The 144,179-nt window shown below is 35.7% G+C and overlaps 2 pseudogenes; both read right to left on the reverse strand.

Moving 5' to 3' along the window:
- Positions 1–31,227: 31,227 nt before the first annotated feature.
- LOC122477142 lies at positions 31,228–44,619 on the reverse strand (annotated as a pseudogene).
- Positions 44,620–60,958: 16,339 nt separating this feature from the next.
- Positions 60,959–104,231, reverse strand: LOC122477143 (annotated as a pseudogene).
- Between the last annotated feature and the right edge of the window lie 39,948 nt (positions 104,232–144,179).

Here is a 144,179-nt window from a genome sequence, read left to right on the forward strand (position 1 = left end):
GGTTAGTACTGGTAAGGTAGTCCACCCAACAGACCACTTCTGTTACCCTTAGGAGGGTAATCTTGCCTGAAACAATGCACTCTTTGCTAATAATTTCCTTTTTCCCCCCTTTCTGCCTTTAAAAATCTTTTCTTTTCTACAGCTTAGTGGAAGTCCTTCTATTTGCTTGGTGGCATGCTGCCTAATTCCTGAATCACTGAATAAAGCTAATTCAATATTTAAATTCACTAAGTTGAATTTTTGTTATTTAATAGATTTGGTGGCAGTGGTGGGATTGGAGAAGATGATGGCTTCAGGGACAACCAGAAACACAGGTGTGGTGCCACAAACCCTTTTGAGTTCATTGTTCTATCTTGACATTTCTGAGGGCCTTGGGTAAGTTCCCTCTCAGTTCTGAACTCCACTTTCTTTGTGTTGAGCTCCCAGTGTAATTAGCTTTCCAGTTAGTTTCCCTATTTGTCTGGAATCACTAGTTCTATATTGAAAGCTTCTGGCAATTCAGACCATAATTCCCCATTTGATTGAAGACTCCAACTGTGGGTTCTGTCCCCAGATTCCATGTTGGGAACTGCTTGTAGCAAGCTGCATTTTGCTATTTGTTTAGAATCAGCTTGCCATTCCATTCTTTGGATTTTGCTGGTTCAATCTTTTTCCAAATCTCTAGTTTCATATTGGGAATCGCTGGTGGTGCATGGGGCCTTATATTTGCCAGGGTGTAGTAACATTTTTTGGTTGCTGCTCCTATATAAGGTGTACATGTTTGTTTGCCTTGTTTTGTATAGATAAAGGTTATTGCTAATGAGGATATTGGAGGACAAAAAGCCAGAAAAAATTGGTGGGCAAAGGTTGAATACTTAAAAACTTATAGAGCACTCACCACTTAACTCTAAAGATATCCATGTTAAAATAAGTTGGTTATGAAGTAGGTTATATTGATAGTAAGTCACCTACCAAATTCAAGAAAATTTCCATGCACGATACACTGTAAAACATGACACAACTTCCAAGCCAGTGGCACATCCCTTTTAAGTATTAGTTTGATTTCAAAAGATCAAAAGGATTAGCAAAACCAAGCAAATTAATAAACTAATACATAAAATACGATTCTTCAGCTCAAAAGGGTCAAGTGTACCACTTCTGGCACACCTACTTACTTTTTGTGTAAGAACTATAATCCTGGAAGCTGTAGATATCTATAGATATGGTAAAATCATACTAAAATAACCTAAAACTGTAATGGTCATTATGGGGAACATTCCAATCAGACAATATCATTCATTTAAGAAGTGCACTTAGGGGCGCCTGGGTGGCGCAGTCGGTTAAGCGTCCGACTTCAGCCAGGTCACGATCTCGCGGTCCGGGAGTTCGAGCCCCGCGTCAGGCTCTGGGCTGATGGCTCAGAGCCTGGAGCCAGTTTCCGATTCTGTGTCTCCCTCTCTCTCTGCCCCTCCCCCATTCATGCTCTGTCTCTCTCTGTCCCAAAAATAAATAAACGTTGAAAAAAAAAAATTTAAAAAAAAAAAAGAAGTGCACTTAAAAGTAAGGGTTCCCAAATTAAACAAACAGGATGAGATACCTATTGCAATTGGTATGTAAAAGCTTCCAAAAGACTTCAATATTCCAAATTAGCTTCATTAACAGACTCATTACAAAAACTAATGAAAAATGAAAGACACAAGAGGAACCTAAAACAAAAGACAACAGAATTGAAGGGACTACTATTACTCCCCTCCATCCATTTTTACCTGAGTACTCACATTTTACTAATTCTCTGTCTTAACTGCCTTTCTACTCTAAAGACATTATTAAACAGTTACCTTTAAAAATAAAACTACCTGAGTTTGCAGACAAATCTTCTCAGATATTTTTTACCCCTTGTTCAAAGACTGATATAAGGGCCATAGTTAAAGAATTTCCTGAAACTAGAGAGGCTCTCCCAATTTTTAAAAATGTTTTATTTATTTTTGAGAGAAATAGAGAGACAGAGCATGAGCGGTGTTGGGGCAGAGACACAGGGAGACACAGAATCTAAAGCAGGCTCCAGCTTCTGAGCTGTCAGCACAGAGCCTGATGCGGGGCTCGAACTCACTGACAGCGAGATCATGACCTGAGCCGAAGTCAGATGTTCAACCGACTGAGTCACCCAGGCGCCCCTAGATCAAAGGTTTTAAAGCCAACTTATTTGCTGCTTAAAGCTATATGACTTGGAGCCTTAGTTTTCTTATCTGTAAATTAATATGTACCTATATGCATTTAGCATAACACGAAGCAATATATGTAAAGAGCTATATGCCTAGTGTCTAAGGCACTTGATACATTGCTTCATCATTATATTTTTATCGTTATCATATTAATTTTCTTTTTTTATGTTTATTTATTTTTTAAGAGAAAGAGCACAAGCAGGGGAGGGACAGAGAGAGGGAGGGAGACAAAGAATCCAAAGGAAGCTCCAGACTCTGAGCTGTCAGCACAGCGATTAATAGGGGCTCGAAGTCACAAACTGTGAGATCATGACCTGAGCTGAAGTTGGACGCTTAACCAACTGAGCCACCCAGACCCCCCTATCACATTGATATTCTAAGCATTCAGATTCATCAGGCACAGATAACTAAGTTAATCAAGTAGAGTCTACTACAGCACCCTTTGAACTCTACTGGAAGGAATGATTTTTTTTTAACATGCAAATACTTGTAATTTCTGTGCTACTGAAAAGACTTGAAATAGTTTCCTAGATAAAGTAAAAGCTTTGGTTACCCCTCTTTTCCCCATTGAGCTTAATGAACTTTAAATTTGTTTCATAGAATTCTTCTTTATCTTCAGAAGTTAACTTGTTTGAACTATCATCAGTTTGAGTTAGGGGCTCTGCATTAATGAGGTGTAGCAGTGTGTAATATTTTTAAGTGTGGGTGTCTTTGTTTAGGAAATAGAGCTTTTATGGAGGTCAAATACCCTTATTGATTGTTTGGCAAAAATCTCTTCAAATGCAAGTGCTTCCTGTCTGGAGGTAAATAATCTCTAAGACATTTGAACAACACATAAAAAGAAAGCCAACTCTTTTAAACTCCAAATATCAGTGGGATGGTAGAAAAGAATTCTGTTGAATGTATTCAAAGAGAGAAATATTTTTTTTTCCCCTGAGCTCTCCTTGCTACTGTGCTACTCTATATTCTGGGGCTTGCCTCCTGGCAGATTGTTTCATTATCCAGCAGTATCATTAATCTTTTTTATTAGCACCTTAAAAAATAAACAAACAATGATTTTGCTATGTTTGACACAAGTAGTGCATTTTAATTTTGTAGGCTTGTATTATTGACTTGAAAAACAATGCAACAATTCAGACTGAAATACCACACTCAATTCTTAACAATATGAAAATACTATTCGATGTGTAGAAATATAATAGCATCTGTTATGCATATTAAATGAAGCAAGCTATTTTTTGTCATCCACATGGAGGCTTGGATTAACTAGGAAAGTTAGTAGTAATTACCACAGAAAAATTAAAACTTGTCATTCAATTTTGTACTCTGTGAAAACTCTTCATGAAATCTAGTCAACACCTCATGAAATACATTCAAAATCACTTGAAGACTACACAAAAGAATATGTATAAATTAGATAAGTGATAAGTAAATCTCAAAGTCAGTAAATAAAAATAAAAGATTTTTGCTGCCATCACATATTTTCTTACAGCTTCTTAAGCCTAGATTTTCTTAATATGTACATCAGGCATGAGTAAAATTCACTATTTATAACAAAAAAAGAATAACAAAATAGCAAAAACTAACATTAGATAGTAGTAGTTGGTTTTATTCAAGATATTATCTTTCATCTTAAAGATTTATCAATTAGATTTGTTTACTGTGATGGAAGTTTCCCTAAATCTGTGCATATATGAGAATCTTCACAGAGATTTTTTTAAGATGAGTAACTTTTAAGGTTATATCCTAAATCTCTCTGCCCCTCCCCTACTTGTGCTCTGTCTCTCTCTGTCTCTCAAAAATAAACAAATGTAAAAAAAAAAATAAATTTTAAAACCTTTGATCTAAACAAATTACTTTCAGAGTGTAGTCCTTGATCCAGCAGAATTAGCTGTTGATACAAATATTCGGGCCTTATTCCTGACCTGCTGAGTCAAGAACACTGGAAGTAGAGTCTAGCCAACTGTTTTTTTTTTTTTTTTAAATCCTCCAAGTGATTTTGACACATGCTAAAATTTGAGAACTATTAATCAAAATAATAGTAATAATATCTGTACTTATTATATTACCACACTATATTATTGTACTGTATTAACCATTTGACTAATACCTAGGTTACTAATTTAGGTATTTAATTTCTTGGTACATTAGTTTCCTCTATCACAAACAACTGTACCTAAAACTTGAGTGTTGTGTAAAGAGCAATGTACTGGGAGTAAAAAAGATAGGTTTCCATCTCACAAATATGAAATAAAATTTGTGGGCCTGTTTCTTCATATGTAAAGTGATGTCATTGAATGACATCATCTCTAACCTCACTTTTAGCCCCAGTATGATTTTAGTTGCTTTTAAAATGTGAACTGTTGGGAGTTGCGGCAAGATGGCGGCTTAGGAGGACGCTGGGCTCACCACACGTCCTGCTGATCACTTAGATTCCATCTACACCTGCCTAAATAACCCAGAAAACCGCCAGAAGATTAGCAGAACGGAGTCGCCGGAGCCAAATGCAGACGAGAGGCCCACGGAAGAGGGTAGGAAGGGCGGCGAGGCGGTGCGCGCTCCACGGACTGGCGGGAGGGAGCCGGGGTGGAGGGGCGGCTCGCCGGCCAAGCAGAGCCCCCGAGTCTGGCTTGCAAAAGCAGAGGGGCCTGACTGACTGTGTTCCCACAACAAGCATGACTTAGCGTCTGGGAGGTCATAAGTTAACAGCTCTGCTCGGAAAGCGGGAAGGCTGGAGGACAAAGGGAGGGAGAGCTGCTGAGCCCCCGGACGACAGAGCTCAGTTTGGCGGGGAACAAAGGCGCTCGCCAGCGCCATCTCCCCCGCCCATCCCCCAGCCGAAATCCCAAAGGGAACCGGTTCCTGCCAGGGAACTTGCTCGCTCCGCGCAAACACGCAACTCTGCGCCTCGGCGGAGCCAAACCTCCGGCAGTGGACCTGACTCCCTCCCGCTGCCAAAGGGCCCCTCCTGAAGTGGATCTCCTAAGGAGAAGCGATCTAAGCCTGCCCCTCCTGCCCCCGAGCACCTTGCCTACCCACCCCAGCTAATACGCCAGATCCCCAGCATCACAAGCCTGGCAGGGTGCAAGTAGCCGAGAAGAGCCACACCACCCCACAGTGAATCCCACCCCTAGGAGAGGGGAAGAGAAGGCACACACCAGTCTGACTGTGGCCCCAGCGGTGGGCTGGGGGCAGACATCAGGTCTGACTGCGGCCCCGCCCACCAACTCCAGTTATACACCACAGCACAGGGGAAGTGCCCTGCAGGTCCTCACCACGCCAGGGACTATCCAAAATGACCAAGCAGAAGAACTCCCCTCAGAAGAATCTCCAGGAAATAACAACAGCTAACGAGCTGATCAAAAAGGATTTAAATAATATAATAGAAAGTGAATTTAGAATAATAGTCATAAAATTAATCGCTGGGCTTGAAAACAGTATACAGGACAGCAGGGAATCTCTTGCTACAGAGATCAAGGGACTAAGGAACAGTCACGAGGAGCTGAAAAACGCTTTAAACGAAATGCATAACAAAATGGAAACCACCACAGCTCGGCTTGAAGAGGCAGAGGAGAGAATAGGTGAACTAGAAGATAAAGTGATGGAAAAAGTGGAAGCTGAGAAAAAGAGAGATAAAAAAATCCAGGAGTATGAGGGGAAAATTAGAGAACTAAGTGATACACTAAAAAGAAATAATATACGCATAATTGGTATCCCAGAGGAGGAAGAGAGAGGGAAAGGTGCTGAAGGGGTACTTGAATAAATAATAGCTGAGAACTTCCCTGAACTGGGGAAGGAAAAAGGCATTGAAATCCAAGAGGCACAGAGAACTCCCTTCAGACGTAACTTGAATCGATCTTCTGCACGACATATCATAGTGAAACTGGCAAAATACAAGGATAAAGAGAAAATTCTGAAAGCAGCAAGGGGTAAACGTGCCCTCACATATAAAGGGAGACCTATAAGACTCGTGACTGATCTCTCTTTTGAAACTTGGCAGGCCAGAAAGAATTGGCACGAGATTTTCAGGGTGCTAGACAGAAAAAATATGCAGCCAAGAATTCTCTATCCAGCAAATCTGTCATTTAGAATAGAATGAGAGATAAAGGTCTTCCCAAACAAACAAAAACTGAAGGAATTTGTCACCACTAAACCAGCCCTACAAGAGATCCTAAGGGGGACCCTGTGAGACAAAGTACCAGAGACATCACTACAAGCATAAAACATACAGACATCACAACGACTCTAAACCCGTATCTTTCTATAATAACACTGAATGTAAATGGATTAAATGCGCCAACCAAAAGGCATAGGGTATCAGAATGGATAAAAAAACAAGACCCATCTATTTGCTGTCTACAAGAGACTCATTTTAGACCTGAGGACACCTTTAGATTGAGAGTGAGGGGATGGAGAACTATTTATCATGTGACTGGAAGCCAAAAGAAAGCTGGAGTAGCCATACTTATATCAGACAAACTAGACTTTAAATTAAAGGCTGTAACAAGAGATGAAGAAGGACATTATATAATAGTTACAGGGTCTATCCATCAGGAAGAGCTAACAATTATAAATGTCTATGCGCCGAATACCAGAGCCCCCAAATATATAAAACAATTACTCATAAACATAAGCAACCTTATTGATAAGAATGTGGTAATTGCAGGGGACTTTAATACACCACTTACAGAAATGGATAGATCATCTACATGCACGGTCAATAAAGAAACAAGGGCCCTGAATGAGACATTGGATCAGATGGACTTGACAGATATATTTAGAACTCTGCATCCCAAAGCAACAGAATATACTTTCTTCTCGAGTGCACATGGAACATTCTCCAAGATAGACCATATACTGGGTCACAAAACAGCCCTTCATAAGTTTACAAGAATTGAAATTATACCATGCTTACTTTCAGACCACAATGCTATGAAGCTTGAAATCAACCACAGAAAAAAGTCTGGAAAACCTCCAAAAGCACGGAGGTTAAAGAACATCCTACTAAAGTATGAGTGGGTCAACCAGGCAATTAAGGAAGAAATTAAGAAATATATGGAAACAAATGAAAATGAAAATACAACAATCCAAACGCTTTGGGACGCAGCAAAGGCAGTCCTGAGAGGAAAATACACAGCCATCCAGGCCTATCTCAAGAAACAAGAAAAATCCCAAATACAAAATCTAACAGCACACCTAAAGGAACTAGAAGCAGAACAGCAAAGGCAGCCTAAGCCCAGCAGAAGAAGAGAAATAATAAAGATCAGAGCAGAAATAAACAATATAGAAACTAAAAAAACGGTAGAGCAGATCAACGAAACCAAGAGTTGGTTTTTTGAAAAAATAAACAAAATTGACAAACCTCTAGCCAGGCTTCTCAAAAAGAAAAGGGAGATGACCCAAATAGATAAAATCATGAATGAAAATGGAATTATTACAACCAATCCCTCAGAGATACAAACAATTATCAGGGAATACTATGAAAACTTATATGCCAACAAATTGGACAACCTGGAAGAAATGGACAAATTCCTGAACACCCACACTCTTCCAAAACTCAATCAGGAGGAAATAGAAAGCTTGAACAGACCCATAACCAGCGAAGAAATTGAATTGGTTATCAAAAATCTCCCAACAAATAAGAGTCCAGGACCAGATGGCTTCCCAGGGGAGTTCTACCAGACGTTTAAAGCAGAGATAATACCTATCCTTCTCAAGCTATTCCAAGAAATAGAAAGGGAAGGAAAACTTCCAGACTCATTCTATGAAGCCAGTATTACTTTGATTCCTAAACCAGACAGAGACCCAGTAAAAAAAGAGAACTACAGGCCAATATCCCTGATGAATATGGATGCAAAAATTCTCAATAAGATACTAGCAAATCGAATTCAACGGCATATAAAAAGAGTTATTCACCATGATCAAGTGGGATTCATTCCTGGGATGCAGGGTTGGTTCAACATTCGCAAATCAATCAACGTGATACATCACATTAACAAAAAAAGAGAGAAGAACCATATGATCCTGTCAATCGATGCAGAAAAGGCCTTCGACAAAATCCAGCACCCTTTCTTAATAAAAACCCTTGAGAAAGTCGGGATAGAAGGAACATACTTAAAGATCATAAAAGCCATTTATGAAAAGCCCACAGCTAACATCATCCTCAACGGGGAAAAACTGAGAGCTTTTTCCCTGAGATCAGGAACACGACAAGGATGCCCACTCTCACCGCTGCTGTTTAACATAGTGCTGGAAGTTCTAGCATCAGCAATCAGACAACAAAAGGAAATCAAAGGCATCAAAATTGGCAAAGATGAAGTCAAGCTTTCGCTTTTTGCAGATGACATGATATTATACATGGAAAATCCGATAGACTCCACCAAAAGTCTGCTAGAACTGATACAGGAATTCAGCAACGTTGCAGGATACAAAATCAATGTACAGAAATCAGTTGCATTCTTATACACTAACAATGAAGCAACAGAAAGACAAATAAAGAAACTGATCCCATTCACAATTGCACCAAGAAGCATAAAATACCTAGGAATAAATCTAACCAAAGATGTAAAGGATCTGTATGCTGAAAACTATAGAAAGCTTGTGAAGGAACTTGAAGAAGATTTAAAGAAATGGAAAGACATTCCCTGCTCATGGATTGGAAAAATAAATATTGTCAAAATGTCAATACTACCCAAAGCTATCTACACATTCAATGCAATCCCAATCAAAATTGCACCAGCATTCTTCTCGAAACTAGAACAAGCAATCCTAAAATTCATATGGAACCACAAAAGGCCCCGAATAGCCAAAGGAATTTTGAAGAAGAACAAAGCAGGAGGCATCACAATCCCAGACTTTAGCCTCTACTACAAAGCTGTCATCATCAAGACAGCATGGTATTGGCACCAAAACAGACACATAGACCAATGGAATAGAATAGAAACCCCAGAACTAGACCCACAAACGTATGGCCAACTCATCTTTGACAAAGCAGGAAAGAACATCCAATGGAAAAAAGACAGCCTCTTTAACAAATGGTGCTGGGAGAACTGGACAGCAACATGCAGAAGGTTGAAACTAGACCACTTTCTCACACCATCCACAAAAATAAACTCAAAACGGATAAAGGACCTAAATGTGAGACAGGAAACCATCAAAACCTTAGAGGAGAAAGCAGGAAAAGACCTTTCTGACCTCAGCTGTAGCAATCTCTTACTCGACACATCCCCAAAGGCAAGGGAATTAAAAGCAAAAGTGAATTACTGGGACCTTATGAAGATAAAAAGCTTCTGCACAGCAAAGGAAACAACCAACAAAACTAAAAGGCAACCAACAGAATGGGAAAAGATATTCGCAAATGACATATCGGACAAAGGGCTAGTATCCAAAATCTATAAAGAGCTCACCAAACTCCACACCCGAAAAACAAATAACCCAGTGAAGAAATGGGCAGAAAACATGAATAGACACTTCTCTAAAGAAGACATCCAGATGGCCAACAGGCACATGAAAAGATGTTCAGCGTTGCTCCTTATCAGGGAAATACAAATCAAAACCACACTCAGGTATCACCTCACGCCAGTCAGAGTGGCCAAAATGAACAAATCAGGAGACTATAGATGCTGGAGAGGATGTGGAGAAACGGGAACCCTCTTGCACTGTTGGTGGGAATGCAAATTGGTGCAGCCGCTCTGGAAAGCAGTGTGGAGGTTCCTCAGAAAATTAAAAATAGACCTACCCTATGACCCAGCAATAGCACTGCTAGGAATTTATCCAAGGGATACAGGAGCACTGATGCATAGGGCCACTTGTACCCCAATGTTCATAGCAGCACTCTCAACAATAGCCAAATTATGGAAAGAGCCTAAATGTCCATCAACTGATGAATGGATAAAGAAATTGTGGTTTATATACACAATGGAATATTACGTGGCAATGAGAAAAAATGAAATATGGCCTTTTGTGGCAACGTGGATGGAACTGGAGAGTGTGATGCTAAGTGAAATAAGCCATACAGAGAAAGACAGATACCATATGGTTTCACTCTTATGTGGATCCTGAGAAACTTAACAGGAACCCATGGGGGAGGGGAAGGAAAAAAAAAAGAGGTTAGAATGGGAGAGAGCCAAAGCATAAGAGACTGTTAAAAACTGAGAACAAACTGAGGGTTGATGGGGGATGGGAGGGAGGAGAGGGTGGGTGATGGGTATTGAGGAGGGAACCTTTTGGGATGAGCACTGGGTGTTGTATGGAAACCAATTTGTCAATAAATTTCAGAAAAAAAAAGGAAAAAAAAATAAAATTAAAAAAAAATGTGAACTGTTGACTACAGGAATGCTGATTGATTTTGCCTTTGCTACACAACTCTAGCTTGGAGAGACATTATTTACATCATAGTGTATATGAGTAGTAGTTGTGGCATGCACAATCAGCAAAGCAGTATGTAGTTTATCCTCATTACTATAAAGCAAACAAACAAGCAAATTAACTTAACTGTAAATGGTGTATTGTTAAAGAACAGCTAGGATATTATTTTCAGAAACAGCTTTTACAAGAAATCCAGAGTGAAACAAATGACCCTAGAACCAGTTCTTCCATGATTTAGGTTTGAGATCTCTAAGAAGCTATGAGTATCTCTGAGACTTTATGAGTTTATAGTAAAACAAACAAACAAAACAGATATGCATATTATATTATCTAATTTATAGTAGAGAAAGAACATTAAATAATAACATTTATGTGAATGCACTTTTCAAATTTGCCTACTAACAGTATATATGAAAGTCTTAAAACCTTGAAAGTTTGAAAACTATTCCTCTTAAAATATTCCAAAATTCATATTTTCAGTGATTCATATCATCATTTTTTTCCCAAATGCTACAAAAGAACAAAGATTTACTATTGTGTGAGAGGAACAGGTCTCCTGTCTGAAATACCCTTGTAATAAAAAGACAGATTAACAGAAGAAAAAGAAAATATAGTTTAATAACATGTATACCTCCTGTATACATGGGAAATACCCAGGAAAGCTGAGTAACGCCCCAAAATGGCTGAAGCCAACACCTTAAATACCATCTCCAGCTAAAGACAAAAGACAAAAGAAGATCTTCTTCATTATATATGAAAGTGATTATTTCCCTGCTATTACCATATTTAAAAGCTAAGCTCATCAGGTAAGGATCTTTCACTTTTTGTAGAGTATGCTTTTGGTTCTCAATAAACTTCAAGTTTTATTGCTACCCATCTACCTTAGCTGCTGACTTAGGAAATGAACAAGCCCTGGTGTGCTGCTGTGGCAAATTGCTCCAAACCACGATTCCAAAGGGGGCTGGACAAATCGAAAGCATAGATCTTGGCTGGGTTTGACAACACTGTTGCCAGATCAACTCATCTCAAGAAAAGCCAATAATTCAGTAGATGAGGGCTTGGGAAATAGAAAGGGAGAAATATATTTTAGATGCCAGAAGCTGGGGGGAGGTGACAGGCTCAAGCCTTAACAACTGACTTCTTCACTGGCTAGATGGACACCTAGAGTTTTATAGGGAGAGGTTCAGAGGAATACTTGCAAGAGAGCAGACAGAGAACATGTGATCATGAGTGGGGAAGTGGATGTGTGGGATGTGTTCTTCTACTATTCAGTTGCTATCAAGGCTTTTCTGGTAATTGCAAATCATCTTTGTTCATGCTGCAAGGAACTGTGATAAGAAGTTTCTACAGCCAGTGTCAAAGAGGTTACTGCCTATGTTTTTCTCTAGGATTTTGATGATTTCATATCTTACATTTAGGTCTTTCATCCATTTGGAATTTATTTTTGTGTATGGTGTAAGAAAGTTGTCAAGTTTCATTCTTTTCAACGTTGCTGTCCAACACCGTATGTTGAAGAGATTATCATTTTCCCATCGGATATTCTTCCCTGCTTTGTTGAGGATTAATTGACCATATAGTTATGGAATCATTTCTGGGTTTTCTATTCTATTCCATTGATCTATGTGTCTATTTTTGTGCCAGTACCATACTATCTTGATCACTACAGCTTTGATTTTCTTTTTAAAGATTGTTTTGGCTATTTGGGGTCATTTGTGGTTCCATACAAATTTTAGGATTTTGATTTTCTTTTTAAAGATTGTTTTGGCTATTTGGGGTCATTTGTGGTTCCATACAAATTTTAGGATTGTTCTAGCTCTGTGAAAGACACTGGTGTTATGTTAATAGGGATTTTATTAAATGTGTAGATTGCTTTGGGTAGTACAGACATTTAACAATATTTGTTTTTCCAATCCATGAAAATAGAATATTTTTGCATTTCTTTGTGTCATCTTCAATTTTTTCATCAGTGTTTTATAGTTTTCAGAGTACAGACCTTTCAACTCTTTGGTTAGGTTTATTTCTAGGTATCTTATTATTTTTTGTGCAATTGTAAATGGGGTTGATTTCCTTAATTTCTGTTTCTGCTGCTTCATTATTGATGTATAGAAATGCAACAGATTTCTGTATGTTGATTTTGTATCCTATAACTTTACTGAATTCATGTATCAGTTCTAGTAATTTTTGGTGGAATCTTTCAGGTTATATACATATATATATATATATATATATATATATATACATACATACATATATAGTATAATGGCATCTGCAAATAGGGAAAGTTATACTTGTTTATATATAAATCTGGTTTTTATTTGAACCATGGTGTTGTGAGTGAAATAGTTAAATACCCTTAAGTTAAGTAGGCTAAAGTGAAAACTCAATGAATGGAGAATCAGGGAATCTGATTTTCTTTTTCTTTGATTTTAAATTTTTAAATTTTATTTTATTTTATTTTATTAAATATAATTTATTGTCAAATTGGTTTCCATACAACATCCAGTGCCAATCCCAACAGGTTCCCTCCTCAATGCCCATCACCCACTTTCCGCTTTCCACCCCACCCCCATCAACCCTCAGTTTGTTCTCAGTATTTAACAGTCTCTTATGGTTTGCCTCCCTCCCTCTCTGTAGCTTTTTCCCCTCCCCTCCTCCCATGGTCTTCTGTTAAGTTTCTCAGGATCCACATATGAGGGAAAACATATGGTATTTGTCTGTCTCTGCCTGACTTATTTCATTTAGCATAATATCCTCTAGTTTCATCCACATTGCTGCAAATGGCCAGATTTCATTCTTTCTCATTGCCAAGTAGTATTCCATTGAGTATATAAACCACATCTTCTTTATCCATTCATCAGTTGATGGACATTTAGGCTCTTTCCATAATTTGGCTACTGTTGAAAATGATGCTATAAACATTGGGGTATATGTGCCCCTATGCATCAGCACTCCTGTATCCTTTGGATAAATTCCTAGCAGTGCTATTGTTGGGTCATAGGGTATTTCTATTTTTAATGTTTTGAGGAACCTCCACACTGTTTCCCAGACTGACTGCACCAGTTTGCATTCCCACCAACAGTGCAAGAGGGTTCTCATTTCTCCACATCTTCTACAGCATCTCTAGTCTCCTGATCTGTTCATTTTAGCCACTCCGACTGGCATGAGGTGGTATCTGAGTGTGGTTTTGATTTGTATTTCTCTGATGAGGAGTGATGTTGAGCATCCTTTCATGTGTCTGTTGGCCATCTGGATGCCTTCTTTAGAGAAGTGTCTATTCGTGTCTTCTGCCCACTTCTTCACTGGATTATTTGTTTTTTGGGTGTGGAGTTTGGTGAGTTCTTTGTAGATTTTGGATACTAGTCCTTTATCTGATATGTCATTTGCAAATATCTTTTCCCATTCCATCAGTTGCCTTTAGTTTGTTGATTGTTTCCCTTGCAGTGCAGAAGCTTTTTATCTTGATGAGATCCCAATAGTTCATTTTTGCTTTTAATTCCCTTGCCTTTGGAGATGTATCAAGTAAGAAATTGCTGCAGCTGAGGTGAAAGAGGTTTTTTCTTGCTTTCTCCTCTAGGATTTTGATGGTTTCCTGTCTCACATTCAGATCCTTCATCCATTTTGAGTTTGTTTTTGTGTATGGTGTAAGAAAGTGCTCTAGTTTCATTCTTCTGCATGTTGCTGTCCACTTCTCTCAGCACCAGTTGTTAAAGAGACTGTCTTTTTTCCATTGGTTATTCTTTCATGCTTTGTCAAAGATTAGTTGGCTGTACTTTTGTGGGTCCAATTCCAGGTTCTCTATTCTATTCCCTTGGTCTATGTGTCTGTTTTTGTGCCAATACCATGCTGTCTTGATGATTACAGCTTTGTAGTAGGGCTAAGGTCTGGGATTGGGATGCCTCCTGCTTTGGTTTTCTTCTTCAAATTTACTTTGGCTATTTGAGGTCTTTGGTGATTCCAAACAGATTTTAGGATTGTTTGTTCAAGCTTTAAGAATAATTCTGGTGCAATTTTTATTGGGATTGCATTGAATATGTATATTTCTTTGGGTATTATTGACATTTTAGCAATATTTATTCTTCTAATCCATGAGCATGGAATGGTTTACCATTTCTTTGTATCTTCTTCAATTTCCCTCATAAGCTTTCTATAGTTTTCAGCATACAGATCTTTTATATCTTTGGTTAGAATTATTCCTAGGTATTTTATGGTTATTGATGCAATTGTAAATGGGATCAGTTTCTTTATTTCTCTGTGAAAGTTACACTTTTATCTATTTGGATTCCTTTGGTTCTTTTAGTTGTCTACTTGTTACGGCTAGGAATTCCAGTAACTATGTTAAGTAACAATGGTGAGTGGACATCCTTGTCTTGTTCCTGATCATAGAGGAAAAGCTCTTAGTATTTCCCCATTGAAGATGATGTTAGGTGTGGGTGTTTCATTTATGGCCTTTATGATGTTAAGGTGTATTCCCTCTATTCCTACTTTCTTGAGTTTTTAAAATTTTTTTTTATCATGAATGGATGTACTGTGTTGTCAAATGCTTTTCCTACATGTATTAGAATGGTCTTAAGGTTCTTAACTTTTCTTTTATTAATGTCATGTGTCATGTTGATTGATTTGAGAATATCGAACCACTCTTGCATACCAAAAATAAATCTCACTTGATCATGGTGAATGATTCTTTTTTAATTTGTTGTTGTTTTAGGTTTGTTAGCATTTTACTAAAAATTTTTGCATCCATATTCATTAGGGATATTGCCCTGCAGTTTTCTTTTTTACTGGAGTATTTATCTGGTTTATGTGTCAGGGAAATATTGGCCTCTTAGAATGAGTTTGGAAATTTTCCTTTCTCTTCTAATCTTTGGAATAGTTCAAGAAGAATAGGTATTAGCTCTTCTTTAAATGGTTGGTAGAATTCACCTGTGAAGCCATCTGGCTCGGGACTTGTTTGTTGGGACTTTTTTGATCACTGATTCAATTTCTTTCCTGGTTATTGGTCTGTTCAAGTTTTCTATTTCTTCATGTTTCAGTTTTGGTAGTTTGTATGTTTCTAGGAATTTATTCATTTCTTCCAGGTTGCCCAATTTGGTGGTATATATTTTTTCATAATATTCTCTTATAATTTTAATTCTGTGGTAATGATTGTTATTTCTAGGTGTTTCCTGAGGCAAGTGGCAAAAAAGCAAAAATAAACTATTGGGGCTTTATAAACGTCTGTACACGAAGGAAAGAATCACCTAAACTGAAAGGCAACCAATGGAATGGGAGAAGATATATCTTATAAAGTGTTAGTGTTCAAAAAATGTAAAGAACTTATAAAACTCAACTCCCAGAAAACAAATAACCCAATTAAAAAAGTGGGCAGAAGACATGAATAGACATTTTTCCAAAGAAGACATACAGATGCCCAATAGATATATGAAAAGATGCTCAGCATCATTAATCTTCCAGGAAATACAAATCAAAACCACAATATCACTTCATACCTTTCAGGATGACTAAAATAAAAAACACAAGAAACAACAGGTGTTTGTGAGAATGTGGAGGAAGGAGAACGCTCTTGCACTATTGGTGGGGATCCAAACTGGTGCAGCCACTGTGAAGAACAGTATGGATGTTCCTCAAAAAGTTAAAAATAGAACTACCATATGATCCAGCAACCACACTTCTGGTTGTTTACCCAAAGAATACAAAAATACTAATTTGGAGGGACACATGCATCCCATTTTTATGGCAGCATTATTTACAATAGCCAAACTATGGAAACAGCCCAAGTGTCCATCGACTGATAAATGGATATAAAGAAGAGTTGGTGTGTGTGTGTGTATGTATAATGGAATATTAGCTATAAAAAAGAATGAGATCTTGCCATTTGCAATGGCATGGGTGGAGCTAAAGATTATTATGTTAAGTGAAAGAAGTCAGTAAGAGAAAGATAAATACAATGATTCCACTCATATGTGGGATGTAAGAAACAAAACACATGAGCAAAGGGGGAAAAAAGAGACAAAGGCAAACCAAGAAACAGACTCAAACTATAGAGAACCAACTGATGGTTGACATAGCAGAAATGGGGGAGAATGGATTAAAAAGGTGATGAGGATTAAGGAGTGCACTTGTCATGATGAGCACTGGATGATGTATGGAACTGTTGAATCACTTTATTGTATACCTGAAACTAATATAACACTGTATGTCAACTAACTGGAATTAAAACAAAAACTTTAAAAAAATAATTTTGTATACTAAAAAAGAAAGAAAGAAAGTGTGGTAAGACATAATAACAATAGGTTTCAGTTATGAGCTAAGTGGTCTTGTCTATTTCTGGTTTTAACTGTTGGGGTGTATTGTTGAGCAATAGGGCTCACTGACACCTTTTGGGCTCAATATATTTATGATCATCTCTTGTATAATTTCCTATTCCCCCAATTCTTCATAAGGAAACCCTCCTGAGTGTTTGAACCAGATACTGTGCTAGGCCCTTTACATCCATGCTATTGAAGTAGCCTTCATCACCTTAATTCTTTATTTGTAAAGGATTTCATTATTCATCAATAAGATGGCCATGTTCTGTATCATATGACCTGGCCCTTTGACCACAGCTTACTGAAAAGGCACCTCATCAAGTACAGCAAATCCATAGTTGCCAGGAGGCTTTATGGTAGCTTTGTGGGAAACTTCAAGCAGTATAGAAGTCTTAGTAAAATCAGGTTGACTGTGGTATAGAGAGTTTATTGGATGGTTATAGGTGCCAAAGCAAGATGACCCCATAGTAAAGGTATTATGCAAATAACATGAAGTGTCAGGAGATATGAATGAAGAGAGGTTGGAGACTGGACAGTAGTAGGGTAATCATAGTAGTGGTAAATGCGAGGGAAAAGAAAACCTAAGCAATTCCTATGATAGAACATTGATTCTTGCTTAGAAAGTAACAAAATAATTTAGTCAGCAGAACTGGTTGGGTGTCTTCTAATTCTTCAACTCTCTTCCAGTTCTAATGGCATTTAACTGCATGGATATTCTGGCGAGGCCTGACCTGAACATCTGTCTAATATTTCTACATAATGAAATCTTTACTTGTTTAAGTGAAGTGAGTGATAATTTTATTCCTTGCATTGGAGAGTCTAATTTACAACAGCTTTGCAAAACAGGGATTATTATCACTGAAAAGTAACTGAAGAGTAGGTAAAATGCTTAATTGACTTTCTAAGGTGAAATGGCTAGTAAATGACAAAAATACAATTTGAACCTTGTTCTGGCTTCAAAACATATATTCACATAGTCTTACTTTTTATTATTATTATTATTATTTTCATTTTGACGATGAAATTATGGAAAATAGAAGACACAATGACACCCATGTACTCATGACCCATTTTATAAATATTAACATACAGCCATGTTTGCTTCATAATTTTTAAATTATTATAGATACAGCTGAAGCCCAACCGCAATCGATTTCTTCTCTCTTTCTTTACCTGAAAGATTGCTTTGTATTGAGGCCAGTATATTTCCTTGCATTTATATATACTCTTACTGTGTAATTATGTATACAGAAACAAAGACCAGAGAGCAGAAGTGACATATCTAATGTTAGTTGTTCTAAGACTTTTGGACTTCACAGAATAGGAACATTTGTAAATATATAGATTTATAAGTAAATTATAATTAGTGTTTGCCAACCGGTGTGTATGTATGTGCTAACTGAAAATCTTTAAAATGACATATACTGTCATACCTACAACACTGATTGTCATCTACAATTTTAATGTGACAATTAGGAATACTCTAATATGAATAGTTAGTAAAATTAAATATACTTAGCTATTTGGAAAACTCTGTAGTTGTCCTTACTGTTAACCAGTAAAAGGATTAATAGAAGCCAGCATTCTATTCAGACCAGCTTTGGGGAGCCATGGACACAGCTGATGATTAATCCCTTTCTTTGAATCTATTTCTGCTTGCACTTTTTCTGATGTCCATTAATGGTAACTCAATTCTTCTAGTTGCTCAAGCCAACAATTTCAGAGTCTTTTTTTTTTTTTTTTTACTTTTTCTCATGCTCCACATCATCTAACTTGTCATGGAATCCTATTGGTTCTGTCTTCAAAATAAATGCATAGTCTGACTATTTCCCATCATATTCAACACTAAGTCAAGTCACCAGACTAACCCAAGTCACTATCATGTCTCATATGAGTTAGTGTAATAGCCTTAAATCTGGTCTCTCTGTTTTTATCCTTTCCCTTACAATCTATTCTCAACAGAGCAGAGCAGGTAATATTTTAAGTGAAAATTAGATAATTTAACACTTTCATGAATATTTTCCAATGTTTCCTCACCTCAGAGTAAGACAAAAGCTTTAAAATCACATACCAAGTCCTGTAAGATATATTCTAGTGCTTTTCAAAAGAAATCTAATGTGGGTAACTTATACAACTTTAGATTTTCTAATAGTCACATTAATAATAAATAGGAAATGGGGCATCAGGGTGGCTCAGTCGGTTAGGCATCCAACTTCAGCTCAGGTCATGATCTCGAGGTTTGTGAGCTCAAGCCATGCATTGGGCTCTGCTTTGATAGTGCAGAGGCTGGAGCCTGCTTCTCATTCTGTATCACTCTATCTGCCCCTCCCCTATTTGTGGGTGCTCTCTCTCTCTCTATCACTCAAAAATGAAAAAAAACAAATAAACAGGAAAATTAATTTTAATAGATTCTATGGAATATATACAAAATATTACCAATTTACCATGTAAACAATATAAATAACATTAATGAAATATTTTATATTCTATTTTTCATACTACTTCTTCAAAATCTGGCATTTGTCTATACTGACATCACATGTTCAATTTGAACTATTCACATTTCAAGGGCTCAATAACCACATGCAGCCAGTGCAATTGTATCAAACAATGCAGGTCCCTTCATTACATCTTTGACCTTCTCTCTCTCTCTCTCTTTTTTTAATTAACTTGTTTTATTTTTTATTTTTTTTAATTTACCTCCAAATTAGTTAGCATATAGTGCAACAATGATTTCAGGAGTAGACTCCTTAGTGCCCCTTACCCATTTAGCCCATCCCCACTTCCACAACCCGTCCCTTAACCCTCAGTTTGTTCTCCATATTTATGAGTCTCTTCTGTTTTGTCCCCCTCCCTGTTTTTATATTGTTTTTGATTCCCTTCCCTTATGTTCATCTGTTTTGTCTCTTAAAGACCTCATATGAGTGAAGTCATATGATTTTTGTCTTTCTCTGACTAATTTCACTTAGCATAATATTTTCCAGTTCCAACCATGTAGTTGCAAATGGCAAGATTTCATTCTTTTTGATTGCCGAGTGATACTTCATTGTATATATATCTTTATCTTCTTTATCTTTTTTATCCATTCATCCATTGATGGATATTTGGGCTCTTTCCATACTTTGGCTATTGTTGATAGTGCTGCTATAAACATGGCGTGCATGTGTCCCTTGGAAACAGCACAACTGTATCCCATGGATAAATACCTAGTAGTGCAATTGCTGGGTCGTAGGATAGTTCTATTTTTAGTTTTTTGAGGAACCTCTGGCTACTGTTTTCCAGACTGGCTGCCGCAGCTTGCATTCCCACCAACAATGCAAAAGAGATCCTGTTTCTCTGCATCCTCGCCAAAATCTGTTGTTGCCTGAATTGTTAATATTAGCCATTCTGACAGGTGTGAGGTGCTATCTCATTGTGGTTTTGATTTGTTTTTCCCTGATGATGAGTGATGTTGAGCATTTTTTCATCTGGCGGTTGGTCACTTGGATGTCTCCTTTGGAGAGGTGTCTATTCATGTCTTTTCCCATTTCTTCACTGGATTATTTGTTTTTTGGGTGTTGAGTTTGATAAGTTCTTTGTAGATTTTGGGTATTAATTCTTTATCTGATATGTCATTTGCAAATATCTTCTCCCATTCCATCGGTTGCCTTTTAGTTTTGCTGATTGTTTCCTTGTCTGTGCAGAAGTTTTTATTTTGATGAGGTACCAGTAGTTCATTTTTGCTTTTGTTTCCCTTGTCTCTGGAGACGTGTTGAGTAAGAAGTTGCTGCGGCCAAGATCAAAGAGGTTTTTGCCTGCTTTCTCCTCGAGGATTTTGATGGCATTCCTGGCTCAATGGCTACATTGAGGTCTTTCATCCATTTTGAGTTTATTTTTGTGTATGGTGTAAGAAAGTGGTCCAGGTTCATTCTTCTGCATGTCGCTGTCCATTTTCCCAGCACCACTTGCTGAAGAGACTGTCTTTATTCCATTGGATATTCTTTCCTGCTTTGTCAAAGATTAGTTGGCCATACGTTTGTGGGTCCATTTCTGGGTTCTCTATTCTGTTCCATTGATCTGAGTGTCTGTTCTTGCACCAGTACCATACTGTCTTGATGATTACAGCTTTGTAGTAAAACTTGAGGTCTCGGACTGTGATGCTTCCTGCTTTGGTTTTCTTTTTCAAGATTGCTTTGGCTACTTGGGGTCTTTTCTGGTTCCATACAAATTTTAGGAAACTTTGTTCTAGCTCTGTGAAGAATGCTGGTGTTATTATGATAGGGATTGTATTGAATATGTAGATTGCTTTGGGTAGTATCGACATTTTAACAATATTTGTTCTTCCTATCCAGGAGCATGGAATCTTTTTCCATTTTTTTGTGTCTTCTTCAATTTATTTCATAAGCTTTCTATAGTTTTCAGTGTATAGCTTTTTCACTTCTTTGGTTAGATTTATTCCTAGGTATTTTATGTTTTTTTTGTGCAACTCTAAATGGGATAGATTCCTTGATTTCTCTTTCTGCCGCTTCACTGTTGGTGTATAGGAATGCAAGCGATTTCTGTGTGTTGACTTTATATCCTGCAACTTTGCTGAATTCATGAATCAATTCTAGCAGTTCTTTGGTGGAATCTTTTGAGTTTTCCATATAGAGTATCATGTCATCTGCGAAGAGTGAAAGTTTGACCTCCTTCTGGCCAATTTGGATGCCTTTTATTTCTTTGTGTTGTGTGATAGCAGAAGGTAAGACTTCCAATACTATGTTGAATAACAGTGGTGAGAGTGGACATCTCTGTCTTGTTCCTGACTTTAGGGGGAAAGCTCTCAGTTTTTCCTCATTGAGGATGATATTAGCATAGGGTCATTCATATATGGCTTTTATGACCTCGAGGTATGCACCTTCTATCCCTACTTTCTTGAAGATTTTTATCAAGAAAGGACACTGTATTTTGTCAAATGCTTTCTCTGATCATATAGTTATTGTCCTTTCTTTTTTTGATGTGATGAATCACAATAATTGTTTTGCAGATATTGAACCAGCCCTGCATCCCAGGTATAAATCCCGCTTGGTCGTGGTGAATAATTTTTTTAATGTCTTGTTGGATCCGGTTGGCTAATATCTTGTTGAGAATGTTTGCATCCATGTTCATCAGGGAAATTGGTCTATAGTTCTCCTTGTTAGTGGGGTCTCTGGTTTTGGAATCAAGGTAATGCTGGCTTCATAGAAAGAGTTTGGAAGTTTCCCTTCCATTTCTATTTTTTTTTTTTTTTGTAATAGTTCAAGAGAATAGGTGTTACTTCTTCCTTAAATGTTTGGTAGAATTCCCCTGGAAAGCCATATGGCCCTGGACTCTTGTTTTTTGGCAGATCGTTGATTACTAATTTGATTTCCTTACTGGTTATGGGTCTGTTCAAATTTTCTATTTCTTCCTGTTTCAGTTTAGTAGTATATATGTTTCTAGGAATTTGTCCATTTCTTCCAGATTGCCCGTTATTTGGCATATAATTGCTCATAACATTTTCTTATTATTGTATTTATTTCTGTTGTGTTGGTTGTGATCTCTCCTCTTTCATTCTTGATTTTATTTATTTAGGTCCTTTCCTTTTTCTTCTTGATAAATCTGGCTAGTGGTTGATCAATTTTGTTAATCCTTTCAAAGAACCAGCTTCTACATTCATTGATCTTTTATACTGTGTGGTTTTTTTTTGCTTTCAATAGCATTAATTTCTGCTCTAATATTTATTATTTCCTGTCTCCTGCTGTTTTTGGGTTTTATTTGCTGCTCTTTTTCCAGCTCCTTAAGGTGTAAGGTTAAGTTGTGTATCTGAGATCTTTCTTCCTTCTTTAGGAAGGCCTGAATTGCTATATATGTTCCTCTTATGACCGCCCTTGCTGCTTCCCAGAGGTTTTGGGTTGTGGTGCTATCATTTTCATTGACTTCCATATACTTTTTAATTTCCTCTTTAACTGCTTGGTTAGCCCATTCATTCTTTAGTAGGATGTTCTTCAGTCTCCAAGTATTTGTTACCTTTCCAAATTTTTTCTTGTGGTTGATTTCGAACTTATAATGTTGTGGTCTGAAAATATGCACGGTATGATCTCAATCTTTTTGTACTTACTTAGGGCTGATTTGTGTCCCAGTATATGGTCTATTCTGGAGAACGTTCCCTGTGCACTGGAGAAGAATGTATATTCTGTTGCTTTAGGATGAAATGTTCTGAATGTATCTGTTAAGTCCATCTGGTCCAGTGTGTCTGTCAAAGCCATTGTTTCCTTGTTGATTGTTTGATTAGATGATCTGTCCATTGCTGTGAGTGGGGTGTCGAAGTCTCCTCCTATTATGGTATTACTATCAATGAGTTTCTTTATGTTTGTGATCAATTGATTTATATATTTGTGTGCCACCACATTTGGTGCATAAATGTTTACAATTGTTAGGTCTTATTGGTGGATAGACCCCTTGATCGTGGTATAATGTCCTTCTGTATCTCTTGATATAGTCTTTATCTTAAAGTCTAGATTTTCTGATATAAGTATGGCTACTTTGGCTTTCTTTTGGTGACCATTAGCATGATAGATGGTTCTCCATCCCCTTATTCTCAATCTGAAGGTGTCTTTAGGTCTAAAATGTGTCTCTTGTAAAGAGTATATAGATGAAACTTGTTTTCTTATCCATTCTGTTACCCTATGTCTTTTGATTGGAGCATTGAGTCCATTGATGTTTAGAGTGAGTACTGAAAGATATGAATTTATTGCCATTATGTTACTTGTAGAGTTGGAGTTTCTGGTGGTGTTCTCTCGTCCTTTCCAATCTTTTGTTGCTTTTGATATATATATATATATATATATATATATATATATTCATGTTTTATCCCCTCAGAAAGTCCCCCTTAAAATTTCTTGCAGGGTTGGTTTAGTGGTCACAAACTCTTTAATTTTTGTTTTTCTGGGAAACTTTTATCTCTCCCTCTATTTTGAATGACAACCTTGCTGGATAAAGAATTCTTGGCTGCATATTTTTCTGCTTCAGCACACTGAATATATCCCGCCACTCATTTCTGGTCTGCCAAGTTTCTGTGGATAGGTCTGCTGTAAGCCTGATCTGTCTTCCCTTGTATGTTAGGGAGTTTTTTTCCCTTGCTGCTTTCATGATTCTCTCCTTGCCTGAGAATTTTGAGAATCTGACTATGATATGCCATGTTGATGGTCGGTTTTTGTTGAATCTCATGTGGGTCCTCTGTGCTTCCTGGATTTTGATGTGTGTCTTTCCCCAGGTTAGGAATGTTTTCTGTTATGATTTGCTCACATAACCCTTCTACCCGTATTTCTCCTTCTCTTCTGGGACCCCTATGATTCTGATGTTGTTCCTTTTTAATGAGTCACTGATTTCTCTAATTCTTAAAACGTGGTCTTTTGCCTTAATCTCTTTTTTTTTTGCTTCATTATTCTCCATAACGTTGTCTTCTGTATCGCTGATTGATTCTCTGTTCTGCCTCATCCATCCTTGCCACTGCTGCATCCATTTGTGATTGTAGCTCAGTTATAGCATTTTTAATTTCATTATGGCTATTTTTTACTTCTTTTATCCCTGCAAAAAGGGATTCTAATCCATTTTTGACTCCAGCTAGTATTCTTATTTTCATGATTCTAAATTCTGGTTCAGATATCTTGCTTGTGTCTGTGTTGGTTAAATCCCTGGCTGTCTTTTCTTCATGCTGTTTCTTCCTGGGTGAATTCCTTTGTTTTGTCAATTTGAAGGGAGAAAATTAATTAATGAGGTAGAAAAATTGAAATTAAAAAAATTAAAATTAAAAAAATATTAAAATTAAAAATTAAACACACACACACAAAAGTCGAATAGATGATGGTAGATCCTAGGTTTGTTTTGGTCTGGGTGTTGAACGTGGTTTGACAGATTAGAGAAAAAATGGGTGGGGGAGAAAAAAAAGAAATCATTTGAGAATTTGAAAAAATGAATACACTGAAGTAGACTAAAATGAGATAATGGGGGTAAAATAAATTTTCACAAATATACAGAAAAATAAAGAATATAGTAGAAAAAAATTAAAGAACAATATTTTTGATAAAAATTAGAAATAAATATGAATTTTTTTGCTTTCTGTATTTAAGACAAAAGAAAAGAAATGAAAAAGGAAAAAATTAAAAAAAAAGAAATCGTTTGAAAATTTGAAAAGTGAATACACTGTCGTAAACTAAAATAAAATGGTGGAAATAAAATAGAATTTGAAAAAGTTTACATAAAAACAAAAAATATAGTAATAAAAATTAATTAAAAATATTTTTAATAGAAATTGAAAGTAAAAATGAATTTTTTCTCTTTCTGCATTCAAGAAAAAGAAATGAAAAAGAGAAAGAAAAGAAAAAGAAAGAAAGAAAAATGAAGTTGTTTGAAAATTTGAAAAGGTGAATACACTTTAGTAGACTAAAATAAAATGATGGAAGTAAAGTAGAATTTGAAAAAAAAATTACACAACAGTAAAAAATATAGTAACAAAAATTAAAGACAGATATTTTTAATAAAAATTGAAAGTGAAAATAAAGTTTTTCTCTTTCTGTATTCAAGAAAAAGAAAAGAATTGTAAAAGAGAAAAAGAAAAAAGTTAAAAAAAGAAAGATAATGGAATAGATGAACCTGCTAACAGATTGAAGTAGGACTGAAATTGTTTCATTTTCTCCTAGAAGTCAATCTATGTAGCTCTTTCTAGTCCATAAATTAAGCTGGTGGTGAGAATTGTGTTCTGAAGTGCAAGTTGGCACAGTTGGGAGGTGCTCAGTGTAACAGCTCTGCTCTCCACTAGATGATGCTGCTTGCCTAATGGGGTGGATTGTTTTGGAGCTAGTAGGTGCATATGCACATTCACGGAAGTGGTGAAAATGGCACCACCCAGCTACCCAGTCTGTTCTCCCAGATCAGCAATTGTTCACCCGTCCTCTGTCTTTAGCTCTTGTCCACTCCCTGCCTTTTCACTCTCCGTGACCAGGCCCCAGGTAGCACTTCTCTCCCAGGCCCCAGGCAGCACCTCTTTCCCAAGTTTTGTGTCAGATATGGCCGTTTTCCCTGGGTCCTTACTTCTGAAGGTCTGCGGCTTTGACACATTCCACACCTCTGCAGGAGGGTCTCACCGAACAATGGCCAAATTAGCAATGGCTGAATGTCGTCTGCACCCAGGAATTCCCGCTGGACCCTGCTGCTGGGTGCCTTAAGACTGCAGCCAGGTGCCAGCCTGCCACAGAAAAAATTCACGAGACGGTGTAGCAGCAGCGTTTCGGGGATTATGGAAAATAACAACAAACATCTGGCACTAGGCTTGACCCTTAAAGACCTTGCCCCAACCCCAGTGAATGTGGCTGCCTTTTGGGGTCTGCTGGGTCCAGGTGGCTTCAACAGTCTCTACCAAATGCTCTTCCATCAGTGGAACCTCTTTTTCCCATGTGGCCTAAGAACTTCATGGGCCCCACTCTGTTCCTGGGGATTCGCCCTTCCCACTAGAGCACCTCCAGGTATTGAGCTGTGGAGTTGCAGACTTTGCACTCCCCTTGTTTACAGACTTAATGGAATTTAAACCCTTTCTTTTCTCTTTTCTTCTTTCTCCCTTTTTACTTTAGTCACTGTGGCTGTTTCCAATTTTCCACTTTCTCTCCATCTGCTTTTGGGGAGGGGTGCTTTTCCCATATTCTCCCCCCTCCCCAGTCTCCGTCCTCTCTCTGTCCACAGAAGTGGTTCCCTACCTTTCATAGCTTCTTGCTCCCCAAGTTCAGCTCTCCTATGTGCATACTCTTTAGACCAATATTGTTCATAGAACATTCTATGATGATGGAAATATTCTGTAATGCACTATCCAATATAGTAGCCATTAATAACATGTGGCTATTAAAAATTGAAATGCATCTAATGTGACTTAGGAACTGAATTTTAAATTTTATTTAATTTCAATTAATATATTATCCATAGATGGCTAGCAGCTACTATATTAAATAGCAAACCACAAATTCTTGGTGGGTAAGGACAGCAATTTTTATGTGAGTCAAAATACCAGTTAATTATGTGCACTTTGAGATCATACATAGCTGAATTTGAATTATGATTTCACCATTTATTAGCTGGTAGCTTTAGGGAATTTACTTAACTTCTATGGGTCTCAAAATTTTTGAAGTATAAAATGAGACTAATAGAATTAACTTTTTGAGGGAAAATTAAAATAATATTACTGGACAAATTTTACTTCTATTAAGATGGAGTAGACATGCCTCCCCTTAGTTTTCTACTAAGTACAGCCAAAAACCCTGAATATAATATATGAAACAAACATAAGAAGACTCTGAAAGATAGAAGACATATCAGCTAGTGAGCTGTGAACTCAAAGCATGACATTCTAGTGAGTTCCCTTGGTTTTATTTCTGCTCTATTTCTTAGACTGGGTCCTGAAGAAACCAACAACCCACAAACATCAAGAGACATAGATAAAAAATAAAGAACCTTATTTCTCTAGCCAAAAGACCAGGAAAGGGGCAGTCTAGCAAGATAGAAAATTTTTAGACAATAACCACTCAATTCCAGCCAGCTACTACAGAAACTGTGGGCCCACTTTCACCAACAAAGGTAGGCTTGCTAGGCTGTCATGAGGTGTCCGAATTCTCCCTGTCCCTTTTGTGGTGGTGTTAATTTTTTTTAACTTTTATTTATTTTTGAGAGACAGAGACAGAGCATGAATGGGGGAGAAGCAGAGAGAGGGAGACACAGAATCAGAAACAGGCTCCAGGCTCTGAGCTGCCAGCACAGAGTCTGACATGGGGCTCGAACACACGAACCATGAGATCATGACGTGAGCCAAAGTTGGACGCTTTAACTGAATGAGCCACACAGGTGCCCCTGTGGTGGTGTTAATTAAGGCCAAGTAAAGTGCTAAGACTTTTAGTCTCAAATGGTGGCAACAAGCAACCCCCTCCATCCAGTGATGCCAACAGAAACAATCTGGGGAGACTGTTCTACTTCAGTCTTGCAATACCAAGGTACCCTTCTCCCTACCTCATTTGAGTAGCATCAGAAAAGGCCTCATAGAATAAGGACTTTTATTACCTTGTAGGTATTAAGGCCACCACTCCTGGTGCCAGTGGAGGCCATGTGAGGAACATTAAGGAAACACTTCTATTCCTTCAAGCCAGTGAGGTATCAGTGGGAGCATAATGGGTATCTAGAGCACCCACCCTGTTCAGTAGGGACCAGCATAAGTTATGTACATAATGTAATACCTAGAGTAACCATTAAAAGCTACAGAAATGGATACACTCAAAAACATCATCAATAAATAAAAAGGGAATTTAAAGAAATGCTTAACCTACTGGAAGCCAAGAAAAAGCAAACAGAAAAATGAAAAGCAGAACAAACAGAAAGAAAAATAGATGGCAGAGTTAAGCTGTAAGATATTAATGATTATATTAAAATAAATGGTCTAAATACACGAATTAAAAGACAGAACATGGCACATTGGATTAAGAAACATAATCCAATTATATACTGTCTACAAGAAACTCACTACAAATGTAACAGTATAGGCAGGTTGAAAGCAAGAGGATGAAAAAAATTACAATGCAAACATTAATCAGGGAGATCAGGGTGAATATATTAATATTAGATAAAGTAAACTTCAGAGCTAAGAAAATCACCAGTCATTATATAAAGTTGTCAATTCAAAATATATAACAATCTTACATGTGTATGCATCAAAAAACCAAACAGAAATATATCTTAAGCAAAAACTGATAGAATTGAAAGAAGATATAGATAATTCCACAATTTAATCAAAGACTTCAACACTTCCTCTCAACAAGTGACAGAACAACTGGACAGAAAATTCATAAGTATATGAGTTCTAACTCAACAATAACATTAAACAAGCACATCTAATTGATATTTATAGAGCACTTTATCCCCCCAAAGCAGATAACATTATTTTAAGGTTCTCATAGAAGATATACCAAGACAGATAATACTTGAGGCATAAAACAAACCTCAAAAATTTTAAAATGATTGAAATCATACAAAATGTGTTGTCTGACCACTATGGAATTAAACTAGAAATCAAGAACAGAAGGATAACAAGAAAATCTCAGAACACTCGGAAAACAGACAACAAACTTCTAAATAAACCATGGCTCAAAGAGGAACTAATAAAGGGAAAAAAACTTATTGAATGTAATAAAAATTAAAATTCACCATATTAAAATTTGTGGTACACCACTAAAACAGTGCTGGGAGGGAAATTTATAATGCTTAAGCAGACTTTAGAAAAGAAGAAACATTTCAAAGTAATAAGCCAAGGTTTTATCTCAAGGATCTAGAGAAAAAGAGCAAAATAATCCCAAAGGAAGCTAAAGGAAGAAAATAATAAAAATATGAAATCAATAAAATTGAAAATGGGAAAACAATAGAGAAAAAAGTGAAAGAGCTGATTCTTTTAAAAGACCAAAAACATTTACAACTTTCTAGCAAGACTTACAAAAAAGAAGAAATGATACAAATATCAGGAATTAAACAGAATATCACTAAAGACTCTGCAGACATCAAGAAGATAGTAAGGGAGCATAAGAACAACTATTCAAAAATAAACTTGGAAGTGCCTGGATGTCTCAGTTAAACATCCCAATTCGGCTCAGGTCATGATCTCACAGTTCGTGGCCTGGGTTTGAGCCCACAACGGGCTCTGTGCTGACAGCTTGGAGCCTAGAGCCTGCTTCTGATTCTGTCTCTCTCTTTCTGCCTCCAGCCTACTTGCACTCTCTCTCTCTCTCAAAAAACAAAGAAATATTAAAAAAATTAAAAAGTAAATTTGACAACTTACACAATTGATCCTTACACACATTATCATGACTTAATATGAAATATGTAGTTTGAATAGCCACATAAATAGTAAGGAAATTGAATTCATAAGTTAAAAACTCCCCCAAATGAAGTCTTTAGGACTAGATGGTTTTAATAGAGAATCTCACAAAGGATTCATATCTAGGATATATAAAGAACTCTCAAATGCATCAGTTAAAAAAATAAAATGGACGAAAGACATGAAGACACAATTCACAAAATAGGACATACAGATGACAAGTAAGCACATGAAAAAACATTCAACTTATTAGCCACTAGGTAAATGCCGAAAACTATAATGAGCTATTACTATATACCTATCAGAATGGTTAAATATATACTATATAAAATATATAAACTATACACATAGTGACAACACCAAATGCTGACAAGGATGCAGAGAAACTGGATTGCTCATACATTAACAGTGAAATGTGGAATGGTTCAGCAACTCTGAAAAAACACTTGGTCAGTTTCTTAAAACAACAACAACAACAAAAACCCATTAAACTTGTGATAAGCATACAGCCCAGCAATTGTACTTAGACATTTATCTCAGAAAAAGGAAAGCATGTGTTCCATTAAAAATTTGTATGTCGATATTTACAGCTCATTTATTTGTAATGGCTCCTAATTGGAAATAACACAAATGTCCCTCACAGGATGAATTGTTAAACTAATTGTGGTACAATGATACCTTGGAATGCTACTTAGCAATAAAAAGAAATGGCATATTGATACAAGTAACAAACCTAAATGAATCTCGAGAGAATTATACTTTGTGAAAAAAGCTGATGTCAAAACCTTACATAGTATATGATTCAATTTATATAACATTCTTGACATTACAAAATTATAGATGGAGAACTGATTAATGATTATCAGAGATCAAGGGTGGGACTGAGGGTTAGGGAAGAGTGTGGGTGTGACTATAAAAGGACAAAATAAGGAATCCCTGTGGTGATGGAAATGTTTTGTATCTTGACCATATTAATCTCAATATCTTTGTTGTGGTATTATATAATAGTTTTGGTAGATGTTACCTGGGGAAAATGTGTAAAGCATACACACAAGAACTCTATTATTTCTTATAGGTACATGTGCATCTACAATCATCTAAAAATAAGTTAATTAAAACAAATACACGTGGAATGAGTACCATGACTAACAACCAGAAAATACTAAGTAAATTGCTTGTCACAGTAACCAACTCAAGTCTGCATAGAGAACATAGTCAGTATTTACTACACAGAGAAGATAGTTGAATAGGTTTTTTATTCTCCAATAAAAAGATTTACTTATGTTTGGTTCACAGCTTGATCAAGGACTCCAGGGTAGTTAAAAAGCTTCATTTAAGGAGGACATTTAAAGAGAGGTTCAGGCAGAAGCCTTGACACCAGGGGGATGCAGAGGGGCTCCTCAAAGGCTGCTGGACTCCAGAAACTCTAGTTGCATTTGAGGGTGAGCCTTTTGAATAAGTACTTGTCCAGGTGAGCCTAGGGGCCAGCCATCCTGTGATTAGTAAGGTGGTTGCCGTCTTCTTAAGGAGTTTTACCTCCTCATCTGGGAAGTGGCTCACCAGCAATTCACAGAGATCTGCGCAGGCAGAGGGATCTGTATAGGCTGAACCCAGGGCATGCAGATCCAAAAAGGCCTGGTTCAGGTTCTCCTCTAGGGCCACTCTGGTTTCCATGGCATCTAGGGTTTTACCCCGCTCCTTTAGGGATGACTGCTGCACGTCCTGGAAAAGGGCATAGCCACTGTGCTGGTTTTGAAACTTCAGAAACATTGGACCAACTCCCAGAAGTGGCTGCTGAAAAAGTGGCCTTCACTCTCCAGAGCTATATCTTCAGGGTGAAAATAGAAGCCCAGAGATAGGTAGATGTCATAGGCCTGCAGATGGAAGTTGACTGGGCCATTGACTGGTGGCCTCCATCCACCAATAATCCAATAATCCAATAATTCTGATAAACCTGGGAGCTCATGGTTGGTCAGCAATAAGGATCTCATCAAAAAATGGTATTTGTTGGTCCTGAAGGTAGGGGATGGCTGAGAAGATGGTCCTGGAGGTTGCAAGAAGGTGGAGGGTGATTGGAGGCTTGAAGAAGGGCTGTCCTCCTAGGTCTTCCTCTTTACAAACACTGTTGAAGCAAGAGACAGATTCACATAGTGCCAGGAGCATCCCAGATAGTTTTTAATTGAAAGCCAGTCACTTCTTTAGGACAGAAGAAAATTAGAAGTTGTATATGTTGCCCTATGGTTACTGACAAGCCCGTTTTTTTGTAGGGAGAAAGAAGATCTGAAATAGGAAAAAGGTACTCTGGGTAAGGTGGAGAGGAACAAAGGGAAGTAAAGCTATTGGGGAGAATGATAATAGAGACAAAGATGGAAACATGGAAACATGTTACTGTTGTTCTTCATATAGCTAGATAGAAAGAACAAGATTGATGGACCCCAAAGGTGCTTGGTGAAAAGATGGCAAAAGAGGTGAAACTCCAAACACAATCTCTGCAACTGATGGGCCCCAAACAGACAGGGTCAGGACTGGAATGACAGCTTCCCTTGTTCCTTGCCCCCAGTCTCAGACTGAGAGGGGAAATCAGATATGATCCCCCTCACCAATTACATAGGACATTCTTCTTCTAGTCAGCTCCCATCCTGCTTTGCCACCCCAATAGCCTCTCATTAGACCTTCCCCTTTTGTCACCAGAAAGATTACCCACTAATCTGCCTGCCTTTGATTTGAGTCTCTGCCAAACACAGATGGTGGTGGATGACCACTGATTCTTTTGCTGTCAATAAGTAATTCCTGTTCTTATGTTGGTAATCTTTGTTTATCACTACAGAGGTTATTAGTTTGTGGAACAAATGAAAACACTTAGAATAAAAAAAGATGGAAGAGAGAATGAAAAAGAAAGGATAGAGAGGAAAGGGGGAAGAATGGAAATGATGGAGAGAGGAAAGTGGGAGTAATCTATTAGGAAGTCTTTCACAGTGTGAATAAACATCAGGTTAGTTGGTGGGAAATGAGTGACAGCATTGTAAGAAGCACAACTATTGTACTGGAATGTAAGTTTGGAGATTCTTAGAGATTTATTCTGTTGAATTAATGACTTGCAATGACTAGGGCAAATGCCTGTTGGAGAGGTAACATGTTGTTCATCTTAATTATTAGAACTCTTGTATAAAGTCATTTATCAGTCACTTAGAGGATATAGATGGAAGAGGGCAAAGCGTGAATAAATTAGGAAGGAGGGAGTAATTAAAAATTCATAACGTGTGTCTCTTCCTAAATTGAGAGCACCTGGCAACAGTAGTCCTTGACTATATTAATGTAAATGTTTGCAGACAAGGGTGATGTGAGAGATGGTGACTACTGGAAGGTAGGAGGACAGTAAGGAACCTTGTGAAATTGAAAAAGTCAGTTTATTTGAACCATGTGAAATCACCATTTTAGTTGGTGATTCAAAAAATAGGTGGATATGGACAATTCCATGTGGTTCCACCTAATATATGTGAAAGCACTTGAGAAACTCTAAAACTTCTATACAAAGATAAGATGTTACTATGAAGCAGGTGATGACTCACAATGGGGGAAAAAGATAGGATTTAGAGTTAGGAGACCTTAATTATGGTTCTAGCTTTGCCACTTCCTAGATGTGTTAGCTTGAGTGAGTCATTTCACCTAAGTCTTCTGTTGTGAAATGAGAATGCTAACACTTGCAGCCCCTTGCTCCACATCAAAGAGTTTCTCTATGAGTTAGTTTATTTAAAAGTGCATTGGAAACCATACAGTGCTATTTAAATGCAAATGATCAAGGTAAATGCTGTATTCCTATACATTAAAACAAGCTGTGTTGATTTAAGATCTAGACTTTTTTTTTTTTAACTTTTGTTTTTATGTTTTCCCTTTAGTGGGATTTGAAATGACTATCTTAACTATAGAATATTTTTGCTTTCTGGGTTGCAAGTGTTTGGGGGTTTGTGGGATAGAGAAAGAATGACTCCTGCCATATAAGAAAGGTGGGTTCAAGGTACAAAATAATGGGAGGATCCCATAGCCTTCCTTACTGTAAGCAAAACATCTTTATCTGTTTTCTATTTCTTTTTCTTAAAGCTTAAAGATTCAGTCAGCTTTCTATGAAGTAAATACACTTAAAACTCAGGTACTATTGGACTCCTTTTCAAGCTGTCTCATCATATCTAATGTCATGGAGGGGTTATTTAGTGTGCCCTTCATTTATTTGGCAGGCAATCAAAGAGCACGCATATTTTTTCATTCTTGATCATTGTCAAGAATATTTTTTTCCTTTATGCTTGTCAAAGTTAAAAGGGCTTTAAAAGTACTTAAGTGGATAAGTGAAACATTTAATATAGTTGTAGGTTCTTTATTAATAAGAATCTGTTGTGAATTTTGTCACCCCGGCACTTTGGAAGTAACCATCAGCAATCTAGCTCCAGCATGTCTTTCTAATCATTTTGGGTGGAGGAGGGAGGTTTTCATAGCCAGTACTACTGTCCCTATTTAGCTGATAGAGAAGTTGAGATTCAGCAAGACTCTGTCTCTACACAAGGACAAAACAAAACTAGAGTCAGAAGTGAAAAAAACACCAAAGAGACTACACTGTGAAAAACATTATTTGGTACAGAGTGCTAAAGTAGGTTTCATAATCAATGCACTTAAATAAATCTGCTTGTAGTGAAATATATTGACCACACACACACACACACACACAAAATAGTCCCCCAAATTATAATGAGTGATTTTGCCCTGCAGGCTACTTTGCTGGCCATATATGACTATAGAATTAGTGAAATGTATGAATGATTTATTTCATTCATGTGATTTATTTCATTCACATTGTAAAATGAATACTGTTTTTCAAAGGAAAAACCCTCAAAAGATTAGAACTAAGGCTTTAGGGTCATCTATAACCTCTCAGTCAGTAGATAGATGCCTAAACCAATTCACACCCCCAACTTCACTTTTCAGTTATGACATATTGACATGTGGCATGGATTGCCTCATTTTTACAATCAATGTATAAATAATATACATTTATTCATATCCCAAACCATAGGTTGATAGGGCACCATGTCTAATCCCTCTAATTTGATAGGTAAGATGTGAGGTAGAAAAGAAAATTGTCTAACTCTTCTGGCTTGCCTATGAGGCAAATGGATCACATTTAAATAAGTAATAAAGTAAGTTAGATAATTAACAAAATCCTTTTTATTTGTTGCTTATAATCATGGCTTTTGTGTTATTTTCAATCAGAGTCCACACATTTCACACAGTCTCATTTATTTGTTACCTCATTTTACACCAATGTTATTATTAGTTTTTGGCCTGTCCTTATTGATTATATTATTTTTCTACTTACACCTCTATAGATTCATTTCCACTAACCACCAATAAAACATTTCCTTATTTCTTTCAAAATTTTCTTTAAAATTTACTTCTGTTGGATGTATTTTTTTATTATACCAAAGTGAGTTTGATCACTCCTTTATTCTACATTTTCTTAGAATTATTTCTTCATTAGCAAGCCATTGTTTTCATGTGTTCTTAAATGATTATAAGTATCAGGGAAACTAAGATAAATTGACATTCATTCAGTAGTTAATTAAAAAAAATTATTATCACTTGCATATTCAAGCCACTCAGTTGAGAATTGTAAAGGGTAAAAACAAAAAAAGAATACGGGATCCAGCACCATACAAGTCAGAATTAAAAATATTAAGAGATATACTGCAAAATGCTATGAAATGATGAAAGCTGGAAACAAATTAATTGAATTTACTTCTATAAGTTGTTTTTACTTTCTTGATGGTATCATTTGGTGCACAAATTTTTAATTTTGATGAAGTCTAATTTATGTTTCTTCTTTTGTTGCATATACTTTTGGTTTTATAGCTAAGAACCCAATGCTAAAACCCAAAACATGAAAGTTTACCCCTGGTTTCTTCGTACAGTTTTAGTTCTTGTCTTTAATCCATTTTGAATAAATTTTTGTATATGGTATGATATAGGGAAACAAGTTCAGTCTCTTTCACATGGATATCCAGTTGTTTCTGTGACACTTGTTGAACGAGCTACTCGTTCCCTATAGGATGATCTCACCACCTTTGTTAAATATCAGCTAAACATGTTTGAGTATGTACCCTCATTCCACTCTCAAAGAATAGATTGATATTCTTGTCTTTATGCCAGTACCAAACTGTTGTAATTACTGCAGCTTTGTAGCAAATGTGGAAATTAGGAAATGTGTATACTCTGTTCTTTTTCAAGATTGTTGTGACTATTTGGGGTTCCTTGCAATTCCACATGAATTTAAAAATGAACATTTCCATACCTGAAAAAAAGGCCATTGGAATTTTGATGGAAAATGCTTTGAATCTGTAGATTGCTTTGGGTAGTATTGCCATCTTTACAATAAGTATTAAGTCTTTCTGTTTATGAACACAGAATATCTTTCCATTTATTTAGATCTTTTTAATGTATTTCAATAATAATATGTAGTTTTCACTATAAAATTCTTTTACATTGATCCCTAAGTGTTTTATTCTTTTCGATTGTATAGTAAATTGAATTATTTTCTTAATTTCCTTTTCTGATTGTTCAGCTGTATTGTATACATCTTGTATCATGCAATTTTACTGATTTGGTTTATTAGTTCTAATATATCTTTTTGCTTTTGTATGTGAATTCTTCGGTGTTTTCTAAATGTAAAATCATTTTATCTGTGAATAGATTTAATTTTACTTCTTCCTTTTACTTCTTTTCTTTTACTTCTTACTTCTACTCTCTAAATAAATTTAGATATTTATTTATTACTCTTTCTCAACTTCTCTGGCTAGGACTTCCAGTACAATGTTGAATAAGAGGAAGAAAGTGGGCTTTCTAGTCTTGTTCTTGATCATAAGGGAAAAGTTTGTAGACTTTCACCACTTAGTATAATGTTAGTTGTGTGTTTTTCATAACTGCCTTTATCATTGAAAAAGATCCCTTCTATTTCTAGTTTTTAAGTGTTTTCATCATGAAAGAGTATTGGATTTTTTCAAATGATTTTTTCATCAATTGAGATCATTTTTTCCCTTAATTCTATAAATGTCATGTATTACATTAATTGATTTTCACATGTTGAATTACCCTTACATTTCTAGGATAAATCTCACTTAGTCATGATATATAGCTCTTTTATATAATGCTTCTGGACTCTATTTCTAGTATTTAGTAGAGGATTTTATATATATTTTCATGAGGGACATTGTTCTGTACTTTTATTGTTTTATCCTTGTCAGGCTTTGGTATTAGGGTCATGGGATAAAGAGGGAAAATTACCTCCTTTTCTATTTTTTTTAAAATTTTTTTTTTAACGTTTATTTATTTTTGAGACAGAGAGAGGCAGAGCATGAACGGGGGAGGGTCAGAGAGAGAGGGAGACACAGAATCGGAAGCAGGCTCCAGGTTCTGGGCCATCATCAGCCCAGAGCCCGACGCGGGGCTCGAACTCACGGACCGTGAGATCGTGACCTGAGCTGAGGTCGGACGCTTAACCGACTGAGCCACCCAGGCGCCCCTCTATTTTTTGGGAAAAAGTAGAAGCGTTTGTGTTCATTCTTCTTTAAATATAGCAAGTGAAGGCATCTGCTCCTGGGCTTTTTGTTGTTAGGAGGTTTTTGTTTACTGAGTCAATCTACATAGTTTTAGACATGTTCAGATTTATTATTTTTTATTAAGTCAATTTTGGTAATTTGTATGTTTTTGGAATTTGTCCATTTTAGTTGGTTATACAATTTGTTGGTGTACGGTTGTTCTTAGTATTCTCTTATAATCCTTTCTGTTTCTATAAGATCAGTGGTAATATCTCCATTTTAATTTCTGATTTCAATTATTTGTGTTTTCTCTCTCTTCATCATTCTAGCTAAAGAGTTATCAATTTGTTGATATTTTCAAAGAACCAACTTTTGGTTTCATTGATTCATTTTTTAAAAAGTTCTCTACCTCTTCTTTGATCTTTTGTGATTTCTTTCCTCTGCTAGTTTGGTCTAGTTTGCTTTTTCTCATTCCTCAAGGTATCAATTTAGGTTTTTGGTTTGAGATCTTTCACTTTTCTTAATGTAGTTATTTACAGTATGTATTTCCATATGAGCACTGCCTTTACTGCATTCAATGTTGTGTTTTTGTTTTGATCGGCCTTTAAATATTTTCTTTTTAAAAAATTTTTTAATGTTTATTTTTTTTTCGAGAGAGAGACAGAGTATGAGGCAGGCTCCAGGCTCTGAACTGTCAGCACAGAGCCCTAAGCAGGGCTCAAACTCATGAACTGCAAGATCATGACCTGGCCAAAGTCAGAGCTTAACTGACTAGGCCACCCAAGCACCCCAGATATTTTCTAATTTCTCTTGTGATTGATTTCTTCAACTCATTACTTACTTTGTTTAATTTTTATATATTTGTAAATTTTCCAGTTTTCCTCTGATATTGACTTTTAGTTTCATTCAACAAAATTCATTGTTGCCAGAGAAAATAATTTGTATGATTTTAATCTTTTAAAATTTATTGAAATTTGATTTCTGGGCTAGCAAAATCTTTCATGGATAATATTCCATGTGCACTTGAGAAAAATGCTTGTCCTACTCTTTTGAGAAAAATGCTTGTCCTACTCTTTCCAGGGGAAGTGCTTCTGTCTATGTCCATTAGGTCTTGTTATTAATGTTATTCAAGTCCTCTATTTTTTTACTAATCATTTGTTTCATTGTTCTGTCAATTATTGTAAATGGGTTGTTGAAATCTCCAATTATTGTAGGACTACTCTTTTTTTTCATTTCGATTCTTTCAAATTTTGCTTCATATCTTTTCACAGTGGTTAGCTGTGCATATGTTTATAATTGTGATATCCTCTTGATAAGTTGACCATATTATCAATTTAAGTTATCCCTCTTTGTATCTGGTAACATTTTTTGACTTAAAGTCTATTTTGAGTAATATTAATTTAGCCATTTCTGCTCCTTAGTTACAATTGCCTGGATATATATTTTTTATTTTTCATTTTCAGCTTATTTGTAACTTTGGATATAGACTGTCTATACAGCATACAGCTAGATCATGTTTTATCCATTCTTCCAATCTATTTTTTTTATGTTTTTTAATTTATTTCTGAGACAGAGAGAGACAGAGCATGAGTGGGAGAGAGGCAGAGAGACAGAGAGGGAGACACAGAATCCGAAGCAGGGTCCAGGCTCTGAGCTGTCAGCACAGAGCCCGACGTGGGGCTTGAACTCACAAACAGTGAGATCATGACCTGAACAGAAGTCAGTCATCAATCAACTGAGCCACCCAGGCGCCCCCTCCCAATCTATTTTTTATTTATTTTATTTTATTTATTTATTTTTTCAATATATGAAGTTAATTGTCAAATTTGTTTCCATACAACACCCAGTGCTCATCCCAAAAGGTGCCCTCCTCAATACCCATCACCCACCCTCCCCTCCCTCCCACCCCCCATAACCCTCAGTTTGTTCTCAGTTTTTAAGAGTCTCTTATGCTTTGGCTCTCTTCCACCCTAACCTCTTTTTTTTTTCTTCCCCTCCCGCATGGGTTTCTGTTAAGTTTCTCAAGATCCACATAAGAGTGAAACCATGTGGTATCTGTCTTTCTCTGTATGGCTTATTTCACTTAGCATATCAGAGTGTTTAAATCATTTTAATTTAAAGTTACTTCTGATACAGAAGGACTTCTGCCATTTTGCTATTTGTTTTCTATACATCTTATCATTTTTGGTTCTTATTTCCTGCATAGCTTAAGTATTTTGTGTTTATTTTAGTTTTTGCACTGTACTATTTTGACACTTTTTTCAGTTCCTTTTCTGTATATTTTTAGTTATTTTATTTGGGAATGCAATTAACATATTATGCTTATGACAATCTCATTGGAATTAATCTAATTAACTTCATCAGTATACAAGAACTCATATAACTTCATCTCTCATTATGTTGTCACAAGTTGCACCTTTGTAGAATGTGTCTCCATTAACACAGATATATAATTATTATTTAATTCAGTGAACTCTTAAACTATATAGGAACAATAAGGAGTTACAAACTGGAAATACAATAATAATGTATTTTTTTTTTACCGATGTAGTTACTTTTGCAATTGTTCTTTTTTCTTCATATGATTTCAATTGCTGTCTAATGTGTTTTTCTTTCAGACTGAAGCTCTTCATATAGGAAAGATTTCCTAGCCCACAAATGTTCTGTTTTTGTTTTGCTCGATTTTCTCCTTCCAGGACTCCCATTAAGCATATGTTGGTATGCTTGATAGTATCCCACAGATCTCTTGGGATTTGTTCATTTTTCTTCATTATGTTTTTTTTTTCTTCTGTTCCTCAGACTGGATAATTTCAATTGACCTGCCTTCAAGGTCATTGATTTTTTTCTTCTGCTTACTCAAATCTGTTGAAACCATTTAGTGATTTATATTTCATTGCAGTTATCATACTTTTCAATGTCAGAATTTATGTTTGGTTCTATAATTCCCCTGTATTGTTATTCTCTTTTTATTGAGGAAGGATTCTCCTGGTTTCCTTCAATTCTTTGTCCAAGGTGTTCTTTAACTCCTTGAGCATACTTACAATAGTTTATTTAAAGTCATTTCTTAGTGGGGTGCCTGGGTGGTTCAGTCGATTAAGCGTCTGACTTCGGCTCAGGTCATGATCTCATGGTTCATGGGTTCAAGCCCTGCATTGGACTCTCTGATGACAGCTTCAGATTCTGTGTCTCCCTCTCTCTCTGCCCCTCCCCTGCTTGCTCTCTGTTTCTCTCTCTCAAAAATAAACATTAAAAAATATTTTAAAACTCATTTCCTAGTAATTACAATGCCTTTACATTGGAAAGGTCAGGTTCCATTCCTTTTTCCTTGTGAATGGATCATTCTTCCTTGTTTCTTTGTATGTCTTATAGATTTTTGTTGAAAACTGAACATTTTGGATATTCTAATATGGTCACTCTGGAAAACTGGTTCTTTCCCTCCTCAAGGTTATTGTTCTTGCTTACTGTGAGTTACAGTTGTTTGTTTAGTAATTTTTCAAAACTCTTTTTTGTGTGTGTGTATGTGGTCTTTGTAGTCTCTGATACTTTACCTTGTGGTCAACTAGTGGTTTGACAGAGATATCTTTAAATACATGAAGCCAAAAAGTAAAATAGAATAAAACAGAGAAAAGAAAAGGAAGAAAAAACCATGCACTACCAATCTTTGCTGATAGATTCTGTGTTGGGGCAGTGTTTCAAAGCTTAGTCAGGTCCTTTGCAACACTGCCTTAACTTTCACTTCTTATTGGAACTAAACCTAAGGATCTGCTGGAGGTAAAGGGCTAGGGTTTGTTCTCAGGTCTTTTCTGTGCTTGTGTCCTTCCCTGGACATGTGTCCAGGTTTTCTAGATTCTCTGGTATATGCAGATGTTTCTCAAAGTTCTTTTTTTCCAAAATTACTGTCTCTCCAGCTTTTACTTCCCAGGCTTATGCTGGCCTCTGGTTTGTGCCAACTGTAAGCTTTTGCCACTGGAAGGAGCAGCTTGTTCATTTGCCTTTCAGTGTCTTTGAGGAATGCTTTATGCTTAGCCAGTTTTCTGTCCTGAGAGAGTTGCAAGTTAGGAGAAACAAATGCAAATGTCCCATTTCAGTACTTCAGGGAAACTCCAGAACGGTCAAAACAGAAATACAATTTTTTGGAACGTGGTGTGTTCTGCTACTGTGAGAGCCAGATAACCATGCCAGGAACATGAATTCTCATCTTCAAAATCACCCTCATGTGGGTGAGGGAGGTGGGGCAAGGCTAAGTTAAAATACCACAAAGTTCTCCTAGCATATTTAAGTCTCCCCTTTCTTAGTTGAGCATTTACTTGAATGCTGTAAACCTTTGATTACTTCCCAGAGTTCTGATAACTTGATTCTGATAGTTTTTGTTCACCATTTTTGGTGTTTCTGGGAATTCTGTACTCTGCAATTTTTGCTGATGTCACTCTAATGGAGTTTGGTTTTTCTTTTTTTTTATATATATATGAAATTTATTGACAAATTGGTTTCCATACAACACCCAGTGCTCATCCCAACAGGTGCCCTCTTCAATACCCATCACCCACCTTCTCCTCCCTCCCAACCCCCATCAACCCTCAGTTTGTTCTCAGTTTTTAAGAGTCTCTTATGCTTTGGCTCTCTCCCACTCTAACCTCTTTTTTTTTCCTTCCCCTCCCCCATGGGTTCCTGTTAAGTCTCTCAGGATCCACATAAGAGTGAAAACATATGGTATCTGTCTTTCTCTGTATGGCTTATTTCACTTAGCATCACACTCTCCAGTTCCATCCACGTTGCTACAAAAGGCCATATTTCATTTTTTCTCATTGCCACGTAGTATTCCATTGTGTATGTAAACCACAATTTCTTTATCCATTCATCAGTTGATGGACATTTAGGCTCTTTCCATAATTTGGCTATTGTTGAGAGTGCTGCTATGAACATTGGGGTACAAGGGCCCCTATGCATCAGTACTCCTGTATCCCTTGGATAAATTCCTAGCAGTGCTATTGCTGGGTCATAGGGTAGGTCTATTTTTAATTTTCTGAGGAACCTCCACACTGCTTTCCAGAGCGGCTGCACCAATTTGCATTCCCACCAACAGTGCAAGAGGGTTCCCGTTTCTCCACATCCTCTCCAGCATCTATAGTCTCCTGATTTGTTCATTTTGGCCACTCTGACTGGCGTGAGGTGATACCTGAGTGTGGTTTTGATTTGTATTTCCCTGATAAGGAGCGACGCTGAACATCTTTTCATGTGCCTGTTGGCCATCCGGATGTCTTCTTTAGAGAAGTGTCTATTCATGTTTTCTGCCCATTTCTTCACTGGGTTATTTGTTTTTCGGGTGTGGAGTTTGGTGAGCTCTTTATAGATTTTGGATACTAGCCCTTTGTCCGATATGTCATTTGCAAATATCTTTTCCCATTCCGTTGGTTGCCTTTTAGTTTTGTTGGTTGTTTCCTTTGCTGTGCAGAAGCTTTTTATCTTCATAAGGTCCCAGTAATTCACTTTTGCTTTTAATTCCCTTGCCTTTGGGGATGTGTTGAGTAAGAGATTGCTACGGCTGAGGTCAGAGAGGTCTTTTCCTGCTTTCTCCTCTAAGGTTTTGATGGTTTCCTGTCTCACATTTAGGTCCTTTATCCGTTTTGAGTTTATTTTTGTGAATGGTGTGAGAAAGTGGTCTAGTTTCAACCTTCTGCATGATGCTGTCCAGTTCTCCCAGCACCATTTGTTAAAGAGGCTGTCTTTTTTCCATTGGATGTTCTTTCCTGCTTTGTCAAAGATTAGTTGGACATACGTTTGTGGGTCTAGTTCTGGGGTTTCTATTCTATTCCATTGGTCTATGTGTCTGTTTTGGTGCCAATACCATGCTGTCTTGATGATGACAGCTTTGTAGTAGAGGCTAAAGTCTGGGATTGTGATGCCTCCTGCTTTGGTCTTCTTCTTCAAAATTCCTTTGGCTATTCGGGGCCTTTTGTGGTTCCATATGAATTTTAGGATTGCTTGTTCTAGTTTCGAGAAGAATGCTGGTGCAATTTTGATTGGGATTGCATTGAATGTGTAGATAGCTTTGGGTAGTATTGACATTTTGACAATATTTATTTTTCCAATCCATGAGCAGGGAATGTCTTTCCATTTCTTTAAATCTTCTTCAAGTTCCTTCACAAGCTTTCTATAGTTTTCAGCATACAGATCCTTTACATCTTTGGTGAGATTTATTCCTAGGTATTTTATGCTTCTTGGTGCAATTGTGAATGGGATCAGTTTCTTTATTTGTCTTTCTGTTGCTTCATTGTTAGTGTATAAGAATGCAACTGATTTCTGTACATTGATTTTGTTTCCTGCAACTTTGCTGAATTCACGTATCAGTTCTAGCAGACTTTTGGTGGAGTCTTTCGGATTTTCCATGTATAATATCATGTCATCTGCACCCTGCCAGGCTTGTGATGCTGGGGATCTGGCATATTAGCTGGGGTGGGTAGGCAAGTTGCACAGGGGAAGGAGGGGCAGGCTTAGATCGCTTCTCCTTAGGTGATCCACTTCAGGAGGGGCCCTGTGGCAGCGGGAGGGAGTCAGATCCGCTGCCGGAGGTTTGGTCCACAGAAGCACAGAGTTGGGTGTTTGCTGGAGCGAGCAAGTTCCCTGGCAGGAACTGGTTCTCTTTGGGATTTTGGCTGGGGGATGGGCGGGGGAGATGGCGCTGGCGAGCCCCTTGTTCCCCACCAAACTGAGCTCTGTTGTCAGGGGGCTCAGCAGCTCTTGCTCCCTTTGTCCTCCAGCCTTCCCGCTTTCTGAGCAGAGCTGTTAACTTATGACCTCCCAGACGCTAAGTCGCGATTGTTGTGGGAACACAGTCCGTTAGGCCCCTCCGCTTTTGCAAGCCAGAGTCGGGGCTCTGCTTGGCTGGTGGGCCACCCCTCCACCCCAGCTCCCTCCCGCCAGTCCGTGGAGTGCACACCGCCTCGCCGCCCTTCCTACCCTCTTCCGTGGGCCTCTTGTCTGCACTTGGCTCCGGCAACTCTGTTCTGCTAATCCTCTGGCGGTTTTCTGGGTTATTTAGGCAGGTGTAGGTGGAATCTAAGTCATCAGCAGGACACGCGGTGAGCCCAGGGTCCTCCTACGCTGCCATCTTCTCTCAAAACCTCGGTTTTTCTTTTAATATACATTAAAAACACTCTAATGGAGTTTTTTCTTTTAGTAGACATTAAAAACAAAATAATTTTAGATTTATAGAAAAGCTTCAAACCTTGTACAGAAATTGTCGCATATTTTTCATTCAGTTTCTTAGTTTTAACATCTTGTAGTACCATGATTCCTTTGTCAAAACTAAGAAAAAATGACATTAGCATATTACCATTAATTAAAAGGTATACATTTTTGGGTTTCACTACTCTTTTCCTAATGTCCTTTTTTTTTTCTTATAAAAGATTGTTTTAAAGTGTAGTTTTGGGTTAACAGCAAAATTGAGAGGAAAGTACAGAGATTTCCCATATACCCCCTTCCCCACACGTGCACAGCCTCTTCCATTACCATCCACGTCACTCTCTAGAACTACTGTCTTTTTTGTTTTTAATCCCAGGATTCTTTTCAGAATACCAAATTAGATTAGTCATTATGACTCCTTAGGCTCCTCTTGAGTATAACTGTTTCTCAGAATTATTTTCCTTATTTTTGATGACTTGACAATTTTAAAGAATACTGATCAGGTATTTTGTATAATGTCTATAGTTTGATATTTTACTCATAATAAGACTGAGGTTATGGATTTGGGTAAGAATATCATAGAAGTAAATTAGCCTTCTCATCATACCATATAAGAGGGTATATGATATCTTCATGACATTGGTGGTTCTGTTAAAATTTATCTCATGTTTAAAGTGATGTTTGAAGGGCTTTTCCATTATAGGGAAGTTACTCAATCCAGCCTACTCTCAAGGAGGCAATTAATCTCCACCTCTTAGAGGAATTATATCTTCACAAATTCATTGGAATTCTTCTGTAAGGAAGACTTGTCTTATTTATTTATTTATTTATTTATTTATTATTTATGTATTCATGCATACTTATTTTATATTTCAAGTTATAGCAAATACTTTGTTATTTAATTTGTTGCTTAAATTGTTTCAGCTTTGGCCACTGGGGACTTTTTCAGGGTGACTCCCATTATCTTTTAACATGTTAGAATTCTTTTGGTTTTTAAAATACTTCATAACTTCTACTACTGAGTGTTTATGAAAAGAAGAGTTGCATGTTATTGACTTATATTTTAGAAAGAAATTGCTGTTATTAATTTAAAGGATAACATGGAAAGGCCTTATATTTTAAGAGATATGAGCAAGAGGTTAATTTGGACAATGAGGATCTTGAAATGTGTCACACACACAGTTGAAGGAATTTGTTGAATATGAATACTATTACATGTATTCTTGTCAGTTATATGCCATTAAAATATGTTGTGACTTTTGTGAAATAACTTCCTCTCTCTGGATGACAGCTTCTTTATTGATATAGTGTAGCAGTCAGCTAAAACTATCTTCTGAAAATGTCTACCTACAAGCCCATGATATATAAGGAAATAGGTACGATTTCTCTGTAGACCAGGTTATATGGCAGAAGGCCTCTTCGAATATGGAATTTCATTTAAATTTCTTATTTTATTCAACAAATTTTTGTGAATTTTTCATACTAGTTTACCATGTACCTGTACTTTAATAAAAAAATATTTTCATGCAGCAATTTTTGAATTGATGTTGCAGAACAATGCGGCTCTATTTCTCTCATGGCTTTTTTTCTATGCCCTGGCACACATCCTGGTGGATGAGCACTCTTATTTGAAAATCAGGAAACTCTTTCAGTTTCAGAACTCTGAATGTAAGAACTGGGTTTAAATATTTAAAGTTCTATTGTGTAAAGGAGGCCAAGCTTGTTCTATATTTGTCCAGAGAACAAATCTGGGCTGTACTAGAAAAAGATATTCCAGAGGTAAATTATTAACTTGATATTAAAAAAGTACATTTTTTAAACAAAATTTTAATTGAGTACATAGTATGTTCTAGGCACTAAGTACTGGGAATCTTGCGTTTCATTTCTAATTTAGCATGAGAGAAAAACATCCTCTAAAAATTTATAAAATATGAGCCATCTCATGAGATGGTAAGCTCTTCAGTTTTGGAATTCTCCATCAGGCTGAATTATCAAAACTTAGTGATACTGTAATGAAAAATTAAACTGAGAATTATTTTTTATACTAGGATACTATTTAATTTTATTTATGTGTGTATACCTCCATGTGCATCAAAAATTCCAATTAGAATGTAAATTTTATAAAGCCAGATATACTTTCTTCAGTCCAAGTCTCTCTACATAATGATAGTCAAATGATGCTTATTGACTGTCGTCCGGTCATAAATACGGTCATGAAGAAAAGTATCAAACCACAAAATGTCATTAGAAAATGGCCTTTGTCGGGGCGCCTGGGTGGCGCAGTCGGTTGAGCATCCAACTTCAGCCAGGTCACGATCTCGCGGTCTGTGAGTTCGAGTTCCGCGTCAGGCTTTGGGCTGATGGCTCAGAGCCTGGAGCCTGTTTCTGATTCTGTGTCTCCCTCTCTCTCTGCCCCTCCCCCGTTCATGCTCTGTCTCTCTCTGTCCCAAAAATAAATAAACGTTGAAAAAAAATTAAAAAAAAAAAGAAAATGGCCTTTGTCCTTTTATCAGGCTTGATTTTTGGAAATATTGAGAATATATTAGGATAATATTTTATTTTTATGTTGATATAACCTATTTTAATGGAAGGAATCACTTGTAGCTCCATAATTCCCCACCAAATACTCTGTTAATCAGTCACAAATGACGTTTTATTTGAAGTTTCAGTGGTGTGCCCTCAATGTCCAAGTTTCTAACATAGCTAAATGTGTTATTCAGTGGCTGCATAGAAATGGTAGGAGGATATTAAAGCTATTAAACTATAGTCATTTATAACATTCCTATCATAAGGATTGTTGCTGGATCAAGGTCATAATGAGGTTTAAAAAGAAAATTGTGGGTAAAAGACAGATAATTTTAAAGAGAAATATGGAAAATAAAACAACATATTAAAAATATCTATTTTGGGATTTTTCCAAATGTTCTACAGTTTACCTTGCATGATTTTCCAGAACTTGAGTCATGTTCCATCAAAGCTGTAATATTCCGATTATCTCAAGGGCCTCCAGTGGGCAGTTTAAGAATTTCCAAACCAACTTTGAAAGTGATTTTCTAATTTTTTAAATCTTTATTTATTTTTGAGAGACAGAGTGTGAGCAGCGGAGAAGCAGAGAGAGAGGGAGACACAGAATGTGAAGCAGGCTCCAGGCTCCAAGCTGTCAGCACAGAGCTGGACACGGGGCTCCAACTCATGAACTGTGAGATCATGACCAGAGCCAAAGTTGGAGGCTGAACCGACTGAGCCACCCAGGTGCCCCAAAAGTAATTTTCAAAGAATCTATTAAAAGAAAAACAAAGCAAAACAAAACAAAATAGAACATATTAAAACATTGTCAAACTCAAAGTGGGATTACCTTGAACATAAAATAATTCTACACTTGTTTATTTATTTTTATTTTTTTAGAGAGAGGGAGCACAAGTAGGGGAGAGAGCAGAGGGAGAGGAAGAGAGAATCTCAAGGAGGCTCCACGTTCAGTGCAAAGCTCAACGTGGGAGTTGATTCCATGACCCTGGGATCATTACCTGAGCTGAAATCAAGAGTCAGACATTCAACCCACTGAGCCACCCAGGCACCCCAATAATTCTATACTTTAAGTGCAACCCTAGACAAGACCTTTTAATTACAAGGAGGAAAAATAGTCAAGTGTCTCTTTGCAGGAGGTTTGCTGTGGCTCCAAATATTTTATTTTAATGACAATTTTTAAAGCTGTACATAATTCAGGCCTACAGGAGGATCTGTAGAAGGGATAATAAAACCTAAATGTATGTATTTCTTTATGGTGATAATCATAAATTATTTATGGAAGGAAGAATGTACTTTGTACTAGGAGATTTGATTTCATCATACATTGTTAATTTGCCCATTCTTTTCCTGTTTCAAAGTAAATAATCTATACATGTTGAGTGATAAAGGCAATGAAAGGAAAGTCCAATTACAAGGAATACAGTGATGCAGAGCAGATTGTCAGCAGAAGTGGGGGAATTGATATACTAAAGACAAAAATATGTGTGATAATTTTTCCTTTTTAAACTATTTGGCCTAAAAGATAAAAAATAGAAAATGTCTTTTTTTTTTTCAGATCAAGTATAATTCTATAGAGGTCTACAAATATGATTCTAAAATATCAGATTGTTGTAGACAAATGATGTTTTTTCAAAATAGTCAAGCCAGTTGTTTAACATTATGTAGACAAAAGAAATGATTAATGAATTTCTTTTCTTTTTTAGCCAATGGTCTTGACATTAGATTATGAGGTAGCCATCTCTGCTTGTACTTGTATACTTCTGATAATTTCTTAGTTATCTGCTGTATTTTTGGATTTATTAACACTAATAAAATATTGTGCCTTAAATATATAAGATGCTGCTTGGAATCCTGAAACAATGAATCCTTTGTCTGTTGTACCATGGTTTAACTGAAATGTTTTATACATTTTATCTTTTACAAACACTGCACAAGTTATTTTTGAATGTTAGAAATTTCCCTATTCCTTTGATAAACATGTAAATGTGTCATAGTAAATTATTTCATTACTGGGTATCTTGTTTAATATACTTACTGTTTTAACTGTATTTTTTTATTCAAATAAAATTAACATACAGTGTTATATTAGTTTCAGGTGAATAATATAATCATTCAATTCTATACATTTCTTTTTCTAATTTTTTTAATATTTATTTTTGAGAGAGAGAGAGCATGAACAGGAGAGGGGCAGAGAGAGAATGAGACACAGAATCCAAAGCAGGCTGATATCACAGAGCCCGACGTGGGGCTTGAACTCACGAACATGAGATCATGACCTGAGCCAAAGTCCTGAGCCAAAGTCAGACTTTTAACCAACTGAGCCACTCAGGCACCCCGGATTCTTTACATTTCTCAGTGCTCATCAAAATAAATATACTCTTAACCTTGTTTATCAATTTCATTCATCCCTCCACTCACCTCTCCTCTGGCAGCTACCAATTTATTCTCTGTATTTAAGAGTCTGTTTTTGTTTCTTTTTTTTTTCTTCACTTGATTAATGTTTCTTAAATTCAACATATGAGTGAAATCATGTGGTATTTGTCTTTCTCTGATTGACTTATTTCTCTTAGCATAATATCCTCTGAGTCCATCCATGTTGTTGCAAATGGCAAGATTTCCTTCTTTTTTATGGATGAGTAAAAGTTTATATATATATATACATATATATAGTCTTATATATATGTATATATATATATATAATATATATATCTTCTTTACCCATTCCTTATCTTCTTTATCCATTCATCTATCAATAGGCACTTGTGTTGCTTTTGTATCTTGACTATTTTAAATAATGTTGCAATAAACATAGGGGTGCACAAATATTTTCAAATTAGTGTTTTCATTTTCTTTGGGTAAATACCCAGTAGTAGAATTACTGGATCATATGGTAATTCTATTTTTAAGTTTTTGAGGAGCTTCCTTCCATACTGTTTTCACAGTGGCTGTACCTATTTGCATTCCCATAAACAGTGCATGAGGGTCCATTTTTATCCACATCCTTGCCACCACTTATTATTTCCTGTCTATTGATGTTAGCCATTCTGACACATGCGAGGTGATATCTCATTGTGGTTTTGGTTTGCATTTCCCTGATGATGAGTGATGTTGAGCATCTTTTCATAGTGATCATCTGGATGTCTTCTTAGGGAAATGTCTGTTCATGTCTTTTGCCCATTGTTAGATTATTTGTATTTTTTTATGTTGAATTGTAGAGGTTTTTAAAATATATTTTGGATATTAATCTTTTATTGGATATGTTATTTGCAAATATCTCCTCCTATTCAGTACGTTGTCTTTTAGTTTTGTTGTCTGTTGTCTTTACTGCACAGAAGCTTTTTGTTTTGATGAAGTCCCAATAGTTTATTTTTCCTTCTGTTTCCCTTGTCTCAGGAGACATATCTGGAAAGATATTGTTATGGCTGATGTCAGAGAAATGACTGCCTTTGTTCTCTTCTAAGATTTTTATGGTTTCAGGCATCAGATTTAAGACCTTAATCCATTTTTAGTGCATTTGTGTGTGTGGTGTAAGAAAGTGGCCCAGTTTGTGCAGCCACTCTGGAAAACAGTGTGGAGGTTCCTCAGAAAATTAAAAATAGACCTACCCTATGACCCAGAAATAGCACTGCTAGGAATTTACCCAAGGGATACAGGAGTACTGATGCATAGGGGCACTTGTACCCCAGTGTTTATAGCAGCACTCTCAACAATAGCCAAATTATGGAAAGAGCCTAAATGTCCATCAACTGATGAATGGATAAAGAAATTGTGGTTTATATACACAATGGAATACTTCGTGGCAATGAGAAAGAATGAAATATGGCCCTTTGTAGCAACGTGGATGGAACTGGAGAGTGTGATGCTAAGTGAAATAAGCCATACAGAGAAAGACAGATACCATATGTTTTCACTCTTATGTGGATCCTGAGAGACTTAACAGGAACCCATGGGGGAGGGGAAGGAAAAAAAAAGAGGTTAGAGTGGGAGAGAGCCAAAGCATAAGAGACTCTTAAAAACTGAGAACAAACTGAGGGTTGATGGGGGTGGGAGGGCGGGGAGGGTGGGTGATGGGTATTGAGGAGGGCACCTGTTGGGATGAGCACTGGGTGTTGTAGGGAAACCAATTTGAAAATAAATTTCATATATTTAAAAAAAAAAAAGAAAATGGCCCAGTTTCATTCTTTTGCATTTTGTCCAGTTTTCCCAACATTTATTGAAGAGATTGTTTTTTCCCATTGTATATTCTTGCCTCCTTTGTTGTAGATTAATTGACAATAAAAGGATAAGTTTATTTCTAAACTCTCTATTCTGTTCTGCTGATTTATGTGTCTACCCTTGTTCTAGTACCACACTTTTGATTATTGCCACTTTGTAGTATATCTTGAAATCTGGGATTATGATACTTCCAGCTTTATTCTTCTTTTTCAATATTTCTTTGGTTATTTAGTGTCTTTTGTGTTTCTATACAAATTTTAGGATTATTTGTTCTATTTCTCTGAAAAATGTTGGCATTTTGATAGGAATTGCATTAAATCTACAGACTGCTTTGGGTAATATGGGTATTTTAACAATATTTGTCCTCCCAATCCATGAGTATCAGCTATTTTTCCATTTGTTTGTGTTATCTTCACTTTCATCAGTGTTTTACAGTTTTTAGAGTACAGGCATTTCACCCACTTTGTTAAGTTTATTCCTAGGTATTTTATTATTTTTGATGTAGTTGTAAATGGGATTGTTTTCTTCTTTTTCTGATATTTCATTATTAGTGTATAGAAATGCAATAGATTTCTGGATATCAATTTTGTATTCTGTGACTTTACTGAATTCATTTATCAATTCTAGTAGTTTTTCAGTGGAGTCTTTAGGGCTTTCTACATATAGTATTATGTTATTTGCAAATAATGAAAATTTTACTTCCTCATTACCAATTTGGATGCCTTTTATTTCTTTTCCTTGTCTGATTGCTGTGGCTGGTACTTTCATTACTATTTTGAATATAAGTTGTGAGAGTGGACATGCTAGTATTGTTTCTGACTTTAGAAGAAAATCTCTCAGTTTTTTTCCCATTGAGTATGATGTTAGCTGCAGGTTTTTCATATATAGTCTTTATTGTTTTGAAGTTATGTTTCCTCTAAACCTACTTTGTTGAGAGTTTTCATCATGAATAGATGTACTTTGTCATGTGATGTTTCTGCATCTATTGAATTGACAATATGGTTTTTATCCTTTCTCCTTTTAATATGATATATCTTGTTAATCAATTTGCAAATACTGAATCCCCCACCTCTACCCCATGCATCCCTGGAATAAATCCCACTGGATCATGGTGAGTGATTTTTCTAACGTATTTTTGGATTCGGTTTGCTAATATTTTGTTGAAGATTTTTGCATCTATGTTCATCAGAAATATTGGCCTGTAGCTTGCCTGCTTGCTCTTTCTTTCTTCTCTCTTTTTTCTTTCTTCTTTCTTCTGTAGTGTCTTTATCTGGTCTAGGTATCAGTGTAATCCTAGCCTCACAAAATGTGTCTGGGATACTTCCTTCCTCTTCTATTTTTTGGAAAAGTTTGAGAAAAATAGGTATTAATTCTTCTTCAATGTTTGGTTGAATTCATCTGTGAAGCCATCTGATCCTGGACCTTTTCTTGTTGGGAATTTTTTTTGTTACTCCTTCAATTATTGTTAGTAATTGACCTATTAAGATTTTCTATTTTTTTTCCTGATTCAACTTGGAAGGTTATATGTTTCTAGGAATTTATCCATTTTTTCTATGTTGTCCAATTTGTTGACATATAATTTTTCATATATTCTCCTATAATATTTTGCATGTCTGTGGTGTTGGTTGTTATTTCTCCTCATTCATTTCTGATTTTATATGAATTCTCTTTCCTTTTTTCATGAGTCTGGCTAAAAGTTTATCATTTTTGTTGAACATTTCAAAGGACCATTTCCTGGTTTTATTGATCATCTGAGATATCATCTCAATAGATGTGTTAATGTGTCATCATAAATTATTTTATTACTGGGAATCTTGTTTAACATCCTTTTTTAAACTTCAAATCACCTTTGCTAACTAATAAAGGAATAAAGGAACCTCACTGTAGAAATATTTACAGTAATATCATAATGAGTTTTTAATCATCTTTCTATAGTGTTAGGCACTTCAGGTTTTTGATTTTGTAATTATTTAGAAGCTTTGAAGTCACAAGATATTTAAATTTAAAATCTTTCATTTAGAATTGATTACAAAAGTCACAAACTCAAAACCCTAGGACTAGAGAAATATGTCGTATATAAATGAGTGAAACAGGCTGTGTGTAAGATCCAATGGAGGTTAGTAGAAGTTGGTAAACTGAAGCACACATGTCTGCTTGATGGTGGAAATTACTACCCAGCTCTGGTCAATTTTTGTCATGTGGGGATGAGAGCCCAGTGTTTCCAGATCTTATTTTTCAAGAGAACCTTATAATCTGTTTTTCTAAATGTGAAATCCTTAATTTAAAATGCTGGCAAATAATGCAAAACTGTTTAATGTGTATGTGAAAGAAACACATTTGTGACATAATTTGGCCCATGACATCATCACTTTAAAAGTCATCTGTAGGGGTGCCTGGGTGGCTCAGTCGGTTAAGCGGCTGACTTCACCTCAGGTCATGATCTCGCACTCCGTGAGTTCGAGCCCCGCATCGGGCTCTGTGTTGACAGCTCAGAACCTGGAGCCTGTTTCGGATTCTGTGTCTCCCTCTCTCTGACCCTCCCCCGTTCATGCTCTGTCTCTCTCTGTCTCAAAAATAAATAAATGTTAAAAGTCATCTGTAGACAAAATGGTTAGGTATACCAAGATGATCTTTGGCAACTTTTGTCCCTTCCTTGCATTGGAATAAAATATGGAACTCCATATCTCCTGAAGGATGGCAAGAATAGAAGAAAGATCATGGAACTGAGATTTATATAGCCTGAGTTTAAATCTTACATCACTTATTTCACTTTCTAACTCATTTATGGCTCTCGTCTTTTAGGGTCTTAGTATCCACATCTATAAAATTAGACCATTTAGGCTTTTTCAGCTTCAAAATCCTATGATTCTCAACTTCAAAATCAAAGTGCATCTACATTATTCTCCCTTTATCAGACTATTTATAACTGGAAGGTAATAAATTCCTCTGGTAGACTCATTCCTGATAATATTTACCTTTCCCAAATAGCATATTGCTTTAATTTAATGGAAAAAAAAAAGAACGGATTCCTTTAGGCTTGGTGCTTGTTTTGGAGATGTCTAGCACAGCACAATCTAGTCAGGAGATGTTTCTCGTGCAGATATTCTTGTAAGCAGTTATCAGCATACATTAAAGTTTTGCTCTATTTCATGAAATCTTGCGGGTTTGCAAGGGCAAAATATGTCATATACCAGTAAAATGAGGCTAATTATAGATTGTGAGTCCTTGGTGATTGGGTCCTGTGACTTGCAATTTTATCCCTCATCTGACTGCACATATTAGGTTCTCAATAAATTATAAATGGTTTTATAGCTGATTTTCCATAAGCCATTTCTAAAATAGATCATACAAATTATTGAAATTTCTATTCATTCATTGCATAGTTATCACCCACCCACTATGTGCCATTTATAATATTCTGCAACCATATTGCAGCAAGAGCATAGTCAGTGGTAATCTTATTTATTTTTAATGCTACTGTAGGTTTATTATTAGTAGTCTCTTTCCCTCACTATAAGGAAGTATAGTTTCTTTTAACTCTAACATGAACAAGTTTTCAGTTTTACTATTCCTTTTTCTTTTTCCATACAGATCATGTATCCCTTCCGGTATCAGCTGCAATTAGACTTTCCCCAACTTCCCTTGCCTCACTTCTAGGTACTCTAATAACTGTATAAATAATTATATACGGTCTCATTTCTATTCAGTCCTTATGCTACTTGATAAGCACAGGAAAAAGTATGTACTTAATACCTTTGTGACCTTAACAAAAAAACTAAAGTGCCATGAAGTCATGGCCTATATTTTCAAGAAAGCTTAGATAAACTTTTTTCACCTGAGTTTTTGAAGTTTTTTGTCACTTTAAATATGGACTTATTTAGCATCCCTGGTCCCAGGAAACTAGTGAGAAATCCTGACTGACTTGTAGCATCAGTTGTTTTGCCCTAGGTCTTTACCTCCAGCCTATTTTCAAGAAAGTGGTGAGAAAGCAGTTAGAACAACCCCTTTTTCTGGGACTTGATAGAACACAAGCCTATGACACATTTCCTTTTCTGTCCCCTTTGCAGGATCACACAATCACAGCTGACATTTCTTTAGGCATTTCTAAAAAAGCAGAGGCAGTTTATCAAATTGTGATTTAAATCATAAAACTCTCTTAAAAACACTCAAAAAGAGAGAGGATAAGGTTCGTGAGAAGAAGATGAGCACTCTGCTTCCATCCAAGTGATCCATTGATATAGTTATTTGTGAAGTATACGTGCTAGTAAAATGAAGGTCACTATTATTATTGGCTGTGTGTGTGTGTGTGTGTGTTATATTAGAAAAGCATATTTCAAATCTGTTTTATTTGCATATAGGCACTTTGCTCTTTTGTTTTTGTTATTAAGCTGCCATTTAGTGAACAACTTACTGAGTGCAAGACCGTGTATTAAGTACTTTAATGTTAACATCACTCTTTTGGCTTAGTTATTATTCTTTGCATTTTACAGAAGAGTAGACCTAGTAAGAGAAAAAGCCAATTTAAATTTCTTTTCAGTTGACTCAAAGACCTGTACTTTTTACCACTTCATAGCACTGTCTCACTGTGGTAAAGTTGAGCATAACTCAATTATAGCAACCATGAAATAGGCTAGAGAAACTTTGAATTTAAAGATAACTTCCCCTGAATCTATCATCTTGAAATACGAATTATCATTAAGAATGTACCTGTTCTATATATTAATGTGAAGCAGGGTATCTGGAAAAACAAATTTACTTTTTGCTGGAGAAATATTGATATGCTGAGCTAAAAATTAGGACCCAAACATTTTTTGAAGATTCAAAGTTATTGAAACCTTTTGGGGTGATGTGTTGTGTCCCAATCAAGGCAGAATGAAAGGGAGAATTAAAGGTTCCCTGAGGGAGCAGGAATGAACTATTAAATAAAAAAAATAATTTTGTTGCTGTCAAACATAAATGTAATTTAAAATAAACATTTTGACAAACATAAAACCAGATCTATGCCTTTTAATTTTTGCATAAAAGCATGAATATTTCTATGCCTGGACAAAAAAAACGAGGGGCTATATCTCAGTGTGCTTGCTTTGAAGGGACTATTTTATTTTATTTTATTTTATTATTTTTTTTTAATTTTTTTTGAAGGGACTATTTTAAACACACACACACACACACACACACACACACACACAGCTTTCTCATCTATTTGCCAAAGCACCTGAAAGATGCCACTCTCTTCTTGGAGGCCTGAAACTTAAAATCATGCTCATCTTTATCATATTTGCAAAAGAGTGTCAATCAGAGCCACTCATCTAGAAATAATTCAGCTAGGAGAAAGCAAACTCTCAGAGGAATTGAACACCATGAACTAGAAACAGTTGGAAAGGGAGGGCTGAACAAATTTCCATTCCTTCCCATTTGGGCTGTGATTCAGGACAGTGTGGGTGTAGTAGTTTTGCCTGCTCTTTTGACAGGAATATTGACTGACTGTGATAAATATATGATGGACCCCACTTAAAGGTTTAGAACCAAAGGGTCTATAGAGAATAACTTTGGCTCCTATGGTGATGCTATAAAGTCAATCAGCTGAAATGCATTTTTAATGGGCTGTTTTGTCCCTATCTAGATACAAATATTAGAAAGAAGAGGAAAGTTATCATTTTAGATTTTATTTTTGAGGTGATTATAGTTATTAATACCACATTTCTGTTTTATATGTTTTTGATGGGAATCTGGCAGGGCCAATCTGTCTTTTTAGGGAAAGATAGTCTTCAGAGATGTCAAAAGAAAGCTCAGTGAGATGTAAACACAGGGGAGAGAGTCAGAAGGAGGAACATGAAAAAGAGCTACACTGAGAAACAGCTTTTCCACACTACATCCTCAGCTGTTGCTCTTCCCACTGCAGAAGTTGATGTTCAGAAGATAGGATCAGGGGTTATAAGGGTAACTTCAAAGTTAGTGCACGATTTTTTAAAAGGGTGGTGTAGGATGAAGGGATGAAATGGCCTCTTAAGCTCGAAACATATTTGTGCATAAGTGTCATAAGAATGTATGAGTCTCTTAAAGCAAAACATTATCATTACCCCAATAATTCACTAATACTAAAGTGAACTGTCAAGTGTCACTTTTAAGAGTTACATATAAAAGTGCTGGGGCGCCTGGGTGGCGCAGTCGGTTAAGCGTCCGACTTCAGCCAGGTCACAATCTCGCGGTCCGTGAGTTCGAGCCCTGCGTCAGGCTCTGGGCTGATGGCTCAGAGCCTGGAGCCTGTTTCTGATTCTGTGTCTCCCTCTCTCTGCCCCTCCCCCGTTCATGCTCTGTCTCTCTCTGTCCCAAAAAATAAATAAACGTTGAAAAAAAATTAAAAAAAAAGAGTTACATATAAAAGTGCAAAGCATATAGTGGCTGTCATGTCAAAGCTTCTGAATTCTCCATTGTTTTAAGGCCACATAGCTCTGAAATAACATGGCTGTACTATAAAATGCACAGTGTAAGCATAGGATAATGTATTTTAATGATATTTAACCTGGAATTGCAAGACATAGCTATTCTTCAACTGAGAATATGCTGATAAATTCAACCTTTTCTCTATAAGAAGTATTCAAATGTCACAAAAAATGTATGAATATCAATAATTCAACAAATTCCAGATTATGCCAGACCTTAATGTAAAAATGTATATATGAATATAAAGACTTATGGAAGCAATTTTCTATTATTTATATTTTCTGGTACAAAAAGGAAGACTGAGATATTTTTTTAAATGACAACGCATAGAGAACAAAAAGTAACATATGAGTTCTATTATTAATAGCTTTTTTATTTTTACTGAAAAACACAAACAGAAATAGGAAAAATTGACATTAAAACAGGTAAGTGCATGGATTTTTTCTAAATATATTTATCAGTTGCTGGTGTATGCCTAGAAATATACTGCTCAGTACAAGGGATACACTAAAAGATAGCTTCATAAAGGGAAATAGGTGGAGCAACAGGAGGGCAGGAGAATGAATATCCCAGTGGTAAATTTCCACGTAACTGCTAAGGGAAGCCACAGTGTGGTAATGGAAAAAAACACTGCTGGCATTTAGGTAAGCTCTGTGTATTCTCTGTCTAGTTCTGAACTGGTGAACTAGTTACCAGTTTTGGCAAAAACCTTAGGCAAAGAGTTTAGTTACTTTTAGAAGAGATGACTAGAAGGAAAAGGGAGATCACTTTTTTAGAAACATAGTCTCAAGGAAATTGAGTAGTAAGGGACCTGGTTGGTCATCCTGTACAACCTTTATTTTTGGATAGAAATTCTTTCTAGGACAGTCCTGATATATAGTCATTAGTTATTTGCCTGAACAATTAAAGAAATAAACTTGCTATCTAAAAGACAAATGATTATGTTCATAAAAATGCTCTAATTATAGAAAAACTGGCCTTACATTCAGTCTAAACTTAAAACCCCCTATGTTATTTTATGCAGTTTCACATTTTCAAGTGTGTGTGCATATAAACAGAAATGAAAACCTTAACATTAATCTTTTTTCTTCATCACCTCAGCCTATTAAAGCCATTTTAAATCATGCCTATTATGTAATAAACTGTGCATTTATGTTGTATATTATTAGCAAATTTAATAGGCTTTCTTTTATGTTAACATTGAAGTCACCTATAGAATCTTGACTGACATGGACAAGGACAGAGCCACATGAGATATTACCAGAGACTTGGTTGTTCTGTCTTCTGGAGAGAAGCCCATAAGACTAAATGTCTGCCTCTACAGTTTACAAAACTATGCCATGCGTTTTATCTTTTGTAATGAATTGAACCAGGAACAGACTCCTTAGTCAATGGTAATGATCTACTACAGCATTCTCTCAACCCAGTAACTTGTGAGCTTTATATAGTTTGCTTCATTCTCACATTACTAAGAAATGAATTAATTGTTGACATGTTGGGCCCTTATCATTAGGGACATCAGATTGGTCTTGTTCAAAAATTCTGTCTAAACGGAGCAATAAATATTCAATTACTACTAACTAGCTTAATTTGAACATTTATTTAGAAGCATTTTTGGTATGTGATATGGAGTGCACGTAGGTTTACTCTAGAACAACAAAGTTAAATAGTAGAAAAAAGAGTGTAAAGAGATGCTGAATCATGAGTTTGGTAAAGTCACTAGTGTAGGCAGCAAGGGATACCCACTTTTCAGGAGTTGCCAAGCTGATATAGTGTCACCAGAGCTACTATTGGCTCACAAGAGTTACATGTATAATCTGAATAATGATGAGATATTTTTCCAGCTATCCATAAGGCAGAGTTGCAAAAGTGCTAAAATATTTCCTGTGATTTTTAAAATAGTCAATCTGTACATCAAATGAACACTTACCAACTGAGATACACTGATAACTGAACTTCATAACCTTAAAGGGCCTAACAAATATACTGCATTTTGTTGAATATCGTATGATATTTTATAATATTATAATATTTATAATATTTTATAATTTCAAACAGTCCTGAAAGATAAAGATCATTCCTCTTTTTACAGGTAATTCCTCTTTTTAAGCTCAGAGAAGTTAAGTAACTTGTGAAATAAAGATTACACAGAATTAAGTGTTAAAAGTGGGACTTGACCACAGGTTATTGACCACACAGTCTATACACATGTGTTGTGTGTATATGTGTGTGTGTGCATATGTATAGTTTCTCTGGTTATAAATGTAAACAATACTCATCATTTAAAAAAATGGAAAGTATGGTGTGCCTGGGTGGTTCAGCTAGTTAAACGTCAGATTCTTGATTTTGGCTCAGGTCACAATCTCACGGTTGGTGAGATTGAGCCCCATATTGGGCTCTGTGCTGACAGCACTTAGCCTGCTTGGGATTCTTTCTCTACCTCTCTCTTTGCCTCTCCCCCACTCACACAGGTGCACACTCACCCTCTTTCAAAATAAATGAATAAACCCTAAAAAAATCCTTTAAAAAATGGAAAATATGGAAAATGACATAGAACAGAAAAAAATCCATGATTCTAATATTTATATTGCCTCCTCCATATAAATTTTACAAGTCTATTGATTATAATTTTCTTTTATTTGTGGTGTTTTTCATTGAAAAAGTTTCCATTTCAATGTAATATAATGTACCGTTTTGGGGATATATTTATTTCATTAAAATTTAAGAAATCTTCAGACAGAACTCTTATAAAGATTGGCCTTTATTTTATTTTAATATATTTATAGTTTTATGTAAAATATTTGAAGTTTTAATCCAAATGTAATTTAATTTGTTGCACAATTTGAAACTAGCCTACAAACTGATTTTTGCAAAAATAACTAATTTTTCTAGCATTTTACTTTTTTTTCTCTATGTGATGCCTCCTTGAGTGTCTACAATTCCCACTAAGCAATATAACTGTTCAATGGAAACTGTTTTGTAACAAGTGTCTTGTATATTCCAGAAAAAATGCCACGTATTTTAATATGTTACTTAATTTAATCAACCCACCAATCTTTAGCACAAGCATTATTGTCACTGATGTACAAATAAGGAAACTGAAGAGAAGGGGACATCCCTAAAGTCACACAACTAATAATCTCCATTTCCAATGTGCAAATTTTCATTTTCTAATGACTGAATGGTTTATACTTTTTTATTCTTTCATTCCCATTAATATCATAAGAAATCTTATTAAACACTGGTGGAACCAAAAGGTACTCATCCCAATAGCTTTTCTTGGTAAATCAATGACATGATGACATCAATAACCTCATCATCATCATCTTCATCTTCATTAACAACGAAAGATAAAATTAGCTTTGTGAAAACCAGTGATCCCAAGATGGTTTGTAGTTATCAGAATGTTTTAAAAAAAGTTTTATGTATGTATGTATGTATGTATTTATTTATTTATTTATATATTTATTTATTTTGGAGAGAGGGAGAGAGATAATGTAAGTGGGAGAGGGGCAGAGAGTGAGAGAGGGACAGAGAATCTGAAGCAGGCTCAGAACTGACAGCAGAGCAATGTGTGCCTCGAACCCACAAACTGAGATCATGACCTGAGCTGAAGTCAGATAACCAACCAACTGAGCCACCCAGGGACCCCTGTAGTCATCAGAACTTTCACTAAATCATAATAGTGACACAATATCCAGTATTTGGAACATGATTAAGACTCAAGTAACAGTTTTTGGATAAGAAGATGAAATGTTGGGGCGCCTGGGTGGCGCAGTCGGTTGAGCGTCAGACTTCAGCCAGGTCACGATCTCGCGGTCCGTGAGTTCGAGCCCCGCGTCAGGCTCTGGGCTGATGGCTCGGAGCCTGAGCCTGTTTCCGATTCTGTCTCCCTCTCTCTCTGCCCCTCCCCCGTTCATGCTCTGTCTCTCTCTGTCCCAAAAAAAATAAATAAACGTTGAAAAAAAAATTAAAAAAAAAAGAAGATGAAATGTTGCAATATTATTTTGAGCATAAGAGTATAGAGGAGGGCAGTTATTTTATTTCATGGCTTTAGCTGGCAAAAAAAAAAAAGAATTTTCTTCATAGTCACATCTGTTCTGAAAATCAAAGCATTTTCAGTAGTGTTCCCAGAAGAGTGGTCTTTGTCACTGTCACAATGTTGGTTTGCTGCCTCAGGAGCTCCCTGAGTGAAATCTGAAACTGGCCTCCATACACAGAAGAGGCAGAGGAGGCTAAAAAATGAGGCAGACCTCCAAATTGGTGGATCACAATTTTAATAAGCAAGCGAAGTAACATGTAAGCCTTGACTTGGGCAGCTGCAAGACAAGTTGATGATTGCTGCACCACATGCTAGAACCTTAAAACGTTATACAGAAGCCTTTACTAGGTTTAGTTATGCATACAGTCCAGATGGCCTCAACAACACTTTACTCTCTCAAGACTGCATCCTTAAAGCTGCTCCTAGTGTGATAACAATAGATGGATTGCCCATTCCAAGGATAGGTGAGGGCATAAGGATCTTCTGATTGCCTAGGTTGATCTTGTGGGTCAACTGGCAGTCACATCTTCTCAATGATGTCTTCCAATACACAAGCCTTTCCCAGCAAGAAGAAAAACAAAGGTTTATTGCCTCTGATCCTTTTGTAAATCTTTAGTAAAATTTAGCCATTTGCCTCATGTTACGTTAAACACATCTTATCAGTCTATACTGCTGAAAGAAAAGCATCAATGGAAAACTGGAGAGACCAAAAAATGGTTCTCATTTAGCAGTAACTTCTCACTCTTGCCCTCCTCATCCCTTGGGGACCATTAATCTATTTTTGTTTCTATGGATCTGCCTATTTGGCACATTTCATATAAATGAAACCATACTATATGCAATCTTTTGTGACTGATTTCTTTCACTCAGCATGTTTTCAAAGTTCATCCATAATGTAAAATATATTAGTGCTTCATTCTTTTTAATGGGTGAATAATATTGCATATTATGGATATATATCCCACTTTATTTATCCATGATCAGTTGATGGGCATTTGAGTTGTTTCTGCTTTATGGCAATTATAAATATTCTATGAACACTTATGAATTATTTTTGTGTGGATACATATTTTCAATTGAGTATATACCTAAAATTATTATTTCTGGGACACAAGGAACCATATTGTCTACATTTTGAGGAACTAAAAGACATTTTGAGGAACTAAAAGTGGCAGTAGTACTATTATCTATTCACACCAATGATGTATGTTAATTCAAATTTCTCCAAATCTTCATCAATATTTGTTATTGACTGTCTTATTAATTATATCCATGCCAGTGGGTGTGAAGTGTATTTGTGGTGCTTGATTTGCATTTCACTGATGGGTAATGATGTTGGATACCTCTTCATGTAGTTGTTGGCCATTTATACATCTTTGGGGACATTTCTATGCAAATCCTTTAAATATTTATTCAAAAAAATTGAATCATTGTTTATTTACCTGAATTATCACCTTTTGTCGGATTCTGAAGTGTTTTTATTTTTATTTTTATTCATTTTTTGTTTCATATTTTTATTTAAATTTTATTAGTTAACCTACAGTGTAATATTATCTTCAAAAGTAAACTTTACTGATTCAATACTTACATATGACATCCAGTGTCACTTTCTTCTAATAAACTATTTTTTTAAAGATAAGTTTTAGATTCACACGAAATTGAGGGGAGAGTACAGAGTGTTTCCATATACTTCCTGTCACCATACAAGCACAGCCTCCCTATCAACATCCTGTTGATGGAGAACATTTATTAAAAACATTTATTAAACTTGCATTGACACATTCATTATCACCCAAGTCTGTAGTTTACATTATGGTGCACTCTTGGCATTCATCAAGAATCCTGTAAGTTTGGAAAAACGTACAATGACATGTATCCACCATTATAATACCATAGAGAATAGTATCAGTGCCTTAAAAATCTTTTCATTCCACCTATTTATCCCTTTCTCCTCTCTAACACCCCAAAACTACTGAATTTTTTTACCCTCTCCATAGTTTTGCCTTTTCTAAAATATCACATAGTTGGAATCATACAGTATGTTGCTGAAGGAGACCAGAATATGTTACCCCACAATATAACCTTTTGACATAAAAAATTATTTTGTGCTGTAGGCAATTAGGAAGTAGGAAAAGTAGAAAAAGCTCCCACATTTTTCCCTAACAGTAGGATATAAATTACTCACTGGAGACAGAATTTTATCAGCCTAGAGATGGCATCAGAAGCCTTATTCCATTCGTTTTCTTCCATCTATTTATTTTTCACAATTGCTACCCTTGGAAACCTAAAATTGCTTTCTTTTATCTTGTCATTTGTCAACAAATATATTGTTTTCTTATTGAAGATGCTATATGAGCTGGAATACTAAGCCATTCTGGGTTACTTTTCATTTAGGTTTCTCCCTTATGATGTACACTGCATGTGTTAAAATAGATTTTCTTTTGTTAAACAATCTTTTATTATAGGACTCTCAGCTAAGAACTCAGAAGGGTAGAGGACAAATTATTTTTCCTTACTATGTAGTCTTTTCAAATTTCACTAAGTAATATTCATTTAATGCTTCTCCATATCTTTTCATGGTTTAATAGCTCATTTATTTTTAGTGCTGAATAATATTCCATTGTCTGAATATACCAGTTTATTAATCCATTCACCAACTGAAAGTTGTTTCCAAGTTTTGGCAATTATGAACAAAGCTGTAAACATCATCTGTATTCAGATTTTTGTGGGGAAATAGGTTTTAAACTCCTTTGGGTAAATACCAAGATTCACAATTATTGGAACATATGGTTTAATGTTGTAAGAAAATGTCAATTCTTTTTTCCAAAGTGGCTATACTATTTTGCATTCTCTCCAGCAATGATGACAGTTCCTGTTGCTCCACAACTTTACCCGCATTTTTTGTTGTCCATGTTCTGGATTGTGATCTTTCTGATAGATGTGTGGTAGTTTTAATTTGCAAATGATGTGGAACATCTTTGCAAATTCTTATTTTCCATCTGTACATCTTCTTTAGTGAGGTCTATATTAAGGTCTTTTGGCCTATTTTTAAAGTTTTGTTGTTGTCTTATTTTAAGTGTTGTTGGTATATTTCAGATAACAGTCCTTTATCAGATTTGTCTTTTGGAAATATTTTTTTCCAAGTCGGTTTCTTGCCTCTCAGTCTTTTGACATCGACTTACACGGAACACAAATTTTAAAATTTAATGAAGTCCATCTTATCAATTATTTCTTTCATGGATTGTATTTTTGGTGTTTTTATCTAAAAAGTCATTGCCATACCCATGGTTATCTAAGTTTTAGCTGATGTTCTGTAAGTTTTATAGTTTCAAGTTTAATATTTTGGCCTGTGATCCATTTTCATTTATTTTTTGTGAAGTAAGGCATGTGTTTAGTTTAAAATTTTTGCATGTGGATGTCCAGTTTTCTAGCACTATTTATTGAAAAGGCTATTTTTCTTTAATTGTATCTCATTTGCTCCATTTTGAAAATCAGTTGACTATATTTATGTGTCTATTTCTAAGCTCTTTCTTCTGTTCTGCTGGTATATTTGTCTAGTCTTTCACTAATACCACACTGTCTTGATTACTGTAGTTTTATAGTAAATCGTGAGGTTGGGTACTGTCTCTCCTCCAATTTTGTTCTCCTTCACTGTTGTGATGTCTATTCTGGGTCTTTTCCCTCTCCATATACACTTTAGAAGCAATTTATTGATATCTAAAAACTAACTTCTTGGTGTTTTGATTTGAATTGTGTTTAATCTGTAGATAAGGTTGGAAAGACCTAATATCTTGAGAATATTGAGTCTTCTGACCATGAACATGGAATATCTCCTCATTTATTTAGTACTTTGATTTTATTCATCAGAGTTTTATAGATTTCTTCATATAGATCTTATACATATTTTGTGAGAATTATATCTCACTATTTCATTTTTTAGGTACTAATACAAATGTCATATTATTGTTTTGAAATTCAAATTCAGTATTGGAAGTCTTAGCCTCAGCAATCAGATTACACAAAGAAATAAAAAGCATCCAAATCAGCCAGGAGGAGGCCAAGCTTTCACTCTTCACAGATGACATGCTACTTTATATGGAAAACCCCAAAGATTCCACCAAAAAGCTGCTAGAGTTGATTCATGAATTCAGCAAAGGTGCAGGATATAAAATCAATGCACAGAAATCGGTTGAATTCCTAAACACCAACAATGAAGCGACACAAAGAGAAATCAAGGAATCGATCCCATTTACAGTTGCACAAAAAACCCCACAAAATACCTAGGAATAAATCTAACTAAAGAGGTTAAAAGCTACAAACTGAAAATTATAGAAAGCTTATGAAAGAAATTGAAGAAGACACAAAAACAAATATTGTTACAATGTCAATACTATCCAAAGCAGTCTACATATTCAATGCAATCCCTATCAAAATAACACTAGTATTCTTCACAGAACTAGAACAAATAATCCTAAAATTTGAATGGAACCAGAAAAGACCCCGAATAGCCAAAACAGTCTTGAAAAAGAAAACCAAAGCAGGAGGCATCACAATCCCAGACGTCAAGCTATACCACAAAGCTGTAATCATCAAGACAGTATGGTACTGGCACAAGAGCAGACACTCAAATCAACGGAACAGAATAAAGAACCCAGAAATGGACCCACAAACATATGGCCAACTAATCTTTGCCAAAGCAGGAAAGAATATCCAATGGAATAAAGGCAGTCTCTTCAGCAAGTGGTGCTGGGAAAACTGGACAGCGACATGCAGAAGAATGAACCTGGACCACTTTCTTACACCATACACAAAAATAAACTCAAAATGGATGAAAGACCTCAATGTAAGACAGGAAGCCACCAAAATCCTCAAAGTGAAAGCTGGCAAAAACCTTTTTGATTCGGCCCGCAGAGCCAGATCTTACTCAACACATCTCTGGAGGCAAGGGAAACAAAAGCAAAAATGAACTACTTGGACCTCATCAAAATAAAAAGCTTCTGCACAACAAAGGAAACAATCAGCAAAACGAAAAGGCAACCGATGGAATGGGAGAAGATATTTGCAAATGACATATCAGATAAAGGGTTAGTATTCAAAATCTATAAAGAACTTATCAAACTCAACACCCAAAAAACAAATAATCCAGTGAAGAAATGGGAAAAGACATGAATAGACACTTCTCCAAAGAAAACATCCAGATGGCCAACCGCCACCTGAAAAATTGCTCAACATCACTCATATGTGTGTATACATATATGTAAACACACACACATATACATACAATGGATTATTACTCAGCAATCAAAAAGAATGAAATCTTGCCATTTGCAACTACGTGGATGGAATCAGAGGGTATTAGCTAAATGAAATTAGTCAGTCAGAGAAAGACAAAAATCATATGACTTCACTCATATGAGGACTTTAAGAGACAAAACAGATGAACATAAGGGAAGGGAAACAAAAATAATATAAAAACAGGGAGGGGGACAAAACAGAAGAGACTCATAAATATGGAGAACAAACTGAGGGTTACTGGAGGGGTTGTGGGAGGTGGGATGGTGTAAATGGGTAAGGGGCACTAAAGAATCTACTCCTGAAATCATTGTTGCACTGTATGCTAACTAATTTGGATGTAAATTTTAAAAAATAAAAAAATAAAAATAAGTAAATGAAATTCAAATTCACCTTATTAATTGCTGGTGTATAAGAAAATGATTGACTTTTGTGTGTTAATCTTGTATCCTACAACCTTGCTATAATCATTTATTATTTTCAAGAGGTTTTTTCAATTCTTTTGGATTTTCTACATTGACAATTGTATCATCTGTAAACAAAGGCAGTTTTATTTCTTCCTTACCAATCTGTATACTTTTGATTTTTTATTCCTGTCTTTGTGTGTTAGCTGGTACTTCTAGTATAATGTTGAAAAGGAGTGGTTAGAGGAGACATTCTTATTGGAAACCTCCTAGTTTCTCACCATTAACCATGATGTTACCTACGGTTAAGTTTTATTTTATTTTAAGTTACAAATTTTTTGTAGATATTCTTTGTCAAGTTGATTAATTTCCCCTCTATTCATAGTTTACTGAGAGTTTTTAAAAATTATTATTATAAGTGAGTGTTGGATTTTGTCAAATGCTTTTTCTGTACCTATTAATATGATTATGTGATTTAAAATTTTTTTTCTTTTTTAGTCCCCTAATGTGATGCGTTATATTAATTAATTTTTGAATGTTGAATCAACCTTGAATACCTGGGTAAATCCTACTTATTTGTGGCGTATAATTATTTTTATACATTGTTGGATTTGCTTCACTAATATTTGCTTCAGTAATATTTTTTTCAGGATTCACAAATCTGTGCTCATGAAGGATATTGGTCTCTAGTTTTCTTGTTATGTCTTTCTCTGGTTTTAATATTAGGGCAATGATGGACTTACAGAATGAATTAGGATATATTCCCGCTGCTTCTATCCTTTGAAAAAGATTTTAGAGATAGTATAATTTCTTCCTTAAATGTTTGGTAGAAATAACCAGTAATCCCATCTTGTTGGTCTTGGTTCTTCCTGTTTTGGAAAATTTTTAATTATCGATTCAACTTATTTAATGAATATAGTCCTATTCAGATTGTCTTTTTCTTCTTCTGTGAGTTTTTGCAAATTGTGTCTCTCAAGAAAGTTTTCCATTTCATGTAGGCTATCAAACTTGTGCACCTAAAGTTGTGAAGAGTACTCATTTACTCTTGCTTTTATTGATTTCTAACTATATGTGTGGTTTTGAACAAGTTGCTTTATGTCTATTCAATTTCTTCATTTATGAAATGGAATTGATAATGCTAATCTTGCAGGGCTGTTGTGAGGATTAGCAAAGATTAGCAGAGATCAAAGACCTAAGAGCTAGTCTTGATGAATTAGAAAATGATATGACTAAGATGCAAAACAAACTAGATAAAGTGATGAAGAGGATGGAAGAAACAGAGGAGAGGATAAGTGAAATAGAAGATAAAAGTATGGAAAATAATAAAGCCAAAAAAAGAGGGAATAGAAATTCTAGATCATGAGGGGATACTTAGAGCACTAAATGATTCTAAGAAATGAAACAATATCCATATAATCGGAGCCACAGAATAAGAAGAGTGGGAAAAGGGGGCAGAAGGTTTATTTGAACAAATTATAGTTGAGAACTTCTCTAATCTGAGAAAGGAAACAGTCATCCCAGTCCAAAAGGTACAGGAAACTCCCTTCAAAAGTAACAAAAACAGGTCAAAACCACGACATATTATAGTGAAACTTTCAAAATACAATTATAAAGAGAGAGGGCGGAAATATTCAACGAGCTGTTTAAGAAAAATATGCAGCCAAGAATCCTTTATCCAGCAAGGCAGCCATTCAAAATAGAAGGAGAGATGAAGACTTTCCCAAACAAAAACTAAAGGGGTTTGTGACCACTAAATAAGCCCTGCAAGAAATTTTAAGAGAGACTCTGTGAGTGGAAAGCAGCAAAGACTACAAAGGACCAAAGAACATCACCAGAAACACCAAATCTACAGATAACACAATGGCACTAAATTCATAATCACTTTCAATAATCACTCTGAATGTAAATGGACTAAATGCTCCAATCAAAAGACACAAGGTAGCAGAATGGATAAAAAAAAAAAAACAAACACAAACTCCATCTTTATGCTGTCTACAAGAAACTCATTTTAGACCTAAAAACACCGGCAGATTGAAAATGAGGGGATGGAGAACCATCTATCATGCTAATGGACATCAAAAGAATGCTGGATGAGCCATACTTAGACAAACTAGATTTTAAAACAAAGACTGTAACAGGGATGAAGAAGAGAATTATATCAAAATTAAGGGGACTATCCGTCAAGAAGAGCTAACAATTGTAAATATTTATGCTTCCTAACTTGGAGGAACCCCAATATATAAATAAATTAATCACAAACATAAAAAAAAACCTCATTGATAATAATACCATAATTGTAGGATACTTTAATACACCTCTTACAACAATGGACAAATCATCTAAACAGAGAATCAACAAGAAAAGAATGGCTTTGAATGAGACACTGGACCAGATGACTTCACAGATATATACAGAACATTTCTTCCTAAAGCAGCAGAATACACATTCTTCTTCAGTGTACATGGAACATTCTCCAGAATAGATCACATACTGGGTCACAAATCAGCCCTCAATAGGTAATTAAAAATTATGATATATATTCATTATTATTTTAATTATATATCTTTTTAGATATGTCTCATGAGACAAGAGAACTAAAAGGAAAAATAAACTATTGGGACTATATCAATATAAAAAGCTTCTGCACAGCAAAGGAAACAACAAAACTAAAAGGAAACCAATGGAATTCGAGAAGATATTTGCAAATGACATATCAGATAAGGGATTAGTATACAAAATCTATAAAGAACTTACCAAACTCCACACCCAGAAAACAAATAATCCAGTGAAGTTGGGTAGAAGACTTTCATAGACAATTTTCCAAAGACACCGAGTTGACTAACAGACACATGAAAAGATGCTCACTATCACTCATCATCAGAGAAATACAAGGCAAAACCACAATGAGATACAACCTCACACCTGTCAGAATGATTAAAATGAAAAACTCAGGAAACAGCAGATGTTTGTGATGTGGGGAAGGAGGAATTCTCTTGCACTGTTGGTAGGAATGCGAACTGGTGCAGCCACTCTGGAAAACAGTGTGGAGGTTCCTCAAAACATTAAAAATAGAAATACCTTACAACCCCACAATTGTACTACTAGGTATTTATCCAAAGCATACAAAAAAGGCTGAACCAAGGGGGCACAGGCACCCCAATGTTTATGGCAATGCTATCAACAATCTCCAAAGTATGGAAAGAGGCCAAATGTCCATCAGTTGATGAATGGATAAGGTAGATGTGGTATATATATACAATGGGATATTACTCAGCGATCAAAAAGAATGAAATCTTGCCATTGGCAACAACATGGATAAAACTGGAGGCTAGTATGTTAACTGAAATAAGTCAGTAAGAGAAAGACAGAAATCACATAATTTCACTCATATGTGGAATTTAAGAAACTTAAGAGATGATCAAAGGGGAACGTAAGGAAAATAAGATAAAAACAGGGAGGAAGGCAAATCATAAAAGGCTCTTAAATGCGGGAAAACACAAAAACCTGAGGTTTCCTGGAGGGAAGGTGGGTGGGGGGATGGGCCAAATGGGTGATGAGCATTAAGGAGGGCACTTGTTAGGATGAGCCCTAGGTGTTATATATAAGAGATAAATCGCTGGGTTCTACTCCTGAAACTAATACTACCCTGTATGTTAACTAACTTGAATTTTAGTAAATAAATTAAAAACAATAACTGTTGGGATAATTTTGTTGTTTTCTCATAGAATATTTTTCTTGTTATTTGAGCAATACTTGAGGGAAATAATCTCAGACATTTGAAATATATTTTCTTATTTTAGGAGAACATTTTAGACATATATTTTTCCTCAAAATTGTAGTTCACGCTTGTTCATGTTCTGATGTTTTCTAATTTTCTCAGTGAAGGTTTCCATGTTGGTACAGTAGAGGAATAAAATTTTGTATAAGAATTTGGTATTTAACATATCAGGAATCTACAAGAACCCTTATCAAGATTCTATAATTAAAAAAAAATTAATGTTTAATGTTTATTTATTTATCTTTGAGAGAGAGAGATCATGAGCAGGGAGGGGCAGAGAGAGAGGGAGACACAGAATCTGTAGCAGGCTACAGCCTCTGAGCTGTCAGCACAGAGCCCAATGAGGAGCTCAAAGTCACCAACCGTGAGATCATGACCTGAGTCAAAGTCGGATGTGCAACTGACTGAGCCACCCAGACACCCCTAAAGAATTTTTTAAATTCTGACTTTAATAAACTGTTATTAGTGGTCTATTAAATTTTATATAAATGTTAAAAGCCTAACTCATTAATTTAAAATTTTTCTTTGTTAATGTTTAGTCTTAATAATTATTTTATAAATAATTTATGATCATCCTGAACATTTAGAAAAAACAGAAAAAATAACACAGAAAATAAATACTTTTAATGTCTTAAGCAGAGGGATTCACCAAAAATTTTATACAGTATAGCAATAAGGATATGCTGGATTATCTTGCAATTACAAACAAATTGCAAACATAAATGACTAGAAACAGCAATGCTCATTTCTGCTCATACTAAATGTAAAACAAAGGTCTGCAGGGAGCCTATGTCTAACAAATTCACTCAGGGACACATACACTGACAAACTTTCCACCTTTTTTTTAGGACACTAAATTCTCCACATCAAACTTCAAAGTTTATGATTACAGGAAAAGTAAGCATGGAAAATTATGCACTGGCTGCTAAATATTTCTGCCTAGAGATAGCAAATGTCATTCCTGTTCATTTCATCGGCCAAATCAAGTTATATGGTTAAGCTCACTTCAAGGGGACAGAAAGTCTTCCCTTGTGCCTACAAGGAGAAAAGTACTGAAAATATTGGTGGTCACTTACAGTGTCTACAGCACACTATACATTTCCAGGTTTTTATTGTGTACTTAGTAAGTATACATTCATGCAATTGGTGTTTTACTATAGGAGCTAGTTTTCCAACTTTCATTTATTTTTTTTTTTTAATTTTTTTTTTAACGTTTATTTTTATTTTTGGGACAGAGAGAGACAGAGCATGAACGGGGGAGGGGCAGAGAGAGAGGGAGACACAGAATCGGAAACAGGCTCCAGGCTCTGAGCCATCAGCCCAGAGCCCGACGCGGGGCTCGAACTCACGGACCGCGAGATCGTGACCTGGCTGAAGTCGGACGCTTAACCGACTGCGCCACCCAGGCGCCCCCCAACTTTCATTTAACAAGACATGGCAAACATTTTCCCATATCAGAAAATATTCTTCAACTTTATTTTTGTGTCATATCTCATAAATGTACCAAAATTTCATTTTTAAATCCCAAAATGTGGGGTATTTTCAATTTTATGTATTCGATGTAATAACATGGCAATAGCCTTATTCATAAATATTTTCACATAGTTTTCTTTTTCATGAGAAATTTTAAAAAGTACAATAAATTCAGTCAAATAGTATAAGTATTATGAAAGCCATTGAAGATCTAATTTATTCTGTATCTTCTCTAACTTTGTATTTTAAGTCATGGTCTATACTACTTCAGAAATCCAGAAAAAATTAAATATCTATCAGTTTTTAATTTTTTCTCAATTCTCATTGCAGTCTGGATATTGTTATGTATGGTCCAAGTGACTGTTAAATTATAATCACTACTCATTGAAAGTGACAAATATACTACCAAAAGTTTATGATAAAGCTGTCTGTTTGGTGAGTTCCATGCCAGGATATCTCCCTATTTAAGGAGCCTAAACATGTCACCTGACAGTAGTTCTTCTCTGCACAATTTTTGTAGAGTCTGTAATACTTTGCATATTTTGAGTCAAATATTGCTTCATTTTCCTCTATATATGCCTACCTTCTAAATGCCTCTAAAAAGATAGATAATCTGACAAACAATAAAAAGTATATTAAATTAGGATTTTATATTAAAGCAACACTATGGAAATGAAACTGTGAGCATATGGCATTTTTGCTTGTGATGCCAGGTGACTGTAATGTATTTTGCTTTATGGTCAATTTGGGGGATGTAAACTATTACAGATGTAGTTGTCCTTTTTTGCATTTTCAGAAGTTGCTATTCGACCAAATGTTGTGACAAAATTTAATGAATTGTGTAAAAAAAATAACCCAAAATCTAGAACTGTGAAACTCTTGAAATATGTTTTAGTTTCCCAGTTTAGGGCATAGAAATAGCACACTTAAACCTACTAAATTGTAATAAAATCAACCTGAATGATTCCGATTCAAAATTACAAAAGTAAAGAATTTAGATATTTTAGAAGTGATTCTTTGATGAACAAACAAAAGATGTATAAGCATATTCTTTCTGATTATAGCATCAGAATTAGCAATTTTTATAACTATATGGGTAGAGACGTAGTAATCTAAATATATTACTCCGAAATTTGTGTAGTGCTAATTTATATAATATCAACATACCTTGGGGTGGTTAAATATTATTTGTGAATGGAATGCAATAAATAGTAGACTCTTATTCTTTGTAAAACATGACTAAACTAGAGAGAATTGGCTAAATTTGCTTATGTATTTGAATGGTTCTTACTACAACTATATTTATAAAGCTCTCAAATCTGTTTGCAAAGGTCAAGTGAAACCCTATAGAGGTTTGTATAGGGTTATTTGTTACAGATGACAGTTAAAGCTACTCATGTAATTTTTTTTAAAAAATGAAAATTTATATGAAAAATTATAAAATTATAATATAAAAAATATAAAAAAATTAAATTTATATGAAATTTATTGTCAAATTGGTTTCCATACAACACCCAGTGCCCATCCCAAAAGGTTCCCTCCTCAATACCCATCACCCACCCTCTCCTCCCTCCCACCCCCCATCAACCCTCAGTTTGTTCTCAATTTTTAACAGTCTCTTATGCTTTGGCTCTCTCCCACTCTAACCTCTTTTTTTTTCTTTTTTTCTCCCCCTCCCCCATGGGTTCCTGTTAAGTTTCTCAGGATCCACATAAGAGTGAAACCATATGGTATCTGTCTTTCTCTGTATGGCTTATTTCACTTAGCATCACACTCTCCAGTTCCATCCACGTTGCTACAAAAGGCCAGATTTCATTTTTTTCTCATTGCCACGTAGTATTCCATTGTGTATATAAACCACAATTTCTTTATCCATTCATCAGTTGATGGACATTTAGGCTCTTTCCATAATTTGGCTATTGTTGAGAGTGCTGCTATGAACATTGGGGTACAAGGGCCCCTATGCATCAGTACTCCTGTATCCCTTGGGTAAATTCCTAGCAGTGCTATTGCTGGGTCATAGGGTAGGTCTATTTTTAATTTTCTGAGGAACCTCCACACTGCTTTCCAGAGCGGCTGCACCAATTTGCATTCCCACCAACAGTGCAAGAGGGTTGCCGTTTCTGAACATCCTCTCCAGCATCTAGAGTCTCCTGATTTGTTCATTTTGGCCACTCTGACTGGCGTGAGGTGATACCTGAGTGTGGTTTTGATTTGTATTTCCCTGATAAGGAGCGACGCTGAACATCTTTTCATGTGCCTGTTGGCCATCTGGATGTCTTCTTTAGAGAAGTGTCTATTCATGTTTTCTGCCCATTTCTTCACTGGGTTATTTGTTTTTCGGGTGTGGAGTTTGGTGAGCTCTTTATAGATTTTGGATACTAGCCCTTTGTCCGATATGTCATTTGCAAATATCTTTTTACTCATGTAATTTTGGACACACACAATTAAAAAGAGCTTCAATTGATCTGGTTAACTTTATATATTTTATTAATTATTTACTTATTGAATAATATAGATAATATATTTTGGTGGTATATACTAGACACTGATACAGGTGCTAACGACAGTGAAGTGAAGTCACTGCTGTCACTGATATTTAGTAGGGAAATTATTTAATAAAAAATAAGTTTTATACAGATATTCTACGTAAAGTGGAAATAAGCTTCTGAAAAAGACTAAGATAAAATAAGAGAATAGAAATTTAGTGTGTGTTTGTAGTGGGAGTGGCTTCTATTTTCTATAGTGTGATTATAGCACACTTTTCTAATCTATAGTCAACTAATCTTTCATAAAGAGCAAAGTCAATTCAATGTAGAAAGGATCGCCTTTTCAACAAAAAATGTTACTGAACATTCACATGCAAAAAAATAATAATAACTTAGAAATTGAGTTACACAATTAACAAAAACTGAATCAAAATGGATCATAGCTCTAAATGTAAATTACCAGGCCATAAAATTTCTAGAGGTAGCATATGAGAAAATTTAGACAATAATGGGTTTGGCAATAAGTGTTTATAAATACAACACTCAAATCATGAACCATGTAAAATAAAGTCAACAATATGGACTTCATTAAAAATGTCTACTGTTTTGAAATCACTGTTAAGAAAATGGAAAGACAAGCCACATACTGGCAGAAAATATTTGCAGTATTTGCTAAAAGGACTTATGTCTTAAATATGCTTTTAAAGATTATATGTTTTGTTTTCCATATATATTTTAGATACAAGACTTGTTAGCAAATATTTACAAATATTTTCTTCCAAACCATAAAAATCCTAGAGGAGTACAAAGGCAGTAAACTGTTTGACATTGGCTGTAGCACCTTCCTTCTATATATGTCTCTTGATGCAAGGGAAACAAAAGCAAAAATAAACTATTGGGACTTTGTCAAAATGAAAAGTGTCTACACAGCACAGGAAACATTCAACAAAACAAGAAAGGCAACCTACAGAATGGGAGGAGATATTTGCAAATGACATATCTGATAAAGGATTAGTATCCAAAATATATAGAGTATTTATAAAATTCAGCTCCCAAAAAAATGAATAATCCAATGAAAAAATGGGCAGAAGACATGAATAGACATTTTTCCAAAGAAGGCATACAGATGGAGCCTGGAGCATGCTTCAGATTCTGTGTCTCCCTCTCTCTCTGCCCCTCCCCCAGTCACATTCTGTTTCTCAGTCTCAAAAATAAATAAAACATTAACAAAATTTAAAAAAAAAAGGAGACATACAGATGGCCAGCAGACACATGAAAAGATACTCAGCATCTCTCATAATCAGGGAAATACAAATCAAAACTACAATGAGATATGACCTTGCACTTGCCAGAATGGCTAAAATCAACAACACAAGAAACAACAGGTGTTGGTGAGGATGTGGACAAAAGGGAATCCTCTTGCACTGTTGGTGGGAATGCAAACTGGTGCAGCCACTCTGGAAAACAGTGTGGAGGTTCCTCAAAAAGTTGAAAATAAAACTATCCTATGATCCAGCAATTGCACTATTTACCCAAAGAATACAAAAATACTAATTCAAAAGGATATATGCACCCCAATGTTTATAGCAGCACTATCTAAAATAGCCAAACTGGAAACAGCCCAAGTGTCCATCAACTAATGAATGGATAAAGAAAAGTTGGTATAATATATACAATGGAATATTATTCAGCCATAAGAAAGAATGAAACCTTGTCATTTGCAATGATGTGGATGGAACTAGAGAATATTATGCTAAGTGAAATAAATCAGTCAGAGAAAGACGAATACCATATGATTTCACTCATATGTGAAATTTAAGAAACAAAACAAATGAGCAAAGAGAAAAAAGGGAGATATAGCCAAACCATGAAACTGACTCTTAACTATAGGGAACAAACTAATGGTTATCAGAGGGGAAGAACGTGGGGTGAATGGGTAAAATAAGTGATGGGGATCAAGGAGTGCACTTGTGATGAGCACCAGGTGTCATATGGAAGTGTTGAATCACTATATCATATACTTGAAACTAATACTACACTGTGGGTTGACTAACTGAAGTTTAAATAAAATCTTAAAAAAAAACCCAAACATTTTCTGTCAGTATGTGGTTTGCCTTTCCATTCTCTTATATTCAATATCATATATTATGTAATTTCAAATTAAACTAACAAGATACCACCACATACCTGTTAGAATAGTCCCAATGCAAAACACTGACAGCACCAAATGCTAGAGAGGATGTGGAACAAGAACAGAAATACAAAATGGTGTAGGCACTTTTGGAAGACAGTTTGGCATTTTCTTACAAAGATAAATATAATGTTACCATATTATTCAACAATTTTGCTTCCAGGTTCTCAAATGAATTGAAAACACATGTCTGCACAAAAACTTGTACATAAATGTTGAGACCAGCTTTATTTATAATTGGCAAAAATAAAGCAATCAGGATATCCTTCAATCAGTGAATAAAGTATGGTATTGCTATACAGTGAGATAGTCTGTGACAAAAATAAATTAGCTATCAAGCCTTGCAAGATATGGAGGAACCTTAAATGCATAATGCTAAATGAGAGCTGTATAAAACAGTATTAAAAATGTAAAAGCTATATGATTCCAACTAAATGAAATTCTGACAAATGTAAAACTACAGAGACAGTAAAAAACAATCAGTGGTTGACAGAGATTTGGGGTGAGAGGAGGAAGGATGAATAGGTAGGTGGAGCACAGGGATTTTTAGGACAGTGAAACTATTCTTTATGATGTAATAATGGTGGATATATCATAGCATGCATTTGTCAAAACAGAACCATATAACTCAGACTGAATCCTGATGTAAACATCAACTTAGTTAAATAAAAATGTATCAATATTGGTTTACCAATCATAACAGATGTATCATAGTAATGCAAGATGTTAATATATGAAAAATTTGGTATGGTGTTAGGAGATATATGGGTACTCCCTATGCATTCTGTTCAATTGTTATGTAAACCTTAAAAAAGCTCAAAAAATAAAGTCTATTAATTTGAAAAAGTTCTTACTAAGCTATGACTAGAAGGAAATTTCCTTTATTTGATGTAGAGTGTAAAAAAAAAACCTACAACAAATACCATACTTAATAATAAAATATTAAAAGCTTTCACCCTGACATCAGGAATGAGACAAGAATATTAACTATCACCATTCCTATTCAACATTTTCCCAACAGTACTAGTGAGGGAAATATAGTAATGCAGAAAAAAAGAGGTATTCAGATTATGAAGGAAAAAGTAAAAACAGCAGTTTTCATAGAAAGTATGCTTGCATATGGTAAAGGTGATTTTAAAAACCAAGAATACCAAGTATTACTAGCCAGGACATGAAATACCACATTTTATAGAAATAAATTAAACAATTTTTTAGAAAACTCTGTCATGTATCTACTAAAACTTAATATACACATACCCAAATAACCCAGCATTCCACTACTACATATATACATGAAAGAAATGCACATGAAAAAGCATGTACAAGAATGATTACAGAACTACTACTTGGAATAGGCAAAAAATGGAAATAAATGTTTATCAATAGGAATAATAGACAACTTGAAGCATACCCAAGTTGAACGGAATTTTAAATTCATAAAATTAGTTTTTAATTAAGAATGAGTAACCTGTTACAGTGATGTTTAAGAAAATAAAATTAAATAAAAGAAAGCATATAGTGGTATGTATGTTACGTGATTCCATTCATAGAATGCTCAAAAGCAGACAAAACTGAGATAAAGCGTGTAATGGAAGTAGCAAGTAGAAGGATAAATAAAAGGGATTTTCATTGAGTTAGTGCTTATATAGATAGGTTCACAGTGATAATGATAATTAGTAGAGCTGTATCCTCTTCTACCTTTTAAATACAACATATAAATGTATATTAATCATACTTATATATTATATACATTTATATTATATAAAATATATAATATATAAATATTATTGTTATATTAATATATAATATTATAATTTTAAAAAGTGATTTAAAAAATCTTCATAATTATTTGAGTGTAGACTTTATTTTATACATATATATATAACATATATATAACATATATATGTAACATATGTACATAACATATATAACCTATATGTTATATATATAACACACATATATAACATATATATAACAAATATATATGACATATATATATATATAACATATATATACATACATACAGGTCAACATACAATTGACCTTTGAATAACATGTGGGTTATCATGGTGCTGACCCCCCATGCAGTCCAAAATCCAAGGTTTGGAATCCCCCAAACCTTGACTGCTAATAGCCTACTGTTGGCTAGAAGCCTTATTGAAAACATAAGCAGTCAATTAGCTTGTAGTTTTAACGTTATAGGTATTATATACTATATTCTTACAATAAAGCTAGAGAAAATAAAGAAAACCATAAGGAAAATAAAATAAATTTACAGTACTGTACTGTAAAACAATACTTACATAAGTGGACCCATGCAGTTCAAAGTCATGTTGTTTAAAAATCAACTGTATTTGAATAAAAACACAATATTTTATGTAGATTTAAATTGTTGCTGTTTTCTGGGCCTGGGATAACAGTGTAATTCAAAGGCCACTTGTACATTATTCTGTTAAGCACTTTACCAAGAATTGTTCAACAATCATGCCAAACAGCAATGAAGTTTGTCGTATTTGATGTCACAAAACAACATATTTCTATCAATCTGAATCTTTAGGTGTCACAAATTGACTTTAAATGTAGATGCAAGCACCTGATTACTTCACTATATAATGTAACAGAGTGACATTTGATAATTTATATAGTAAAATGTATGGTTTTGTTATTTTTAAAAATGTTAAATGAGCTGACTGAAAGTTAAAGGCAGAAAGAAAGAAAGAAAGAAAGAAAAAGAAAGAAAGAAAGAAAGAAGAAAGAAAAGAAAGAAAGAAAAAGAAAAGAAAGAAAGAGGGTATCTGGGTGGCTCAGGTTGTTGAGCGTTCGACTTTGGCTCGGGTCATGATCTGGTAGTTTGTGAGTTTGAGCCCCATGTTGGGCTCTGTGCTGACAACCCTGAGCCTGGAGCCTGCTTCAGATTCTGTGTCTCCCCCTCTCTTTGCCCCTCCTATGCTCATGCTCTGTGTCTCTCTATCTTTCAATAATAAACCAATGTTAAAAAAAAAAAAAAGAATCTTCACAAAACACAACACTCCCAATATATAGAATACAAATGTGGAAAATACAAGGAAAAAATATGAAACCCAGAGGGATGAATCATGCAGTCCAAAAAATGTATGAGAGTAGAGGGATGACATTTATTTATTTATTTATTTATTTATTTAAATTATTTATTTTTATTTTATTTTATTATTATTATTTTTTAAATTTACATCCAAGTTAGTTAGCATGTAGTACAACAATGATTTCAGGGGTAGATTTATTAATGCCCCTTACCCATTTAGCCCATCCCCTCTGCCATAACCCCTTCAGTAACCCTCTGTTTGTTCTCCATATTCAACAGTCTCTTATGTTTTGTTCCCCTCCTTGTTTTTATATTATTTTTGCTTTCCTTCCCTTGTGTTCATCTGTTCTGTGTCTTAAAGTACTCATATGAGTGAAGTCATATGATATTTGTCTTTCCCTGACTGACAAATTTTGTTTAGCATAATACCCTCTAATTCCATCCATGAAGTTGCAAATAGCAAGATTTCATTCTTTTTGATTGCCAAGTAACACTCTATTGTGTGTGTGTGTGTGTGTGTGTGTGTGTGTGTGTATATATATATACCATATCTTCTTTATCCATTCATCTGTCGCTGAACATTTGGGCTCTTTTGATACTTTGGCTATTGTTGATAGTGCTGCTATAAACATTGGGGTGCATCTGCCCCTTTGAAATAGCACACCTGTATCCCTTGGATAAATACCTAGTAGTGCAATTGCTGGGTCATAGGGTAGTTCTATTTTTAATTTTTTAAAGGGACCTCTATACTATTTTCCACAGTGGCTACACCAGTTTGCATTCCCTCCAGCAGTGCAAAAGATCCTCTTTCTCCCCATCCTCACCAACATCTGTTGTTGCCTGAGTTGTTAATGTTAGCCATTCTGACAGGTGTGAGGTGGTATCACATTGTGGTTTTGATTTATATTTCCCTGATGACAAGTGATGTGGAGCATTTTTTCATATGTTGGTTGGCCATCTGGATGTCTTCTTTGGAGAAGTGTCTATTCATGTCTTTTGCCCATTTCTTTACTGGATTATTTGTTTTTTGGATGTTGAGTTTGATAAGTTCTTTATAGATTTTGAATACTAACCGTTTATTTGATATGCCATTTAGAAATATCTTCTCCCATTCCATCAGTTGCCTTTTAGTTTTGCTGATTGTTCCTTCACTGTGCAGAAGCTTTTTATTTTGATGAGGTCCGAGTAGTTCATTTTTGCTTTTCTTTCCCTTGCCTCCAGAGATGTGTTGAGTAAGAAGTTGCTGCAGGCAAGATCTGAGAGGTTTTTGCCTGCTTTCTCCTCAAGAATTTTGATGGCTTCCTGGCTTACATTGAGGTCTTTCATCCATTTTGAGTTTATTTTTGTGTATGGTGTAAGAAAGTGGTCCAGGTTCATTCTTCTGCACGTCGCTGTCCTGTATATCACTGATTCTCATCCATCCTTGCCACCATGGCATTCATTCGAGATTGCAGCTCAGTTACAGCATTTTTTAAAAATTTCATTCTGACTACCTTTTACTTCCTTTATCTCTGCAGAAAGGGATTCTAATCTATTTTCAAATCCAGTTAGTGTTCTTATTATCGTGATTCTAAATTGTGGTTCAGACATCTTGCTTGTATCTGTGTTAGTTAAGTCCTGGCTGTTGTTTCTTCTTGCTCTTTCTTTTGTGGTGAATTCCTTCATTTCATCATTTTGAAGGGAGAAAAGGAATTAATGAGGTTAAATTTTTTTTAATTAAATTAAAAAAATTACAATGAAAAAATTAAAAACAACAAACAGACACAAAAAATCTAATAAATGATGCAAGTTACAAAGTGTGTTTTGGTCTGGGTGTTGAAAAGGGCTTGATAGATTAGAGAAAAGAAGGGGAAAGAAAAAAAAGGAAATTGTTTGAAAATTTGAAAAAATAAATACACTGAAATAGAATAAAATGAAATTATGGAAATAAAATAGAATTTGAAAACACTTCCACAAAGTAAAAAATATATTAGAAAAAAAACTAAAGACAAATATTTTTAATAAAAATGGAAAATAAAAATAAATTTTTCTCTTTCTGTACTCAAGAAAAAGAAAAGAAATGAAAAAGAGAATAGAAAATAAAGAAAAAAAAGGAAAAGAAGGAAAAAAAAAAGAAAATTGAATAGATGGACCAGCAAATAGGGTGAAATATGATTGATATTACTTCTATTTCACCTCTGAGTCAAACTATGAAGCACTTTATAGTCTGTAAATTAAGCAGGCAGAGAGACCTGTGTTCCTGAAGAGTGAGGTTGGCCCAATTGGACAGGGCTTAGTGTAATGGCTCTGTTCTCCACTAGATTGTAGTGTTTAGCTTACTGGGGTGGATTGTGGTGCTTGTAGGTGTGTATGCACATGTGCGGGAGCACTGTAAATGGTGTCACCCAGCTGCCCAGTCTCTAGTATGGGAACTCTACTCTCCCTGATCAGCAATTGAGCCCCTGTCCTTTTTCTTCAATTTCCATCCACTCCCTGCTTTTACATTGTCAGTGACCAATCCCCAGGCAGCACCTCCCTCCTGAGTTTTATCTCAGATGAGGTTGTGTTTCCTGACCCTTCACTTCTTTTTTTTTTAATTTTTAAAATTTTTCTTTAATGTTTATTTATTTTGTCAGAGAGACAGAGAGCGAGCACGGGAGGGACAGAGAAAGAGCGGGAGACACAGAATCCAAAGCCGGCTCCAGGCTCTGAGTTGTCAGCACAGAGCTGACACAGAACTCAAACTCACAAACTGTGAGATCATGACCTGAGACGAAGTCAGATGCTTAACTAACTGAGCCACCCAAGCGCCCTGTGACCCCTTACTTCTGAGGGACTGTGGCTTTGACTTATTCGGCCCCTCGGGGGGAGGATCTCACTGAGCAATGGCCAGGTGCTGGCTGCACCCAAGAACAAACTCAGGACCACGCTGCTGCTGACACCCAGAGACTGGGGCTAGGTACCAGCCTGCCCCAGAAAAAGTTCACACAATCGTGTAGCAGCAGTGTTTCAGGGATTATGGCAGAACACACATCTGGCACCAGGCTTTACCCCCAGTTACCTTGTTTTAGCACCAGTGAATGTGGTTGTTCTACCAGGTCCACTAGGGCCTTTGACTCTGGGGGAGTCACACAGCCTCTCCCTGGTGTCCTCCCAGCAGGGAAACCAGCTCTCCCCATGTGGCCCAAAGACCCCTGGACTCCACTCTGCTCCTGGGGATTTGCCCTTCTCACCAGAGCACCATCAGGTATTGAGCCATGGAGCCTCAGACTCTGTGCTCCCCCTGTTTATAGAGTCTTAATGGAATTTAAACCCTCTCCTTTCTCTTTTCTCCTTTCTCCCTTTTTAGTTCAGTCCCTGTGGCTATTTTCACTTTTCCACTTTCTCTCCAGCTGCTTTCGGGAGGGTTGCTTTTCCCGTATCCCTCCCCCCATCTCAGTCCTCTTTCCACACGCAAAAACAGCTCCCCACTGTCTGCAGCTTTTCTATCCCCCAGTTCACCTCTCTGTGCCATGTACATGCTGAGTTCTGTGTTTCAGTGGTGCATATTGTTGTGTTAATCTTCAAATCAGTTTTCTGTTGTGCAGGATGGTTTAGTGTTGATCTGACTGTATTTCACAGACATGAGACACACAAAAATTTCCATGCTGTTCTGCCACCTTCTACTCAGTACCGGATAATTTTTTTTTAAAAAAGAAAGAATGAGGAATAAAAATTGCCACAGTTTTAAGAAAGACTTAAGCTTTCTACTTGAAAGAACCAATCAAATGTCAAGCAGCATAATTTTATGTAAGTCTTTATTTTTTTCTCCCTTCTTCTAAGTGATTGTATATACAGATGGTTTCTAATTTATGATAGTTCTACTTAATATCACATCTTTATGATGATGTGAAAGCGATATTCATTCAGTAAGACTATACTTTGAATTTCGAATTCTGATCTTTTCCTGATCTAGTGATAAACAGCAGCATACTCATTTGTGATTCTGGGTGATGGGAGAAAGCTATAGCTTCCATTCAGCCATGAGATCACCCGGGTAAACAATTCTGTTTTTCACTTTTAGGACATTATTCAATAAATTACTCTAGGTATTTAACACTTTATTATAAAATTTTTAATATTTATTTTTGAGAGAGAGACAGAGTGAGTCAAGTGAGAAAGGGGCAGAGAAAGTAGAAGACACAAAATCTGAAGTAGGCTCCAGGCTTTGAGCTGTCAGCACAGAGCCTGATGCGGGGCTTCAACTCACCAACCGTGAGTTCATGACCTGAGCCGAAGTTGGACGCTTAACTGACTGAGCCACTCAGGCACTCCAACACTTTTTTTTTTTTTTTATAAAAGAGACTTTGTGTTTGAATGATTTTGCACTACTGTAAGTTCATGTAAGTGTTTTGAGCATATTTAAGGTAGGCTAGGCTGAGCTATGATGTTTGGTATGTTAGGTGAATTCAATGCCTTTCTGACTTAGTCTTTTAAACTTATGATGGGTTTCTCTGGGCATAATCCCATTGTACGGTGAGGAAGTTGAATTTACATATGTGTGTGTATATATACGTGTATTGTGTATGCATATATATATATATATCTGCATGTATGTACACACACAATACGTACACATAATCCCTCTAAAAAGGGAAAAAGAAAGAAGGATAAAGGAAAGAAAAGGTCAATTTTCCAAGTTTAAAACCAAGGAGAAAATAGATGTTAGATATTGTGAAAAGTAGGTAAATTAAGAAGTAGAGGTATAAGAAGTACAAGAATAGGTATCCTTTATTTGTGAAAAATAAGTAAGTTGACAAGTAGAAATATAAGGAATAAAATTATTTGATAGTAAAGTATATAATCACCAGAATAAATAAAACCAACTGTTTAATAGTGTTTGGTTAAGAAAAACGGACTAGAGCCAGGGTAATAGACTTTTGGTTTTCATTTTACAATATTGTGTAGTTTATTGGTTTTTTAAAACTTATGTATGTATAACTTTTAAGATAATAATAAGATTAAAATGAAAAAGAGGTAAGAAATTTGAAAATAAATGAATGTATAAAATTAATAGAGTTAACTGAGCTTCTACCAACCACCAACAAAAGGCTTCTGAAAATTTGCTTTAGCCCTTCTTAATGCAGTTCTTTTCAAGGCTTTGCTTAATATATAAACAATTTAAATGCTTTCCACTATAGAAATAGTTACATGTATTATGGCACATTCATATAATGGAAATTATGTAGCCATGAAAAATGATCTTATAAAAAATTTTAAAGGACATTAAATAGTATTGTGCACTAGCAATTACTATGGGCTTAGAACCATACAACTATGGGCCTCAATCTAGAGTCTGCCGCTTACTAGCTATGTAGCTTAAGCAAAATCATTTATCCTTGAAGTCCCATTTTTCCCCAGTGGTGCAGTTGAAATAGTAATATTGACCTCTTGGTGTTACTGAGATAATTAACTAGGATAAAACAAATAAAGCACTTTTCACAGTGTCTGACAAATATTTGGAAGGTGGTAGTTGTAGTAGTAGAACTAGTAATAGTACTAGTAGTATATAAGGTATCAGAAAACTTAGAGTACTATTGTGAAACCAGTACGATCTTACCTATGTAAAAAGAAATCCATGAAAAAGAGACTTAAAGCAAACATGTTAAAGTAATAACTATATTTACCTATGAATAGTGGTAACATGGGTGATTTTTTCTTCATTTTTCTTCTACTTTTGTATAAATTACATATATTCTATAATTGTGTTATTGCTATAATAAAGAAAACAAAAGAAGAAAAATTAAATTTTAGGCCATAAAATTAGCAAGGTGCTATTACTAATGTAAGTCAACAATATATAAGATTCTGGGGCATCTGAGTGGCTCAGTCTGTTAAGTGTCTGACTCTTGGTAATGGCTCAGGTCATGATCTCATAGTTAGGTTTGTGGGATTGAGCCCTGTGTTGGGCTCTACATTGACAGTGTGGAACCTGCTTGGGATTCTCTCTTTCCCTCTCTCTCTGCTTCTACCCCACTCATTCTCTCTCTCAAATTAAATAAACAAACTTTAAAAAATTAATATACAACATCCTATTTTTCCATAAATCTCATTATTAGCTATTATTTGGCCTTTATACAAAAGTCAGAATCCTCTCCATATATTACTTATTCTTTTTGTCTATGTTCTGTAATACTTATTTTTGTCACTGTATTTTTGTGCAAAAGAATGGATACATGGGACTTGAACTCTTCCTTTACCTATCTTTAGCCTCCTCATTTCTAAATTTAAAAGCCTAGAGTATAAATGTCTGTAAGATATAAAACACAGCATTTGTGGGATTGTGAATACGATCTATCTTTTCTTTATTGAATTGTGATTGAATTACCAAACCCCATAATATGTGTAGGAAGAGGAGATATAGGAATAGTTTCTGTTTTATTTTCTCCTCTCCAGCATACTTTCAGTGACTTTTCAGGACTGGAAGAAACGAGGAAGTCATTGAGAATTTTTGATAATAGAAAATTATTTAGGCTTTGAGGTGAAAAGAAAAGCATGGGGAAGACACTGTGAGTGAATGATTATAAAGTGGTAACCAGTGTTAGGGAAATTGGATGGAAGAACAATGTCTGGTCAGCACACACAGTGCTAGATCATCACTAAATCAAGCTACTGTCAGATATTAGAATGTGGTAGATGGATGCAATAGACCCCTATGCTTGGTGAACTTAAATTAAAGACAGTATGTGGGTTATTGATTGAAAGGTACTGATGGGCTATTTCCTGGTGGAGTGCATTAACTGAGTAAGAAATCAGGATGGGCCCGATAATAATTGGGTAATACATTAAAAAGAGATGTAATAATGTGGTGCCTCTACGTTTCTGTTTTTCTATATTTATGTTTTTTGAGAATACTGTCTCTAGTTATCTATATTCCAGTGATAATATTTGATTTAACATCTTATACACTTTGTCAGTATACTTAGTGTAATGGATTATTTTGGTTTCTCCACCTATTACTCACTGTATATATGGAGTAGATCTGCTCAATTTGAGTTAGGATTATAATGGGGTCGACACTCCCATTCAACATATAAGACAGTGTACAGAACAAAATTACATGGAAACATTTTTTAAATGGTATGCAATACCAGGGATAAATCCCATTTGATTGTGGTGAATACTTTTTAATATATTGTTGGATTCAGTTTGGTAATATTTTGTTAAGGATTTTTGCATCTCTTTTCATCAGAGATATTGGCCTGCAGTTCTATCTTTCTCTCTCTTCCTTTTTTTGGTGGTGTCTTTATCTGGTTTTGGTATCAGGGTAATGATGGCCTCACAGAATGCATTTGGAAGTTTTTCCTCCTCTTCTAATTTTTGGAATACTTCCAGAAGAATAGGTATTAACTCTTTATTTTTTTTAATGTATATTTATTATTTTTGAGAGAGACAGAGACAGAGTGTGAGTGGGTTAGGGGCAAAGAGAGAGGGAGACACAGAATCCAAAGCAGTCTCCAGGCTCTGAGCTGTCAGCACAGAGCCCGACGCGGAGCTCGAACTCAGGAGAGCTGTGAGATCATGACCTGAGCCGAAGTCCAACGCTCAACTGACTGAGCCACCCAGGCACCCTGATATTAACTCTTTAAATGTTTGATAGAATTCACCTGTATAGTCATTGGATCTTGGACTTTTGATGGTGTTATTTTTGATTACATATTCAATTTTATTGCTCGTAATTGGTCTATTGAAATTTTTAATTTTTTGAGGGAACTACATACTGTTTTCTATAGTGGCTATGCCAATTTTCATTCCCACCAACAGTGACCAATTGTTCTCTTTTCTTTACATTGTCACTAACACATATCTCTTGTCTTTTGATAGTAGCCCTTCTAACATGTGAGAGGTGATATCTCATTGTGATTTTGATTTGTATTTTCTTGATGATTAGTGACATTAAACTGATATGGTTGTTGGCTATTTGTAAGTCTTCTTTTGAAAACTGTCTTTTTATTTCTTCTGCCTATTTTTAATCACATTTTTTAGTTATTAAGTTGTATTCATTCTTTCAGACAATACACCTTTTTAGGTGTATGGTTTTCGAGTATATCTCCCCATTTTATAATTGCTATTTTATTTTGTAGATTGTTTTTTTTTTCTATTTCGAAGCCTTTTGGCTTGATGTAGTGTCCCTTATTAATTTTTGCTTTTGTTCTTTGTGCTTTTGGTGTTAATTCCCAAAAAACTCATTGCCAAATCCAATGACAAAGGAGCTTTTCCCTTATGATTTCTTCTAGGAATTCCATGGTTTCAGGTCTTATGTTTAAATCTTTAATCTATTTCGATACAGGCGGCAAGATGGCGGCTTAGGAGGACACTGGGCTCACCACACATCCTGCTGATCACTTAGATTCCATCTACACCTGCCTAAATAACCCAGAAAACCGCCAGAGGATTAGCAGAACGGAGTCGCCGGAGCCAAACGCAGACGAGAGGCCCACGGAAGAGGGTAGGAAGGGCGGCGAGGCGGTGCGCGCTCCACGGACTGGCGGGAGGGAGCCGGGGGGCAGGGGCGGCTCGCCGGCCAAGCAGAGCCCCTGAGTCTGGCTTGCAAAAGCGGAGGGGCCGGGCGGACTGTGTTCCAACAGCAAGCGCGACTTAGCGTCTGGGAGGTCATAAATTAACAGCTCTGCTCGGAAAGCGGGAAGGCTGGAGGACAAAGGGAGGGAGAGCTGCTGAGCCCCCTGACAACAGAGCTCAGTTTGGTGGGGAACAAAGGCGCTCGCCAGCGCCATTTCCCCCGCCCATCCCCCAGCCGAAATCCCAAAGGGAACCGGTTCTTGCCAGGGAACTTGCTCGCTCCGAGCAAACACCCAACTCTGCGCTTCGGTGGAGCCAAACCTCCGGCAGCAGATCTGACTCCCTCCCGCTGCCACAGGGCCCCTCCTGAAGTGGATCACCTAAGGAGAAGCGATCTAAGCCTGCCCCTCCTGCCCCCAAGCACCTTGCCTACCCACCCCAGCTAATACGCCAGATCCCCAGCATCACAAGCCTGGCAGGGTGCAAGTAGCCCAGACGAGCCACACCACCCCACAGTGAATCCCGCCCCTAGGAGAGGGGAAGAGAAGGCACACACCAGTCTGACTGTGGCCCCAGCGGTGGGCTGGGGGCAGACATCAGGTCTGACTGCGGCACCGCCCACCAACTCCAGGTATACACCACAGCACAGGGGAAGTGCCCTGCAGGTCCTCACCACACCAGGGACTATCCAAAATGACCAAGCGGAAGAACTCCCCTCAGAAGAATCTCCAGGAAATAACAACAGCTAATGAGCTGATCAAAAAGGATTTAAATAATATAATAGAAAGTGAATTTAGAATAATAGTCATAAAATTAATCGCTGGGCTTGAAAACAGTATACAGGACAGCAGGGAATCTCTTGCTACAGAGATCAAGGGACTAAGGAACAGTCACGAGGAGCTGAAAAACGCTTTAAACGAAATGCATAACAAAATGGAAACCACCACAGCTCGGCTTGAAGAGGCAGAGGAGAGAATAGGTGAACTAGAAGATAAAGTTATGGAAAAAGAGGAAGCTGAGAAAAAGAGAGATAAAAAAATCCAGGAGTATGAGGGGAAAATTAGAGAATTAAGTGATACACTAAAAAGAAATAATATACGCATAATTGGTATCCCAGAGGAGGAAGAGAGAGGGAAAGGTGCTGAAGGGGTACTTGAAGAAATCATAGCTGAGAACTTCCCTGAAATGGGGAAGGAAAAAGGCATTGAAATCCAAGAGGCACAGAGAACTCCCTTCAGACGTAACTTGAATCGATCTTCTGCACGACATATCATAGTGAAACTGGCAAAATACAAGGATAAAGAGAAAATTCTGAAAGCAGCAAGGGGTAAACGTGCCCTCACATATAAAGGGAGACCTATAAGACTCGTGACTGATCTCTCTTTTGAAACTTGGCAGGCCAGAAAGAATTGGCATGAGATTTTCAGGGTGCTAGACAGAAAAAATATGCAGCCAAGAATCCTTTATCCAGCAAGTCTGTCATTTAGAATAGAAGGAGAGATAAAGGTCTTCCCAAACAAACAAAAACTGAAGGAATTTGTCACCACTAAACCAGCCCTACAAGAGATCCTAAGGGGGACCCTGTGAGACAAAGTCCCAGAGACATCACTATAAGCATAAAACATACAGACATCACAATGACTCTAAACCCGTATCTTTCTATAATAACACTGAATGTAAATGGATTAAATGCGCCAACCAAAAGACATAGGGTATCAGAATGGATAAAAAAACAAGACCCATCTATTTGCTGTCTACAAGAGACTCATTTTAGACCTGAGGACACCTTTAGATTGAGAGTGAGGGGATGGAGAACTATTTATCATGCGACTGGAAGCCAAAAGAAAGCTGGAGTAGCCATACTTATATCAGACAAACTAGACTTTAAATTAAAGGCTGTAACAAGAGATGAAGAAGGACATTATATAATAGTTACAGGGTCTATCCATCAGGAAGAGCTAACAATTATAAATGTCTATGCACCGAATACCGGAGCCCCCAAATATATAAAACAATTACTCATAAACATAAGCAACCTTATTGATAAGAATGTGGTAATTGCAGGGGACTTTAATACACCACTTACAGAAATGGATAGATCATCTAGACACACGGTCAATAAAGAAACAAGGGCCCTGAATGAGACATTGGATCAGATGGACTTGACAGATATATTTAGAACTCTGCATCCCAAAGCAACAGAATATACTTTCTTCTCGAGTGCACATGGAACATTCTCCAAGATAGATCATATACTGGGTCACAAAACAGCCCTTCATCAGTTTACAAGAATTGAAATTATACCATGCCTACTTTCAGACCACGATGCTATGAAGCTCGAAATCAACCACAGAAAAAAGTCTGGAAAACCTCCAAAAGCATGGAGGTTAAAGAACACCCTACTAACGAATGAGTGGGTCAACCAGGCAATTAGAGAAGAAATTAAAAAATATATGGAAACAAACGAAAATGCAAATACAACAATCCAAACGCTTTGGGACGCAGCAAAGGCAGTCCTGAGAGGAAAATACATTGCAATCCAGGCCTATCTCAAGAAACAAGAAAAATCCCAAATACAAAATCTAACAGCACACCTAAAGGAACTAGAAGCAAAACAGCAAAGGCAGCCTAAGCCCAGCAGAAGAAGAGAAATAATAAAGATCAGAGCAGAAATAAACAATATAGAAACTAAAAAAACTGTAGAGCAGATCAACGAAACCAAGAGTTGGTTTTTTGAAAAAATAAACAAAATTGACAAACCTCTAGCCAGGCTTCTCAAAAAGAAAAGGGACATGACCCAAATAGATAAAATCATGAATGAAAATGGAATTATTACAACCAATCCCTCAGAGATACAAACAATTATCAGGGAATACTATGAAAACTTATATGCCAACAAATTGGACAACCTGGAAGAAATGGACAAATTCCTGAACACCCACACTCTTCCAAAACTCAATCAGGAGGAAATAGAAAGCTTGAACAGACCCATAACCAGCGAAGAAATTGAATCGGTTATCAAAAATCTCCCAACAAAGAAGAGTCCAGGACCAGATGGCTTCCAAGGGGAGTTCTACCAAACGTTTAAAGCAGAGATAATACCTATCCTTCTCAAGCTATTCCAAGAAATAGAAAGGGAAGGAAAACTTCCAGACTCATTCTATGAAGCCAGTATTACTTTGATTCCTAAACCAGACAGAGACCCAGTAAAAAAAGAGAACTACAGGCCAATATCCCTGATGAATATGGATGCAAAAATTCTCAATAAGATACTAGCAAATCGAATTCAACGGCATATAAAAAGAATTATTCACCATGATCAAGTGGGATTCATTCCTGGGATGCAGGGCTGGTTCAACATTCGCAAATCAATCAACGTGATACATCACATTAACAAAAAAAGAGAGAAGAACCATATGATCCTGTCAATCGATGCAGAAAAGGCCTTCGACAAAATCCAGCACCCTTTCTTAATAAAAACCCTTGAGAAAGTCGGGATAGAAGGAACATACTTAAAGATCATAAAAGCCATTTATGAAAAGCCCACAGCTAACATCATCCTCAACGGGGAAAAACTGAGAGCTTTTTCCCTGAGATCAGGAACACGACAAGGATGCCCACTCTCACCGCTGCTGTTTAACATAGTGCTGGAAGTTCTAGCATCAGCAATCAGACAACAAAAGGAAATCAAAGGCATCAAAATTGGCAAAGATGAAGTCAAGCTTTCGCTTTTTGCAGATGACATGATATTATACATGGAAAATCCGATAGACTCCACCAAAAGTCTGCTAGAACTGATACAGGAATTCAGCAAAGTTGCAGGATACAAAATCAATGTACAGAAATCAGTTGCATTCTTATACACTAACAATGAAGCAACAGAAAGACAAATAAAGAAACTGATCCCATTCACAATTGCACCAAGAAGCATAAAATACCTAGGAATAAATCTAACCAAAGATGTAAAGGATCTGTATGCTGAAAACTATAGAAAGCTTGTGAAGGAAATTGAAGAAGATTTAAAGAAATGGAAAGACATTCCCTGCTCATGGATTGGAAAAATAAATATTGTCAAAATGTCAATACTACCCAAAGCTATCTACACATTCAATGCAATCCCAATCAAAATTGCACCAGCATTCTTCTCGAAACTAGAACAAGCAATCCTAAAATTCATATGGAACCACAAAAGGCCCCGAATAGCCAAAGGAATTTTGAAGAAGAAGACCAAAGCAGGAGGCATCACAATCCCAGACTTTAGCCTCTACTACAAAGCTGTCATCATCAAGACAGCATGGTATTGGCACCAAAACAGACACATAGACCAATGGAATAGAATAGAAACCCCAGAACTAGACCCACAAATGTATGGCCAACTCATCTTTGACAAAGCAGGAAAGAACATCCAATGGAAAAAAAGACAGCCTTTTTAACAAATGGTGCTGGGAGAACTGGACAGCAACATGCAGAAGGTTGAAACTAGACCACTTTCTCACACCATTCACAAAAATAAACTCAAAATGGATAAAGGACCTAAATGTGAGACAGGAAACCATCAAAACCTTAGAGGAGAAAGCAGGAAAAGACCTCTCTGACCTCAGCCGTAGCAATCTCTTCCTCGACACATCCCCAAAGGCAAGGGAATTAAAAGCAAAAGTGAATTACTGGGACCTTATGAAGATAAAAAGCTTCTGCACAGCAAAGGAAACAACCAACAAAACTAAAAGGCAACCAACGGAATGGGAAAAGATATTCGCAAATGACATATCGGACAAAGGGCTAGTGTCCAAAATCTATAAAGAGCTCACCAAACTCCACACCCGAAAAACAAATAACCCAGTGAAGAAATGGGCAGAAAACATGAATAGACACTTCTCTAAAGAAGACATCCGGATGGCCAACAGGCACATGAAAAGATGTTCAGCGTCACTCCTTATCAGGGAAATACAAATCAAAACCACACTCAGGTATCACCTCACGCCAGTCAGAGTGGCCAAAATGAACAAATCAGGAGACTATAGATGCTGGAGAGGATGTGGAGAAACGGGAACCCTCTTGCACTGTTGGTGGGAATGCAAATTGGTGCAGCCGCTCTGGAAAGCAGTGTGGAGGTTCCTCAGAAAATTAAAAATAGACCTACCCTATGACCCAGCAATAGCACTGCTAGGAATTTATCCAAGGGATACAGGAGCACTGATGCATAGGGCCACTTGTACCCCAATGTTCATAGCAGCACTCTCAACAATAGCCAAATTATGGAAATAGCCTAAATGTCCATCAACTGATGAATGGATAAAGAAATTGTGGTTTATATACACAATGGAATATTACATGGCAATGAGAAAAAATGAAATATGGCCTTTTGTAGCAACGTGGATGGAACTGGAGAGTGTGATGCTAAGTGAAATAAGCCATACAGAGAAAGACAGATACCATATGGTTTCACTCTTATGTGGATCCTGAGAAACTTAACAGGAACCCATGGGGGAGGGGAAGGAAAAAAAAAAAAAGAGGTTAGAATGGGAGAGAGCCAAAGCATAAGAGACTGTTAAAAACTGAGAACAAACTGAGGGTTGATGGGGGGTGGGAGGGAGGAGAGGGTGGGTGATGGGTATTGAGGAGGGAACCTTTTGGGATGAGCACTGGGTGTTGTATGGAAACCAATTTGTCAATAAATTTCAGGAAAAAAAAAAAGAAAAAAAGAAAAAAAATAAAGATGAAATAATTTCTTTCAAACCAAAAAAAAAAATCTTTAATCTATTTCAAGTTTATTATTGTGAATAGTAGAAGATAGGGGTCTAAATCCATTTTTCTGCATGTATTTATCCAATTGTCCTAGAGCCATTTGTGAAGAGACTATCCCTTTCCCATTAAGTGTTTTTGGATCTATTGTCATATATTACTTGAACATATATGTGACTTTATTTCTGGGATCTTTATTATGTTCTATTGGTCTGCATGTCTATTTTTGTGTCCAGTACCAAAATGCTTTAATTCCTCTAGCTTTGTAATATAGTTTGAAATCAGGAGGCATGATGCTTCCAGTTTTATTATTCTTTCTCAGGATTTCTTAGGCTATTTATGGTCTTTTGTGGTTCAATACAAATTTTAAAATTATTATTTTATTTCTGTGAAAAATTCCATTGTAATTTCAAAAGGGGACCATACTTAATTTATAGATGGTTTTAAGTAAAATGGGCACTTAAACAATATTAATTTTTCCAGTCCATAAACCTGGGGGTATTTTTACTTTTGTGTGTCTTTAATTTCTTTCATCAAAGTCTTATACGTCTCAGTGTACACCTCTTTCACCTTCTTGGTTTAACTTATTCATAATTATTTTATTTTTGATGCTATTGCAAATGGGATTGTTTATTTCTTTTTAGATATTTTATATAAACAACATAACTGATTTACATATATTAATTTTGTATCCAGCAACTTTACTGAATTCATTGATAAGTTCTAACAGTTCTTTGGTTGAGTCTTTAAAATTCTCTATATGTAAGATTATATAATACAATGAAAATTTTACTTCTTTCAAATTTAGATGTGTTTCATTTCTTTATCTTGCCTGATTGCTCCAGCTGGAAATTCCAGTACTATGTTTAATAAGAGTGATAAGAGATATCATATGTTTTCACTCATATGTGGATATTGAGAAACTTAAAAGAAGACCATGGGGGAAGGGAAGGGGAAAAAAAGTTACAAAGAGGGAGGGAGGCAAACAATAAGAGACTCTTAAATACAGAGAATAAACTGAGGTTTGATGGGGGTGGGGGAGAGGGGAAAGTGAGTGATGGGCATTGAGGAGGGCACTTGGAATGAGCACTGGGTGTTGTATATAAGCCAATTTGACAATAAATGATATTTTTAAAAAGTAGGCACCTTTAACATATTCTTTATTTTAGAGGAAAAGTTTTCAATCATTCACTATTGAGTATAATGTTAGCTGTAGGTTTGTCAAATATGATCTTTATTATGCTGATGTATGTTTCTTCTATACCCAATTTATTGAGCATATTTTTTTCATGAAAGGATATAACATTTTGTCATTTTTCCTGCATATATTGAGATGATTATATTATTTTATATTTCATTTTATGAATGTGGTGTATTTACACTTAATGATTTGCATATGTTGAATGATCTTTGCATCCCCCAGATAATTCCACTTGGTCATGGTCTATAGTTTTCTTTTCCTGTGGTGTCCTTATCTGGCTTTGCTATCAGGGTAATGCTGGCCTCATAAAAATAGGTGAAAGGGATTAAGAATACAATCATCATATGGGGCGCCTGGGTGGCGCAGTCGGTTAAGTGTCCGACTTCAGCCAGGTCACGATCTTGCGGTCCGTGAGTTCGAGCCCCGCGTCAGGCTCTGGGCTGATGGCTCAGAGCCTGGAACCTGTTTCCGATTCTGTGTCTCCCTCTCTCTCTGCCCCTCCCCCGTTCATGCTCTGTCTCTCTCTGTCCCAAAAATAAATAAACGTTGAAAAAAAAAATTAAAAAAAAAAAGAATACAATCATCATAATGAGCATTGAGTATTGTATAGAATTGTTGAATCATTATATTGTACACTTGAAGTGAATATAATACTATATGTTAATTATACTTGAATTGAAAAATAAATAAAAATTAAATACATTTGGAAGTATTCCTTCCTCTTTAATTTTTTTGAATAGTTTGAGGAAAATTTCCATTCATTCTTTAAATGTTTGGTAAGATTTGTCAGTGAAACCATCTGGTCCTGGGCTTTTCTCTGTTGGGAAGTTTTTGATTACTGATGTAATCTCCTTGTTCATTATTGGTCTATTCACATTTAGATTTATTCATGATTCAGTTTTGGTAGGTTGTATGTTTCTAGGAATGTCTCCATTTCTTCTAGGTTATCCTATTTGTTGGCATAATATTTCATAGTAGTGTCTTATAATCCTATGTATTTTTGTGGTATCAGTTGTCATGTCTCCTTTCATTTATGATTTTACTTATTTGAATCTTTTGTCTTTTTTTCTCAGTCTAGCTAAGATTTGTCAATTTTCTTTTTCTTTTCAAAAAACACCTCAGTTTCATTGGTCTTCTCTATTGTTTCCTTGTCTTTATGTACTGCGTTTTGTTATTTCATTCATTCTGCTAACATTTGTGTTAGTTTGTTCTTTGAGGTGAGATTGAGCTTTTTCTTGTTTCTTAATGTAGGCATTTTGTTGGTATAAACTTTTGTATTATAACTGATTTTGCAGAATCCCATAGTTTTGATATATTGTACTTCCATCTTTGTTTGTCTCAAAATATTACTTGATATCCTTCTTGATTTCTACTTTTATCCATTGGTTGTTCAGTGGCATGTTGTTTAATCTCCATATATTTGTGAATTATCCAGGTTTTCTCATGTTCTTGATTTCTAGTTTCATAACTGTGACCAGAAAATATACTTGCTATGGTTTCAATTCCTTTGAATTTGCTAAGATTTGTTTTGTGACCTATAGTATGATATATCCTGAAAAATGTTCTGTGTACACTCAAGAAAAATGTATATTTTGTATATTGGATGAAAAATTCTATTTGTTAGGTCCATTTGGTCTGAAGTACGGTTTAAGTCCAGTGTTTCTTTGTTGATTTTCTGTCTGATCTATCCATTGCTGAAATTCAATTCCTTTTCAATTATTGTATTGCTATCTATTTCTCCTTTCAAATCTGTTAGCATTTGCTTAATATATTTATTTGCTCTAAGTTGGGTGCATATATATTTGGGATTTTTATATCTTTTGACTTTGACACATATATCATTATGTAATGATCTTCTTTGTCTTTTGTTACCATTTTTGGACTTCTTTCTACCATTTTTGGCCTTCTTGTCCATGGGTGACTCTTTAAGTCAGTGTTCTCCAGAAGCTTACAGATCATGGCTAAAAGGGGCTGGAACCAGTTCACAGGCTCCTAGTGGTCTACAGATAGTACTGTGGTTTTTCTGCCTATTCCCCAGTGCACAGGCTGCTGATATAACTTCCTAGTCCTTCAATGCATGGTGCTGGATTCTTCAACACCCACAGAGGCACTTTTGTTTGGAGATGGATAGTAGTTTGTTGTTGAGGGTGGGAACAAAATGAAAAGGGATATCTTATGCTGCCACAATGATGATGTCACTCCCTGAGACCAGAAATTTAAGTCAACTATGATTCATATGCTAAGTATTCTAACAGATGAAATAGGTAAGAACATATGGGCAAAAGAGGCAAAGAGATGGAAATCCTAAGAAAGGACTAAAATGAAATTCCACAGATTTAAAACACTGTAACTAAATGAGGAATTCCTTTGATGGGCTTATTAGTAGCCTGGATATGGCTGAAGGAAGAATTTCTGAACTTGAGAATATATCAACAGAATCTTTAAAAACTAGAAAGCAAAGAGAACAAAAAATGAAAAAAAAGAGACAATAGAATATCCAAGTAATGTCAAGAAACTACAAAATGGGGGTGCCTGGGTGATTCAGTCGGTTGTGTCTGACTTTGGCTCAAGTCATGATCTTGCTTACTGAGTTTGAGCCCTGTGTCAGGCTCTGTGCTGACAGTGTGGAACCTGAAGCCTGTTTTGAGTTCTGTGTCTCCCTCTCTCTCTCTGCCCCTCCTCCACCTGTGCACACACTCTGACTCTGACTCTCTCTCAAAAATAAACATTAAAAAAAAACTACAAAACGTGTAATATATGCATCTTAAAACTACCGTAAGGAAAAGATAGAAAGGAACAAAATAAATATTTGAAACAAAAGTGACTAAGAATTTCACCAAATTAATATGAGACAACAAGCCACAGGTTCAGTATGTTCAGAGAATTTCAAGAAAGATAAATGCCCCCCCCAAACCACACATAATCTTATCATTTTCAAACTAAAAAAAAATTAAATATAAAGAAAAAATCTTGAACAAAGCTTAAATAAAAAACACCTTACCGATAGAGGAATAAGATAAGAAATACATCTGGCATCTCCTCAGTAATCATTCCAGTAAGGGAAGAGGAATATGGATATATAAAAACCACATTCAAAACCCAGAATTCTATATTCTTTGAAATTATTCTTTAAAAGTGAAAGAGAGGTGAGTGATGTCAGCGATATGGCTGGATAAGATGTCTCTCACTGGATCCACCCCTCAACAATAATAATTCGTCATCCCTCCACTGACAAAAGTTATTTTGTGTGAGTGGTGAGATCCATTGCAATATGCCAAGGGACTCAAGAGGATTCTTGCCCACTTATAAATCAGACAATTGGCATGTAAACCGTGTTCCCTGCTGTGGATCTTGCATTGACCCCTGAACTGCTTCCAGAACCTCTTGGCCATGGTCCAGGAGCTCCTAGAAATCACTGTCTTAGATAGTTGCCCACAGAGAAGAGAGCCTTTGTGGAAGTCCAGATTTTTAGAAGAGAAGTTCCAGTACATCATGGAGATATATGCAAGATTGAATACATTGGAGAGGGTAAGAGGTACAGTTTGTCTTAACTTCATCCCCCCTCCTCCAAGGTAGCACAGATCAATGTCAAGAAACAACTAATTAGCCTATGATTTTTCCCTCTGGGGAAAGGGAGAACATGTGAGTAAGTGCATGACTTCCTCGGCTGTATGGCAAATTGCCAAAAAAGCCCAATTCTGTATCACCCCATCCAGACAACTGAGTCATGAGTTGCGTGATTGGGGGTGAAAAGAGGCTAGGAGAGATAGAACTCTCAGAGGGCATTAGTAGTGGGATGCAGATTCTATTAACTGCATTATAGACTCCACTAAGAATCCTACCAATAAGCTTCTGGAGGTGCCTCACCCACAGAACCCCCCAACTGGGTAACAAGTATACCCAGCACTATACATACTTCACTCACACACTGCCCTACTTTTTGGGCAGCTGTCTATACACACTCCCAACGGTGGTCAGAGTAAGATTTGGCAAATGGGTAGTGAGCACAGACAGAAATAGTACTCATATCTGTCAGAAAGAGACCACAGACTTGAGCTTTAGCTCTGTCCCTGGGAAAGCAAATGGAAGGCTTGTCAGCACTCAGTCTAGTGCATTCCTGGGTCATGAGATGACATACAAGCTTAAGAATATTGCCACAAGAGGGAACAGGAAGAGTGAAGCAGGCATATCCATAGAAGGTCTGGGAAAGACTCACAAACCCTAGAAGGTATGTTTTTGTCCTGAAGTCAATTAGTCAAGCCAGGAGAAGGTGGCTGCTACTATAAATGGAAAGATGGCAACACAAGACTTTGTGAACATGAAAAATCAAGGAAACATGATGCCACCAAAAGATCACAATAATCTTCCAGAAACTGACCCTAAAGACACGAAGATATTTGATTTACCCAATAAAAAATTCATAATAGCTGTTTTAAGGAAATTCAATAACCTATAAGAAAATCCAGACAACTCAACGAAACCAGAAAAAAAACAGTACCCAAACAAAATGAGAAGTTTAACATACAGAAGAAATAATAAAAAAGAAACTGAAATTCTGGACTTCAAGAATTCGATAAATGAATCTAAAAATACAATTGAGAACATCAACAGCAGAAGGATCAGTCAGAAGAAATAATCTAGCAACTGGAATACAGAAATTTTGAAATTACAAGTTAAAGGAAAACAAAGAAAAAAAAATGACCAAAAGTTGACAAGATCCTATGTAATCTATCAGATGCCATTAAAAAAATTGCTTTGTGAAGTATTGTGGCTCCAGAAGGAGAAGGGAGGGAAAAGGGGGAAGAAAGCTTATTTAAAGAAATAATGGCTGAGGGGCATCTGGGTGGTTCAGTTGGTTAAGTACCTATCTCTTGATTTTGGCTCAGGTCATGATCTTGCAGTTCATGAGATTGAGCACCCTGTTGGGCTCTGTGCTGACTGTGAAAGGCCTGCTTTGGATTCTTTCTCTCCCTCTCTCTCTTCCTCTCTCTCTGCTTCTCTCCCTCTCTCAAAATAAATAAGTACAAATTAAAAAAATAATGGCCGAGAACTTCCTAAATCTCGGTAAAAATTTGGAAATTCAAATTCATGAAGCTAATAGGTCACCCCATAATTTCAAACCAAAACAATCTTCATCAAGAAACATTATAAAAGGGGCACCTTGGTGGCTCAGTCGGCTAAGTGTCCGACTTTGGCTCAGATCATGATCTCTCGGTTTGTGAGTTTGAGCCCCACGTCAGGCTCTGTGATGACAGCTCAGAGCCTGGAGCCTGCTTCAGATTCTGTGTCTCCTTCTCTCTCTGCCCCTCCCCTACTTGTGTTCTGTCTCTCTATCAAAAATAAGTAAATGAAAAAAATTTAAAAAAAGAAACATTATAAAAAACAGTAAAAATCAAAGAGAGAGAGAATCTTAAAAGCAACATGAGACAAGAAAAGTGTAACTTAAAAAGGAACCTGAATTAGACTATCAGCACATTTTTCAGCAGAAATATTACATGCCCCAATAGAGTGGAATGACATTGTCAAGGTACTAGGAAAAAAAAAACCTGCCAACCAAGAATACTCTGAAAAAGTTGTCCTTCAGAAATGAAAGAGAAATACTTTCCCAGACAAAACCTGAGGGAGAACATCACCACTAGATCTGCCTTACAAGAAACGCTGAATGGAGTTTTTCAAGCTGAAATGAAAGGATGATAATTAGTAACGTGAAAATATACAACAAAGTGATAAAAATAATTGTGTATTCAATTCAGAATACTCTCACACTGTAAAGTGGCATATTAACCACTTAACTATAGTACAAAGGTTACAGGACAAGAATATGAAAATAACTATAGGTATCATAATTACTAATAAATAAACAATATAAGAAGAGATAAATTGTGATATCAAAAACATAAAAGGTGGGATAGTAAAAGGATAGAATTTTGTGTGTGATTGAATGTAAGGTATCAGTGTAAAATAGATTGTTATATTTTTAAGATGTTTTTATGTAAGCCTCATGGTAAACATAAAGCAAAAAGCCATAGTAGATTCACAAAAGATAAAGAAAAGAGAATTTGAACATACACCTTATAGAAAATTAAAAAAAAATTCCAAAGAAGGCAGCAAGAAAGGAGCAAAGGAACTACAAAACAGCCAGAAACCAATTAATGAGATGGCATTAGTAATTCCTTACCTATCAACAATTACTCTAGTTGTAAATGTATTGAATTCTCTACTCAAAAGGCCTAGTAACTGGATGCATAAAAAGAAGGCCTAACTATATACTCCCTACAAGAGAGCCACATCAACTTTAAAGGCATACATAGATTCAAAGTGAAGGAATGGAAAAAGATTAACCATGCAAGTGAAAACCAAAATAAAGCAGGGGTAGCTATACTTATATCAGGTAAAATAGACCTTAAGACAAAAATGGTAACAAAAGATAAAGTCATTACAAAATGATAAAAGGGCCAATCCATCAAGAAGATATAACAATTTTAAATATATATGCACCCAACATTGAAGCACCTAAACATATTAAGCAAATACTAACAACTCTGAAGGGAGAAACAGACAACAATAAAATAATAAAAAGGAACTTCATTCCCCACTTTCAGCAATGGATAGTTCATCCAGACAGAAAATCAATAAGAAAATGTTTGGCTTGAAATGTACTTCATTCTAATTGGATTAAACTATTTAAGGGTTAGATTCTCAATTTTTCTTTTTCGCTATTTTTACACTATCTCAGGAAATTTTATCAGTTTACATGAGTGTAAGTCTGGATTTGTAAAATGTTTGGTGTATTCTTGTTATATTTTTCCTCCTTAATATCTATATATGTGAAAATAATTTCTTTCTTTAAAATGAAGAGGTAATCAGATAGTTATTGAATGTACAGAATCACATCAACTATGAAAAAGTGAGGTTAATGAACATGTTTCTTTTTTTCTTATGGGAAACTACTTTTTATTTGTTTACTCCTTAGGAAGAAAATTAACTTTGATCACATATTACCTTAAAAAAATCCAGTTTTACATATTCCTAAATAGGACCAAATGATGAGAGAAATAATTTCTTCTGTAAAAATTGACCAGAGTTTATTTTAAAAAAAACCTAACATACAATGTAATTCAAGGTATATAAATAAAGACTGCTTGGGATCATAACATTCCAAATGTATGATAGTTGCAACTCCATCCTAACAGGTCTGAAAGTATTTGCTCTCATGTTGCTTTGTCCAAAAGAGTAGAGCTGAATCAATAAGAGCAAACTAAGCACCTAATCTTTTGTAAACAACTTAGATTGTTATTGGCAGCAGAAATATCCATGAAAAACAATTATACAACAAAGTATAATAACTCAATATTTTCCATGAACATATCACAATATCTGATATTTTCTTATGAGAGAAAAATATGAAGGAACAATAAAGATGAAACAGCTACCACAAAAAAAGTGTCTCCCCCATAACTATCTGAAAGGGGTAGAAAGGTGAGATTAGAGGTTTGATGATGCTAATATGAAAGGAAATTGAGTATTGTATTTCTTATTTTATACAACTTTTACCCTTCATGCAAATAGTTATAGTCAAGCCCATAAAAGTGTAAACCATGGCATTTTAAAGCCATCTTTGTAATTATTGAAAAGGGCCTTTTAACAATTTTAATACAAAGGTCTGTGCTGTATAAGCAGTCCTCTACTGTGTATTATAACAATAAGGCTTACTTTTAAAACAAAGACTAAGTGGGAGTTATGAACCACTGGATTTAACAAACATTTACAGTTGCTTTTTGCATCTTTTTTGTTTGTTTTTGGGATCTTCCACTACATCAAGGTGGCTCAGTAGCTTGGAGTTCTTCATCAGATTCTTCCTCTGACTCTGAATCACTATCAGAGTTATCTGGACTTTCAGTATCAGCTAAAACATCATCATCATCATCACCATCATCATCATCTCCAACCACATCACTTTCTGCATCATGATCTTCTACCTCACTGAAGCTAAGTCCACAAAGTCATTGATATCTGCCTGACAATTCACTGTCCATACTATGCTGATATTGAGACTCCAGTTCTTCACTAATTTTCTTGTCTTCTTCCCCTGATTGGGAGTGAGATGTTGATTTGTGATCTCCTCCAACAAGATGATCAGTATGTTCTTTCTTTCCTGCTCCCATAAGTCTTAAGAACTTTTGTTTTCTTTCTTCATTAACCCAATCTGCTGCTTCCCAATTCCTAGATCCAAGATCATCATTTGGAGAGGACGAACACTTCACCCCATGCGAATGGGACTCCCTGGCAGGACTCAGCATTGTGGGGACCCCGATGGGATACGCTGAACCCACTAGTTGTTCTCTACAGCCACAGCTCCAGCACCCTGCAAACTGCCTCCGGCCCAAGCAGTGCTGCTAAAGAATGCGAATGAACACATGTTTCATTTGACTTCTGCTTCTTTGAAGTTTCCTTGGCACAGTCAGATGAACTGAAAGAGAATATGCAAAACTTTATTCATGTTATTTAGATTTAGTAGTTTTCTATGATTCTTAATAATTTAAACGATGTACCTATAAACAAACCAAAGAATTACAAAATTTTGAAATATCTATTATATGAACTGGTTGTTTGGATCACTCATTAAAAAGAAGGGAGAAAGGATTTTGGCAAAGTTTATATACTTTTCACAGTGCATCTTGTATTCAAGATAGTATATGTTCCTGTTTATTCAAAGAATTTTTTATTTATTTTTAAAAAAAAATTTTTTTTCAACGTTTATTTATTTTTGGGACAGAGAGAGACAAAGCATGAACGGGGGAGGGGCAGAGAGAGAGGGAGACACAGAATCGGAAGCAGGCTCCAGGCTCTGAGCCATCAGCCCAGAGCCTGACGCGGGGCTCCAACTCACGGACCGCCAGATCGTGACCTGGCTGAAGTCAGACGCTCAACCGACTGCGCCACCCAGGCGCCCCTCAAAGAATTTTTTTAACAGGATATTTATATATAGGCAACACAGATAGCTCATTATGTTTTTATTTTGAGCACTTTGGGATTTTCCAAAACTACTGTTTCTTTTATATGCTGTGATCTCATTTGCTAGATAGAAGAATCTGCTTTAAATCTCTGACACTGTTTATATACCAGTACTTACTTTTTTCAAGGCAATTCATGACTACAATATTTGATTATTCACTATGTACAGTTTTGATACTATTCAGTTTCAATGTTGAGAAAGAGGAGCTTAAGATATATTACCATGATTTTTTCTGCCTTAGTACCTATATAAAACCATGTTTTAATGTGATAACTCAGTGAATATTAATACAGTCCAAGCATCCATTGCAGATGCACTATGCAACATTATTGTTTTTATTGTGTGATATATTGAATAACAAAGTGTATCAAGTCAGTAGACTGGGGAAAGATTATTTGTCATACAGGAAGATGCTTTAGTCCTTGTTTTTTAGCTTTCTATTTTTGGTAGGAAGAAGTAAAACTTTATGTTCATCATGTGTGGAATGGTTAACTCCTCCCATAATACTGTGACCTCAAAGCACCCTCGAGATACTCAATATTGATTTCTTGATTTGTAACAAAAACCTTTGTTGTGTTGTCTATACAGGCCTCACTGATATTCTAAGGGCCTATCCATCACATCATATCGATCTACACTTCCAATAGCATAGTAATAGGCAGAATAGATTTTGATGGTCCAAGATTAGTGAAATAATTTAGTAGAGAAACACTTCTTGATTCACTAACGTTGGCACAGAAAGCTTGATGTTTCCATAGTGTATAATTTGTTCCCATTGCTTTGAACACAAACTAAGGAAAGCACAGTGCAGTTTTTCAGTTTTTCTATTCTGTCTATTTAATTGAGTGAAAGAAAAGGAATTACTGATATTTCTAACTATTCAGAAGATAGAGAAGGTCAGGGTCAGAACTGTGGATTTTAAGTGTCCATAAATTAAAATCACATAGGTGCTTACATATGTTCATGATAATTGCTAGGTTGAATGTATGAATACTCTTATAAACATGGTGAAAGAGTTTTTATTTTTATCAGGATTTGGCAATGTGGTCATATATTCTTGTGATATCATAGTATTTTTTTATCTTTTGAAATAGAAATTTATTTTGAAATTTTGTAAACTGAACACAAAGAGAGTTAATTGAATCCAATATTGCAGTATTTAGGTATATACACAGGAGATTAAGAGACTCTGCCCACAATATGTCTCAACTCTCTAGCCCTCTCAGTAACTAAAATCTAGTTATCCAGAAATCACATTAGAGGTACAGGTTGCTTTGGGTTCTCTGTATAAATAAACGTGCATGAAATATATCAAACTCCAAGAGGAAAACTCTGTCATGTGCAAGTCAGTTAATCTGTCTAATGAAATCACTCGAGAACTGTGAGCATAAGATTTAAATTAAGTGAATAAATTCTGTCCCTGGTTTAGCAGTTGTGCAAAAGTATGACTTCATCCAGCAATTCATTGACTATTAATGAAGCTTTTAATAATCCGCTGGATAGGCTGTCTTTTTAACTAGCAAAATCTGACCTTTAATTTAACACTATTCTTTTAAATTGTTTTATCTTATATTTTCTCAACACTGTTTTTCTTTTTTGGCACATAAAGTACTTTCTTAGTTTTGAAAAGCACATATGCATTTCCTGGAAGATAATCACAAAAACTTAAAGTGGGAATATACAAATAATTTTAGTTTAAACCAGCCAAAATTAATATGGACCATAGTCACTAAAGAAGGGTCTTGTTTGCTGGATTTATTATCTTTTCTTCCAAGCTCATTAAGAAAGAGTCTAGCAAAGGGCTAAGGTCTCAATTAATTTTAATGGGCATGACCGAAGTTTAATAAAGTGTGTGTTTTAATTGCCTGAGATTAAGCTAAATTGTAGCCTTAGTTTGCTATTGATAGAAGTAAGATTTTGATCAAGATGTTCAAAATAGTTTTCTAAAAGAAATTGATAAAGTTGGTAACCTATTGAAAAGAGCAATTGATTTGTCTAGAAAAAAATTATTAACATAAACTTCAAAGATAATTGAAGGACACTGGCCACTAACTAATAATTCTAAATATTATCAAATTAGTTTTCAAACAGATACTGATCCAGATATAGCAGGTAGTGGATACAAAAACCTATCTGCTATCACATTGTTAGTGATTTATATAGGTAAACTATCCAAGGCTCTGAATATCTGCATCATGGAGCGCTAGAATTCTTGTACCCTTCAATCATTAAACTAGTCCATCAAATATTTGGTGTTGTTTCTTTTCCAAAATGTTATTAGGTAAATGATATTTATTTTGAGAGGTTTTTAGCTTGGTTCAAGGTGTGTTGTTCAGTTTCCAGTAAGATAAATATAAAACTCTAAGCATTTTAGATATTTTGGAAGTCTCAACCCCCATAAATGGTAGAAAAGAAAACCTACTCATAGGAATCCAACTTCATTCTCAGTAGATTAGCATATTAACTGTCATATAATTAGCTTCAGTGAAAAGAGAATAACTCTCAGAAAGCCACCAAGGAAAGTTTTAATTTTTAGCAATTCATAAATTTTAATTACTAAAAATATGACATATAAAATTTTCTTTAAATATTTAACATGTTTAGGTCAGTTGTTTAGAACACAGTGATAATGAAGCTGGTGTTGTATGTGCATGTGTTTGTGTGTGTTTGGGATGTAATTTGTTATTTTATGTCAAGTTAGCTCAGGTATGGTGCTTGGTTATATAGTCAAATATCTGTATAATTATTATGAACATATATTTATATGTGATAAAAATTTTCAATCAGTTGAATTTAAGGCAGGTTACCCTTCATAATGGGGGTGAACCTCATGCAATCAGTTCAAGGCCTTAAGAGCCAAGATTGAGGTTCCCCGAAAATGTTCTGCCTCAAGACTTCAGCATAGAAATCATGCTGCAGTTTCTACTCTGCTGGTCTGTCTTACGGATTTTGGATTCAGAAATGCATCATCAAATTTTACATGAATTTCTATCCTGTTGGCCTACCTTGCAGATTACAGACTTGTTGACTTCCACAATTGCATGGTCCTGTGACCTAATTCCTTAAAGAAATCAGTTTCTCTCAATAGATTAGATATAGATGATATAGATATAGATTTAGATAGATGATAGATATAGATACATAGAGATGATATAGGTATATAGATATAAATATAGGTATAGATATATAGATCCTATCTGTTCTTCTTGGGAGAACCCTGATACATGGGTCATGCTAATTTTGTCCTACACATATATTTCATAAAGATAATCATTTTACCCAAAGGGCAAATTATGAGGATGTATAGTGTGGTGTAAACCAATAACTATTAAAAAACTCAGTGGTTTTGTTCTCCCTACAGAGGAACTGGGATGGGAAAAAAAGAGTACAACAGGTAAACAAAGGGTTTTAAAAGTAACCTCAAACTCCAAAGTAAATGAAATCTTTCTCATCATCATTTCTTATCTCAACGAAAGCTTAAAATTAAACTTCAATGACTGAAAGAGAGTCTAATATATGAGATAGCTAAATTTGGTAAATATCAAGTATGACCAATACTCACACTATTAAGGAAAACTTCTGCCTTCAGCTACTTATTATGACTTCCACAATACTGGGGACTTATTTTGAATTGACATACATATCCAACTTGCTTTGATAAACAATTACAAAGATTAATTAGTTCTTGGGCACTTCATATTCTAGGTCTGTGACTTTTATAGCTAGTGTCATAGTGCAGTGGACTTGGACTAGGTTGCACTAACTGTGACAATGCCAAATATGTGTGTCTATGTGTTGCTTTGTGCTCCTTTTTGTGCATAGGCTGAGGTCAGCAATGACTACAGAGAAAGACAGCTAATTGTAAATGATGTATGAAATTAAAAAAAAATCTTTGGCCAGTGCATTCAGAAAATGGAGAATAGAGAGGAAATGCTGTGCAGAACTTCTCCTTAGTTTAGTTTGTTCATATGTTGATATACTGCCAAATCAAGAAGGGGAAGACCAAAACCCAGCAAATTTGGGTGCACTAAACTTTCCTTTATTGCATTCTAGTCCGTCATATTCTTATTTGACTCTGTTCCTATACTTGTTTTAAAATATCTGACAGATGCTTTAGTTATGGAAATTAAAAACAATACTAAATATTGATGCTTACATTTCTGGAGACAAGAGGGGAAATAGAGTGCATGGAATTTTTTCCAGGTGCAATTAATTTCCTTTCAGAGAGGTCTTTCTCACTATTTTCTACCAAGCAACTGACATGTTGTATGTATGTCTACTAGTCCATATACCTCTGTTGTCTTATCTTCCATTCCTTTGTTTTTGTTATGATTAATGCTAATACAAAATATGTTAACTTCTTATCTGTTGATTCATTAAACTGAGTGAAATAAGCAGTTTGTGGAGAGAAGAGAGTCAACCTGTTATTTCATTAAATCATGAGTATTCTTAGCCAAAAGTCAAGCCAGTATCTTTTGGGAGAGTGTACTTTCTGATAACGTAGAATAAGATAGTGATTAAGAGTTCCAAAACTGGAGCCATATTGCCAGGGTTTGAATTCTGGCTCCAAACCTTACTAACTGTATGTCCTTGATAAAATTATTTATACTTTCTATGCTTCCCCCTCATCCATAAAATTATCATATTCTAGTATTTACACTCTTATTGTGAAAATTATTATTTTGAAGATTAAATGAGATGAGATAGAGGTAACACTTTTTGGAGAATGCTTGACCAGTTAAAAGAACAAAATCATATGTGGTATTCTTTTTTTTCTCCCTCCTCCCAGCTTTATTCAGGTATAATTTACATGTGAAATAGTAATATATTTTACGTGTACAGTGTGATGATTTGATATATGTATACATGGTGAAATTATAACCACAATAAAGTTAATTAACACATCTACTACTCACATTGTGTGTGTGTGTGTGTGTGTGTGTGTGTGATAATGCTTAACATGTGTTCTCAACAAATTTCAAGTATATAATACAGTGTTCTTAATTATAATCACCATGTTGTACATTAGATTATCAAAACTTATTTATCTTATAACTGAAAGTTTTTATCCTTTGACTAACACATCCTCATTTCTTCCACATCCAGCTCCTGGCAACCGCCATTACATTTTGTTTTTATGAGTTCAACATTTTTTTCCTCATTACTATTATTATTATCCTTTCCTATTAGAACCTTGGGAAGTATCAACCATAGCAAAGAATATAGGCCCATGAAATGGGAACTTTTTTTAAAGAAAAAAATTATGCTTATTTTTGAGAGAGAGACAGAGAGACAGAGCATGAATGAGAAGGGTCCGAGAGAGAGGGAGATACAGAATCTGAAGCAGGCTCCAGGCTTTAAGCTGTCAGCACAGAGCCCAAATCGGGGCTCAAACTCACAAATGAGATCATGAGATCTCATGAGATCATGACCTGAGTCAAGTTCAGATATTTAAGCATCTGAACCACCTAGGCACCCCAAAGTGGGAACTCTGAAAACTTTATGTGGTTACAATAGGTATATTAGTTGAAGGTTGATAACATTAGATATTTTACTTTTTTTCTGAATTATAGAGAATGTGATTATAATTTTAATTTTACTATGGATTGTTATATTTAACCCTTTTGTGACTTTCTGAATGTAATAATATTGCTTCAAAGACATATGACAGAAGCTGAGATTGGATAGTTCTGAAATCTATAAAAATTGAAATATTATGTACTAAGCAAAACCAGATTGTTTGATCAAATCCCAGGACTTTATTTTGTTTTTTTTTTATTTTGTTGATTTTTAAAAAATGTTTTTACTTTTGAGAGAGGGAGACAGAGTGAGAGCAGGGGAGGGGCAGAGATAGAGGGAAACACAGAATATGAAGCAAGCTCCAGGCTCTGAGCTCTCAGCGCAGAGCCAGATGCAGGGCTCAAACTCAAGAACTGCGAGATCATAACCTGAGCCATAGTCAGATGCTTAACCAACTGAGCTACCCAGGGAACCCCTCATTAAATCCCAGGACTTTAAAATTAAGGAGCATGATTTGGAAAACTCAGTAGTCTTATTTCATAGTGTTAAACTCATGAAATGTATTATCCAAAGAGAATTCACAGAATAAAAACACATATTTGTTGTAAAATGTTTAGTAAATTTATAGATTTTAAAGATCTAATGACATCTCAAAATAACTAGAATGAAATCAGAATATAAGTTATCTCACAACATGACTAGCTGGAGCATTCAGGCCAGAATCTTAATGAACAATGATGAAGACCCAGTATGTACATAGTGAATATCATATTTTCAAAAGCTTACAAATTTTCTGAATTTTCCGAGTTATTACAATGCTTTCAGTAAGATGACAACTAGCTTTTTTGTAAATAGATACAACAATGTATATATAGACACTGCCAAAGCCTTCCATTTTCTTTTATAGATGAGATTATGCTGAATATAATCTGAAATATAATTGTTCTTCAAAGATGTGCATCTTTAAACAGTGTTCTGAGGATCTAGGAAGAACTAGGGAATAGAAATGTTAACCAATATAGATCACTTCTACATGATAAGATAATTTTATTCACTTATTTATTTATTTTTAAAATTTATTTTAATTCTAGTCAGTTAACATACAGAGTTACATTAGTTTCAGTTTTATAATATAGTGATTCAGCAATTCTATACATTACTAAGTGCTCATCAAGATATGTGTACTCTTAATCCCCACCCCCTACTTCAACCATCTCTCAATCCCCCTCCCCTCTGGTGACCATCATTTTGTTCTCTATTAGTCAAGAGTCTGTTTCTTGGTTTGTATCCCTCCCTCTCCCTTTCTTTTTAATCTTTGCTCATTTGTTTTGTTTCTTAAATTCCACATATGAGTGAAATCATATGGCTTTGTCTCTGACTGACTTATTTCACTTAGTATTATACTATCTGTCTCCATCTACATCATTGCAAATGGCAAGATTTCATTCTTTTAAAGGGCTGAATCACATCTGTGTTATCTATTCATCTATTAATGGACACTTGGTCTGCTTCCATAATTTGGCTATTGTGAATATTGCTGTTATAAACATCGGGATGCATATATCCCTTTGAATTCATATTTTTGTACTTTTTTGGTAAATGCCCAGTAGTGTGATAACTGGATAATAGGTACTTCTGGTTTTAACTTTTCGAGGAATTTCCATGCTGTTTTCCAGAGTGGCTGTACCAGTTTGCATTACCACCAACAGTGTAAGAGGGTTCCCTTTTCTCCACATCCTCACCAACACCTGTTGTTTCTTGTGTTGTTGATTTGAGCCATTATGATAGGTGTGAAGTGATATTAATTGCAGTTTTAATTTGCACTTCTCAAATAATGACTGGTTGAACATCTTTTCATGTGTCTGTTGGCCATCTGGATGTCTTCTTTTGAGAAATATCTGTTCCTTTCTTCCACCTATTTTTAAATTGGATTATTTGTTTTATGGGTGTTGAATTGTTTTTTTAGAAAGAGGTTTTCTTTTTTTAATTTAAATCCAATGTAGTTAACATATAGTATAATAATGATTTTAAGAGTAGAATTTAGTGATTCACCACTTAATATATAAGACCCAGTGCAATGCAATCCCAATCAAAATTGCACCAGCATTCTTCTCGAAGCCAGAACAAGCAATCCTAAAATTTGCATGGAACCACAAAAGGCCCCGAATAGCCAAAGGAATTTTGAAGAAGAAAACCAAAGCAGAAGGCATCACAATCCCAGACTTTAGCCTCTACTACAAAGCTGTCATCATCAAGACAGCATGGTATTGGCACAAAAACAGACACATAGACCAATGGAATAGAATAGAAACCCCAGAACTAGACCCACAAACGTATGGCCAACTCATCTTTGACAAAGCAGGAAAGAATATCCAATGGAAACAAGTCTCTTTAACAAATGGTGCTGGGAGAACTGGACAGCAACATGCAGAAGGATGAAACTAGACCACTTACACCATTCACAAAAACGAACTCAAAATGGATAAAGGACCTGAATGTGATACAGGAAACCATCAAAACCCAAGAGGAGAAAACAGGGAAAAACCTCTCTGACCTCAGCCACAGCAATTTCTTACTTGACACATCCCCAAAGACAAGCGAATTAAGAGCCAAAATGAACTATTGGGACCTCATCAAGATAAAAAGCTTCTGCACAGCAAAGGAAACAACCAACAAAACTAAAAGGCAACCAACGGAATGGGAAAAGATATTTGCAAATGACATATCGGACAAAGGGCTCGTATCCAAAATCTATAAAGAGCTCACCGAGCTCCATACCTGAAAAACAAATAATCCAGTGAAGAAATGGGAAGAAAACATGAATAGGCACTTCTCTAAAGAAGACATCCAGATGGCCAACAGGCACATAAAAAGATGCTCAATGTCACCACTAATCAGGGAAATACAAATCAAAACCACACTCAGGTATCACCTCACGCCAGTCAGAGTGGCTAAAATGAACAAAACAGGAGGCTATAGATGCTGCTGAGGATGTGGAGAAATAGGAACCTTCTTGCACTGTTGGTGGGAATGCAAACTGGTGCAGTCGCTCTGGAAAACAGTGTGGAGGTTCCTCAAAATATTAAAAATAGACCTACCCTATGATCTAGTAGTAGTGCTGCTAGGAATTTACCCAAGGGATACAGGAGTACTGATGCACAGGATCACTTGTACCCCAATGTTTATAGCAGCACTTTCAACAATAGCTAAATTATGGAAAGAGCCTAAATATGCCTCAACTGATGAATGGATAAAGAAATTGTGGCTTATACACACAATGGGATACTACATGACAATGAGAAAGAATGAAATATGGCCTTCTGTAACAATATGGATGGAACTGGAGAGTGTTATGCTAAGTAAAATAAGTCATACAGAGAAGGACAGATTCCATATGTTTTCATTCCTATGTGGATCCTAAGAAACTTAACAGAAGACCATGGGGGAGGGGAAGAAAAAAAATGGTTAGAGAGGGAGGGAGCCAAAACATAAGAGACTCCTAAAAACTGAGAACAAACTGAGGGTTTATGGGAGGTGGGAGGGCGGGGTGGGTGGGTGATGGGTATTAAGGAGGGCACCTGTTGGGATGAGCACTGGGTGTTGTATGGAAACCAATTTGACAATAAATTTCATTAAAAAAAGAAAAGACCCAGTGCACACTCCAACAAGGTGATGGGCATTAACGTGGGTGTTGAATTTTACAAATTCTTGATATATTTTGGATACTAATCCTTTATCAGATATATAATTTGCAAATATCTTCTCTCATTTCATAGGTTGCCATTTAGTTTTGTTCATTGTTTCCTTTACTGGACTGAAGCTTTTTATTTTGATGTAGTCCCAATAGTTTATTTTTCCTTTTATTTCTCTTGTCTCATGAGACATATCTAGAAAGATATTGCTATGGTCAATGTCAGAGACATTACTGTCTATGCTCTCTTCCAGGATTTTTATGGTTTTATTTCTCACATTTAGGTTTTTAATCCATTTTGAGTTTATTTTTGTGTATAGTGTAAGAAAGTGGTCCAGTTTCATTCCTTTGCATGCTGCTTTCCAGTTTTCCAAGCACCACTTGTTGAAGAGACTGTTTTTTCCCCATTGGTTATTCTTTCCTGTTTTGTAATTGGCCATATAATTGTGGGTTTATTTCTGGGTTTTCTATTCTGTTCCCTTGATCTGTGTGTCTGTTTGTGCCAGTACCATCCTACTTTGATTATTGCAGCTTTGTTACATAACTTAAGTCCAGAATTGTGATACCTCCAGCCATGCTTCTTTTTTCAAGGCTGCTTTCCCTATTCAGTGTCTTTCACTATTCAGTGTCTTGTGGTTCTGTATAATTTTTGGGTTTTTCTGTTCTTGTTCTGTAAAAACTTCTGTTGGTGTTTTGATAGGCATTACATACAATCTATAGATCACTTTGAAAAGTGTAGACATTTTAAAAAAGGGTTTATTTATTTATTTTGAGAAAGAGAGCACAAGCGGGGGGATGGGCAGAGAGAGAGAGGGACAGAGAGAATCCTAAGCAGGTTCCACACTGTCAGTGCAGAGACCCATGTAGGGCTCAAACTCATGAACCATGAGATCATGATCTGAGCCAAAATCAAGAGTCAGACCCTTATCCTAATGAGCCACCCAGGCACTCCCAAGAAGTATAGACATTTTAACAATATTTGTTCTTCCAACCCATAAGCATGGAATATCTTTTAATTTCTTTGTTTTGTCTTTAACTTCTTACATCATAAGAAAATTTTAAATGAAAATTTCAGGGAATTCTTAACATGTCAGAAGAATTTAATACAAAATTTCAAATATTTTCTTTTTAAAATGAATGTAAAATTTCCACTTGTTATTAAAGTTCATTTTCAAAAAAGTTACTTTAAGAATTGTATAACTATCACAATTTAAACAGTTCTTACTCACATAGATTATTTCTAATTTCATCATTATAAATCATGCATTATGTTAATATTTTTCAGACTTTTCTGCATTTTGTATCAGTTTCCTCAGGATAGATTGCAATAGGCATTATTGCTGGGTGAATAGATTTATATTTTGAATTCCTAAAAGGTGGGGCACCTGGGTGGCTCAGTCGGTTAAATGTCAGACTTTGGCTCAGGTCACGATTTCACAGTTCATGGGATCGAGCCCCCCCGTGGGGCTCTTAGCTTAGAGCCTGGAGCTGGTTTCAGGTTCTGTGTCTCCCTCTCTCCCTGCCTCTCCCCTGATCACTGCCTGTCTCTCTTTCTCTCAACATAGTAAATAAACATTTAAAAAATTAAAAATAAAGAAAAGGAAATACATTCTTAAAAGGTTATATTTCACAAGCAGTTTTACTTTCTCCATGCTCTCACTACCACCAAAACTGAATTTTATCTTTTTAAAGCCCATGACAAATGTAGCAGTTTTAAGGACCAACGTGTTCTGTGACACTTGACTTGTTTCATTCTAAGAACTCAAGGTAAAATAGTAGAAAAAATAAAATCATAGAAAACTGTATATAGGTTAGCACTCTTTGGGTTGCAGTTAAACCACCTGAGTTACCTTAAGCAAGAATATAATTTATTGTAAAGAAATATGACTTCACAAGGAATCCAAGGAAGGAAGGAAATAAGAAAGGAACTAAAACCATGGATGCTATTATTTTTTCTATTCCATTGTCTTTCTCCTCAGAGCAACTTTGTTTCTTCAGTTTTCATGACAGAATTTATATGTTAAAGGTACAAAACCTGAAGAGAAACTTGGATTGTTTTCTCAGATGCAGTTACAAATATCTGGAGTAGTGTCTCTGATTAGTCCAGCTTACATCAGATGATATCCATACATAATTTTGTCATTCTGAAAACATGGTTGAAGTATGGAATATTCTTAAAAAATTAGTATGTGGCCAGATAATCCAATAAATTTCCAATACAAAAAATCAATGATGGGGGTACCTAGTAGATTTAGAATGCCAGTTATCCTCAAGATGTCTGGGTGGCTCAGTCAGTTAAGCATCCAACTCTTGATTTCATCTCAAGTCATGATCTCACATTCAAGTGATTAAGTCCTGCATTGATTCTTGCATCAAGCTCCCTGTGGATCCCTGCAAAGGGTGCCTCACTGGGCATGGAGGCTGCTTACAATTCTCTCTTTCCCTCTCCCTTTGCCCCTCCACCACTCATATTCTCTCTTAAAAAAATAAAATAAAAATAATGAAAAAAAGATTTCCAGTTATCCTCAAAAGCTATGTTTTCAAAACTTCTTCTTCAATAATGTTTGAAGGTGACTTTGTCATGAATCTAAAACTTTCTATAACTGGAGAATCCTTTTCCAAACTTTTTGTCTTGAGTGTGAAGTGGTGATAAATTCTGGACTATGTATTCCAGCATTACATTAAATCTATCCTTTGGGTGTCAACCTTTAAATTTCACAGTTAAACCTCATGATGTTACAGTTTTTAAATAATTCATAAAAAGTTTTTTTAGTAATTAAATGAGGCATGGATATATCTTTTGTAGCAGACATTGAAATAATCTTGGATTCTTTATATGAAAAGAATTATACTCCTTATCTACCATCTCTTTCCATTACACATCCAAAATATCATTTTACAGAAGAGAAACTGAGATTCAAAAATGTTAAATAGCTTTCTTCAAACCACACATATATTTAGAAGCAAAGTCAGGACTAGAATTGGGCACTTAACATATTTTCCAACATATCATAAAGCTTTTATAGCCCTTAGGAAGAAAAAGTGTTGTCTAAATATCAGGCATATTTTAACTAATCAATTGTTAGTAATTAATAAAGGCATATCAACAAAATTCAAGTTACAAAAGGTGTCAAATTAAAAGGAATTCTCAGATTAGAATGTATGCATCATGAATGATGAAATCTCTAGCTATCTTCCTGCCTTAGGCTCCCAGATCACTGGCAATCATGTTTTTACCCCCCCCCCCAACATGGATAGAAAGAGCCTTCCATGAGAAACCTGACCTCTCTGAGAGGAAAGATCTAAAGACATTGATATCTAGAAATTACCAGTCATGTGAGGAAAGCCTCTATAGAAAATAGAGATCAAAAACACCATCACCATAGGGGGAAAAAGAAACTTTAAAGAAATAAAGTATCTTAGGTTGGGCTCTCTGGAAACAATTTGACATAGCAGTCTTCTGAAAGTGTTAATTGTGATGGTGCTTGCAAAAAAAGAGGATTTGTGTTATTCTACCTCAGCTACTATATAGGACAGAAACAGCTGGAGATTAGCTAAAGTCTAGTTTTATGGGGAGCAATGAAACATAAATTACACCATAGAGTTAGTCTCACCTTGGATCAATTGGCACATTTTTTTTTTATCCTTGTTCATCAATCATTGGAAACAGGCTGGCTGCTTGGAAGAGTCTATAACCTTCTGGGCAAGACCTTCCCATTTCTACTGAGGACAATCCTCTGAAGTGGAGACACCTGTGCGTCCTTAGTAGGAACCACTTATCTCAGCATCTAGGAAATTCCTGCATTAGTCAAGTGAGGGAGATGTTGGTGAGGCACCAATATCAGCTCATGTATAGAAATATTGAAAGAAAGAAAAAAATCTTCAGAGATTATCACTGCATCTTCAGAAAAAATAATAGAAGATATTACACCCATGAAAACAGAACAGAAAAGAGTTCATGAAAGCTAAAACATAATTAGCAGAAATGAAGAACTAAATTTGGGGCACCTGGGTGGCTCAGTCAGTTGAGTATCTGACTCTTGATTTTGGCTTAGGTCATGATCTCGTGGTTGATGAGATCAAGCACTGCATTGATGCTGACAGCACAGAGACTGCTTGGGATTCTCTTTCTCCCTCTCTCTCTGCCCCCCCCCCCCACTCATTCTCTCTATCACTCTCTCTCTGAAAATAAACATTTAAAAAACCTAAATTTAAAGTTTAGATATTCAAGTAGACGAATTCTTCCAGAAGTCAAACAAAATGATAAAGACATAGAAAATAAGAGTAAAAGAAAATAAAACAGGTAACCTTAAGAAGCCCTAAATCTCAATATAAGAGTCTCATTAAAAAAACAAAAACAAAAAAACAAAGAACAGAGGAAATGGAGAGGAAGATATCATCAAGTTGATGATTCAAGAAATTATTGAGGATAGTAATATTAGCTAACTTTTATATACCACTTACAATATGTCTGATGCAGTGATCTAAGAACTTTACATATATTAACTTGCTTACTAACAGCTGCAGTGTTTCAGGAAGCACCATGTTATCATTTCTATAATAATACGGAAGTAATGAAAATGAAGCATGAAGATATTATTATTGTTATTTTCCCAGAGGGGACATTCAGAACACTGGCAACAAAAAAGTTTATGTAAGACTCTAGACAAGAACCAAAAAAGTCACCTACAAAACAGAATTCAGAATTTTTAAATTATTTATTTATTTTTTATTTATCTATTTTTTAATATGAAATTTATTGTCAAATTGGTATCCATACAACACCCAGTACTCATCCCAACAGGTGCCCTCCTCAATGCCCATCACCCACTTTCTCCTCCCTCCTACCCCCCACCAATTCTCAGTTTATTCTCAGTTTTTAAGAATCTCTTGTGGTTTGCTTCCTTCCCTCTCATTTTTTTCCTTCCCCTCCCCCATCGTCCTCTGTTAAGTTTCTCAGAATCCACAAAAGAGTGAAAACATATGGTATTTGTCTTTCTCTGTATGACTTATTTCACTTAGCATAACACTCTCCAGTTCCATCCCCATTGCTACAAAAGGCCGTATTTCATTCTTTCTCATTGCCACATAGTATTCCATTGTGTATATAAACCACAATTTCTTTTATCCATTCATCAGTTGATGGACATTTAGGCTCTTTCCATAATTTGGCTATTGTTGAAAGTGTTGCTATAAACATTGGGGTACAAGTGCCCCTATTCATCAACAGTCTTGTATCCCTTGTGTAAATGCCTAGCAATGCTATTGCTGGGTCATAGGGTAGATCTATTTTTTATTTTTTGAGGAACCTCCACACTGTCTTCCAGAGGGGCTGCACCAGTTTGCATTCCCACCAACAGTTCAAGGGGGTTCCTGTTTCTCTACATCCTCGCCAGCATCTATAGTCTCCTGATTTGTTCATTTTAACCACTCTGATTGGCGTGAGGTGATATCTCAGTGTGGTTTTGATTTGTATTTCCCTGATGAGGAGTGATTTTGAGCATCTTTTCATGTTGGCCATCTGGATATCTTCTTTAGAGAAGTGTCTATTCATGTTTTCTGCCCGTTTCTTCACTGGATTGTTTGTTTTTCAGGTCAGAATTTTTTCAGATCTCTTAACAAAATCCTGTAACTTGATAACAGTTGAGCAGTGCATTCAAAATCCTAATGTACAATGATTTTCAACCTAGAATTCTATACCAAGGCAAATAAAAATTAAGTGTAAAGGTAGAATGAAGATGTTTCCAGAAACACATATTAAGAGAATATTCCTTCCACTGATCCCTTTGTCAAAGAGATATTAAGGCATCCACATTGGCAAGGAAGAAGTAAATCTTTCACTATTTGTAAATAACATAATACTATATATAGAAAACCCTAAAGATTCCATCAAAAAACTGTTAGAACTAGTAAACGTATTCAGTAAAGTTGCAGGATACAAAATCAGTGCACAGAAACCTGTCACATTTCTATACACCCATAATAAAGCAAGAGAAAGACAAATCAAGGAATCAATTCCATTTACAATTACACTAAAAGCAATAAGATGCCTGGATATAAACCTAACCAAAGAGGTGAAATTATTCTGAAAACTGTAAAACACAGATGAAAGAAATTGAAAATGAAACAAAGAAGTGGAAAGACGTTCCATGCTCATGGATTGAAGTACAATTATTGTTAAAATGTCTATACTATCCAAAGCAAACTTCACATTTAATGAAATCCCTATCAAAATACTACCAGAAGTTTTAACAGATCAAGAACAAATAACCCTAAGATTTGTATGGAACCACCAAAGACCCAGAATAGCCAAAACAAACTTGAACAAGAAAAGCATTGCTGGAGGCATCACAATTCTGGACATTAAGTTATATTACAAAGCTGTGATCAAAACAGTATGCTACTGGTAAAAATAGTAAAATAGACACATAGATCAATGAAACAAGATAGAAAACCCAGAAATGCACCCAAAACTATGTGGTCAACTAATTTTCAATAAATTAGGGAAGAATGATCAATAGGGAAAAGACAGTCTCTTCAACATATGGTGTTGGGAAAACTGGAGGGTAACATGCAAAAGAATGAAACTGGGCCACTTTCTTACACCATACACAAAAATAAATTCAAAATGGATTAAAGACCTAAGTGTGAAACCTGAAAACATAAAAATTCTAGAAAAGAAGACAGACAGTAACTTTTTTGACATCAGCCATAGCCACTTCTTTCTGGATATTTCTCCTGAGGGAAGGGCAACAAAAGCAACCATAAACTACTGGTACTTTATCAAACCAAACGCTTCTGTACAATGAAGGAAACAATCAACAAAACTAAGAGGCAACCTAAGGAATGACAGAAGATATTTGCAAACGACATATCTGATAAAGGATTACTATGCAAAATCTATAAAGAACTTGTAAAAGTCAATATCCAAGAAACACATAATCCAATTTAAAATGGGCAGAAGACATGAATAGACATTTTTCCAAAGAAGACATGCAGATGGCCAATGGGCATAAGAAAATATGCTGAACATAACTCATAATCAGGAAAATGCAAATAAAAACCACAATGAGATATCACCTCACACCTGTCAGAATGACTAAAATCAACAACACAAGAAACAACAGGTATTGGTGAGGATGTGGAGAAAGGGAAAGCCTCTTACACTGTTGGTGGGAATAAAAACGGGCACAGTCACTGTGGAAAACAGTATGGAGGCTCCTCAAAAAGTTAAAAATGGAACTACCCTATGATTCAGCAACTGCACTACTAGATGTTTAGACAAAGGATATAAAAATACTGATTTGAAGAGGCACACACACCCCAATGTCCATAGCACCATTATCAATAATAGCCAAATTATGGAAAGAGTCCAAATTCCCATTAACATATGAATGAAAAAAGAAGATTCATATATATATATATATATATATATATATTGGAATATATATTGGAATATACATGGATATATATGTATATTGGAATGTATATTGGAAAAATATATATATAAGAATATTATACAGTCAGCTAAAATAATGAAATCTTGCAATATGCAAGGATGTGGATGGAGTTAAAGTGTATTCTGCTAACTGAAATAAGTCAGTCAGAGAAAGAAAAGTACCATATGATTTTACTCATATTTGGAATTTAGGAAACAAAACAGATGAACATAGGGAAAGGAGAAAAAAATGAGATAAGGAGGCATATCATAAGAGACTCTTAACTATAGAGAATGGAAGGTTGAAGGAGGGTAGGTGGGTGGGAGATGGGTTAAACAGGTGATGGGTGTTAAGGAGGGCACTTGTTGGGATGAGCACTGGCTGTTATATGTCAGTGATGAATCAGTAAATTCAATTCTTGTAATTGGCATTATGGTACAAGTTAACTAACTAGAATTGAAATAATTGAAATAAACAAAAAACAAAAAAGTATGCCTATGTTCCTGCAACATTATTCACAATAGCCAAGATGTCAAAACAACCATAAATGTACATAGATAGATGAATGGATAAAGAAAATGTGGTATATTCCATGAATGAAAAGCTGCAAAGACTAAAAAGGACCAGAAAACATCACCATAAACACCACATCTATAGACAATACATTAGCACTAAATTCATATCTTTCAATAAACACTCAATGCAAATGAACTAAATTCTCCAATCTAAGGCCATAGGGTAGCAGAGTGGATAAAAAGCAAGATCCAACTATATGCTGCCGACAAGAGAGTCATTTTAGACCTAAGGACACCAGCAGATTGAAAATGAAGGAATAGAAAACCATCTATCATGCTAATGGAGGTCAAAAGAAAGCTGGAGTAGACATACTTATATCATACAAACTAGATTTTAAAACAAAGACAGTAACAAGAGATGAAGAACGGCATTATATCATAATTAAAGGGTCTATCTATTAAGAAGATTTAAAATTGTAAATATATATTCCTCCAACATGGAGATTCCCAAATATATAAATCAATTAATCACATATATACTGAACTCATTGATAATAAGGCCATTATAGTAGGAGACGTTAATACTCCACTTCCAACAATGGACAGATCATCTAAGCAGAAAATCAACAAGAAAACAATGCCTTGGAATGGCACACTCAACTAGATGGACTTAACAGATATCTTGAGATTATTTCATCCTAAAGCAGCAGAATACACATTATTCTCAAGTGCACATGGAGCATTCCCCAGAATAGATTACACACTGGATCATAAATCAGCCCACAACAGATACAAAAAGATAGAGATCATACCATGAAAATTTTCAGATCATAATGCTATGAAACTGGAAATCAACCATAAGAAAAAATTTGGAAAGCCCCCAAATCCATGGAAGTTAAAGAACATCCTACTAAAGAATGAATGGGTTAACCAGGAAATTAGAGAAGAAATTTAAAAATATATGAAAGCCAATGAAAATGAAATCATGATAGTCCAAACCCTTTAGGGTTCAGTAAAAGGCAGTCCTAAGAGGAAAGTGCATTGCAATTCAGGCCTATCTCAAGAAGCAAGAAAGGCCCCAATATACAACCTAACCTTACACCTAAAGGAGCTAGAAAAAGAACATGAAATGAAGCCCAAAGCTAAAAGAATAAGGGAAATAATAAAACTCAGGGCAGAAATAAATGATATGAAAACAAACAAACAAATAACAGTAGAACAGATCAATGAAATTAAAAGCTGGTTTTAGAAAGAATAAATAAAATGGATAATCCCCTAGACAGACTTCTTACAAAGAAAAGAGATAGGACCCTAATAGATAAAACCTATTTGAAATCAAATGAAAGAGGAGAGATCACAACCAATACCACAGGAATACAAACAATTATAAGAGAACACTATGAAAAATTATATGCCAACAAACTGAGCAATCTGGAAGAAATGGACAAATTCCTAGAAACTCACACACTACCAAAACTCAAACAAGAAAAATTAGAAAATTTGAACAGGCCCATGACCAGCTAAGAAGCTGAATCAGTTATCAAAAATCTCCCAGCAATCAGGAGTCCTGGGCCAGATGGCTTCCAAGGGGAATTGCCCAAGACATGTAAAGAAGAGTTAATACCTATTCTCAAACTATTCTAAAAAATAGAAATAGAAGGAAAGCTTACAAACTAATTCTGTGAAGCCACCATACCTTGATTCCAAAAGCAAAGACCCCACTAAAAAGGAGAATTACAGGCCAATATCTCTGATGAAACTGGATGCAAAAATTCTTACGATACTAGCATATTAAATTAAACAGTGCATCAAAAGAATTATTCACCATGATCCAGTGGGATTTATTCCTGGGCTGTAGGACTGGTTCAATATTTACAAATCAATCAATGTGATATACCACATTAATGAAAGAAAGGGTAAGAACCATATTATCTTTTTGATAGATGCAGAAACAGCATTTGACAAAATACAGCATCATATTTGATAAAAAAAAAACCCTTAATGTAGTAGGGGTAGAAGGAACATAACTAAACATCATAAAAGTCATATATGAAAGGCCCACATTTAATATCATCCTCAATGGGGAAAAACTCTCAGTTTTTCCTTATGTTCCTAAGGTCAGGAACATAACAGGAATGTCCACTCTCACCACTATTGTTCAACATAGTACTGGAAGTCCCATCCTTAGCAATCAGACAACAAAAAGAAATAAAAGGCATAAAAATTGGTAAGAAGAATTCAAACTTTCACTTTTTGATAGGTGACCTGATACTCTACATAGAAGACCCAAAAGACTCCAGCAAAAAACTGCTTGAACTAATACTTGAATTCAGAAAAGTCGCAGGGTATAAAATTAATGTACAGAAATTGGTTGCACAAATAATGAAGCAGAAGAAATAGAAATAGAAATAAATAGAAATAGAAATAGAAATAGAAATAGAAATAGAAATAGAAATAGAAATAGAAATCAGGGGTGCCTGGGTGGCTCAGTTGGTTGGGGGTCCAACTTCAGCTCAGGTAATGATCTCACAGTTCATGGGTTTGAGCCCCGCATCAGGCTTTGTGCTGACAGCTCAGAGCCTGGAACCTGTTTCAGATTCCATGTTTCCCTCTCTCTCTGCTCCTCTCCTGCTCACACTCTGTCTCTCTCTCTCTCTCTCTCTCTCTCTCTCAAAAATAAAATAAACATTAAAAAAAATTAAAAAAAAGGGGTGCCTGGGTTAAGCAGCTGACTTCGGCTCAGGTCATGATCTCGCAGTCCGTGAGTTCGAGCCCCGCATCGGGCTCTGTGCTTACAGCTCAGAGACTGGAGCCTGTTTCAGATTCTGTGTCTCCCTCTCTCTGATCCTCCCCCGTTCATGCTCTGTCTCTCTCTGTCTCAAAAATAAATAAACGTTAAAAAAAATTAAAAAAAATTAAAAATAAAAAAAATAAAAAAAGAAATAGAAATCAAGGAATTAATCCCACTTACAATTGCACCCAAATCCATAAAATACCTAGGAATAAATGTAACCAAGGAGATACAAGATCTGTATGCTGAAAACTAGAAAGCCTTTGAAATAAATTGAAGAAGACACAAAGAAATGGAAAAACATTCCATGCTCATGGATTGGAAGAACAAATATTGTTAAAATATCTATAATACCCAAAGCAATTTACACATTCAATAAAATCCCTATCATGTAACACCAGCATTCTTAACAGAACTAGACAAAACAATCCTAAAATTTGTGTGGAACCAAAAAGACCCTGAGTACCCAAAGTAATGTTGATAAAGATAAACAAAGCTGGAGGCATCATAATTCCAGACGTTAAGCTGTAAAAACTGTACTTATCAAGACAGTATTGTACACAATACAAAACATAAACAAAAACATGATACAAAAACAAAACATAAATCAATGAAACAGAAGAGAACCCAGAAATGGACCCACAAATGTATAGCCAACTAATTCTTGATAAAGCAGGAAAGAGTATCCAATGAAAAAAAGACAGTCTCTTTAGCAAATGGTGCTGAGAATATTGGACAGCAACATGAAGAGCGAAACTAGACCACTTTTCTTTACACCATACAGAAAAATAAATTCAAAATGGACGAAAGACCTAAATGTGGGACAGGAAACCATCAAAACCCTAGAGAAGAAAATAGGCTGCAACCTCTTTGACCTCGCCTGCAGCAACTTCTAAGTAGATATGTCTCCATAAGCAAGGGAAATAAAAGCAAAAATCAACTATTTGGAAATCAAGACAAAAAGCTTCTGCACAGCAAAGGAAACAATCAACAAAACTGAAAGGCAACCCTCAGAATGGGAGAAGTTATTTGCAAATGAAATATCAGATAAAGAGTTAGTATCCAAAATCTATAAAGACCTTATCAAACTCAACAGCCAAAAAACAAATAATCTAGTGAAGAAATGGGTGGAAGACATGAATAGGTGCTTTCCCAAAGAAGACGTCCTGATGGCTAATAGACGCATGATAAGATGCTCTACATCACTCATCATCAGAGATATACAAGTCAGAACTATAATGAGTTATCACCTCAAAGCTGTCAGAATGGCTAAAATTAACAACTCAGGAAACAACAGATGTTGGCAAAGATGTGGAGAAAGGGGAGATCTTTTACACTGTTGGTAGGAATGCAAACTGGTGGAGCCACTCTGGAAAGTGGTATGGAGGTTCCTCAAAATATTAAGATTAGAAGTACCCTATGACCCAACAATTGCACTACTAGGTATTTATTTAAAAGACACAAAAATGCTGATTCAAAAGGGCACATGGACCCGAATGATTATGGCAGCACTGTCAACAATAGTCAAAGTAAGGAAAGAGGCCAAATGTCCATCAACTGATGAATGGATTAAAGAAATGTGAGATAGGGGCACCTGGGTGGCTCAGTCAGTTGAACAACCGAATTCAGCTCAGGACATGATCTCACAGTTCATGGTTTCGAGCCCCATGTTGGGCTCTGTGCTGAGATCAGAGCTTGGAGCCTGCATTGGAATCTGTGTCTCCCTCACCTTCTCCCCCCTCCCCAGCTCGCATTGTGTCTCTCTCTGTCTCTCAAAAAATAAATAAATGTTAAAAATGTAATGGAATATTACTTGGTGATCAAAAAGAATAAAATCTTGCCATTTTCAACAAAGTGAATGGAATTAGAGTGTATTATGCTAAGCGAAATAAGTCAGTCAGAGAAAGACAAATACATGATTTCACTCATATGTGGAATTTAAGAAACACAACAGGTAAACGTAAGGGAAGGGAAGGAAAAATAAGATAAAAATAGAGAAGGAGAGAAACCATAAGAGACTCTTAAATACAGAGAACAAACTGAGGGTTGCTAGAGGAGAGGTGGGTGGGAGATGAGCTAAATGGGTGATGCGCATTAAGAAGGGCACTTGTTGGGATGAGCCCTGGGTGTCATATGTAAGTGTTGAATCACTGGGTTCTACTCCTGAATCCAATACTACATTGTATGTAAACTAACTTGAATTTAAAGAAATAAATTTTTTAAAATTCTGCCCCCCCACACACACAAAAGAAAATGTGGTATATACTGTTGACTGAGAAAAGAGGCAGAGTTGAAATAAAACAAAAGCATTTATTTGGGGTCTCAAAAATATAATTTGGGGAGCACATTTTGGTTATCAACCCAATTGTGTCCCACTAAGAAACAAAGTCAGGGAGTTTCAAAGACAAAAGAAAATGCTTATATATGTTGTTTACAAAAAATTTTGATTGGTGTTGGTGGCAGAAAATTAATCTTGGCCAAATATAAATGCTTGCTAAAGCTATCATCACTCAGCAAGTCTGTTACTATAGAACATTTTTGATGTTCTTACAGAATCCTTGGAATATTTGCAGTTTTGCTCAGTTCAAGGTTTCATGATTCCATCCAGTGAGGATATGCAAAAGGCTCACCTCTTTAATGGCCTCCTGGCTTCATTTTAAAACCTCTAAACATAAATGACTCCATTTCATTTCACCTTTCACAATACATACAATGTGATGCCAGTCAGCCTTAAAAAATAAAAAAAAAGTCTGCAATATGCTACCACATGGACAAACCTTGAGTATAATAAGCTTAGTACAAGAATTCAGGCACATAGGCAATTACTGCATCATTCCATTTATATGAGGTATCTAAAATGGTCAAATTCATAAAAGGAAAGAATGGAATGATGGTTGCCAGGGGTTGCAGGCAGGGAAACGGGGAGTCACTAATGGTACATAAAGTTTCACTCAGGCAAAATGAATTAGCTCTAGAAGTCTGTGTAATATTGCACCTATATCAGCAATGATGCTCAGATAAAAAATTGTTAGAGTAGATCAAATGTTTTGTTCTTATCACAATAAATAAATGACAATGAAAAATTGCATATTGCTTTATATGGAAGGCAAGTCCAGTATTATTTAAATGTTACACTAAGGTGAGGGTGGAAGATGGCATCATAGGAGGACACTGGGCTCACTGCATCCTGCCGATCGCTTAGATTCCACCCACACCTGCCTAAATAATCCAGAAAACCACCACAAGACTAACAGAATGGATTCTCTGGAGCCAAGCATAGACGAGAGGACCATGGAAGAGGGTAGGAAGGGTGGAAAGGCATATGCTCTACAGGGACTGGTGGGAGGGAGCCGGGTCGGAGGGGCAGCCCACCAGCAAAGCAGAGCCCCCAAGTCTGGCTTGCAAGAGTGGAGGGGCCAGACGGAGTATGTTCGGACAGCAAGAGGGACTTAACATCTGGAAGGTTATAAGCTAACAACTCTGCTTGGAGAGCAGGAGGGCTGGAGGACAATGGGAGGGAGAGTTTTTGAGCCCCGGACGACAGAAGTCTCACCAGAGCCATCTCCCTCGCCCATCGCCCAGCCAAAATCCCAAAGGAACCAGTTCCTGTCAGGGAACTTACTTGCACCACGCAAACACCCAACACTGTGTTTCTGCGAATCCATCCCTCCGGTGGCAGGTCTGACTCATTCCTGGTGCCAAAGGGCCCCTCCCGAAGCGGATAACCAAAGGAAAAGCGAGCTGAGCCTGCCCCTCCAACCCCCGTGCACCTTGCCTATCCACCCCAGCTAATGCGCCAGATCCCCAGCACCACAAGCCTGGCAGTGTGCAAGTAGCCCAGATGGGCCACGCCACCCCACAGTGAATCCCGCACCCAGGAGAGGGGAAGAGAAGGTACACACCAGTCTGACTATGGCCACAGCGGTGGGCTGGGGGCAGACATCAGGTCTGACTGCGGCCCTGCCCACCAATGCAAGTTATTCAAGACAGCACAGGGGAAGTGCCCAGCAGTCCTGCACCACCAGGGACTATCCAAAATGACAAAATGGAAGAATTCTCCTCAAAAGAATCTCCAGGAAATAACAACAGCTAACGAACTGAGCAAAAAGTATTTAAACAATATAACAGAAAATGAATTTAGAATAATAGTCATAAAATTAATCACTGGGCTTGAAAACAGTATAGAGGACAGCAGAGAATGTATTGCTACAGAGATCAAGGGACTAAGGAACAGCCAGAAGGAGCTAAAAAATGCTATAAATGAGCTGCAAAATAAAATGGAGGCGACCACAGCTCGGATTGAAGAGGCAGAGGAGAAAATAGGTGAACTAGAAGATAAATTATGAAAAAAAAAGAAGCTGAGAAAAAGATAAAAAAATCCAGGAGTATGAGGGGAAAATTAGAGAAGTGATGCACTAATGAGAAATAATCTACACATAATTGGTATTGCAGAGGAGGAAGAGAGAGGGAAAGGTGCTGAAGGGGTACTTGAAGAAATAATAGTTGAGAACTTCCCTGATCTGGGGAAGGACAAAGGCATTGAAATCCAAGAGGCACAGAGAACTCCCTTCAGACATAACTTGAATCGATCTTGTGCACCACATATCATAGTGAAACAGGCAAAATACAAGAATAAAGAGAAAATTCTGAAAGCAGCTGGCGATAAACATGCTCTAACATATAAAGGGAGACCTATAAGACTAGTGACGGAGGTCTCTACTGAAACTTGGCAGGCCAGAAAGGAATGGAAGGAAATCTTCAATGTGATGAACAGGAAAAATATGCAGCCAAGAATCCTTTATCCAGCAAATCTGTCATTTAGAGTAGAAGGAGAGATAAAGGTCTTCCAAAACAAACAGAAACTGAAGGAATTCATCACCACTAAATCAGCCCTACAAGAGATCCTAAGGGGGATCCTGTGAGACAAAGTGCCAGACATTGCTACAAGCATGAAACCTACAGACATCACAATGACTCTAAACCCATATCTTTCTATAATAACACTGAATGTAAATGGACTAAATGCACCAATCAAAAGACATAGGGTATCAGAATGGATAAAAAACAAGACCCATCTGTTTGCTGTCCACAAGAGACTGATTTTAGACCTGAGGACACCTTCAGATTGAAAGTGAGGGGGTGGAGAACTATTTGTCATGCTACTGAAAGTCAAAAGAAAGCTGGAGTAGCCAAACTTATATCAGACAAACTAGACTTTAAATTAAAGGCTGTAACAAGAGATGAAGAAGGGCATTATGTAATAATTACAAGGTCTATCCATCGGGAAGAGCTAACAATTATAAATGTCTATGTGCTGAATATTGGAGCCCCCAAATATTTAAACAATTACTCACAAACTTAAGCAACCTTATAGATCAGAATGTGATAATTGCAGGGGATTTTAATACTCCACTTACAACAATGGATAGATCATTGAGACACAGGATCAATAAAGAAACAAGGGCCCTGAATGATACATTGGATCAGATGGACTTGACAGATATATTTAGAACTCTTCATTTCAAAGCAACAGAATATACTTCCTTCTTGAGTGCACATGGAACCTTCTCCAAGATAGATCACATACTGGGTCACAAAACAGCCCTTCATAAGTATACAAGAATTGAGATCATACCATGCATACTTTCTGACCACATGCTATGAGGCTTGAAATCAACCACAGGAAAAAGTCTGGAAAACCTCCAAAAGGATGGAGGTCACAGAACACCCTACTAAAGAATGAATGGGTCAACCAGGCAATTAGAGAAGAAATTTAAAAAAAATATGGAAACAAATGAAAATGAAAATACAACAATCCAAATGCTTTGGGATGCAGCGAAGGCAGTCCTGAGAGGAAAATACATTGCAATCCAGGCCTATCTCAAGAAACAAGAAAAATCCCAAATACAAAATCTAACAGCACACCTAAAGGAAATAGAAGCAGAACAGCAAAGACAGCCTAAATCCAGCAGAAGAAGAGAAATAATAAAGATCAGAGCAGAAATAAAGAATATAGGATCTAAAAAACTGTAGAGCAGATCAACGAAACCAAGAGTTGGTTTTTTGAGAAAATAAACAAAATTGATAAACCTCTAGCCAGGCTTCTCAAAAAGAAAAGGGCCATGACCCAAATAGACAAAATCATGAATGAAAATGGAATTATTACAACCAATCCCTCACAAATACAAGCAATTATCAGGAACTACTATGAAAAATTATATGCCAACAAATTGGACAACCTGGAAGAAATGGACAAATTCCTGAACACCCACACTCTTCCAAAACTCAATCAGGAGGAAATAGAAAGCTTGAACAGACCCATAACCAGCGAAGAAATTGAATCGGTTATCAAAAATCTCCCAACAAATAAGAGTCCAGGACCAGATGGCTTCCCAGGGGAGTTCTACCAGACGTTTAAAGCAGAGAGAATACCTATCCTTCTCAAGCTATTCCAAGAAATAGAAAGGGAAGGAAAACTTCCAGACTCATTCTATGAAGCCAGTATTACTTTGATTCCTAAACCAGACAGAGACCCAGTAAAAAAAGAGAACTACAGGCCAATATCCCTGATGAATATGGATGCAAAAATTCTCAATAAGATACTAGCAAATCGAATTCAACAGCATATAAAAGGAATTATTCACCATGATCAAGTGGGATTCATTCCTGGGATGCAGGGCTGGTTCAACATTCGCAAATCAATCAACGGGATACATCACATTAATAAAGAAAGGATAAGAACCATACGATCCTGTCAATAGATGCAGAAAAAGCATTTGACAAAATCCAGCACCCTTTCTTAATAAAAACCCTTGAGAAAGTCGGGATAGAAGGAACATACTTAAAGATCATAAAAGCCATTTATGAAAAGCCCACAGCTAACATCATCCTCAACGGGGAAAAACTGAGAGCTTTTTCCCTGAGATCAGGAACACGACAAGGATGCCCACTCTCACCGCTGCTGTTTAACATAGTGCTGGAAGTTCTAGCATCAGCAATCAGACAACAAAAGGAAATCAAAGGCATCAAAATTGGCAAAGATGAAGTCAAGCTTTCGCTTTTTGCAGATGACATGATATTATACATGGAAAATCCGATAGACTCCACCAAAAGTCTGCTAGAACTGATACAGGACTTCAGCAACGTTGCAGGATACAAAATCAATGTACAGAAATCAGTTGCATTCTTATACACTAACAATGAAGCAACAGAAAGACAAATAAAGAAACTGATCCCATTCACAATTTCACCAAGAAGCATAAAATACCTAGGAATAAATCTAACCAAAGATGTAAAGGATCTGTATGCTGAAAACTATAGAAAGCTTGTGAAGGAAATTGAAGAAGATTTAAAGAAATGGAAAGACATTCCCTGCTCATGGATTGTAAAAATAAACATTGTCAAAATGTCAATACTACCCAAAGCTATCTACACATTCAATGCAATCCCAATCAAAATTGCACCAGCATTCTTCTCGAAACTAGAACAAGCAATCCTAAAATTCATATGGAACCACAAAAGGCCCCGAATAGCCAAAGGAATTTTGAAGAAGAAGACCAAAGCAGGAGGCATCACAATCCCAGACTTTAGCCTCTACTACAAAGCTGTCATCATCAAGACAGCATGGTATTGGCACCAAAACAGACACATAGACCAATGGAATAGAATAGAAACCCCAGAACTAGACCCACAAACGTATGGCCAACTCATCTTTGACAAAGCAGGAAAGAACATCCAATGGAAAAAAGACAGCCTCTTTAACAAATGGTGCTGGGAGAACTGGACAGCAACATGCAGAAGGTTGAAACTAGACCACTTTCTCACACCATTCACAAAAATAAACTCAAAATGGATAAAGGACCTAAATGTGAGACAGGAAACCATCAAAACCTTAGAGGAGAAAGCAGGAAAAGACCTCTCTGACCTCAGCCGTAGCAATCTCTTCCTCGACACCTCCCCAAAGGCAAGGGAATTAAAAGCAAAAGTGAATTACTGGGACCTCATGAAGATAAAAAACTTCTGCACAGCAAAGGAAACAATCAACAAAACTAAAAGGCAACCAGTGGAATGGGAAAAGATATTTGCAAATGACATATCAGACAATGGGCTTTGCTTTTTGAAAAAGTAGGTTTAGTTTAGATGTAATTTAGAATTAGTTCCTATTGAGATTCCCACCCTTCTGAATAGATCATATTTTGTATTTCTTTGAAAGTCTAGTAATTTATGTAACCTGGATAGTTTAGATGTGCTTTAAGTGATTCTGGGTTCTGTTTTATTCTTCTGGGGATTTTTGTTTTCATTGCTCTTGTAAGTAGTTGTTTGGACCAAACACTAAATTTTGTCTACCTTATAGTGGGCAACAGCTAATATCTCTTACAACTTTTACCTGCTGTGTTTTTTAACATGGTTCCCTAGGTTTTATTCTGCAACTCTGCATTTGGTTGCTGAAGCAAAATTCTGGATTGAGTTTATAGGCAGATTTCAGAGTTAATCTTCTCTATAGTATCTTTGCTTCTGGGATTCTCCTTTAAATTTTCAACTGATTGGCCATACTTCGGCCCTATCATCTAACACCATAAGTCAACAAGACTTCCTTTTATGTTTTCCAAGGTAGCCTTTATTGATGAATCCATATAGTTGAAAAAAGAACAACCTCAAAAAAAGCTCTCCAGTATAACTCTGTTTTTTGATGCAAAACACCTCTCTGGTCCCTATCAGTTGTTGTTTTGTTTTGTTTTGTTTTGCTGTGTCATTTGGGCTATCCCATGCACATGTGTAGTTTAGTGGAAAGGTATAGAGTTACTATAAAATTTTGGGTCTCATTCTTTCTTGTGTATTTTGCTTCCAGAATTTCTACCTTAAGTTTCTGGCTGAGTTTTCTGTCTTAATTTCGGTTCTATTGTACATCAAAATGGTATAGCTATAAATTTCTGCCCACCATGGCTGTGTGGTTTGGGGAACTCCCACAGACAAGAAGACAAGCTCACATTTCTTATCTCTTGAACATACAGTTTTTCAAGAAGAAATTCCTCTGACTTCACTCTGCTTTTGAATGCTTTCCAGTACCTTTAAAACAGTTGCTTTTTATTGTTAGTCCCGGTTTTATAATTATGCACACAACTACTCGACTCCTCTTCTATTATGGAAATTATTCCCAAGAGATAAGTTTCCGAAAAAAAGAGTGTTATGCGAGCACTATAACTGTAGCATTATCTATTCATGAAAGTTGAATAGCAAAATAAATAGCAAGATAAATCATTTTGATAAAAAATAGCAAGATAAATCGCAGATAATCTTATTGAGATTTCCCATCAAAAATAGAAATCCTAGAGCTAAAAAGCATAACATAATGCAATATTATGTAGTTAATGAAATGATAATTATGAAGGCTTGCAACAACAAAAATGTGTTCTATATAAATGTTAGATGATTAGAAAAAAATATGCAACTATATCTTCATGAACACATGTTGATAATAGGTAATAGAGCATGTGGAAAAGAGAATCATTTCTTTTGATTGTAGAATTATGAAAAGCTTCTTTCTTATCTATTCAGTCATTCATTCGACAAATATGGTGAGTACTATTAAATACAACTATTAAATACCAATATATAGCTAAAACAAAAATATTATCATTCTCATTGAACTTCAAAATCTTACAGGAATATACATACAAAAATAATTTTTATAATGGACAAATTTGAAAGTGAATAAGCTATACAGTATGCATTGGGAATAGAAATAAATAGATCTTAGTTTTTGATTCATTTTTTTTATTTGAAACTATTGCATTTCTTGTTCAAATTGTATACACTCGTTTTAGGAAAAAAAAAGATGTATATTTAAAGACTAGGTATAACTTTAGCTGACTTTTGAAGGAAGATTAAACTATTAAGTTGGCTCTGAGTTAGAAAACAGAGATAGTTTGGGGGTCCTTATTTATGTATTGTATTAATCTTTTATAATGAAACAAAAACATTTAAGTCTTTGTGTTATATTATACAATTTTGTATAATACAACTTTGAGATATTACAAAGCCGACCTCACATTCATGACTTTAGCATTCCACATATTTACAACTTAATAGTACTGACTTGAATGAATGTGATATGAGGTATAGCTTATAGAAAATGCAGTATTTGGAAACAAAAAAAAACATGTATATACAGACACACACACACACACACACAGTCTGTTAAATGTGTCTAAGCCTTGAGCTGTGGCCTCATTAAAGAAGATATCCCTAAAAATAAGTCGATTTTGAAAATATTAACTTAGATTCAAAGTAGAATTCTACAGCTTGAATTATAGGTATTAATATACATTTTCCATTTTTCCATCCTTTTTTCATGTAGAGCTTGTAGGTGAGGACCACACTGCATTCATATTTTTATTCTGTACATAGTTTTTGCACAATGCCTTACACATAATAAGTATAAATATTTACACATAATAAATATAAATATTTGTACTTAATAAATATTTTATTAAAATTTTAAAACTGGAATATATATGTATAGAAAAACAAGAAACAAAAAAGATCTTTTTTATTGTTTAATTCACTTGAAAATGTAACCCAAAATATTTGGAACCATTGTAACATCAACCATCATCTAATCTGCTGTTTTCTTCTCCCCTTTTCACCTCTATTTTCATCTTAAACTACAGTCAAATGTCTTATCTTGCAAACTGTACATATGCATTGAGAATAAGAATTTGGTATGGATGACACTAAAAGAATCAATCAGGGCATGTGTGAAATAAATCTAAAGTTAGTATATTCTTTAACCAATTAAAGACTATTTAAAAGGAAAATCTATCCTTAGCTATTTATGCATTTGTATAGCAACAATTATTTAGATGGAGAAGAGTTTTAAAAATTATTCTAAGCTAAGAGTAGAAGCTAGACCAATTGGCTCTAAGACCAGAGAATATAGCCTAGACGTTTAAAAGTATTTCATAAATTATTTAGTTTAATCTCAACCTTGAAATGTTAGTGTAACAAAGGTCATTCTGGGTACAGGTGATATACAACTATCAGTCAGCAAGTATTTACTAAGCCCTAATGAGCACCAAGTTTGGTGTTAGGTGCTGAGGTTGCAATGGTGAAATAGACATAGTTTCTGCCATCATGGAGCTTATATTTTAACAATCATAACTAGTCTAATGATTAACTTTGGTTATAATAATCAATAAAATGCTGACCTTAACATAGCATAGTTAGTATAGAATCAGAAATAAATAAGTTACCTCATCCAGTGTTTAGTGCAAAAGTCTGAAGAGGTATGGCTCAACTGAAAGCCATATTTGGAATAATTCTTCTGTTAATTGTAATAGTAATAATAACTGATATTTAATGATTGCCTAATTTGCCACACAGAGCTCTAAGTCACTGACAGCCATTAATTTATTTAGTTCTCACAATAACTCTGGAAGGCATGTACTATGATTATCTTCATTTTACAAATGAGGAAACTGAGGTTTATAGACGTTAATAAGTTATCCAGTGTCATTCAGCTGTAAAGCAACATATCTTTTGAAGTAGTCTAGCTCCAGGGTCAGTGCCTTCAATCACTCTTAAGCTTATCACTTATGGACGATTTGGGATGCAGTCATATAGATGACAACTTGAAGATTATTTTTCATCAAGGACCATTTAAAAATGTTTTAATTTTTGAAGTTTATTTATTTTGAGAGAGAGAGAGAAAGAGAGAAAATGTGAGCAGGGGAGGGGCAGAGAGAGAGGGAGAGAGAAAAGAATCCCAAGCAGGCTCCATGCTCAGTGCAGAGCCCAAGGTAGAGCTCAATCTCATGAACTGTGATATCACAACCTAAGCTGAAAGCCAGAGTGAGATGCTTAACTGACTGAGCCACCCAGGTACCCCTAAAATGTTTTAATTTTAAGAGAAACCAAATTCAAGTTCATGTCTGTATGTCTGTGCGTATGAAGGATCAAAAGAAAACTATTATAACTTTAATAAATTCACATTTATTATTGAAGCTTCTATAAAATTTATTACAAATAGCATTGCCAGTTTATATTACTTATCTGGTTACAATATCTCTCAGAATGTTGTAATAATTCCATCATTAGCTGTGTATCTAAATACATATTTCTAACTTATTCTATAGACCTGTGTGTTGAATGTACTATATATGAAAGGCTGGGGATATAAAGGATTTAGAGTCTAGAGGGAGGGACAAAAGGAAACAGGTAACTAAAATCCATTTAAGTGAATGATGAAGAAAGTCTTGTAGCTGTTCTGCTGCAGTAAAACTGCTTTATGATTATTATTTTTCTTTAATATACTTTTAAAATTTAGAAGAGATTTAAATTTACCCAATAATTGCAAAGATTGTACAGACTTTCCATATACCCACACTGTGTCCTATTATCACCCATTAGTATAGTATATTTGTAACATTTAATGAACCAATATTTATACATTGTTACCTAACCTATATAGTTCATTCAGAATTCCTCAGTTATTTCCCTAATGTATTCTCCTGTTCCAAGATTCCATCTAGGATGCCACATTACATTTAGAAGTGATGTTTCCTTAATATTTTAGTTGTGGGAGTTTCTCAGACTTGTATTGTTTTTCATGACCTTGAAAAGTTTGAAGATTACTGATGGGATATTTTGCAGAATGTCTGTCAGTATTTTTCTAGTGTTTTTCTTATGATTAGATGGGAGTTATTGCTTTTTGGAAGGAATATCACAGGGGTTAAGTTCCACTTTAATCACAACTTATCAAGGGTACATACTATCAACGACTTATCAATGTTGATATTAAACTTGATCATCTGGTTGAGGTAGTGTTTGTCAAGTTTTTTCACTATAAAGTTAATTTTCTCCCCTTTCTAAACTGAACCCTTTACAAAGAAGTCACTATGAGCACCTCACATTTAAGGGGTAAGGGATTATATTCCATTTATTTGAGAGTGAAGCATCTACATAAATTATTTGAAATTCTTTTGCAAAGGTGATTTGTCTCTCCCTATCCCCTCCTTGGTTTATTTATGTATTCAATTATTTATATAAGTATGTCTCATGGATATTTATTTTATACTTTAGGTTATATCCCAGCATTTTAAATTTTTATACAATATATATTGTTTTGCTATAATGCTGCCAGCTCTGGCCATTATGAACTTTTTAAGTTGGCTCATGTATCCCTTTGGCATAATCTAATTATTTTTAGCAATTTCTTTCGCTCTGACATTACAAGGGAGCATAACTCCTTAGGTGATCTAGAGAGTCTTTAGTATGAAATGGAATTTTGACCTGAACTTTAAAAGATTAGTGGGATTTTATGAGATTCAAAAAGGTACTCCATGCACAGGGGGAAGCACATTCAAAGTCATAGAGGTGTAAAAGAACATGGTATCCTTAGAAAAGCAATAATTCTTTGTAGCTGCTTGAGGAGGTGAGTGGGGTCAGAAGAATGACTGGAAAGATAAATCGAAGCTGACTTTTGTGAAAAGCCTTCTAATTTAGCTTTCCTGTTGGAATCTTTACGAATATAAATCAAGAACAATTGAAGAAAATTATTATAAGTGAATATATAAAAGTTTAAAGTTAGCTAATGAACAAAGTTAAAAAGAAGAAAACGTTTCACAGTGAAAATTATCTTCTCACAACTGAGGCCCAGTACTGTCACCTTCTGGTAACATATCAAAAGTGCAAATGAAACAGTGTAGAGGCTGAGACTCTATAACTGCTAAAGCAATAGGGGAGAAAACTCTTCCAGGATGGCAGCTTTGTGACAGGTACTGCTCACAGTGGTTACTGATCATTGGACTTACCATTAGAGGTGGCAATAGTCTGAGTATTTATAAAAGACATATTTATAAAAGACATACTCCATAAGATCTGATAAGTTGTTTCTATCACTATTCATTTAAGGCCTTGTGTTATTAGTCTACTCAGTCTGCTATAACAGAATATCACAAACTGCATGGATTAATCAACATTTATTTCTCAAAGTTCTGGAGGCCAAAAGTCCGATAGCAGGGTGCTGGATTTGTGAGAGATTCCTGTTCCTGGCTTGCATACAGCTGTCTTCTCACTATGTCCTCACATGGTAAAGAGAAAACAATCTCTCTTTCTTCCTCTTCTTATAAAGCTGCTAATCTCACCATGAGGGCTCTACCTTCACGACCTTATCTAACAATAATTACTTCCCAAAGGCCCCATCTCCAAGGTTTCAACATATAAATTTCAGAGAGTACACAATTCAGTCCATAGTAAATCTTTATTACGTGTTTTAACATACAACATTTGTGCAAGAAAAAAAAAAGTTTTACTAACTCCCTTAGTTAGGGTTTATTTAAAATATCTTCACTTAAAACATTCCAAGATTGGTATATGTGAATTATCTGGTCAACTTGGTTTCAGATAAAACATAATATATTTTCACAAATTAACGAAAAAAATAAACTCAACTTTCACGATAGACTAGATTGTAGTAGCTGTCCAAATATAGCTTGTAAACATTTCTGAATGCCACTTGCTTTAACCAACGTCTATGTAACAAATATATTTGTCAAGCTTTCAAAAAACAATCTTTCATAGTGGAGGGGGAAAACTGACTTATTTAGAAATTCATTTAAAGCAGGTGAATATTCTTTGCAATTACATTAACAGTTGTTATTAATAAATTTCGTTGGTACGGGTGTTATAATATCTCATGAGGGTGAATTACAGTCCCACCTGTCATGGATGCCAAAGAAGGAAACCGGAAGGGACATAGTTTTCTGTTTGTTTGTTTTTTAACTCACTGTGAGAATATCATCATCCAAAAATCAAGCAACCTAATGATATCTGTCTCTTATTGATATCCATTTTAAGGAATATCATACTTGAAAATGTACTTTATGCATTACACTTTTATAGAAAAATTCTGTTTGGAAAAGACAACTTTATACCACCACAGTAATTTCCCATAACTCATGTGCTTCTCAGCTGTGGAACTTACAAATGTTCTCCTTCTTGAACAGGATTAAAGTCATATATTTCATGGGTGATTAGATAGCCCCTTTTCTACCCCAAGGTACAAGGAAGTGAACAGAAGAAATTTTCCCTTTAACAGACAATGGTGGATAAGCAAGGAAATATGCAAACTTAACTTTGAAAGGTCAGCTAATCGGCCCATGGCAGTGTCTTAAACATATACACAGTAATAAACCTGATAAAGAATACCTATTATTTCTTATTATGATATTTTCCTCTGGATTATAATATTACACCATTGGAATTTTCAGAGAAAATAGAGATTTCATATATTTTTTAAAAGTTTATGCTAAAACTAGCAAACTTGCTCACTCTACCTATCTAAAATACAAATTTATTTTTAAGGGTTTTCTATTTCTCTCCTAATTTAAGACATACTGTCTGGAAATAATTCTATTTGTTTGACATATTCCACTTTTTGATTGAATCTCAAACACTATAAAAATAAATTTTTTAAATTACATATTACAGTTAGTGTAGTAAGCTTCAAAAATATCAGAAACTTGAGTCTAGTCTTCACCCATAGTGGCCCTGGCACAATTTTATTTCTTTATTGTCAATAGTACTATATTTGGTCTTAGGTGTAGTAAAGACAGAATCAGAGACAGAAAGATAACACAAAATAGTCTAGTTTTCTTATTTTCTCAAGCCAAAATCTTTGATAATAGATAGGACTTCTAACTAGTTTTTGCCATATACAGAAAGAAGTTTACCTTTCCAATATATTCTTTGGAGCGGTATTACTTCTTTGGTACAGTACCCAAGAGAAGGGTTTTATCCCTTTTCTAGTAATACACAACATATATAGCAGGAAGAAGGCAGTTCATGTACTTTTGAAATAGATATTAAACTTTGAAAAAATATGAATATATCTGGATTGATGGTACATTTGTGTGTATATTATCTTTGTCTGTGTACTCAAGTGGGGCATCTGTCTTTAATTTGACAGTATATCTCATGAACATACAAACTGATAAATTTTCAGATCCGAGTTAATCAAGTTCTCTCTGAGAGCCCCAGCAATCTTTCTGTTTTAGGTTGGGTGACATATCTGTCCTCCTGGATCGAGTCATGACTAATGGATAAGAATGTTAACATCTTTCATCCTTTATATCTATCCAGACATAATTGAGGAGGGAGAGAAGATAGCGTTTGCCACATTAGGGCTTGTTTTGTTCATTCTTTGACAATTAAGAGGAGGCAGATGAATATGAAATATGACAAAACTAATATTTATTTTCAGCAGCAATGTTTTTACTTGAAGTCCTTTATTTGGTATGGGAGCTTCTTGCCAACACATCTGTATATCATATTTCTATTTAAATGAATGCTTATAGCTCACTGTGTCATTATGTGCCATGCCATGCTGAGGCCTTAGGGAACATCTTTTCCAAGAAGACAATCTCTAACTGGTCAAGCACCTATTCCTTTTGAAAGAGAGCCAAATGGGAAACTTTGCAGACATCCAAAAGTCATATAAGTACTATAAGGATGCCTGGGTGGCTCAGTAGGTTAAGCATCCGACTCTTGATTTCAGCTCAGGTCATGATCTCATGGCGCATGAGTTTGAGTTCTGCATTGAGCTCTGTGCTGACAGCACAGAGCCTGCTTGGGATTCTCTCTTTCTCTCTCTCTCTCTCTCTCTCTCTCTCTCTCTGTTTCTCTCCCTTCCCCTCCCCTGCTTGTTTTCTATGCCTGTCTCTCTCTTTCTCTAAAAATAAATAAAATAAATATATATTTTAAACGAAGGTACTGTAGACCTGTGATTCCTTTTAATGCTGGAATCAATGCATTGAAAGACAAGAATATTTGGGGATACAACAAGGATTTTTATTTTGCTTATTAAGTAAAAAAAGTAATAGAAGCTACATGAAGATCATACCTATAGTGGTATTGAAAATTCATTAATTTCTTCCCTTTTCTGTTTCTTTTATAGATTATTTTATTTCTCTATTATGTCCTAATTCTACAATGCCATTTAGGACCAAGGATATAATATTAACAGTAATATTTCTTCATTCTGTATATAGTTAATATATTTATTCTTTAACTCATCCTTCTATAATTTACAGTAACAATGTTGAGCTTTGGAATTATTGAGAGGACATGAAAATAGGATTCTCTCAAGATTAATAAATCTTTTCCGGCATACACACCCACATGTTAATAAAGAACCTCTAGTCCCTCTCAAGGGGTACTCTTTCTTCATTGTTGGGGGGCTTGTTGTGAGTTAATCTTTGAAGATTATTAAAATACAATGTATTCTCTGGTAATCCAATAGTGATAAGCAGACTTCAGAATTTGGAGCCAGTTAGTTAACTTTTCAGCTCCCATATTTGCCACTAGTGGGCAAGTCATTTAACCTGTGAATATAATGAAGATAACATTAATACCTACCTTTTAATTTAGGCCACTCCAGAAACCATGTTTGATCATGTGACAGGACACATAAAATTTTAAAGAAAATGATGCAGAAAAAAAAGAGGGACAATAGAATGTAATGAAAAGATATGCTAGTCAAACTCTTTGAGGTTTCAAGGAAGAGAAAAATTAGGTTACTTTTAGTTTTGGAGATTTGCTATAATCATATTCAAGAATAATGTATTTTGAAAGGCCACTTCATCAAAGTTTTAGTCTGGGATTCATAGCACAATTTATGAAAATTTGAAAATTTGATCAGTGTTCCTTTTTGTGGCAGCCATAGCTAAAATAATCTATCTTCTATTTGTAACTCTAACACAGTTGCCCAGATGGAGAATCTGAGTGGTTTGATAGACTGATATCTGATACGGAGTAACTAATAGACAGTTGGTTTTCTTCATACTCCGACCATTTACTGTTGCTTTCAAAGAAAGTGTTGTCACCTAGTACACTCCTAATTTTAGGGCAGCAGAGATTGTTTCTATGAAATGTAGTGTCAAAATTAAGTCACTGCAGCCAATGCATGAGAGAGAACACTAAAACTAATGATAAATCGTTAGCAAACAGATGCAGTTGTATAAGAATAGTATTAAGTATTGACTATAGTATTTTGATGCTGATGAACATATTTAATCTGTCTTTTGTCTTCATTTTGTCCCAACAACTCTGACAGTGGATATTTAAAAAGTTTCTTTTGTGAGAAAGTTTCCCTATTTTAAACATTAAAAAGCTTTAGAAGATCTTCTTCCTCCTGAACTTCTCAGAAGTATGCACTGTTGGTGGGAATACGAACTGGTGAAGCCACTCTGGAAAACATCAGGGAGATTCCTTAAGAAATTAAAAATAGAATTACCCTACGACCCAGCAATTGCACTACTAGGAAGGACACAAAGGATACAAAAATGCTGATTCAAAAGGGCACATGCACCCTATTGTTTATAGGGCACTATCAGGAGTAGCCAAATTATGGAAAGAGCCCAAATGTACATCGACTGATAAATGGATAAAGAAGATGTTGTTTATATATATAATGGAATACTACTTGGCAATGAAAAAGAATGATACCTTGCCATTTACAACAACATGGATGGAACTAGAGGATATTATGCTAAGTGAAATAAGTCAGAGAGAGATATAACAATTTCACTCATGTGGAATTTGAGAAACTCAACACAAACACAGGGGAAGAGAAGGAAAAATAAGATAAAAACAAGAGGGAGGCAGAGTATAGGAAACTCTTCAATACAGAGAACAAAGGGTTGCTGGAAGGGAGGTGGGTGGACAGATGAGTTAAATGGGTCATGGGCATTAAGGAGGGCACTTGGGATGAGCACTGAGTGTCATACGTAAGAGATGAAATCACTGGGTTCTACTCCTGAAGCCAAGATTACACTGTATGTTAAATTAAAAATGTTCAACAAATGAAAAAGAAAAAGGCTCTAACATTCCTTAGCAGCAACAAAAAAGAAATATGTATGTATCATAAATCTCCAATGGTAGAGGAAGTCCTTTACAGTGTGTGTCTCCATGTATTTTGTTTCACCTTATGAAACTGTTCTTAGAGTACAAACTAATATGTATTTCCCCTTAGGGTACAATTTGGAAAGCTATAGGAATTTAAAGGGTAGTATTCCATTTTGTCAGTTTTAAAGTAATATTCAGACTCCCCTTCCTAATCTCAAATTGGCTGGAGTATTACAAAACCAAATTACACAATCCTTAAGAAACATAGTCATGGCAACATAAGTAAAATCACAATGGATTTTTTATTAATCTCATTTATTCTACATAATTTAGGTTGTAGGTTATTCTACATAATTTCATAAAAGAACACCTCTGAAATTTATTATTTTGCAGGTT

This window comes from Prionailurus bengalensis, chromosome X (assembly GCF_016509475.1).
Source record: "Prionailurus bengalensis isolate Pbe53 chromosome X, Fcat_Pben_1.1_paternal_pri, whole genome shotgun sequence".
In the NCBI taxonomy this organism is placed as follows: domain Eukaryota; kingdom Metazoa; phylum Chordata; class Mammalia; order Carnivora; family Felidae; genus Prionailurus; species Prionailurus bengalensis.